The sequence below is a fragment of the Corylus avellana genome, chromosome 9 (assembly GCF_965113065.1).
Source record: "Corylus avellana chromosome 9, dhCorAvel1.hap1.2, whole genome shotgun sequence".
Lineage (NCBI taxonomy): Eukaryota > Viridiplantae > Streptophyta > Magnoliopsida > Fagales > Betulaceae > Corylus > Corylus avellana.
Genome location: NC_142498.1, coordinates 15470799 through 15576598, shown reverse-complemented (window position 1 = coordinate 15576598; position 105800 = coordinate 15470799). Strand labels below are relative to the sequence as shown.

The window sequence follows — 105800 nt, the reverse complement described above, 5'->3', positions numbered from 1 at the left end:
AGCTACCTCTTAGAGACGGTTGCTGCCTTTTCATATAGCCAAGAATGCTCTCTTGGTGGCTTCTAGTTGACTTGAAAGGAGGATGCACCAACTTTCTGATAGAATTAGCTTGAACCCTTTTTTCTTTGAACTCTCCCCTCATTGTTTTCCCAAAAGTAAACAATTATCCATTAAAGTGTTCTTCAAGCTACTTTTTACTTTTGTATTCAAATGAATTTTACTGTAGTTTTCCTTATTATTTTTTTACATCATTTAAATATTATTTAAAATAAATGGTAGAAGAAAGAGAAAGTTTTTTTATTAATAAAAATAGTGGTAAGAGAAGCAAAAGTACTAGTGTGTTACGTACACGGTACACTAGGTTTGGTTGGGTTTCCTTTGGTTTAGGGAACACTAAAGGAGTGTTGCGGGGACTTGTTAAGAGTTTTTCCTACATTTAGATTAAAGAATTGAATATAAAAAGTTTGTTGATATATATATATATATATATATGATTTGTGATGCATTGAAGATGAAGTTGTTACAAATCGAGAAAATTTACACCGATGAGAATAGGCTAGGTATGATAGAAGAATCATTGGCAATAGTAAAACTTGAAGCTTATGGAATAAAAGCAGGCTTGGTGCAAGACTCATATAGTCGGGAGGGAGATATTTGTCGGGTGATCCCTCCTATGTGTGGGAACCAACCTATATTAAAATAAGGGTTAAAATACTCCATACCCCTTTAGGGTTTCACAACTTTATTTTTTCTCCCCTGAGGTTTCATTTTTATCACAGGAGGTCCCTGTGGTTTTGATAAGTGACCAAATTAGTCCATCCGTTAGTTGACCGTTAGGACTGACACGTGGACCAATCAGACGTCGACACGTAACATATATTTATTTTAATTAAAAAAAATATATTTTTTTTAAATTAAAAAAATATATTTTTTAAATTAAAAAAATATATATTAAAAAAAAAAAAAAAAAAAAAAAAGGGAAAAAAACTGGGGGTGGCCGAGCCACCCCCTTGGCAATTTGGGGGTGGCTCGGCCACCCCCTTCGGCCCCAAGGGGGTGGCCGAAACCACCCCCAGTATCCACTAGGGGTGGCTCGGCCACCCCCATGGAGCCTTGGGGGTGGCCGAGCCACCCCTAGTGGATACTGGGGGTGGTTTCGGCCACCCCCTTGGGGCCGAAGGGGGTGGCCAAGCCACCCCCTGGTGCCCAGGGGGTGGCTCGGCGGCCAGATGGGGGTGGCCAGGCCACCCCCATGGCCAAAGCGGGTGGCCGAGCCACCCCCAAATTGCCAAGGGGGTGGCTCGGCCACCCCCAGACCCCCAAATTGCCAAGGGGGTGGCTCGGCCACCCCCAGTTTTTTTTTTTTTTTTTTTTTTTTTTTTTTTTTTTTTCCGTTTTTTCTCTTTTTTTTTTTCTTTTTTTTTTTAATATATATATTTTTAATTAAAAAAATAAAAAAAATTAAATATATGCCACGTGTCGACGTCTGATTGGTCCACGTGTCAGTCCTAACGGTCAACTAACGGTCAACTAACGGATGGACTAATTTGGTCACTTATCAAAACCACAGGGATCTCCTGTGATAAAAATGAAACCCCAGGAGAGAAAAAATAAAGTTGGGAAACCCCAGGGGGTTTTGGAGTATTTAACCCTTAAAATAAAGGGGAGTATGAGCTGGAGTGGAGGGTTTATATCTTTAGTTAAAAAATGGAAAATGCTACAATGCAATAATATTCCCATATTTTGCCCATCAAAGCTGATGTGGCAAGCATCTTTCAATATTTTATTATTAAAATTCTTATAATTTTTAAATCAAAATTAAAACAATAAAAAACAAAAAAAAAAAAAAAACTTAAAAAAAAAGAAGCTGCAAGGGGTGGCCAGCCCCCTACCCCAATTCTGGTTAGGGGTGGCATCGGCCACCTCTAGGCCCTTGGGAGTGGTCCGGCTACCCCCAATGGCCAAATTTTTATTTTTTTTTATTTTTTTTTATTTAGACCTTGGAGGAGGCCAAAGGCCATGGGGGTGGCCGAAGCCACCCCCAATGGGCGGTTCGGGGGTGGCTTCGGCCACTCCCATGGCCCTTGGGGGTCGATCGGCCACCCCCAAGGGCCATGGAGGTGGCTTCGGCCACCCCAATGGGCGGTTGGGGGTGGCTTCGGCCGCCCCCATGGCCTTTGGGGGCGGATCGGCTACCCCCAACCACCCCTTGGGGGTGGTCGAAGCCACCCCCAAGGGCTAAATAAAAAAAAAAAAAAAAAAAAAAAAAAAAAAAAAATTGGCCATTGGTGGTGGTCCTTAGGGGTGGCTTCGACCACCCCAGACCGGCGGTTTGGGGTGACCGAAGCCACCCCTAACCAGTAGTGGGTGGCCCAACTTCTTTTTTAAGGTGTTTTTTGGTTTTTTATTGTTTTAATTTTGATTTAAAAGTTTAAAGATTTTTAATAGTAAAATATTGAAAGATGCTTGCCACATCAGCTTCTTTTGATGGGCTAAATATGGGAATGTTATTGCATTGTAGCATTTCCCTTAAAAAATTAAAGAGAGGTATGGCTTTTGTAAGTCAGAAAAAGTGACGCTGATGTGGAGGAGAGAGTAAGAAAATTCACACGATCATTTCATAAGAGATTAAGAGGTCATTCTTGGTCTGATTTTGCTAAAATTTGAGTATGATGTTTCTAAAGATGAGAGCTTTGTACTGACTAGTATAGTGCCGATCATTGGAATTCCTATCTAGTTGCTTGATTATCGATACCCACTTGATAGAATCTTTATTCATTGTTCTTGTTGAAAACCACCTTAAGGTGATGAATTGATCGATGTTGTAATTCAAGAAAGTTTGTGTGCTTAATTTGCTGGTAACCTTTACAAATTGCTATAAAAAAACATGTTTAAAGTTTTAACTGGTCTACGGCATGTGGTTTTTCACTTCACATTGAAGGGTTTTCCACATAAATTTTTTAATGTTTTACTTATGGGTGCTTGATTTATTTTTGTGAGTTGGGTTTTGGTGCTTGAAGTTATTATTATTATTATTACTATTATTATTATTATTATTTTATCCCGAGCCAATCTCAAGGTTAATTTGGTTTCTCCTACAAATCAACAATAGAATTTTCAAGGACCAAGAAAACAAAATTGGTTCCAATGCTTCAGTTCCAAACCAATAACAAAACTAACCGAGGTTGTGTTTTGTCCTAATTGAAATGCAAAATAATACTGAAAAATTAAACTCGAAAATACCATGTTACAACTTTGAACACAACTCAAGTGGCAATTGTGGTTTACAAAGGGTAATAAGCAAGCCACCTATCTAGCATGGCAGAGCACTCCTTAGCCTTGTATTCTGGAGCAACATGACCCGCACCCTGTGATGCACAATTGAATTCATTCATAAATATGGTTTAATATTTTCTTATAAAGATAATTTGGGATAATAATTAATGAAATGAATCTTGATTACCTTTACAGTTGCATATATCAGAGTATAATCACCATTTGAAAACTTCTCGGTGTATCTGCAGCAACATATATAAATATACATTTCTGGTCAATTTTTCGTATTCTTTTAAATTAATTATTGGATATGTAGAACTCACAGATCTAATGATTAATTTGAAAAAACGATGTATGAAAAATGGACAAAAATATACATATAACATATCTCAAAAAGAATAATTTGCAAGAAATCAAAAGAGCGAAACTTACCCAGCAACTTGACCATCCACATACCATGCTCGCCAAACGTCAGAAATAGTCAAATTTAGAAAACGGATCCAATTTTGCGTACCAATATGGGGAATAGACATGTCATGATCCCCACTGCACAACAGTGATTATTAGAACAAAAATCATCTTTTGATATGTGAGAAAAATATCATAAATATATAGTAGGAGTGGCCGTTAGTGTTTAGGTCAACCCTAACATGACTAATTTAATTAAATGAATTAAACCCCTTCACAATAATCCACTATTTTCGTCATGTTGGGTTCGTGTCGGGTTTTCGGGTCTCGTCAAAATATGGGTATAAAACTATATAAGTCAACCCAAACCAAATTTGAAAAAAAAAAAAAAAAAAAAAAAAAAATTGGAAAGGGAGTTACAAGAAATCACCTGTATACAAGAGCTCGAAGGTTTGTGTCACTAAGATTCCGATGATACTCAACACTACTAGGGACAGTCTTTGTGTAAGCTAAGGTCCTATTGCACCATTTCCAAACACCAGTTGTTCCCTGTTTATTAATTCAGAATCATTACTTTCTTTAATTACTTCAAAATTTTTTTTTTTTTTTTGGGCAAAATTTGTATATAATACATACGTTTCTAACATTAAGGGCTTCTCGCACACTCTTATCATTAGCCCATATGCCCAAGAGCACATAATCATATACCTGAAAGGAACAAGGAAGTGCATTAATACTTGGTTAATTAATTACTTTTTTATGTGTGAAATCATGCAATCTTATTAAAACAATGTGAAGAGAGATTTTTTACCCGACACCAATGTGCAGGATTTGTTTGAGAAAGGAGATCACTCTCTTCAGAGTTCTCTTCAAGATATCTTCTCTTCAGGTGTTCTTTAATTGATCTTGGAGATTCATTCTGACAACTAGGCTCCAAAACTTGCTTGAGGTTTATTTGAAGCAGCAGCTGCATGTATTATTAAAAGGTTCAAAATGGTCTTGATTCTTATATTTCTTAATAGGGTTAAATATTCTAAAGCCCCTTGAAGTGGTAGGGCATTTGACCTCATCAATGGCTTGAATATCTGAGACACATTGTACATTGCTCTCATCTACATTCACAAAATTTCCATTGCAGCTTTCTTTGGCGGACTACAAAAGCACAAAAAAAGATTGTTTGATTTAAAGCGATTTCATTCAAGCTAAAAGAAGATGTATATATATGGTAGCTTATAAGGATGTACAAGATGAGAGATGTTACCTCATAGAGTTCGTCTGATATAAGTGTCAACCGGTGGGCAAATGGGATTCTTGAATTCTCATCAATAAATGAATCTGTCTTTGGGTTCCCAAGCACATATCCCTGGTAACTTGAATGAGGATTAATGTTAGAATATATAATATGTATATATAATTACCTTCAAGGATGGAATGTAATAAGGTTTGATGGATTTGAGCAAAATGTCTTTGTTTTTCTCTCTTTTTTTCGCTTTTCTATTTAATTTCCTTTTCATTACGAGTTTCTTCAAAAGTCATGTTTAAAGAACCTTCTTAAGAAAACATAAAACAGAGCGTTGAAAGATCATAGTTTTTTAAGCAGAGAGTTGAAAGATCACAGTTTTTTAAGTAGATTGTCGGGGTTATCCCACATCGGTTGTGGAATGGGCTGATTGTTACTTTATAAGTGAGGTGAAAAACTTAATCTCTTGACCTAGCTTTTGGGGTTGAGAGAGGCCCAAGACCATCCAACACTAGAATCAGAGCCCAGTTTCAACCAATAAGTCTCGGCCCAACAGTACACAGAAAAAACAGATTGTCTCTACTTCGACCCAGGGCCCGATGTGTTTTATAAGTGTTGAGGGAAAGCTTCATCTCTTAAGCTAGCTTTTGAAATTGAGAGAAACTCAAGACCACCCAACACCGATCATAAGACATTATTGAGTTGGAGTTCTTGAATAGGAAATTATACCTTAAGATTCAAATAAGGCTCTGGTGCATCTAAGTTACCTGCATTATTCAAAACAAAGCTTAATATTTCAGTTTGAAACAAAAGCTTCATCTTTTTTAATAAGTATGAAGAATACTCTTTACCATTAAATATCTCTTGAGCGATAATAGGAATAGGTATGCCTGAATATGAATCACCACCAATGTAGAGTATATTCTCCAAATACTGAGGGTGTTGTATCAACCACTGCAATTCAATCAAAATGCAAACAAAATTAATGAAGAGAAAGTGGAAACACCTCTCTCTCTCTCTCTCTCTCTCTCTCTCTCTTATCTTCCAGCCTTTTTCTATCCCATTTTCATGAATACTGTCATCATTAACACCCAGTAGGCTCATTTTCTACTTGTGTTTTTTTCCACATTTTCTATGCTGATTGTCACATACCTTTTTGAGAAACTGATAAATCTGTGATGCAGATTCAAGGTCATCCATATAGTAGCCTTCTTGGGTTGTTGAGTAAGAGAATCCAGTGCCCACTGGTGCATCTACATACAAAATGTTGAGGCCCTGCAAAAATGAATTATTTCCACCTAAGCAACCATAGAAATTGACATGAAGAGCATAGCCATGGCATGAGATTTCTCACCAGTGTCCAGGTATATGGGTTGTAATGGAGGGATGGTAAGCTGCCGTTGTAATCTACATAAGTGATAGCCAATGGACCTGCAAAATTTTGGAAAGTTATCAGGGTCAAAATCACCTTAGGAAATCAATTTAAGTAATTGCCTTAGGTAATCCTTTTGATCAATAGGTTTGAATGAAATTGTTGGCTTCCAATTGATTTTCAAATAGAAAACTACATCATGGAAAGTAACTATGGGTTGTAATTCGTTTTTACGTGTTGTATTTAGGTCATGTCAAGACATAGGTACAAGATTATATATTTTTACCCTAATCCAACCAATTTAATTAAACAGGTCAGATCCCTCAACCATAACCCGCTAATTTGCATGTCGAGTTCGGGTTGTTTCGAGATTCGAGGCATGGGTATAACATTATATAGGTCAACTTTAACCCAACTCATCTAACTAAATGGGGCAAACTCATCAATTTTAACCCATTAGTTTCGTATCAAGCCACGGATGTATCAAAAATTGTCAACTCCATTTCTAACCATTGGGCTTTAGTACTACTTTAGGCTCTAGCCCAACCCTTCAGCCAAAAGAGGTTGCAAGACCTGAGCCCAAGAAACTGCTGGGCCTGGAGTGAGCATATAACCTTGTATTACTATTTACCATCATAGCTTCTTTGGCCTTTTATTTTTTACTCTCTTCTACGAATAATTATTTTTTTAATTAATGGTAAAGTGGTAAAGCTCATTGCCCCATTTTCTCCGCAATGGTACTTGCCAAATGTACATCGTCACTAGATAATGGATGGCAGTCTCCTCGTTTTTTTTTTTTTTTTTTTCGCCTCCATATATTTAATTTTTTTTTTTGGCTCAATATATTTAATTTCATGAGTAATGCTATATATTACATTTTATTTTAATATTAGTTAATTAGACCGATGTGGGCGTGCCTATCGAATTTTTTTTTTTTAAAAAAAATGATAAACATTATCATATTAACCTAACTAAGTGATAGAGATATGAGGGTATGATAGGTAGTAATATTACTTGTATTTTATAGGGGTGATCATGCGGTTGCGGTTAGCGATTAGTGGCTAAAACCGCTAACCACAACCGCTTAAGTGGTTAGTACATTTTACTAACCACTAGGCAATTAACCGGCCCAGTTAGCGCATCCGGCTAACCGCTTTTTTTGAGCTTTTTGGGCTGAATTTGAGAATTAGGCTTCTTTGTGCTTACTTTAAATGTTTTTTTCCACTTTTTTTTTTTTTTTTTTTTTTTGGCCTTTTGGTCCAATTTTTAGTTTTGGGCTTATTTTGCCCTTTTTGGCCTCTTATGTGCCTTTTTGGTATCAAAATATGTACTATTTAACAAGCATATAAGTTGTAATAAACCACATTGGGCTTGCTCCAAAATGAGCCCATATTAAAAAAAATGTAATGGGTAACTAAAAAAACCCAAATGCTATCGGTATATAAAATAATAATAATAATAATAATAATAATAATAAAAAAAATAACATAGTTATATGAAAAGCATCAGGATAATCAAATTCCTAACCCAAAGTAATACAAATATGAAAATCAAGGAAAACACAATTGTTAAAAAGCCTTAGGTAGATATCTCAAACATGGAATACAAACATAAACATATTCAATACACCATAATAACAATATATATATATATATATATATATATATATATATATATAAAAAAAAAGCGGTTACCGGTTTTCAAAAACTCACTAACCGCTAACTTAGCGGTTTTTACTAACCGATTTTAAAAGCAATTAACGCCTAAGCGGTTAGCGGTTAAAGCAGTTAGCGGTTACAAAGCGGTTAATAAAAACTGCATGAACACCTCTAGTATCAAATACTACACTCTCAACCTGTTGAATATATATGAGAGTGTTTATCAATTCTTTAATTCCTAATAAAACATGAGTATTAAGATTTAAGAATACCTTCTTAAAAAAATATAAAATAAAATCCTGTCATCATCAATGTGCTAATAACGGTTTTGGGTATTTTTATCCTCCTCCTCCCCCTCCTTTTCCTTTCTCTTCCCCTCTTTTCTTTCCTTAGATTCACCGTCCAGACTCTTTAATGGCCTATCACGTTCTGCGCACCACCATCCCATTGAATATGATGAGATTTCTAGATCTATTTTATTCAGAATTAGATATGGATTTTTCCATTAGTTTCGTCTATCCACGCTACCGTTTATCGTGATTGCCGACCACCCCTTCTTTCTAGCCGTTTTTATTTTTTTATTTTGCATTTTCATTTTTGTTTCTGAATAAGATAAGTTTGTTGTTGGTCTAACTGTAGCAGGTCTTGGATTTGTTGTTTTCTTAGGTTTTGCTTAAGAATAATGAAATGGTTTTTGGTAGGTCTTTTGTTTTCTTTTGGTTCTTTTCTGGGAGCAAATTATTGACGGATGATGAATGAATTATCAAGTTTATAAAAGAATTGTCATTGATGAAAGAAACATCCATAGTAACGTGATTCGTCAATTTATGCTATAAATCTATACTAACTGCAATGATGACATTTATAAGGTGTTGTTTTGTAACAGTCTAAGAGGTTATTGGGTATGTCATAGATAGTGTTAGGATCGTAGAGTTTTCAACATGTATCTTTGACATTATATGATGGAGCATATTGCTCCAAATTGATTTTATATCAATAAAGATAATTTGTTTGTTAAAATAATAATAATAATAAAGGTTAAATACTAAATACCCCATTGGGGTTTCGTTTCTTTATTTTTTTTCCTCTAGAGTTTGATTTTTATTATAGCAGGTCCATGTGGTTTTGATAATAAACCAAATTAGTCATCATGTCAGTTGACTGTTAGTTGACTTAACAAAAATCCACGTGAACCAATCAAATGTTGACACGTGGCACCTATTTAATTTTTTTTTTTTAATTAAAAAAAAAAATTTGGGGGTGGCTGGTGCCCAAGGGGGTAGCCGAAACCACCCCCAGTGAGGACTGGGGGCCACTCCCATGGAGCCTAGGGGTGGCCGAAACCGCCCCCAATGGTGATTGGGGGTGTTTTCGGCCACCCCCTTGGCTCCAAGAGGGTGGCCGAGCCACCCCCTTGGTGCCCAAGCGGGTGGTCGAATACTGGGGGTGGTTTAGGCAAACCACCCCAACCACCATTGGGGGTGGTTTCGGCCACCCCCTAGGCTCCATGGGGGTGGCCACCCCGCCCCCCCCCCCCCCCCCCTCCCCCCCAAATACCCACTGGGGGTGGTTTCGGCCACCCCCAATTTTTTTTTTCCTTTTTTTTATTTGTTTTCGTTTTTTTAAAAAATTAATTTAAAAATTAAAAAAAAAAAAATTAAGTAGGTACTACGTGTTAACATTTGATTGGTTCACGTGGACTTTCATTAAATCAACTAACAGTGAACTGACAGAATGACTAATTTTGTCTATTATCAAAACCACAATGACCTCCTGTGATAAAAATTAAATCTTATGGGGAAAAAAAAAATAAAGAAACGAAACCACAATGGGTATTTAGTATTTAACCCTAATAATAGTAAGGGGAAAATGCAGTTTACCCCTTGAAGTTTCAGGAGTTTTTCAATTTTAACCTCAAAGTTTAAAAATTGGCAATCTACCCCCCTGAAGTTTCAAAAATTGGCAATTTAAACCTCCCGTTTAATTTTTCCGTTAAATTGGACGGAAATTTTTTTAAAAAAGCCTGAGGGCAGTGATGTAATTTTATAGATTTCCGTCCATTTTGACGGAAAAATTAAACGGAAGGTTTAAATTGCCAATTTTTGAAACTTCATGGGGGTAGATTGCCAATTTTTGAACTTTGGGGTTAAAATTGAAAAACCCCTGAAACTTCAGGGAGGTAAATTGCATTTTTCCCTAATAGTAATAATAAATAAGAAATAAAGATAAAAAAAAGTAGCAGAGGAATGAGAAAATAAAGGGTACCTACCGCTTTCAAAAAGGAAGGCAGAGAGAACAGAGCAGCCAGGGCCTCCCGTAAGCCATAGCATAAGGGGGTCTTGGGAAGGGTTCCTCTGAGATTCTACGAAATAGTAAAAGAGCTGCGACTCGTTCGACTCACCTACACCCACATATCTGATCCAACCAAATCAATACAATTTGACCCAAAACAAAAAGAAACAAGTAGAAGAAGAAGCTTAATTCATTACCCTGTTTCAAGACTGAAGGGAAGATCACCATCAAAACCAGGTAGCTTGGTGACAGCAGTCTGCGAGGCAGCTTTGCCAGAGAAAAGGAATAGAAGAAGAAGAAGAGCCTGCAACAACCACATTGACCAAAGAAAGCCACTGCGTTGGAGGAACAAATTTCTTAGACCATTTTCTGGTGCCATAGCTTCAAACCGACACTCTTTCAATACCGTTCCAAGTGCATGCCACCCATAAATAGATTGAAACATCAGGTTTGTCGTTCTGAATAAGAAAGTCAGGTGGTAACCTATCATTTTGAATAAGAAAGTTAGATGGTAACCTATCCGACAGATTCATCAAACTGCAAATACCCACAAAGAATTATAGTTGAATAGTGAATACAGGGCACGTGATGAATGATTGAATGATAAAGTGGTTAAATTTAGGGATAAATGTAAAATTTGGTCTATGTGATTGGCTTAAATTACAAATCACTCCTTGTGGTATAACAAATAATTTATAAGTCCTTGTAGTTAGCCTAAATTACAAATTACTTTCAGTGGTATAATAAAATAATGGGTAAAGTCCACTTAATCCCCTCAAACTACCACTCCAATGACGATCTACCCCACAAACTATCAATTACGACAATTTACCCTCCAAACTACCAATACAATGACAATGTACCCCCTAATGCTAGCAAAATGATGAAATTACCCCAATAGAATTTTCAATAAGACTAAAAATACCCTTAAAATTTGAAAAAAGAATTAAAATTTAGTTTTTTTTTTTTTTTTTAGTAAAGGTAATTTCATCATTTTTTTAAAATTTGGGGTACATTGTCATTGTTTTGTAGGGGTGTCAATATGGTTACGGTTAGCGGTTATTGACAATAACTGCTAACCGTAACCGCCTTAGCAGTTAATAGATTTTACTAACTGCAACCGCTAACCGCCGGTTAGCGGTTAATGAAATAAGTAATCGTCCGCTAACCGCTTTTTTAAAATTGGGCTTTTTTTTTTGGGCTTTTTGGGTTTTTTTTGGGCGTTTGTAGGCTTTTTTATTAATGTATCATTTTTTAGGGGTGAAATAGCGGTTGCGGTTAGCGGTTAGTGGCTAAAACCGCTAACCGCAACCGCCCAGGCGGTTAGTAATTTTTACTAACCACCTCCGCTAACCGCCTAGGCGGTTAACCGCCCGGTTAGCAGTTAACCGCTTTGGGATAACCGTGTTTTTCTAACCGCTTTTTTGGGCATTTTTTTGGAGTTTTTTTTTTAGACCGATTTTGGGCTGGTTTTGGACCGGTTTTTGGCTACTTTAAACATTTTTTTTGCTCATTTTAAAAGTTCCCCCCCCCCCCCCCCCCCCCGCCTCCCCCCCCTTTTCATGGCCATTTTAGCATTAAAAATTGCTATATACCAAAATCTTATTGGTCACCTTCTACAAATCTACACATCATATAATATACAAATAAAATTACAATAAAATCATCACTTCACTTGTAGTCTTATACATAAACTCACACAGAAATAAAATAAAACACAAACAAGTTCATAAACTCACAAGCAATCAAAAAAACCAACATGGTTGAACTTGAAGCTTGAGCCCCATTTCAATCAACCAAAAAAAGTTCATAAACTCACAACTTATTGTTATTTATTATATGAATTATATGTATATATAATATAAATATATATTATTTTTTTTAAAAAAAGCGGTTAGCGGATTTCCAAAACCCACTAACCGCTAACTGCAACCGTCTAGGCGGTTAGCGGTTTTTACTAACCGCTTTCAAAGCGGTTAGGCAGTTAGCGGTTAACGATTATAGCAGTTAGCGATTAGTGGTTGCAGTTAGGCGGTTTTAAATTTCACCCCTATCATTTTTTACCCTCATTTGTTTTTTGTATTTTTAGTGTCTTCTTTGGCCCAATTGCTATAAAAAGAGTCAATATTGAAAAATCAAAAATATTTGACCTCAAATTTACATTTACTTGTACTTGATCATAACTGGTTAACTTTTTTTTTTTAACAAAAAAAAAACTCACACACACACAACACATAAAAAAAAAACAAAAAAAAAAGCATATAAAAAAAAGTTCAACACAACTGTCACAACATATAAAAAAAGTTCAACGCAACATATAAAATAAGTTCAAATAAAACATATGATATATATGATTATATGTATTATTTGTTATTATATAATCATATGATTTAATGATCAATTCATCATGTGATATAATCATATCAATTATAGTGATAATATTACTAAAATTAGAATGATAATACATTAATACTTCAATTGTGTTTATAAGTAACACATTATTTAATCCAATGTCAATTACTTCATTTGATATTATACGAATCACATTATCATTGTACATTAAAAATATGATTAACTTGAATAAAGTATTTGAGTTTTCATTGAATCATATGATTAAGTATTGATCTTATACATTTATATTATTCATATGCATATTTGTATAATTATAATTTATAACATATATAGACTTATAAGTTTATAACATACATTGGAACTAAGTCTCTAAATACTTAATTGTTGTATTAGTATGAATTGGTATACTTATGAGTTATATCATATTATATATGTATAATTTGTTATTATGCAATCAAATGATTTAATAATCAATTGATCATGTGATATAATCATATAAATTATAGTGATAATATATTAATACTCAAATTGTGATTTAATTATATAAAAAAAAGTTGTAATTTAATAATCAAGTTATTATGTTATATGTATAAATATTATTATAATTATAATTATAAAAATATATTATATAAAAAGGTGGTTAGCGGTTAAGCGGTTATCGGTTAATACGGTTAAGCGGTTAGCGGTTAGAACCGCCCGCATTGACACCCCTATTGTTTTGGTAGTTTGGGAGGTAAATTGTTGCAATTGATAGTTTGAAGGGTAGATTGTCATTGAGGTGGTAGTTTGAAGGGGTTAAATGGACTTTAACCTAAAATAATTTATAGGTCCTCATGGTAGCCAAAAATAACAGTTTACTCTCTAAAATTAATTTCCATTAAGTAACTTAACATAATTCGTTACTTTGTCACATCATATTGTTACAGTAAATTAACATAATCTCTTATATCTCCAATATTTTACTCCGTGTGTAACTCTCTCTCATTTTCATCTTTTTCGCCATGTTTTGTGAACATTTTGTAAGAATTTGACGATCGCATTTTGTGAAGCGGTCAAGGAAGATGTAGATAGGGAGGATTACACATGGAGTAAATTTTTGGGGATAGGTTAAGTTACTGTAACAGTATGACGTGGAGTGATGGCTAGCGTGTACTCTTAACAAGCGTAAAATGATGTGAAAAATCCTAATTGTTATTTTTGAAAGTTAGAAATTAATAATAACACATGTCGCGTTTTTATTGGGTATGACAAGGCAAAGTGACAGATTTTGTTAATTAACTTAATGAAAATTGATTTTAATGAGTAAACTGTTATTTTGGCATACCTTGAGGAACTATAAATTATTTTTTATACCACATGGAGTGATTTATAATTTAGGCCAACTACATGAACTTATAAATTATTTTTTATACCACATGGAGTGATTTATAATTTAGGCCAACTACATGAACTTATAAATTTTTTTTTTTTTTTTATATCATATTGAGTGATTTGTAATTTAGGTCAACCACAAAGACCAAATTTGCATTTATCCCTTAAATTTATCTATTTTTATTAGTTTAGGTTTTTTACATAAGTGGTAATTTAACACCATATCAGAATTAGAAGTAGGGTTGAAAATCAGGTCCAGGTTCCCAGTTATTGGCCAAAACTGGGAACCGGAACCGGAGTACCCGGTTTTTGATTTTTGAACTGGAATCGAGTACCCGATTAATCGGTTATACAATAACCAGCCGGTTTCAGTTGGTACCGAGTTATCCTAACCAGGTAATTGATTTTTTAAAGTTTTTTGCATTTTAGGTTGTTTTAGGTATTGGGCCTAATTTTTGGGCTTATTTTAGGTCTTGAGCCTCATTTTTGGGCTTAATTTAACCATTTTGTGCCCCATTTTTTTTTTTTAAAAAAAAAATTCAAAAATATTAATAAATATACTGAAATTATAGAAGTGATTTAGGCTTTTTGTGAACCTTAGAGTAAAAAAATAATAATAAATATACTAAATTAAAAAATATATATAAAATTAAAAATATATATTATTATTATATATATACCCGGTGTCGCGATTATAACTGAGTATTTAAAAACCTCAAAACTGATAACCGGCAACGAGCGTTCCGGTTTTTCAATTCTAGTCCCGATTTTTCAATCTTTTTTACACTCCTAATTAGAAGTCGTGAGTTCAAAATCCACTTCATCGATTCAATTTCGTTTTTCACGTAAATTTATTCTGTTGATGCACAGTTTTCCAGACGATGATGTGGCACGCCTACCGAGCTTGAGTTGGACCAACAGCCGAACAATTTGACTGCACAACAAAGAAGAAAGAAGAATCGAAGTGACCGGGGGTGAGCACTCCGATGCCTAAGTCAGAATGGGAAAGGATACTAGTAACAATTACAGAGCTCAAATTATGAGAGTTATGATTACCTTTGCTTTGATCATATGACTTGTATTTATAGCCATTGGAGAGAATTTGATTTCCCACTTATTAAGGAATCTTATCCCTTGATATCGGCTAAACAAACATTTGAATGAAAGATCATATTTGTTAGTTCTTCCACGATTTCAGCGACTTGAGATCAGATGATCAATTTCGTAATCTTTTAGGATATCAGAGTTATTCCCTTTACTGAGACTTACATGTCCTGAGTTATTCTCGGACTTTTTGGTCTCGGCTAGGGGTTGCCTCGGATTTGTGGTCTCGGATCACATGAACAGGTCTCGTCTCGGATCACATGAGTCTCGTCTCGGATCACTTGAGTAGGTCTCGGACTTGGGCCTCCTTTGGCTGGGCCCAAGGATTGCTCACTAAATGGTAGGCTAGTTCATGACCCAACATATTCTATACTATTAACTTTAACTTTTTGGAATAAGTTGCCTTACAAATATGATGGTTTTCTCTGGTTTTCATCGGTCAAGTGTACGGCCAACAGAAGATTGCATTTTGCTTATAGAGTATAATCACTTGACAGTTAGACTAATGTCTTCAAAAACATTTAAACTAAAAAAGTAAAGGATATAGTGACAATGACCCGTAGATTTTATTGATCATAGGGACACTACTTCTTTGCCATTCAGATTTCAAATTTATGAAAGAAAAGGAGAATTCCGACCCAACTCAATCAATCAAGAATTTTACAAAAAGTTAAAACTCATCAAGGAACAAAAGCATTTTAGCAGTTGTTTGTAAGCCGATCATTCATATTTAGGTTTTAGTATGTGAATCCGAAAATCATATATTGAATCACGTAAATCTTTATTCTATTTTGTCTGGTAGAGCACTAAGCACAGTTGCTCCATAGTCCTCATGTTCGTATGCTTAGAACATGTTTGAAATTGTGTTTGTAAGTTTTTAAATCAAAAAGCGTTTTTTTTTAAAAAAAAACAAAAACTTTATTTTGAAGCTCAAGCTTCCAAAATCTTCCACTTTGAATTTGAAGGAATGAGTATATTTGAATTACTATAAAATTAGGAATTTGATGAGGATTGTATTATCTTTGCTAAAATTTAGATTACCCTGTATTAAGGAATTTGATAAAATTGAATTACCTAAATTAAGAGATTTAAATAGGATTATATTTGACTCAAATTATCTGTAAACTCTATAAATAAATCATTTTCTATTGTAAACTCATCAAAGAATAGAAGCAAAACGGAGCACTTTATGCTTTATCCCGTGAACATAGATCATCGACCGAATCCCATAAATACTCATTTCTTTTTTTTTTTTTGTGGGGGGGGGGGGGGGGGGGGGGGGGGGGGAAGGGGGAAAGTTTATAATAAATTACTGAGTTAATGTGTGAAAAAAAACAAAGACCCTGAACCTTTTTTTTTGTTTTTTTTTTGGAATTTTTAGTCTCTAAGTCAATCGAAAAGATGTCATAAGCCATTTTGTTACATTTTCTTCAAAATGTCTAAAGTCGGTCATTTAATCTCAAAACTCACTATTTTGCCACGACAGTTTCTTTTCCACCTCACTTTAAAATATTAATTTAATTAAAAAATAAATCTAAAAAAAAAAAAAAAAATTGAAGGGGTGGCCAGTGGTGAGTCTGTTCACCCCTGGCCACCCCCAAACCCCCCATGGTTGCAGCCACCCCAGGTGGTTAGGGGTGGCTCGTGGCAACCTCAAACGCATGTGGGGGTGGCCGCAAAGCCACTCCATGGGTGTTAGGTTGGCCTACGAGCCACCCCTAACCACCTGGGGTGGCTGCAACCATAGTGGATTTGGGGGTGGCCAGGGGTGACAGACCCACCACTAGCCATCCCTTCAATTTTTTTTTTTTTTTTTTAATGTTTTTAGATTTATTTTTTAATTAAATTAATAAAAAATTAATATTTTAAAGTGAGGTGGGGGTGGCTGTAAAGCCACCCCATGGGTGTTAGGTTGGCCTACGAGCCACCCCGTTGGGAGGTTAGGGGTGGCCGCAAACCCCATATATGGGTTGGGGGGTGACCGCATGAAAACATTAATATTTTTTTAGATTTAATTTTTTAATTAAATTAATAAAAAATTAATATTTTAAAGTGAGGTGTAAAAAAAAGTTGACGTGGCAAAACAATGAGTTTTGAGATTGAATGACATATTTGGAAGAAAATGTAACAGAACGACTTATATATGACATCTTTTCGATTGAGTACTCTGAAACTAAAAATTCAAAAAAAAAAAAAAAAAAGTTCAATTTTTTTTTTTTCAAGCGTTGACATAAAAATTTATTATAGATTTTCCCCTTTTTTTATTTTATTTATTTTATTTATATATTCTGCTTTGTCTTTGATTTATTTTTCCTTTTGCCTTCAATCCCAAACAAATCTTTAATCTTAAAGCCCCAAGACTCAACAGTTATAAATTTGAATGCATTTTGCATTTTGAATGGCTAAGAATTTGCTTAGTTATTTTGGCTAAAAGTAAGAAATTAATAAGCTATTGTGAATGTTCTTATAGCGCCAATCAAACGACGAAAAAGTAATTTTTTATAGTGTGTAAAAGATAATAATTTTGTGAAATTTTAATTAAATATTATTTCAGTTTTCTCCATGTCTTTTGAAGGTACATATATTATTAATTATTTCATCTGGTGTCATTTGCATCTTTGAGGAAAAACAAAACAGCCATTTGTGTGGAAGTCAAGAATAATTTTGGTCAATTCTAGTAGATTCAAATGATGCCGAAGTTAAAGGGCTATTCAGGTGCTTGGAGATTTATCCATAAATTCCTATATATGCTACAACGCATGTACAACGAACTATTTCCCTATTTACCCACACAAAAAAAAAAAAAAAAAAGGTGAGTTGCAGAAGACACGAGTCCGGCATTGACAATAGCTGATAGGTACAAAACTTATGGTTTGTTAGGTGCAGTGGGAAGCATGGGTCACGTGATTAGTTATACTACTGGTTTATTTATGGCCGACGTAATTCAGGGGCGGGGCCCATGATTATGATTAATTACCAAAAGCTCGTTATTTCCCCTTTCTTCTAATTCCCTCACGTCCTTCGGTTTATGCTGCTGTCTGTCTCCAGTGAGCGGTAGACCTCTATTATTATTATTATTTTAATTTTGTTTTTTCACATCCTAATTCCATCCATTTAATTACAGTATAATATAATAAACTCTCAAATCATTTAGATCGTAGTATTAGATGCCTTTGTCTTTGCCTCCTTTGTATCTTTTCTCCAAAATCCTTCCCACAGAGAATCTCCCTCTAAAACAACACCGGCAGCAAGAACAGGAACCCATGTTTCTCGGTCTCATGAAACAACAGGAGTAAAACAAACAACAAACAACTTCCCATTTCGGTTATCCTCAACCGCAGCGTCAAAAATGGGCGTGTTCTGCTCGAAGCCCTTCAAGCTTGTCTCCGTCGTCCTCATCGCTGTAACTCTCTTTGTTACCCCTTGTTGTATTGCTGCAGACGACGTCGTTTATGGGGCGAGAAACTCTTCTTCCTCCCCACCGCCGCCACCTCCTCCTCCTCCTCCTCCTCCTCCGCCTTTGTCCAATGGGAAACCGACAAGTTTCTCGCCGTTTAGGCCTAGCATAGCGATCATAGTGGCAGTCTTGACCACCATGTTCTCCGTCACCTTCCTGCTCCTCCTCTACGCCAAGCACTGCAAGCGTGGAAGCGTCGTCGTCATCGGCCACGCACCTCCGTCGTCCGCCGTCAGGAAGAATTCGGGTATCGACCGGACCACCATCGAGTCCTTACCCGTCTTCCGATTCGGATCTCTCCGGGGCCAAAAGGATGGGCTCGAGTGCGCCGTTTGTCTCGCTAGGTTCGAGTCCTCCGAGGTCCTCCGCCTGCTCCCAAAATGCAAGCACGCCTTCCATGTCGAATGCGTCGATACCTGGCTAGACGCCCACTCCACTTGCCCGCTCTGCCGCTACCGGGTCGACCCGGAAGATGTGCTTCTTATCGACGAAGCCAAAATCCTACCCGAAACCCACCCTGTTCCACCACCGGAGAACGAGTTCGTCGTTATCAACGTCGAGGGGTCGAACCCGGGAATTCGGCGGGTTTCGGGTCGGCACTCTTCCGCCGGGGAGAGAGGGACCGGGTTCTTGCAATTCGTCCTGCAGAGAGCAGCAGAGCCCGGTCCTCATGATCTGGCGTCGTTCAGGAGATCCCTCGACAGCGCGGGCTTAAGAAAGAAGAGCGAGTCTGTAGCCGTCGGATGCTTTGACCGTCCCCGAAAGGACGGACTCCTGTTGACGGACGACAGGACAAGCTTGGAGCGTACAAGGTTCGAGCACCGGATCATTGTCTCCCCAGGTGCGGGTGGGTTCCACCAAAGGTGGAGCGACGTGCAACCCTCCGATCTGCTGTATCTACAATCAGAAATGATAATGAGCGACAGCCGTAGATTCTCGTCGTCAGAATCAGGATCTCGTCCTCGGCAGCAGCACCGTAATATGACTGGCGGGAATGGGTGGTGGGGTGGCAGAGGCGTAATAAATGCAAGAAGCGTGTCGGAAATCACGGGCCTAAGCAGGTTCCCAAACACCAACGCTCCAGCGTGTAGTAATCAGATTCGCAGCCATGATGATGATGTTGATTCCCGACGGGCCGGGGTTGTATCGAGGTGGTTGGCGTGGATTTCGCAGTCACGGCCATCGCCAGCTGTACGGTCGGGACGTACCACTGGAATTGCAGCTTAGCTTTAGCTTTAGTTATACACGTACACTGTACACAACAGGAAAAGAAATAACTGCTATGTTTGTTTCTTCTTTTCAAGAGGAGGGGGGTTGCTGCTAGATGCACGGCTGGAGGGACACATATCGCAGACGACCAAAGAAGAAATTTTTTTTTTCGAGAGTACAGCAGTAGACCACGTGGGTCGAAGAAGCACAGCACAGCACAGTGGACATTTGTCGCATTCAATTATTTCTCCTCCCCGGAGTAATTTTAAAATCTTCTCTGATACATGCGATGGGCGGGCATCTGGATTGGTGCTTGTTCCGACTGGAGTAATAGAAGAAGAATAGAGAGATCTTTTTTATTTATTTTTAATTATGGTTAACCTTTCTGATCAATTTTTAATCCTGGATTAATTACTCAGTAGATTCCAGATCTTCTGATTCATGCTTGGACAAGTAGGCGGTGCTTCGCTGGCGTTTGGCAAATTTGATTACATGTTTTTTTCATTGTTCCTACAAAGGTTTTGGCTTCTTTACACTGCCGATATTTTTGACTTTAAATAATACATTCTTTTTTCTTTTTTTCTTTTTTTGAGAATAAATAATAATACACTCTTTAACAGACCAAACATGTCAGAAAAAATTGTGTTGGGTAAATTTTTGTTTTCTTTATATTTTTGATCAAACATCCAAAATGACAAAATAGTTTGGAATTATTTCAATTTTTCCAAATTACTATTGAATATATGTGGTTTTTAAAATCATAATCGGATCAAAATGCAATAATAATTTATTATAAATTTAATAATAATTTTAAAAGCCACATCACTTTTGAAGTACACATAAACACATGTGATGTAGCGTTATTTTGAAATTTATCACAAATTCAATAGTGGTTGAAGATTTATTTATTTAAAGTATATTATCACTGCAATATAACACAAACAAGACACAAAAGGAGAGAGTTTAACATTATTCTTATTTCTTTCACCCAAGCATGTCTTCCGTTCTTTCCTTTTTCTTTTTCTTGGATGCTGCCACACCCGTCCTTTTGTTGCATTAAGTTGTGACTTGCAATTTTATCTTATATCGTTCTAAGGATGAGATGGTTATTTACTCAAAATTCAATAACGATTAATCACAAACTCAATAATAATTCTAGACGTCACATTATTCTTGGAGTGATAAAAGAAGAACATACGAGAGATTTCTAACATTACTCGATGTGACTTAATCTTTGGGCAAACCAAGATGATTTCCCTCATAAGATCAATTCTCACAAATTGCAAAGGGGATAAATTAAAGACTGATATTTAGTTATTTATAGGACAGGCACTATTTTAATTCTTGAAAAATACAAAAAAAGTTTTAATTTAGTTTATGAAGATTAGTAGGTTGTAAAATTTATATAATTGAAAAAGGCCACATTTAGATTATTTACTATCTAATGAAAATAATAATAATAATAATAATAATAATAATGATAAAGTAATTTTGATTGATATGAAATATGCCATGGGGATAGTTATCCAAGTGGCATAATCATGTTAACAAAAGATTGCTAAGATTTTAATTCTTTAAATTTACAAATAATTTTTAAAAATGTCTGTAAATATAACAAATCATCAATTTTTTTAAGATCAAATATATATATATATATATATATATATATATATATATATGCGCAAATTTCCTTTAACTACGTCAATTACTATCAGAGACCGATTTAGGGGGGACCAGAGCCACTAGGGACCAGTAGTGGCCCTAGTCCCCCTAAAATTACAAGAAGAAACAAATTTTAAGGCAATAATAATAATAATAATAATTTAAGGTATCTTTTGTTAATTGGTCTCTCTCCAAAAAAATTTTTAACCCTTGATCTTGTCCCAAATTCAAAGCTCACTATATTAGAAATTTACATGACACCATTGTTTTGTCATATGTTTGATTGTGAGGAAGGACAAGAGTTTCCTCTAGAAAAATGCTAGGGTCAATTGTCTTTTTTTTTTTTTTTTTTTTTTTTTTAAAAAAAAAAAATTATTTATTTATTTATTATTTTAAATAAGAATGAATAAAACACTTAACCGAAAATGCCAAGAAATAATTTAGAGTAATTCTAGAAGTTCTTTTTGTGTCTCTCAAAAAATGAGATGACTTTTAAAATCATCATTTGATTAAAATTGAAATCAATCACAAGCCCTATAACGATTTTAAGAGCTCCGTCATCCTTGAATGGACACAAGAGTGACATAAAATGGACTTGTAGCATTACTTCGACATAGAGGATTAATACATGTTCAACTATTTATAACCTGGCTGATGTTGCTCTTAAAGTCGTCATTGAACTTATGATTAATCACTGTTAAATTTTAATAAAATAATAATTCTAAAAGTCATCTCATTTTTTTTTTTTTTTTTTTGACACAAGATTAACTTTCTACCTTCTTCTTTTAGAAAAACTAATTAACTGCCGATGATGTGGCTTTACCATAAAGATAATCCCTGAAATTTAATAAATAGCACCTGTGAGGCTGTGACGACTGACGCACCACCACTGCACCACAGCAGTGTCTGGTTACGAAATGAAAGTGGCAGCCATGGAGGACCACTTCAATTTCCAGAAGCTGAACATGCTTTAAACCATCTAGCATTTATAATTGCTCATAAAAAAATAATAAAAATAAAAATAAAAAAGCCCAAAGATGAAGACTCCTATCCTTATCGACAGCGAACTCAATTTGGGTAAATTCTACGCCGTGGCAGCTCGGAAACGTAAGCTGATACCCATTGCAGCTTCTTCTCACCGGCGCTTCAGAAATAACTCTCCCTCCAATTTTGGAACCCCCAGACCCAATTTAGACATCAGAGTTGTTCGTCATACAACGCCAGCCCCAGAGCGTAGCTGGGTTTCTATAATCTGTGCCAGGTTAGCAGTCTAATCCTCTCTTCAAGATCAGAATTTGATTCATAAGTTTCTTCACTGTTGAGCATTGGTTATCTCTTACGGCACTTAACGTGTTTGATGAAATGCGTCTCTCGTTTTTCCACTCATTAGAGAAAAATATGTTGTAGATTATTAGATAGAAATCATTGATTTTCAATTGTTTGAATGATGTCGAAAATGTTTTCTGTCGTTTAATTAGTACGAAAAATATTTTTCCACTGCAACTAGAATAACCGTTCAAGATTACCGAACTTCACCTAATATTGCCGCCAATGTGTTGATACAGAGTGATGAGCAACAGAAGAAAGGAACGAAGGGAAGAAGAAGAAGATTGAACAAGTTGAGAGACAATGAGAAAACTGTATTCTCTGTATATTCAACCTTGATTACAATAAAGAAACAATTCTCTTTATATACTCGGCTACAATGATAACAGAATTAGATAACTAATCTAACTAACTTCAACTGTACAAGAAACAAAATTAACCAACTGAAAAAGGTTAAACAGAATTTTTGGATTTAATTCGCCAAATTTTTTGCATAGCCATCTTAGCGTTGATGTGCATTTGACTGTAGTTTTGAATATCTACAGCAATCTCATTATCCCATAGCAATGCCAATCCACCACTTCGTCCAACACAATCTACTACGAACTCACTCCCAAACCCTAGTTGGACTTTTAACCATTCCATCCAGAGAGCTTGTAATTTGGTTTCTATAAGGAAAATCAAATTGGATCGCTCTTCCTTCACCATTTTGCGAAGGTCACGAACTGTCTGAGGGTTCCCAAGTCATCGATAGTTCCAACTTAAGATATTCATTGCGGTGGGTGGGATTGAGCACCAGCCATCGCCTTATGGTCACCCAGGTTACCATGTTCGTAAGCACTGCCCTTCCCTTTCTTCCGCTCACTCTCAATTCTTTCACCACCCTCCCTTCTCCATGTCTTTTTACGCATACTTGGGATGCATCTGTCGTCGAAGCTACCTCATTGTTGTGTGTACGGGCCTGCTTTTTCCAAGTCCTTAGACTAGCCCCCAAAGAGAGAGAGAATAAGTAGAAGAAGAAGAGGAAAAACAAGTTCACTCTGTAGAAATATAATGACATCTTAGCCTATTGGTTTAGTTCAAAAGGCAATTTCTCCTCCTCTAAGAACATGATGGAAGATGAAGTCTGTGCATAAAAGACTCACCGGTTGTATATATAAGTTATGAATAAAAGAAAAAGTAATGATATGCTAACAAATTAAACTTAGTTGAAGAATCACTTGTGAGGAATCTAATAGTTTTTTTCTTCCTCTCTCTGTGGGAAATGTTCAGAAAAAAGTTATTATGAATAATAATTCTCTCAGTAAAAAATAAAGAACATTGTCAAAGTTATCACTAATAATAATATGTATTCGTGTTTTCCTTTCTGCTACTTCGCAGTGAAACCTTTTCCTTAGGGGTGGACAAAAACTCGCCCAACCCGCAAATCCACCCCGCCTCGGATTTTAAGTGTTTTTTTGCGGGTATGGGTGGATTTCTCCTAACCCGCGCGGGGTGGGGTGAGTTTTGAAATTTTTTCCTTGCGGATACTTGCCCCGCCCGTCCAACCCCGCATAAGTATAAAATAAAAAAACCCTAACCCTAATCATTTTTTTCTTGCGCCGTTTCTCCTCTCTCTCGTCTCTCACATCTGCTCTCTCCATCTCCTGCTCTCTATCGTCTCTCTTGCTCTTTCTCTGGTATGTTCTCTCTTTCTTGTTAGCGACTCTCTCTCCATCTCTTGTCTGCTTCTCTCTTCGTCTACATCACCGCTCAACATCCTCAGGCCACGGGCTACTGTGCCGCTCCCACCTCTAGACCACGATCAAGGTTTTTTTTTTTCTCTCTCTCTCTCTCGATCGGTTCCTGCTTCGGCTTGGTGATGGGCATGGAGTCGAGGACGGGGTTCACCAGAGAGTTCCTCGGCTGGAGAGGCCTCCAACCAGATTTTAGCCAGATATTCTAATCTTCGGCAAGGGAAGACTGAGTCGCTTGCATTGGTGACGGTTGTGTGTTTTCTGAGGGAGTTGTGAGATAAAATAGAGGATCACTATCAGGATAGGGATTGAGCTTTGAATTTGAAAGTGTGACACGCTAACGGCTACAATTTTTGGATGAGAGGAAAGCAACTACCCGACCACCATTTAGAGTTCCGAAATGCCCCTCACCTGCAATTTTGTTTCTATTCCTTCTTTCATAAGGGTTAGTTCCAAGTGGAGGGGGTGTTCTTATCTTAAGGCAATTTTTTTTTGTTAAAATTATTTTTGTGTTCTCAAAACAAAAAAGCACTAACAACACAAAACAATAATACAGTTCTTCTTTCGACAACGAAAAAACAGTTACGAAAACAGAAATTTCTTCATAAAGCATGATGCTATGAGCCGAACATCAAAATACCTATCACCTCACCATAAACAAGCCAAAATACCCTATTGTCTCGTGTATTGCAATGCCATTATATGATACAATATTAGCTCATGAAAGGAATCCAACAAAACATGGTAACTTGGGACACTTGAATGCCCAACAGCTCTCGACCCATGAATGCCAAAGCACTTCACACTATTATTGTATGAATGAATTGACAGCAGTGAGAATAATCTATATGTGTCTATTATGTACATGAGAGTTGGCAGCAAAAAACCTAAAGATCAAAGGTAATCCAATGGAAGCTCCCAATCATCCTCAGTTTCACTGTTCCTTCGTGGGAATCTCTGGTTGCCATATCTTCTTATGCTTTGACTGTATTCAGATCCAGCAGGTTTTTCAAAGTCTGCATATTCTCCAAGCTCATCTACGGAAGTCCCCACATTTTGGGTGCCCAAGAAACCCTGATTTAAGAAAGTGGAGGGATTTTGTGAGGCCTTAAATCCTGTTAAGCTGAGACTGTCTTTAAACCAGTACACTAATGATTGCCCAAAGAGAAAGGGCAGGTGTTCACTTCATGGATTTCCCAAGCATCTCATAGAAACAAGACAAGATTCTCATTGAAAGTTACAAAGTGACAATAAAAAATATACTTATATCCAGCAATTGGTAAGAAAATTAATAGATAACTACATGCATAGGTTATATGCATGCCATATAAGTGGGTACAATTGTAAAGAAGCATTGGCAAATGGCAAGGTGTTAATATGTGTGTTTCCATGTGTGCCTCTTTACCTGTGCATATTTATGAACCGTGTATATGCACACATCAATAAGTGGAATTTAAGATTTTTATCAGCATCTGAATATATGAATACAAATAAAGCATACAACAGAGTGAGACTGGCAGGTTCACTATGCTTGAAAAAATACCTTTGTTAACCTCTGTATGCGTGAGGCTGCAGCTTCATGCACGACAACTGCATCAGGTATAACTTCCAGCACATCCTCCACAAAGAGAGCATAGGTACTAACCTGAAATTACAAGCAAATTGAATTTGAATTTCATTGAGAATAACTTTTTCAATAAGAGGTATATTGTGAACTAAGGAGTACCAATACTGACAAAAGGCATGGATGTGATATGTTAAAGATATGATAGTATGATCATTCTTGGAAATGAGGATACAATATGATTGCGATGTGTTAATTAGTTAATCAAGAATTATATATTTGTGTTTACGTATTACATTAATTTTATTTTTATTTAAAAGGTAAATAACAAGCACTAAAAGGTTAACAAACATATCTAAAACTATTAATTAGAAAATAAGAGGTAAGAAAGAGGTACATAACCCCCATATACACCGGAAGCATACAAGAGAAGCCACCTAACTAGTAAGGGCAAAAATAACAAGAAAATTATGATAACTAATCACCAAAGGAGAAACATAAACAGCTGTCAAGAGGTACAAAGTGTTGAAAAATAAAGACTTAACATTAACAAAAAAATTTAGAATTTGTTGTTATTAAGAAGTTATTATTTTGACCCCAGCCATGTCCTGGCTATATATCCCGGCCATGTCCACAAAGTATTCAACTCTAAATACACACACTTCATCCTTTTTTAAGTATCTGTGTTCCTTAGATTGACATATAATAGTGCAATACCAGAGAATTAACAACTGAACATGCAACCACAGATTCATTCAAAATGGTAAAAAGTAAATTGCAAGTAGTCTGCACTCAAATTATTTGGATTTCCTTTTAACTGCGCCTACCAAACTTGATGGAATAATGGAGATTCCGAATGAATCAAGCTCCAATGATTCAATGGCCCCTGAATTAATGTTAAAGCTATACCCCCGCACCTAGAAAATCAACATGTAAACTATAAGATAATTGTAGAATAGATACTGAGCAATGAAGATTGTCTGAGAAATAGACTCACCTTCCCAATATTCCGGCAACCTGGCGTTACAACTTTATATCCTACCTAACAAACATCACAAGTTAAAATCTCAAAATTAGATGTTTCTAGGAAATATTCTAAAGAAGCTAACACCGAATCCACTATCTACGGCCAGTCCCACAAATTGAGGCATCCAAGAGCATGTCTTCTCCCATCTGTTTCCCATGACACTTACAGCACAAATTCATTCTTTAGCTAAAGTCACATAGATATCAGAATGTCACTAGTAATTATCCTGAGCATAAATTAAATAGACTCGTTTTCACTTGGATGAAAACCAACTGAGTTAATGAACTAATCACTACGAGATAACAGAGTGATTCTATTGCACCAAGATGTCCAAACAGATATAATAGAAGGACAGCCATCCATGTTTTAGCCATGTCTAGCAACTTAAATTCTGAAATTTCTGTAGAGGTTCCACCTCATGTTTAGATATATGACTTGACTTAGGCAATATCCAGTATTACGTTTTCCAGACATTTTGGGTGCATCTTGTACGTTTCCTTCCATTAATAAAAATACTTCTCACAATCCCAAAAGGAATAAGACACTTTTTACTTCTTTTATTTTACTTATTTTTCTAGCTAGGATTACAATTGACCATGTGTTTGTGGGACAAAGGCCTCTACCACTAAGCCATAAGCATTCATGCCAAATCTTTTCTCATGTACAGCCCACCCCCCAAAGAAAAGGGAAAACGTGGTGTAGACAATCATAACAAATGATATGTTCATTTTATAAGGTTGAGTGGGAGAAGAAACAACGGAACATACCAGGGTTTCCAGTCCAACCATTTTAAACTCATTCTCCATAACACTCTCATCCTGGATGAGAACAACGTCACCAACCTGCAAAGAATAACAGATTGCATAACCTACAGAATGACCAACAACGTCCTTAAACTTACAATCAAGACAGATAGCCGGAAATGATGGTTTGCAGATCTATAAGGCACCCAAGTTCCTTCAAAGAGGAGTCAAATATATCCATCAATTCCCTGAGAACTAGACAACTAGAGAACTTATTACATATGGTCAAAGAAAAGTAGACAACACATCACATGACTATGCTAGAATACTAGCACGAGAACTAACAGGACAGCAAACAAACCACCAAGCCACAACTCACAAGGATGGCGTTCATTGCCATACATCAAAACAGATGCATATACTGAATATGTGAAAGAGGTCAGAACAAATGAACCAGCAGAGGGCAATATCTTAAACAATGTACGTTCCAAAAGCAACCCACATATGTTCATAATCATCCTTACCGGTCCAAGTCACCGTTTTAATTCCAAATTGTAAGAGAAGGAAGTCCATGCCATTGAAATGAAGAGTATATGTAACTAACATATACAACATACTGAAAAATGATATACTATACTTGTGGGCCAAGAGTTATCTATGTCAAGCTATAAAGAGAAAGATGGAAACCAAGTAACTGATCCCAATAAAGACAATAATTCCAAGGAAAAAAAAAAAGAAAGAAAAGAAAAGAAAAGAGCAACTACCTGGCTGACGTCCTCAAGAAGAAAACTTTCTGATTCTCCAGAAAGCAAACTTGGCCTCACTTGCACAAACAAAACCACCCACTGAAGAAACAAAAATATATTCAATATGTTACAGCAACTATTTATATACATTATACTTCAATATGTTATTTATATACATTATATTTCAATATGTTATTTATATACATTATATTTCAATATGTTACAGCAACTATTTATATACATTATATTATCACTTACAGATGTGGTGTCCACCCAAAGCTCCGAGACGAAGCCCAAGCTTAAAGCGCTTCGAATGCTGATCACTTGCCTGGCCACTATATTCGACCTCCGCATCATTTGTCTCCCTTTTCTCGGCCCCATCTTTCCAACTTCAACCAATTCACTCTGTTCTACACTTTCCTCGCCCCTTTTACTATTCTTCCCATCCGCCAAAGAACCTTTCAATTCAAGGATATTCAAACCCGAAGACGCCGTTTCATCCCCGTCGGAGCTGTTTTCCCCTTTCTCCTTGAAACCCAATTCGCCGTAAGACCCGTACTCCTCCTCCTCCGGCCCGAACACCTCGTTGGGGTTTCTGCAGTGGGATTTCGATAGCCTTGGGAAGTTTCGAATGTGGATGTACGGAATCGGTTCGTTCTGCGGCCTCCAATTGGATTTGGTGAGCCCGAATTTCCGATATTTGGTGACCGAAAAGTGTAGTGGGGTTGAGGAAAAGCAGTCACACATGGCGGTGGAACTCTAGGAGCTCAGGGTTTCAGAGAGATTGAACCATGAAGATGGAGTGACTCAGTGAAGTACATCTAACTGGCCACCGAAGCCCGAGCGGGTTCGTTATGTTTTCCCTGAATTTCCCGTGGTGGATATGCAAACTGCAACATGGATAAAATAATTCAAAAGATTTGTAATAAAATTTGATTGTAAATTTAATTATTTTGTCACCTTAATTTTTAATAATTGACATGTCAATTTGCAATGGTAATACCACTAGTACTGTCATTTATTCTTTTTTTTTTTTAAATGATATTGATTAAAAAATGTATATATTGCTTTTATGGAATTATGATTAAAAAAAAAAAACTTAATACACTTATTAAATATATTTTTTCAAATATCAATTTTTTTCTTTTTTATTGGAAATTATCCAACTTACTTAAAATTTTTAGAAACTATTTATTTATTTATTTATTTTGACATGTCCACATAAGGAAATGATGGATTCGGACTAGTAACCTCCGCTTCATAAGGCGTGGTTCTCAGCCGATTGAACTACTCCGTGAAGGACTAAAAACTATTCTTAAGAAATACTTAAGTTTACTTACAATTGGATAATTATCATGAACTATATTTAAGATATACTAGTATAGTTTTTGAAAGTAATGATATTTTTTATAGCATATCCAGCAGCATTAGGTATTTTACGTGGTGAAAAGGTACAATTATTTACTTTAACTATTGTTTTTTCACTACATATTCCAACAGATTTTCTATTTCATTCTCTACTTGCTTTAAAATATTATTTCTCATTCTTTTTTTTTTTTTTTAACACTTAATTAAAGGGAAAAACGTCCTCAAGAGGTAGCTCAAATGGCTAGGATCACGCTTAATGAAGTGGAGGTCACTAGTTCGAATCCCTCTCCCCCTTCTTGTGCGGACATGTCAAAAAAAAAAAAAAGGAATTAAAGGGAAAAACAAACACATATATATAAAAATCATTTAAAAAAAAAAAAAAAAACACATATGAGAAACATTCATTTCACATGCAGTTACTAATTCTTAAAATTAATAACATAAATAAATTTTTCCATCCAACTGCAATTGATTTGTTTCCATCCTTGTGTTTCTATGCAATAAATTTTTTATCCAATTGCAATTGATTTGTTTCCATCCGTGTGTTTCCATGAAATAAATTTTTTTCTGCATTCAATTTTTTCATCCAACTGTGTGAAGAAATTTTGTGTTTGAGAGATAGACGTAGTAGATGTGAAGATGTATTTAGAAGAAATAAAAGATTTTGGGTGAAAATATATAAAATAAAGAAACAATAAACAAAAAGAAAAATAAACAATATTTTATTCCTCTAGTGTGCTACATTGAATAGCTCCAAATTGCTATTCATTGTAGCAATAGAGCTATTCTAACTAATGGCAAGTTACTTTGTTGGAGCTAAAAAAAGAATAATAATAGCTAAATATAGCTAATATTGGTCTTTTAGCTAAGCTGCTGGAGATGCTTCGACTAATGTGTAGATTTTTTGAAGAGGTGTTAAGAAGAAATAAAAGATGTTGGGTGAAAAGATATGAAATAAAGAAACAATAAAAAAAAAAAAAAAAAACAATATTTTATTCCTCTAGTGTGCTACAGTGAATAGCTCTAAATTGATATTAACTGTAGCAATGTAGCTATTCTAACTAATGGCAAGCTACTCTGTTGGAACTAAAAAAAAGTAATAATAGCTAAATATAATTAATATTGGCCTTTTAGCTAAGCTACTGGAGATGCTCCGACTAATGTGTAGAATTTTTTTAAAGTGGCTGAAATAAAAATTCACTTAAAACATGTAATGTCAACCAGTGTAAAATAAACGCATGAAGAATAGTATTGCTAAATTTTTTTTTTTAAAAAAGGTAGTTTTTTATTTCACATTCTCGAGCTCTTTATCCTTATAAACCTTCTCATAGAGGGAAGACTCTTTTTAACGCTTTTTTTTTTTTTTTTTTTTTTTTTTTTTTTTTTTTTTTCAATACTATGAATGCTCATTTGAATCACGTAAGTTCATTGTAAATTATTTTGCACAAAATGTGCATGAAATCTGAGTCTACACATATAATTTTTCTTTATAAAAAATATTAAAATTATTAATAAATCATGGCAATTATTAACAAAGACCCTAACTATAAATCAAGGCCCAAGCCTTCGGATTCAATTAATACCCTAAAGGCCTACTCATTAGAAAAGTTAAAAAGCCTAAGGTAGTTCATAATTACAACCCCACAAAATGACAATTATATAGAATCTAATATAAAAAAGGGTGGCAGGCTTGGCAGCATCCCCAAATAAGATAAAAGTTTTTTTTCTTCAAAAATTTCTTTCTATTATACTTTATTTCTATAAATTCTTTATTGACTTAATTATTAGAGGCTTGTTAGTAGCAGCCTAGCCGAAGCTACTTCGGTGATTATTTTATTGTCACGTAGGTAGCTTGTCGTCTAATTTTGTTGTGTGAAAAAATGTTTTTTTTACAATTTTTTATTTTATTTTAATAATGAATATGTGAAAGATGTAAATTTAGTAGACTAAATTATTATTATTATTATTTTAAAATCTTCCACCCAAATTTTATTAAAAATCCTTATCTTATTTGATAAACTCAATCGCAAGATTGTAATTAAATTGGTTAAAAAAGCAGGCTACCAACGGGTAGAGAGAGAGAGATAAGATAGCGATCACAGCTGTCTTCCAATGAAAGGCATTACCAAATCTCAAAAGTATGGCTGTAAATAAACTAGTCCGTCCGACAATCTGCTCAACTAAGATCGACCCGAACCCAAGCTCGGTACTGTAGCAACCCGCTCGTTACTATAAAAACCCACTCAATTAGTTAGTGATACATACTCGACTCGCTCGGCAAAACTCGATAGGGGCTCGCTAGCCTAACTTGTTTATAGCTTGATCGACCGGCTCGCTCAACTTGTTAATGGGCTCGTGAGCTTAGCTCGTTTAATGCTGGACTAACTTGCTCGCCCAACTCGTGTGGCGCTCGCAAGCCTAGCTCGTATAAAGTCCAACTCAACTCATTCGTCAAACTCGTTATCTTGAGACCAAATAGAAAGTCCCATCAACCAAGACCTCTGTCTCTCTTGTTCTATCCAATCTCTCTCAGCCACCAAACTAAATTTAAGCAAAATAAGTGAAACCCATTGTTTTTGTTGTTTTTGTTTTTGGGGGTGGAGTAGTAAGCTCAATTGCACGAAGTTAAAACCAAGAGAAGATAACAAGAACAAAAGTGCAGCGTGAATCAAATCGTATAGAAGTGCATGGGAATTAATGGAACAAGTGTGACAATGTTCTTTGCCGATTGAGTTCTCAATCGACCTTCTCCCCAGTATCGCACCTATCTCTAAAGCACTGTATCATATGGCCCTTGTCGGAGATATCATATGAGAGTTAAAAGAGCAATTGCAGGAGCTGTTGGATAAGGGTTTTATCAGCCCTAGTTGTTTCTCTTCCCCCTTTTTCTGTGCAACCGATTCTCATCCAAGCAACAACCCATCACCGCAAACTGAAACAGAGGATAAAATCATACCATCATAGCACCTCACCCTCTTAGTCACACCAAAAATAAAATTACCGAAATCAGCCCATGCTTGGTTACCCAAAGCTCAAAAACTCCACCTCCTCTTCAAATTTCAGCTAATATCAAACCCCCGAAAAATCAATCCAACGACACCCTCCCCCATTTTCTGTAACCATCTAAATTATAAAGGACCATTGTCACAAACCATCACACACAAAACACCACACAGCACAAAGTAAAATCCCCCAACAACAATAGAGATCCAAAACCCAACACCGAAACAACAAAAATTCAAAGGTTTGGGAGCAAACTTACATTTGGAGTAACAGCCAGTCCCTCTTCCTCTCTTTCTTCTTCTTCTCTGTGCTAGGTGCAAAAATAGCGGTGGGATGGGGGTTCGGCTTCTCTGTTTCTTGAGAAGTTCTGTCCCCAAGTTTTGCCTCTTTTTTCTACATTTTACTGTAAAGCCCTCGGCTGCCACCCCTAAGGGTTTAGGGGTGGCTTGCAGGCCGCCCCCAAGTGGGTTTCTGGTGGCCGCAAACCCACCCCTACCGACATTGTTCATAGGTTGATAACCTTAAGCACATGCCTAAAACCTTGATAATCTTACAATGAGCTTATCAAGCACAAAGATACAGAGAGACACTTCTGATGGGTCTTTCTTAGGTATGTGTATCCATTTATTCATATTATATATTCATTGCATATCCTGAAAATATAAGATTGTGTTTTTAAAAGAGAATCAAAATCCATTATCATCCAAAATAAACTTAGGTTCACTGATTTGGACATGTCAATCATCCAACCCCCACTGTCACTACACATCTAATACAACAACTTGTTTTAGCATTAAGCAATATTTTTAAGTGCAATGAAATGAAAGAGGGTCTATTTTTAAGAAGCAGTGATTTACTACAAAGCATAACGCAAAGATGCCTTTTTATATTGCTAGAATTAACTGCTGCGATGAAATGTATCAGATCCAACGGTTGGGGAAAGCATCTTTTTTTTTTCTTTTTTTGAACAAATTACGTATGTATATTACCATATATGTGTATACTTGAAAAAAAAAAATGCTATAATATTACTAAGTTATTAACATATACATAATAGAGACATAGTATTCATCAATACATGTATATTTATAATATACATTATATATTTGTATCGAAGAATCTAGATATTTAATTATTGTATTAATATGAATTTAAATAACATTATATATGTATAATTTGTAATTATAGTTATAGCTTAATTTGTTATTATATATTTATAATTTATGAATTATGATTGTATGGTACAATGCCACTTATGATATATTAATTATATGACATAAGTTACATCCTAAGAGCATATGATCTAATGATTATATAATAATTTGATCATATGGCATAATGTTATATTATATGAACTAAGTTCTAATGAAATACATTGTCATTGTATATAATGATTTATGACATAAGAGTTACTTCTAACATATAACACATAACTTACTTCTAAGATTAATGTGAATTCATACTTACATCTTTGATCTATATATCTAATCATTGTAATTTGAATCTAATTGGCATTGGATCATATGATTAAGTATTGATATTAGATTTTCTAAATCATGACTCTTTTGATAATTCCATTAAATAATACATATATTGTATTAATCCCAAAAAATAAGAACCCTACCCGGATCACTGAATATCATCCTATTAGCCTTTGTAACGTGATTTACAAATTAATTGCTAATGTGCTAGCTAATAGAATGAAATAGGTTTTAGTGCACATTATTTCTCCCACACAGAGCGCCTTTGTGCCCGGAAGACTCATCACTGACAACATCTTAGTAGCTTTTGAGGCACTCTACTCGATGGATGCAAGAATGAAAGGACGACAAGGTTTCATGGCTTTGAAGTTGGATATAAGTAAGGCATATGACATGGTGGAATGAGAATTTCTGGAAGCAGTGATGGTGAAACTGGGATTTGCATAATGATGGGTCAACCTGCTGATGACTTGGTCAAAACGGTATCGTACTTGATCCTTATCAATCGGCAGCCCCATGGGAGTATTCAGCCAACTCAAGGAATTCGGCAAGGTGACCCATTGTCACCCTATTTTTTTATACTATGTGCATAAGGTTTGAGCACTCTACTGTATAAGGTTGAACGTGAACAGAGGATCACAAAACTCTCTGTCGCTTGAGGAAGTATGTGAATTAATCATTTGTTCTTTGTTGATGATCGCCTGCTATTCTGTAAATCGAATGTGTTCAAATGGGCTCGAATTCAGGAGATATTGTGGGTATATGAACAAACGTTGGGGAAAAATTTAAATCGAGAGAAGACTTCAATCTTTTTTCAGTAGAAATACGAAGCAAGAGGCCAGGGACCACATCACTTTGATAGCAAGGATCGGTTCCACTACTAGTTATGAAAAGTACCGCGGGCTACCCCCTCTTATTGGCAAATCAAGAGTGATCACTTTTACGGGCCTCCAACGGAAAATATGGGATCGTATCAACGGGTGGAAAGAAAAATTCTAGTCTTAAGCCGGCAAGGAAGTTCTTTTGAAGGCAATCATACAGGCAATCCCCATGTACACAATGAATGTGTTTCAACTTCCTAAGACCCTTTGTCATGACATCACCTCTATGATGTCAAGATTTTGGTGGGGACACAAGGAGAGTGATGGACGAATAGCATGGATGAGCTGGAAGAAAATGGGGAAGGCAAAAGATAAAGGAGGGCTGGGTTTTCGAGACTTGGAATTTTTTAATATGGCCTTACTAGCAAAACAAGGATGGCAGTTGATTCAGAATCCAGAGACCTTGGTGGCCAAAGTAATGAGGGCGAAATACTATCCGAAAGGCATGTTCTTAGAAGCGAATATCGGAAGGAAACCCTCCTATGCATGGAGAAGTATTTGGAACTCCAAGAAGCTATTGAAAGAAGGACTAATATGGTGGGTGGGGGATCGGAAAGTGATCCAAATTTGGGACGACCCATTGTTGCCAACTCCAAGAGCACACACTGAAAGATCATCGGTGAGCATACTCAATAGACATGCTAAAGTGTGTGAGTTGTTGGACAAAAATACAAATTGGTGGAACACGGTTTTGTGAGTTTTAATGTTACTCGCAAGTGCATAAGTCGTTTCGAATATACATTTTGCGAGTGTGAGGTCGAATCCACAGGGAATTGTGTCGTGAAATTAAATTTCTATCTAAACTAATTATATTTTAACCTAGTTCCGAATATGATGCGATTTTGAAATTTGAAATAAACAAACTAAAACAAGATAAAATAAATCAATAGACAAGCACTAAGGTTTTGGACTTAACACTCACAAATTTATAGCAACAATTTCCACGCTTATCTATATTATCCAAAGTTTTCACCGACACATTTTATGTATGTTCTATTTTTGCTAAAAAGATTTTATTAAATCATCTAAAGTATCCGTTCTTTGTACAAATCACAAAGGATACCCGATTTAATTTAAATCATCTAATGTATCCGTGTTTTGAGCAAATCACAAGGGATATCCAAATTAACCCAAATGATCTGATATATCCGTTGAACAAAAGACAATGGATATTCAATATTTAACAAATAAAACAAGCAGTCATTTAAAAGTAATTAACAATTAATTGAGATAGAAACAGAACAATGAGAAATACAATTCTTATCAATGAAAAATATCAATTTACATGAAAATTAACTGTTGCTAATCATCTGTGAGGCTTCATCCTCAACCTTAGTTGGGAGTTTAGCCTTTCATGGAATTGAAAGCAAATACAAACAAATATAAATCCATAGAGTAATGAAAAGCTTACAACATAAAACACCAAAATTAAGAGCACCTAAAGCAAGGTAAACCCTACAATTTTCTTTTGTCTTCTCTCTAATTTTGACCCTAGCAGCCCCCCCCCCCATTGTCTGATAAATTGTATTCCTTTTATAGGGTTTTTCCCTATGTTTTTTAACATAAAAACAAGCGTTGGTGTATAGCTGGCAGATGGGTGTGCTCGATCGCACACTATGGAAAAAATAACTTTTATCTTATTTAGGGATGCTGCTCAGCCTGCTCACACCACCAACCATCCCTTCTCCATGTCTTTTTCCATATACGTGGGATACATATGTCCTCGAAGCTACCTCATTGTAGTGCGTACAGGTCTGTTTTTTCCAAGTCCTTAGACTAGGCCCCCCACTTCTATTGAGTTTTGTCTTTCCCGTCAGCCACATGGGTCCATCCTTCTTATTGGCTATGCTAATTTTTACCCTCTCAGGTTGTGACAGATCACCTGAGGGGGGTTCTTAGTAAATCCCATAGGGCACTTATTCTCCCCCTGCGTTATAAGGAGTTCTGTTTATGCGCAATCGCCCATATTCTCCAAGCCTTGGCATGGCCTGCTTTCTCTCGTAACTCCCATGCAATCCCCATAATTCTTATTATCCTTATAAGGACTCTCAATTAGGGCTGAGCAGATTCACCGAGTGCCGAGTTTCGACCGAGTTCCGACCGAGACCGACCGGCACCGACGAGAAGACGGACGGTAGGCGGCGGGGATTTCCTCCTTCTGAAATTTTTCGGTCGGTAGGCGGTACAGGTTTTCTGGAAGTCGGTTTTCGCCATTACCGACCCGACTCATACCGACATTCAAAACGACGTCGTTTTGACACAAAACGATGTCGTTTTGATTAATTTTAAAAATACTTATATATGTCTACTCAAAACAGTGCCGTTTTGAGTAGCATATATATATATCTCTTCTCAGTTCTCACCGTGCACCCTAACCCATTTCCCCCAACTCCCCAAGTTCCCAAGTCCCAACCCTAGCGCCGCAGCCCTCGTGAGTCTGTGCCCTCCTCTCAGTCTCAGCCCTAACCCATTTCCCCCAAGTTCCCAACCCTAGCGCGGCAGCGCCGCAGCCCTCATGAGTCCGTGCCCTCCTCTCAATCTCAGCCCTAACCCATTTCCCCCAAGTTCCCAACCCTAGCGCGGCAGCGCCGCAGCCCTCGTGAGTCCGTACCCTCCTCTCAGTCTCAGCCCTAACCCATTTCCCCCAAGTTCCCAACCCTAGCACCGCAGCCCTTGTGAGTCCGTGACCCTCCTCTCATCTCTTCGTCTCCTCTCCGCGGCTCCGCCTCTTAGCCGTCGACCGTCGCTGTCTTGGGTCCCCGACGAGGCGACGTCGGTTGTCTTCTCTTCTTAGTTCACCATTTCTCCCAACGAAAACGACTGAACAAGGTATTCTTCTGATTACCTGATTGTTTTAGATTTTTTTGTCTGATTAATAATGTTTTTCACCTTGTACTCTTCTATTCTTTTTTAAAGATCTTTACTTGAGTTGGGTGTTACAAAACTTCATGCTCAACAGCTCAAGTGAAAGGGTTTGTTAGTTTGATCTTACTCTAGAGACCTATGTTAACGGAGAATATAGTACTCTATTTTTATCAGTTCTCTTTCGGATTTTGACAATGCCTTAATTAATAATTTAAAAATGTGATGAAAAAAGATTAAAAACAATATCTACTCCTGCGGTCCTGCCTTAATAATTTAAAAATGCTATCTTCATAATAACTAGCATTATTGTGAAAATAAATATTTCACTTAATTGTGATTTCACTGATTTGAGTCATTTGACCTTACTTTTCATTTTGAACAATTTAAAGTCAAAAATAAAATATTTAACCAAAATTTAAGAGAGGAAAGGGTTATCATTGAGGATTTTTTGTCATTATTGAGGGTTTTTTTCTCATTATATAATCACTCACAGATGGATTCTCATGCTGCCACTTCTGCGAAAGCTTCACCTACTTCTGCAAAGTCTGTTGCTGCTGCTACTTCTTCTGCAAAGTCTTTACCTGCTGCTGCTACTGCAAGGTCTTCACCTGCTGCTGCTGCTGAAAGGTCTTCTCCTGCTGTAGCCGGAATTTTACCCGTACCTTCACCGACTACATCAGGTGGTGCTTCTCATACTCCATCTCTTGGTATTCCAATTACTCCCATGGAAGTTGAAGATGTTGAATATGAGTTTGGGGATGTTCATAGAAGTAGTGGTGTAAGGGATGCTAGTTCTATAGGAACTGGAAGGGGTCGTGGGAGTTGTGGGAGTCGTGGGGGTCGTCCACCACAACCTAGGAAACCAAAAAATATGTCCAAACCATCTGCAACATGGGAATATTTCATTAGGGAAGAGAGTTCTTCCCAAGATGACCCTATGGCCCATTGTAATTATTGTGGGTCTACTTACAAGTGTCACCCTAAAATTAATGGGACCTCTTCCATGCTTTACCATGTCAATACGTGCCCAAAGTATAAGATCCATAAGAGTAAACAAAATAAGAGTCAACAAATGTTTACCTTTGAGGCTAAGAAGGGGGAGGGTAATGCATTGATGATTGCAAAGTATGATGAGAAAAAAAATAAGGGCTGCACTTATTGAAATGGTTATTGAGGATGAGTTGCCTTTTATGTTTGTGGATGGAAATGGGTTTAAGAAGTTCATGAAAGTAGTTGAGCCCCGCTTCAACATTTCCTCTCGCTTTACAACGATGAAGGATTGTGTGAAAACGTATTTAAGGGCTAAGAGTGATTTGAAGCATATGTTTATGACAACTAATCAAAGGGTTTGCTTGACCACCGACACATGGACTTCTATTTAAAATATGAACTATATGTGTTTGACTGCACATTTCATTGACCATAAATGGACATTGCATAGAAGATTGTTGTCATTCCGTCAAGTGTCAGATCATAAGGGCATCACAATTGGGAGGGCATTAGAGGAGTGTTTAGTAGAATGGGGCATTAGTAGGCTTTTGACAATTACGGTTGACAATGCCTCCGCCAATAATAAGGCACTTGATTGGTTGAAACAACGAATAATGTATGATGAAGACACTATTTCTTTTAATGAATTTCTTCATGTGAGATGTAGTGCCCATATTCTTAATCTAATTGTGCAAAGGGGTTTACAAGATGCTCATGACTCAATTGAGAGGGTTTGAAATGTGGTTAGGTATGTGAAGTCCTCCCCCAAAAGACTAGAAAGGTTTAAGTCTTGTGCAGATAGACAAAAAGTTGCTTGTCAGGCCTCCTTGGTTCTTGATGTTCCCACTAGATAGAACTCAACCTATTCCATGTTGGAGGTAGCAGAGAACTATAGAAGGGCATTTGAGCTTTTGCAAGAGGAAGATGGGCCTCTTATGCGTTATTTAAATCGATCTGTTGGAGGAAGAAAGGGGTTGGGGCCTCCTAAAGAGGATGATTGGAACAATGTTCGTCATTTTGTACAATTTTTGAAGGTCTTTTATGATGTCACTATGAAAATTTCTGGTTCATTGTATTCAACTGCAAACTTGTTTTTCCAACAACTTTGTAGTGTTCGTAGGCAAGTGCTAAATTATGTTGGAAGTCTTGATCCTTTGGTGAGTGCTATGGCTAGGCAAATGAAAGTAAAATATGACAAATATTGGGGGACCTTTGAGAAAATAAACTGGTTGTTATTTGTGACAGTTGTTCTTGATCCTTGGTACAAGCTAGTTGCTTTTGAATATTGGTGTCAAATGAACCTTTCACAAGAGATGGCGAAAAATCTTGTTGATAAAGTGAAGGAGGACATAAATAATATATTTGACCTATATGTGGGCACTAGGGGAAATGTGCCAATGATGAGTGTCAATGATGAGGTACAAAGTCGAGAGGCTCCACATTGTCATGCTTCAACATCATCCGAGTATGTTTCATTCGACGATGACTCTTTCTTGAGTGAGTTTCATTCATTCCGAGCATCAAGAAATTTGATGGATTGTAAGACTGAGATAGAGCAATATTGTTTAGAGGATGTTGAATCACCAAGTATAACCTTTGGTATTTTGAATTGGTGGAAAGTTAATTCAACAAAGTTTCTGATCCTCTCCGAGGTAGCGCGGGATGTGTTGGCCATTCCAGTTACCACAGTTGCCTCAGAATCAGCATTTAGCACCGGAGGTCGTGTACTTGATCCATTTAGGAGTTCTTTGGCTCCAAAAACAGTTGAGGCACTTGTATGTACGCAAAATTGGTTGAGATCTTCTCCCGTTAGTTTGCGTGACACATTCTTGTCTAAGGTTGATGATGGCGAGAGCTACAAGCTAGATTTAGGTATTAAATTATTTCTTACTTACTACAATGAATTTCAAATATACTTAATTGGTTCTTTCATTGAATAATTTAATTGTTTCCAATTCCATTTTCTAAGTTTTCTAATGTTTTTCTTGTTTTTTCTTGTGGTAGAAATTATGTCCAATATTATTAATGTTGACGAGGCCAATTAAGGATTGAGACTTTCTCACATGGTGTTTTTTTGGTTGGTTTTATTGACTTTCTTAGTTGATTTAATTAATTGGTTATTTACTTGTTGGCATCATATTTGAATTAACCTTATATATTCTTTTTCTTTGCCTTTTGAAGGTTAATTGGCTGCTGTTAGGGTTGTTGCTGACTTGCTTGGGAAGCTTGGGACTAATTATGATCTTATGAGAAGACTACTATTTTGAGACTACTTTGTAAAATTAGTTTGTGTTGGTTTCCTTTAGAATTCAGACTACTTAGTTACTTAACTTGTTTATGAGTTTATGTTTTGAACTCTTCATATTTGTGTTTGCTTGATTTCTTGATTGCTTGATTGTTTATTTGATTGCTTGATTGTTTGATTATTTGATTGATGCTATAAATAATGATTGGAACTGTTGGGGAATTTTTTGCTTATTATGTGATATTGTGTTACTTGTGTATATATATGTTTGCTTGTTATTTGGTATTTGTTTGGCAACTTTGGCTTATTATGTTTATATTTGATTGTTCTATTATTTGATAATTGATTTATAGACTGAAAAGTATTGGATGTTTTAACAAATCGTTTTTCACAATCCTATCAAATTTCAGTTTTGTTATATAATTGAAATTTTACTTGTAAAAAACATTTGAAAGCTTTGATTTTTTTTAACCAAAGTAAACTGGCCAGAGGCAGTACCAAGAAAAAATAACAAAATTCTTTCAAAGTTTTATAAGTGGTAAAATTGAAAGCCCAGCAAATTTTTAACAGCAAAAAATTATAAAATTCAAAGCCCATCAAACTGATCAAAGTTTTAACCAAAATATCTGAAAATTCGGCCCAAAAATGGGTATGTACAGTATGCCCAATATAAAAACTAGGCCCAGCCCAAACCGGGAATTACCGACCGACACCGACCGACTTCGTCGGTAACGGTCGGTTTCGGTAATATTATCGGGCGGTAGAAGTCGGTTAATTAACCGAGTATACCGACTTTGTCGGGGCGGAATGCGAAATGGAAAATTTCATACCGTAACCGACTCTACCGACCGATACTCACCCCTACTCTCAATAGGCCCACATTTTCCGCCAGCCAGGTCCCCCCCTCCCATATTCTTGCCAACAAAACCGCCATCTCCTTCCTGATTTGCATTCCCTAACGCCTCGTTAGTTTCCATATAGGGAAGATTTGCAGCTACCTCCCTATCATTATGATCAAATGGGGAACATCCGAAAGGCGCGCTCTGCAAATCTTTCCATATGTGGCGACCGTTTCTGTCATAACTTTGCTCCTCTACCGGCCAGGGAACCCTCATTGCCGGAATTCGCCTATCCCCCATTTGCGCATGCACCTCCCTCCCAGTAAGCCCTCCATTTCTCCATCCATCGTTTCGGAGAAGCAACCCGCAACCACGGGTCATATTGTGTGTTCGCCTCCTCTCCTTGTTTCCTTTGCTTATCTCCTTGCAAACATCCCAGAACACCATGGAAAATAACACCATAATTAAAACAGAACCTCGGGACTTTTTCATATTGAAAGGTTATCCAACTCATCTTTTCCTTCAATCGTAACATCCGCCCTCGTGCCAATGGTTTCATAACATTAATCTGAATCTTCACTCGTAAGTATTCTCCCCATCCAACACCATCTACAATGGTATCTACTTCTTCAACCCTGCCAACAGTAGATACCAATTGTTCTCCAATCTCCATACCCATGCAAGCTAGCGGCAGATTGTACATGCGAACCCATAAAGACTTGGTATCAAACACCATCTATAAAGGTGGTGTGAGCCCATCAAAATCTGCCACTGAAAACAAGTTCCCTTCAAAAATACATGGCCTACCCTCCATCACTTAGATCCTTGACCCATGAGTGCTCAAGTCCAAAAGAAAAAAGATTTTCTCCCACCACTTTGAACCTCAAGTGTCCCGTAGGTTTTCAGCCTTTGATCAGCGTGGACCGAATTGCCTCCTTACCTATAATTCTATCTGCTAGTAGCTTCCCCGCCAGACACGATTGCCCTTTAGCGGCCACCACTGTCAAAGCTTCCTCCTAAACAACAACTCCCAAGCTCTCCTCCTCAGAAAGAGAAAATTTGCCCAAGAGCTTTGCAAGATCTTCTGCAGTATTGCCCATAGTTTCACTCTGGCTACATCCTAAGATTTTTGCTGCCCACCACTAGTACGCACCATCACACTCTAGAATGGATGTGATGAAACTCGCCTCCTCCTCTAGGTTGAAACACGGGAACCCTAGAGAGAAAAAGATATTTTTTTATAAAACTTCTTAGACATCTTCCTTAATCAGGATCAATAACATTATTAAAAAATGAATAAATGACATTATTAGTGGCATTACCATTGCAAATTGACATGCCAATTATTATAAATTAATGTGAAACTTATTATTTGAACCACTAAATAATTAAATTTACAATCAAATTTTGTTGAATTATGTTATCCATGTCTCAATTTGCATATCCACCACGGGAAATTCAAGGAAAACATAATGAATCCGCTCGGAGCTTTGGCGGACTGTTAGATGTACTTCAGTGCGTCAATCCATCTTCCTGGTTTAATCTCTCTGAAACCCCGAGCTCCTAGAGTTCCACCGCCATGTGTGACTGCCTTTCCTCAACCCCAATACGCTTTTCGGTCACCAAATATCGGAAATTTGGGCTCACCAAATCCAATTGGATGCCGCAGAACGAACCGATTCCGTACATCCACATTCGAAACTTACAAAGGCTAACGAAATCCCACTGTAGAAACCCCAAGGAGGTGTTTGGGCCAGAGGAGGTACAGGTCTTACAGCGAATTGAGTTTCAAGGAGAAAGGAGAAAACAGCTCCGACGGGGATGAAACGGCGTCTTCAGGTTTGAATATCCTTGAATTGAAAGGTTCTTTGACGGATGGGAAGAATAGTACAAGGGGCGAGGAAAGTGTAGAACAGAGTGAATTGTTGAAGTTTGAAAGATGGGCCGAGAAAAGGGAGACAAATGATGCGGAGGTCAAATATAGTGGCAAAGCAAGTGATCAGAATTCGAAGCGCTTTAAGCTTGGGCTTCGTCTCGGAGCTTTGGGTGGACACCACATCTGTAGGTGACAATATAATGTATATACATAGTAAAACCAAGTACTTCGCCAATAATTGCTGTAACATATTGAATATATTTTTGTTGCTTCAGTGGGTGGTTTTGTTTGTGCAAGTGAGGCCAAGTTTGCTTTCCGGAGAATCAGAAAGTTTTCTTCTTGTGGACGTAAACCAGGTAGTTGCTTCCTCTTTTTTTTTTCGTGGAATTATTGTCTTTATTGGGATCATTTACTTGGTTTCCATCTTTCTCTTTATAGCTTGACATAGATAACTCTTGGCCCACAAAAGTTATCTAAATAAAATTGCAATGGTAATAATTGAATATATTCTTCAGGAACTGATATTCGTTGGTGAAAGAAAGCGTAACGCAGAGTCCAGGTTCAGCTTCTTCAAGAATTGTAGTAGAGAATTTTCGGTTCTGTTTTAGCTTGCATTTTCTTTCACTTGGTTCATGAGTTCCTCCATTGTAGATTTGGAAAAAATTTTGAGAAAGAAAATAATATAATACCTCGTTATGTATTTGTTTGAAGTTGAAATCTGAGAACATTCACTCTTCTTGCCTAAATTTTCAACCCTTGTTTTCTGAAAAGAGTGGGGTTTCACAAAGACTTTTGCATATAAGAGCATTCAGAATCAAAGAGTTAAATTTTTATGCAAAATTGCTATTCAAAACTCACTTTCATCTAGTTTAGCTAATAAATTTTTAAATGCTGTTATATTTTTATCTATTCTATTAAAATAATATTTTATTTTTAATTTTTTATTAATTTTATTTCAAAAAACCATTTCCATGGAAAAAAAAAAAACCCAAATTAAACAACCAATCACCCCTTGAAAATTGGGAATCGGAAAAAAGAGAAAACAAGTAAGAGAAATAATAAAAATAAAATGGCTCTCTTGAAAAGTACTGCTACATTTAACTCTTTTTTTTAAAAAAAAAAAACTTCACTGAAGACTCTCGAACTTCCACCCGTTTTGAAACACCCACATAAACTTCAAAATCTCTCAATTTAGTCTCTTGAACTTTCAATTGCTCTCAATTTGGACTCCTCCATCAGATTTTAAATATTACATGACGTTTTTACCTTTGACTTTTGTATAAAATTTCAATTTTCAAAACGTTTTTTTATTTAAAAACAAAAATTAGGGATACTTTGGTCCTTTTTTGTATTTTTAACTGCGAAAATTGACGGATTGGTCCAAATTAAGAGTAATTGAAAGTTCAGGGGACTAAATTGAGAGATTTTGAAGTTTATGTGGGGTATTTTAAAACGAGTGGAAGTCCGGGGGTCTTCAATGAAGTTCCCTTCTTTTTTTGGCTCTTCCAATCAAATATCTATTTTGCATTTTTTTTTTTTTTGAGCTAATTCAATGTAGGGAGTTTTTTACAAATTTGAAGAGTCATTATAGATAGTAATATTTGGCTCTTTCATTGTGAATGCGCTAATAATGATGATTATACATTTTTTTCAAACAATAAACACGTCAAACGGCTACATTGGAGATTCAAATTCGGAATTGTTTGACTAAACTTTTTAAATAGTGTTTTTTTTGTATTTTAACTGTAATCTTACATAAAAGTAAATATAGCTTTGAGTGTTTTATGGTATGAAATGTTTGATAATACTTTTGCTAGCGAAAAAGCAGAACATTACCCAAAAGCCCAAAATAGCTTTTGCCAAACAAGCCCAAAGTATTATTTAAAGGATTTGATTGGAATCATGTCATCTATTAAAAAAAATGACTAATTCTAGACCTACAATTCCTTTGTAAGTATAAAAAGCCACATAAAAAAAAGCCACTTTATCATAACATGAAATAGGTATGATAAATAAGTGTTGTGAATAACATTACTCTATTTTAAAAGGCATTTTCTGTACACAAAAGTGACACCATTTTGAGATTCCTTGTTGCTTGCTTCCAATAGATAAAAGCCTCTTCTCAGATGGCAGATAAGTAGAAAAGGAGAGTTTTAAAGCATACAAGTATGTACAAAACAATAGCTAAGAACTATTCAATTTCTTCAACAAAGTTAACGAGACTCCCAATCCTTCAATTTCTTGCTTCCTTTAGGTTTCGATATATCCGCATTCATTCCAGCCATTTTTGCATTGTACTTGGCTCGAAGAGGATCGTTGTAGGTCCACCTGTACAACAAACAGAAATTTGAGATTTTGATCGACATGGGCGCATTGATAAATTCTGCATGAAAGAACATTCTGAGAGAGAGTGACAAACAAATCTTCAAAATCTGCTAATTGGTGATCCATTTCAAGTACCAAGATGTAGCACACACACACAATATATATATATAGAGAGAGAGAGAGAAAGAGAGAGAGAGAGAGAGAGAGAGAGAGAGAGAGTAATTGTATCATATATACTTCGTGTTTCCCACAGCAAGAAGTGCAAGTATGAAAAGCGATAGCCTAGGACCGACCCCAAATTTTCCATATTAGGTCATTTAAGTTAATGTGCAACACCCTTCCTATTCATATAAAATAAGATGGACAATTTCTAATAGAGAGAGGCAACCAGAAGGATGACAAGGGGTTAACTGCATGGCCATAGACAATTTCTAATACAGATGGACAACCAGAAGGATGACAAGGGGTTAACTGTATGAAAATATTATATAAATGGGATATGTTGGATTTAATTACTCATTGGCAAAGACAACAGTATGCAGTTTAATGTCTTAAATTTGCAGCACATAGAAGAGAAGTGAATGAATGAGAGAGAGAGAGAGAGAGAAGGATATGATGGTTTTAATTACCCATTGGCAAAGTCAAAACAGTATGCAGTTTAATATCTCAAGTAAAAAACATTAATGTAAGTAAAGCATATTTATTAAATGAACCAGAGGTATAACCCAAGTACACAGGAAGTATACAAGAAAAACACACAGCAAGATTTATTTTTTTTTAAGGAAAAAAAGAACAAAAATCTACAAAGTTAGAGACATCGAGAAGGCTTTAAGAGAGATCCACTCAAAAAGGGATTTAAGGAAACAAAGTTATAGATCCGAGCTCGTCTTCTCATAATCCTCAATATTTCGAGCATTAATTTCTCTCCAAACGCACCATGTTAAATAAGAAGGGATTACATTCCAAACAATATCAATATCATTTCAACTAAACCTTCTTTCCCAATACGCAAGGAGCTCCACCACCCGTCTCGGCATAATCCACTCTACTCCAAACATCCTAATGACCAAATTCCATAATTCTCTCGCAATATCACAGTGAAGGAGGTGATCAAGAGTTTTCCCACTCTTTTTGCACATACATGATACAACACCAATTTATCGTTATGATTCTTACCATGTAATATTAATGTTCTTTTTCATTTTTATTTTTTCATAAGGAAAAGGTTTCACTGCGAAGTAGCAGAAAGGAAACATGAATACATATTATTATTAGTGACACCTTTGACAATGTTCTTTATTTTTTACTAAGAGAATTATTATCCATAATAACTTTTTTCTGAACATTTCCAAGAGAGAGAGAGGAAGAAAAAAACTACTAGATTCCTCACAAGTGATTCTTCAACTAAGTCTAATTTGGTAGCATATCATTACTTTTTCTTTTATTCATAACTTATAAATACACCCGGTGAGTCTTGTATACACAGACTTCATCCTCCACCATGTTCTTAGAGGTGGAGAAATTGCCTTCTGAACTAAACCCATAGGCTAAGATGTCATTATATTTCTACAGGGTGAACTTGTTTTTCCTCTTCTTCTCTCTCTCTCTCTCTAGGAGGGAGTGGGGGGGTGGTGGTTAAAAACACAACTGTATCAATTAATCAATAACATGTTCCAGCACAGCTCCGAGAACGATGATGGTTCAGCCTTCTGTTTTACAACCACTGAAAAATTCCCCCCAAATTTTTAAGTGATACAGCCAGCCCTCAAAGGTTTCATATGCATATTCTTTGTGGTAAATCAAAGGCTGATATTCCATCACCTTCCTTTCTTTACGTCTTGCTGAACCGAGCTTGATTTATTACTTTTTACACATATATGTTATTTCTCTTTCTTTTTATTCGTATTATCTAATATAATGAGGGTCAATATGGTAGTCACAAATGGTCTTATGTGGTTTGTAAGGGACAAATTTTTGGCTTGATGAAAAGGTTGTGATGGATGGTGTCAGCAGTTTAGTCTCAATTTTTCAAAAAATTTCCTAGATTTTCTTTAACAAATTGTTTCCTTTTTCTTTTGCCTGCAACAATGGTGTGAGAATAGGGTGGTGACCAAGTGAAGAGGGGGTTTGGATTTTAGGAGATGATGGAGGTTGCTAATTTTAATCTTTTCGTATTGTTTCACTTTTGATTTTTTCTCCACGAGTTTATTGAAACTTGAACCAGTGTCTTTTGAGGTGGCTGGTGGCAGAGGCGAAGTAGCTAGAGGTAGTGCAGCAGAAGGCTCTAGTACATCGTGGTGGAGTTCGAGCCATGATGGCAGATTTTCGTAGAATTATTCAAGTCAAAATAAGATATTGAAATGAGGGCATAGTTGTAAGTTCTAGCCTCATTGCTTAACCAAAAAAAAGCAAAAAAAAAAGAAAGAGAAATCTAACTGGCCAAAGAAGAAAAAGAAAAATATATTATCCTATGTCAAAAGTAACTCTTTTTGAACACCGTACTTTTATACAAATTATTTTAGATGTAATAGATTATTTCTTCCATGTACCACTTTAAAGATTCAACAAATAAGCTTCACTAAGCAAAATAAATAAATAAATAAGACTGACATAATTCCAAGTCAATAGAGCAGCAGATGGACATCAGAGTGAATGCGTATATGATATAGCAATACTATAGAAGGGGGAACAAAAGGAGGATAATATAAAGAGAAGGGAACTTACGGATTGTTCCAGTCAGTTGTGTCCTCATTGACAAGATGTGTCCATTTTGTCCTTCCACTACGACCGAAGTGCTTAACCTGCATGACCTTAGGCAATATTGTCTTGTCCATCTTATCTTCTCCAGTCGGAGCAGAGAAATCCCGAGTGAAAATACCATCTGTTCCAGCAGTTGCAGCATGATCATCAGAATCTGCTTGGAAGAATGCACCCTTGTGGTAATATTTCTGCATGAACCTCCATTTCTGCTTTGGCAGTGGAGCAGCTTTTGGATTCTTCCTCTCCCACTCCCTCCTCTCTTCCTCTGTCATGTTTCTGACCTTCTCAATCTCTTCCTTCTCCTTCACCATCGCCTCGCGATCCTCCCTATCCCTCTTGATCCTAGCAATCTCCCTCACCTTCCAAGCTTCATACTCCTCTGCCTCATTAATTTCATCATCAGTATCCACATCAGCAATATTTGCCTCCATTTCCAAATTCTTTTGAATCTCTTCGTCCTTTCGGATCTCTTCAACCACAATCTGTTTTGTCTCCACCTTCCTCTCCTCCAGTCTCTTCTTCTTAGATTCCTCAACAGCCCTTTCTTCAGCCTCAAGACGCTCACGCTCAGCAATGGTATCCCTCTCTGACTTGGGAACGAAGACCGGCTTAACCATTGCAATGCCTGTATGTTCTTCCTCTGAGTCAGTCTCATACTCAGATTCCTCTTCCTCTTCCTCTTCTACCTCCTCTTCTTCTTCTGGAAATACAGCCTCTTCCTGCTCTCTCTGAAGCAACTTCTCCTTAATTCTTCTTCTCCTTTCCTCCAAAGCATCTGCATCATCTTCCTCCAGATCTAACCTTTCTTGCCTTCTAGCTTCCTCCTCAATTGTTGAAACAATCTCTGCTTGTCGGATGCGCCGATGATCAGCTCTCACTTCCTCACGATTATCTATCTTACTCTCTGCCAAACGGCGCAGCCTAGCATCATCCTTCTTAACAATATGTGAGTCTTCCTGCCTCGGGAATGCTTGTTCCAGGGCAGCCACCCTATCCAACTGGATATCCCCATCTTCATGGGCATCATCTGCCCATTCAGGAGCTCTACCAGGCCAATACCTTTTAACTTTTGTTTGCCCAATTTTCCCTCTAAGCTTATCCCTAATGGCAATTATAGTATCACTAACACCTGCTGTCACCGACATTGTAACTTGTGATAGAAGCGCAGAAAGTGTGCAAAAACCGACAGCAAACTCTACACTCTTCCCTCTTTTAAATCCTAATTTATCAAAAGTTCAAACCTCAAACTAGCAGATCTTTAATCATCCCTGAAACCAAAAATAGAACTGAAGAGTTTAGCACAAGTTTTGGCCAATACTATACACAAAACAACCAATCAACAGTCTCTCTCTCTCTCTATACGTGTGTGAGCGTTCATGTAACATAAAAGCAAACCAAAAAAAAAAATTAATGAACATGCCTAAAGCATTGATATATTAAAGATAGTATATATTAGGGGCATTAATAGAGCGGCTGCCTGACAAGGCCGACATTGTTCATAGGTTGATAACCTTAAGCACATGCCTAAAACCTTGATAATCTTACAATGAACTTGTTAAGCACAAAGATACAGAGAGACACTTCTGATGGGTCTTTCTCAGGTATTTGTATCCATTTATTCATATTATATATTCATTGCATATCCTGCAAATATAAGATTGTGTTTCTAAAGGAGAATCAAAATCCATTATCATCCAAAATAAACTTATGTTCACTGATTTGGACAAATCCTGTCAATCATCCAACCCACCCCCACTGTCGCTACACATCTAATACAACAACTTGTTTTAGCATTAAGCAATATTTTTAAGTGAAATGAAATGAAAGAGGATCTATTTTTAAGAAGCAGTGATTTACTACAGAGCATAACGCAAATCTTACCAGAATCGAAGAGGATGTGTGCGATGGGTGGATGTCGTGAGGAAGAAAGCAAAGCCGGAGAGAGAGAGAGAGTGCTGCCGGCTGCCGACTTGGGGTTGGGGGGCTGCTGCGGCTGTAGCTCGAGCAGGTTGGTTAGGGTTGGGGAAAACATGGAACGGCTGCGATGAAGTGTATCAGATCTAACGGTTGGGGAAAACAAGTGTGTTTTTTTTGTTTTTTTTTAACAAGTTACGTGTATATATATATATATAGATTTTTTTAATTGGTTACGTATGTATATTACTATATATGTATATACTTTAAAAAAAAAAAAAAAATGCTATCATATTATTAAGTTATTAACATATGCATAATAGAGATATACGGTGGCGGAGCCATGTTGGTTTTTGGGGATGTCGAAGATTTAACAAAAAAAAAAAAAAAAAAAAATTTCTTACCCAACGTAACCCACGGCACCCCCAAAAATTTAAAATAAATAAATAAATAAATTGTTTTTCCTACACAAAACTAGATATGTCACTTTTTTTCTTAAAAAAAAATAAAAAACTTGCTTAGTTTGATCCATTCTAAAACGGCAACATACCCTCAATCACAACAAGCACATTGCACAAGGGAAAATGGGGGAAAATTTTCTTTTCAACAGTTTAACCCTAAGAAAAAGAGAAAATGCGTTTGGGTGTGCACCATGTGTGGAAATACCGAGAGGAGAGGCGATCTGTGAGTGTAGTAGTAGTCCTAGTGAATGTTTCATGTTTGATTGTTCATTTGTTTGAACTTTGAAGGCTTGAGTCTTGAGATGGGAAGAGAAGAGGTGAGAGGAGATGAGAAGGTAATAGAAAATGAGAAGGTGAGTCTGATGAGAAGTGAGGAATCTCGTCTCGTGAAAGGTGGAAAATTGGAAATAGAAGATAAGAAATGAGTGGTTAAAAGATAAGAAATAAATTTTTTAAGAAAAAAAAAAATTGCAAGGAGTAGGCTGTAGACTTGGGCGAGTTTATTATTTATTTTTTTCAAGTATTGCGTTGGTCACAAAAACCACTGGATCCAAGGCCCCTACACCCCCCCCCCCCCCAACACACACACACACACACACACACACACACATATACACCTGACCATAGAATGAAGTCTATATAGTAAGTCTATGGCCATTATTCTATATGTACCAGTGTACCATGTCATACAATGTATTTTATCGACAAGTTCTTAAACAGTTATCAAGTTATTACAAAAATGTAGACTTGCTCATATCATAAGCATGGTCAGTCAACTGACATATCCCACATTTTTAAGGAAAATGTTCGTGAGTCGTTACTTACCTCGTACGCTCGCTTAGGTGCTTCGACATCATGAATCCCTGCTATAACAAAACACAACTCATCGTTATAAGTAGTATTAGAGAACTCTACGAGATTTCATCTAACGAAAAAGGGCTTCTAAGACCTTGTACATATTTATGGGGGTAAGGGGCATATAAACAGTCCTCTGGTCGAGTGTTCGTCCCCTAGGGTGAGCGTTCGGCCAGGGGCTAGGGTTTAGCTAGAAAGTGCCCAAAATACTCCTAGGCTCCTATCTGTTGGTGTCTCCTTTCTAATCTTAAGACAAACATCTATGCTACTATATGATACCAGTAAAAAAATCAAGGAAGGGTGTTTAAAACCTTTGAAAGTTATTCCTCTTGCTTTTTAAGAAAATAAGGCACTTCCAATTATCAAGAAGACAAAGGTGGGTAGAAAACCCCTTTGAAATTATTATTTGTTTTACATAAGAAAAATGAACATGAGGACTTGCCAAAACATCTTTAAAGCTTGTAATAGTAAGGAAAAAGAGCAACACTAGAATAAGCTTGTACTCAAAATATTAATACTAAGATAGCGTAATCAACTCAACAAAATATAAGGGAGATATGGTGGTTACCTCAACAAGCAAGCTATTCAACGCCCCCCCTCCTCCAAAGGCACTCACAAAGCTCACACACGCTTAATAGACAAAGAGGCAGAGTTTCTCTAGGCTTTTGAGGTGAGAAAACTTGAATGGGATGGGGGGTATTTATCGGGGAAGAGGCTGAGGGCAAAATGAAAAATACCAGGAAATGATCGAGCGCTCGTGGTACTACAGGGTTGAGCGCTCGTGTACTATAGTTTAGAGGGGTCAGAGTTGCATGTGGCACTCATGGGTAAAAACCAATGGTTAACCAAAAGTCAACGAGTGTTCGTATACTATTCATGTGAGTGCTCGAGTACTATTCACAAAAGGCCAAAAGTGCTCAGAGGTACGATTTCTCGAGGGTGGCGTGAGGTTCAGACGAGCGGTCGGTGTGGTCCCCTGGACGAGCGCTCGTCCAGTGAAGGTGGTCTTGGGCTTTTGCTTGCTAAAAGGCCTTAAGGCTTAGGCCCATCAAAGAAGGTTTTAGGGTTTTCTGTTTAAGACTGATTTAGAAGGCTAATAACTTGTTGAGTAAGGAGTTAAAACTCTTTTCAAAATAATTTAAAAATTCGAGGTATTATAATACCAAATAAAGTATGATAATGTTGTTGGAGAGGAAAAACCAGCTTCTCTCATTTAGTGAGAGAAGCTCCTCATTCTCTATAGGTAAAGAACAAACCACCTCCTTGTGAGGTTCACCACCACCATCCATGTGGTTTTTTGGGGAGGAGGGATTGGATAGGATCCTTCCTCCCCTCCCCCTTTTTCGTTTCTTCTTTTCCGATTTACTCATTTTTTTGTCGCTCATTCTCACAGTGTTTTTGCTCCATCTCCCACTGTCCACCGCTTCACTGCCTTGGCCTGCCTGCCTCCTTCCCCATTTGGCCGCTCGCTGCTCACTGTCCACCACGATGCAGCCTGGATCTTCCTTGGTTCATAGATGAGTTTTTATAAAAATCCGATATACTTTCCTCAAGTTGACCCAAGCCTACAAGCGCCACTCCACCACCACTGCGGCCTTCCAGCTTTCCAACGACATCTTGCAAGCCTCTGGCAGCATTGCACGGGCCAGAGCGTGAGCTCCACGCGCTTGAGCGTGGATCTCACGCGCCGGCGCGTGTCCACCATGCCCCAGAGAGTGGACTCTTCTGGCCGCTTCTCCACCTTCACCACCAGCCTCCTAGCGTTCCATTGCCACCTCGCGCCACCTTGACAGCACTGCATGTGCCAGAGCATGAGCTCCATGCGCCTGAGCGTGGATTTCACGTGCCGGCACGTGTCCACCATGCCCCGGACAGTGGACTCCTCCGGCTGCTCCTCCACCTTCATCACCGCCGTCATCGCTGGTTGTTGGGTTTTTTTTTTTTTTTTTTGCATTTCCACTTGTTGTCTTTCTTTTTTAGTTTTCTCCTTTGTTTCTATGTATTTCTTGTTGTTTTGTTTGAGTTTTGAGGGTTTTAGTCTCCATCTATTTTTAGGTCTATTTTTGTAGTGTAGACTAGTGCTTCCGGAGACAGTACTCCCTTCCCATCGGTCCCAGATTCAGATCTGACTAGTGCCTTCCCTATATTGACTTTCTTCGGGTGGTCGATGTTGTTCTTTGCTGGGAGTGTAGATGGGTTTGGACCCCATGGGATTCTTACACCTGTAATTAGGGTTTGTAAACCTTATGAGGTTTATAACTCTTTTTGCACTTCTTTTGCTTTTAAAACCGCTTTATGTGGTCCCTTGGAGATGACTGGGCTAATTATTTGGCCCATTTCCTACTTTGTTCCCATTACTTGCACGGTTGATTTATGTATTTGGGTCTATTGTAGAGGAGCCCACCTATTTTCGGTATTTTGATCACTTGTAACCCTTTCCCAATTTGATTAGAAAAAAAAAAAGTATGATAATGTTTACTTTAATCAAAGAACTGTTTTTGTGATTGTTGTGTGTTTGCATATTTTAATTTGTTGTTTTTCTTAGAAAATACCAATTCATCCCTCTAAGTGTTGTTTTATGGTTTGCTTATTGGATTCAATATGCCTCAATAGTCACTTCCTGTCTTCCTTACAAATAGGGCTGGACAAATTCATCGACTAACCGCCAACCGACCTTGACCGACTAGATGGCGGATGAGAGGTGGCATGATTTTTTCTATTCCGAATTTTTCGGTGTGGTAGGTGGAAGAGGTTTTTCTAACTGAACTGACTTTACTGACCAACACCGACTGACTTTACTGACAAATATTCCATTTTTTCCACATTCCGACATTACCGACCTACTTTATCGACCCCCATTCGGTTCGAAAGGCGAAAGGAAATAAAATTTGGTGGAATAAGTTGGTGAAATTACCGACTTTACCGACATTGCCGGTTCGAAAGGTGAAAATAAAATTTTCCTACTGAAACCGATATTACCGACCGACGTTTAGCCCTACTTACAAAGATACAACTATCAACCTAAATAGAGTTCTTAATATATTTAATTTTTTTTCATAATCTCTCACTTTGTGAGTGGACACTAGACATGGTCACCATAGAAATACTCGTCTCTTCATGGTCACTTGTTTGTTTGTTTTGTTTTGTTCTGTTTTTTGGAAAAAATCAACTTTACCCCCCTGAAGTTTCAGAGGTTTTTCAATTTGAACCACAAAGTTTAAAAATTAGCAATATACTCCCATAATGTTTCAAAAATTTTCAATTTAAACCTCCCGTTACTAATTTCCGTCAAATTGGACAGAAATATATGAAATTACCTAATTACCCTTAGTCTTTTTTTTAAAAAAATTTCGTTCAATTTAACGGAAATTAGTAACGGAAGATTTAAATTGAAAATTTTTGAAACATTAGAGGGATACATTGTCAATTTTTAAACTTTAGGGTTCAAATTAAAAAACTCCTGAAACTTCATGGGGATAAAGTAGATTTCCTCCCCCCACTTTTTTTTTTTTTTTTTAGTAATTTCATTTTTCTGTCACCATAGAAATACTCGTCTCTTCAAGGTCAATTTTTTTTGTTTTGTTTTGTTTTATTTTGTTTTATTTTTATTTGTTTTTAGAGTAATTTCATTTGGCTCTTCTTAATGTGATGTGACCTGATCTTTGGGCAAACCAAGATGATTTCCCTCGTAAGATCAGTTCTCACAAATTGCAAACGACATTAATTAAAGGCTGGTTTTTAGTTTATTGGACAGGCACTATTTTAATTCTTGAAAAATTCAAAAAAGTTTCAATTTAGTTTATGAAGATTAGTAAGCTGTAAAATTTATATAATTGAAAAAGGTCACAATTAGATTATTTACTAACTAATTGAAAAGAAAATGATAAAGTAATTTTGATTGATCTGAAATATGCCATGGGGATAGTTATCCAGGCGACATAATCATGCAACAAAATGTTGCTTAGATTTTTTTTTTTTACCAAACTTTGCATTAGAAACAAGAGAGCATACAACCCTAACGGGGGAAAGAAAACAGAAGGTGGTGTAGCACCACTACAGTTAATTGGAGGGAGAGGAGAAAAAGGAAAAATAGGAATGCAGCTAACGTGAACTCTAGCCGTGGTCCAATAAACCACATGATAGGCGCAGAAGTTAGCACTTATGTTAATCTTCTTTGCCTTCGACTTAGAGAAAGGAGGAAGAAGAGCTAAGGTATCTTTAATGACCTTTTCTATGTGCCAGTCTTGTATAATCAATGGATGTTGAAGGGCTGTGATGACAATAAGGAAGTCTCCTTCGATGGTGAAGTTTTTGAGCCTCAATGACACTGCTAGCCTTTTCTATGTGCCACTTAGGGCCACATCTTATCTTATAAGTTTGTAGACTTATATTCGTTAGGATATACCCTTCAAATATAATAGTTCATCTATTTAATTTCCATAACCTGAACATGCTTTAAACCTGCTAGCATTTATAATTGCTCATAAAAAAAAAAAAAAAAAAAATCCAAAGATGAAGACTCTGATCCTTATGGACAGCAAACTGAATTTGGGTAAATTTTACGCCGTGGCAGTTCGGAAACGTAAGCTGATACCCACTGCAGCTTCTTCTCACCGGCGCGTCAGAAATAACTCTCCCTCCAATTTTGGAACCCCCAGACCCAATTTAGACATCGGAGTTGTTCGTCATACAACGCCAGCCCCAGAGCGTAATTGGGTTTCTAAAATCTGTGCCAGGTTAGCTCTCTAATCCTCTCTTCAAGATCAGAATGTGATTCATAGGTTTCTTAGCTGTTGAGCATTGGTTATCTCTTTCGGCACTTAACGTGTTTGATGAAATGCGTCTCTCGTTTTTCCACTCCTTAGAGAAAATGGGGGTGTTTGTTAAACCCCACCGCACTATTCATTGCCACCACACTATTCACTTCATTGATTTTCAATTGTTTGAATGATGTCAAAAATGTTTTCTGTTGTTTGATTAGTACGAAAAGTATTTTTCCACTGCAACTAGAATAACCGAACTTCACCAAATATTGCCGCCAACAATTCAAAGGAAAAAAAAAGAAAACCTCACAGAAGCTCCACAGACAGGGGGAGGAGGGACTACAACGGGGAAAGGAGATTTTTTTTTTTTGGTCGGTGGAGGGGTTACGCAAAGCCGGGGGATGGCGGGCAATGGATGGAGGAGGGTGGTGCCAGGTGCCACAATGGGTGGTTGGAGGGTGGGGATGGACGGGATAGGACTTAGGAGGGATGGTGGGCGAGAGGCAGAGGGGGGTGGTTTCAGCGGGTGCAGGACACAATGCTACTCTTGGGTTTTTGTACTAGGTATCTTTTCTGGCCATGCTTTGGCTGCTGCATCACAACAAAGCCGTTCATGTTCCAGTAAAGTTCTGTCTAGTAGTGTGTGATGCATATTGAGGGAATTATTATTATCTAACCATCGCTTCTAGTCTAATTAAACTATAAGTTGTTAATTGTTTCTTAAACTCAAATCAGTATGAAAATTCTAACACTACCTTCTTGTTAGGGGCTTATGGGATTTCAGGTGGTTTAGCTTTGATAACCCATGGAGATGGGCTTCTCAGATTATCTCCTTTTACTTGCTCTTCCTCAATCTTGTAGCAGACGCTCGTCCATCCCCTTCTTTCACATACGCTTGTGAGGATGTTAACAATTATTATGCCAGTGTGGAAAATTTGAGAGGTGAAGCACTCAAGAAAAAATTGAATCACATTGTTGCCCCGCATCATTCCTTATCCTACAAACAGGTGATCTTGTTTGTATATTTAACTTCTAACTGCTGCTACTGTTTCCAATAAGAGTAAAATTAGTACATTTCACAAATATTCAGTGCTCATACCCAGAAAATTGGTTTTTTTCCCTTATAATAAACAGGTGTGGGATGCCCTCAAGATTCTTGATGCTGCTGATATTTATAAACCAGAAGCGTCATCAGGGATGTATGGGTCACTACAACTAATACTACTTCCTAGTTTCATTTCTATTTGTTACTTGACCACATAAGTGTTACTATTTTATTCAACTATCTTTGTATGCAGAATTGAAATTTACTCCTTGAGAGTTGTCCCAAAGCGTTTGGCAGGAAAGCCAGAGGGATGGAATAGTGAGTCAGTTATCAAAATTGAAATTCTTTTGTGTGTGTTTCAGTGTATTTTCGTTAGAATGTCTGTGTTTGCATGTGTGTGTGTGTGTGTTGTAGCATTAGTTTATGATGCCAAAACCGAGCATCCTGATTTCAGCTTTTCCTCCTTGATCTGCTCCTAGGTTCTCTTACCCAAGTTATGATGTCTCAGTTGAAGTAATTTTGGGAGAGATCACAATGTATGTTCAGTTAGCATCAGACTAGGTCCTTATAGACTTCTCCTCTCTTTTTTGGGCATTCATTCCATCTTCTCATCTCACTTTTTTTTGTGGATTTTCTTTTCTTAGGCCTCATGCTCTCTAACTGCTTTACCTCGATCCTTTCCTTGGAATACCTTTGTAAAGTTATTCTTATGCTTCAAGTCCAACTAGGACTTATAAAGGAGTCTTCTACTTATTCGGGATGCAAGAGTCTAAGGCTAGAAATTCTACCGCAAGGCTGGTCATAATAACAATAAAGAAGAGACAGAAATGCTTTTATTTTTCATTAAATACTGTTTGTTGCAAATAGCAATCAATTATACTCCCTGATTACTTCTGATCTTCAAGTTGAAGGTAGTTTCATTAGTCTTTTCATTACTAGTATGGGTAATTTTTCCAGCCTTATTTCAAGTTGTATATATGCTTTATGTTTTTTTATTTATAGAGATCTCTGCCAATTTAGTTCTTTTTTATTCTAATGTACAAAAAGGCAAGTCAGCTCACTTTGTAACCCATTCTGACGTGATCTTCTTCTGAATTGTTTGACATTGTAATTGAATTAATTCGTGTTAGTGGCTTATAGCTTGTTAGTTCCAACAAGTTTTAATGCTGCTGTTTTCTCAGGGGAACACTTGTGGCCTCGTTCTTATGGGCTAACTGATGGTCCATCAATGACTGATATACACAATATTCGCCCAGCAGATGTGAATTGTAAGATGGGCCTCTATTCTTTAATGTCTATCTAAATAAGAATTCAACCTCATATGTTCTGCTGTTAGTTAAAAGTTCTATTTCTTGCAGTGAATTCATCTAGGGGAAACAAATACTATGGGCTATGCAATGTTAGCTCAAATAAATGTTTGAGGCCAGCAAACAAAGAAGCCGCTTCAGACACGGAAACTGACAACGAAAGATGGGCACCACCTGTAAAGGTTATTTTATCTTTTCACTAAAGCAACTCTAAATTGTGTATGCTTTTCATGAGAACAAACTGATACTCAATTTCTGCCCAACTACTGTGGTCAACAATTTGCGTTTTACTACTATTCTCATTAGATTGCTTGTAATGGGCGGAGACCATATTCTTAGTGGTACGAAGTATGGGACTAAAATCAATTTCTTCTCATAAATGAACCCAAATTGTCAAGGAAAGGCCCATCCTATTCAAACAACTTATCTAAATCTTCTGGTTTCTCTCTGTTTCGTGATGTAAAGATAGGCTAAAATTTTCAAGCCAATTAGCTGTTAAAGAATTTCTGGTGAATTAATTTAAGGCTCTATTGGGAGTTTGGAAAGTTAAAAGTCTTAGTCAAAGCATTGGAAAAAAATAAAAGAAAAGGTCTCCTTTCTTAAGCTTTGAGCTATGTTCCTCCCATTTGCTCTGGTCTTTAGAAAATTTAAATGGACTTAACAGAAATGTACAAATGTAGGATCAATATTAATATGAATTCTTAAATCTTTTAAATTGTTTACGTGCCACTTAATCAGTCACTGACATTGTGGGGACTGTGTACCACAAGGACGCTACAACAGATACCCTTTGAATATGTTTTTGGTCTGTCATTCTGACTCCCTTGTATGAAAGGAAGTGCTTTCTGTTTTACTTTCTGTCATGTCAGTTAATGTACATCTTTCATCAAAAATAAAAAATTGCAGATATTGTACCTCAATTGTGTTTAAATGATTTTTGGGAATTGGGGTTCATGATTATGTATGGACTATCACTTACAGTTTCTTTGGTTCTTTTTTCCGAAGGTAAATATAACTCACACAACCATATAGATTTGGACATTTGCCCATGTCCTCCATACCTTATTCAAGAGGGAAGGAGATACCATTTGTTCTAAAGATCATTGGCATAGTTTTTTTTTTTTTTTTTTTTTTTTTTTTTTTCAAGTTTGGGAATAACCTATTCCTAATCAATGGCTTGTCTCTGATTGAGTTTCTAGCATTGCACTCATGATTGAACAAATGACTTAAGAGTAATTTGGTTGGCTTTCACTAGAGTCTGAAAAAACATTGTACCTCCCGAAGGGGCATGCAGAAAACATTCCCCTATTATATCTTCCATTTGCAACTGGCTTTGTATTGTGGGTCACATTTCCTGGACAAGGAATTTATTGTTGATTTGAAATTGATTGTCTTCTATAGTCTTGCGATATAAATTACTCAAGTTATTTTCTATACCAATTAACTTCAGGTTCGAGGGGATATTGCAAGGGCATTAATGTACATGGCGGTCTGCTATGGGTTTAATCAGCCAGGTGGAGGCCTAGATCTTCACCTTTCAGATTCTCCAAGCATTGGTTAGTTAACAGAGACTTCAGTAGTTTGTTCTGAGTCTAGCTCTTCCACTCACATTGTTGGGTTCTATTTATATACATTCCTGGACAAAAAAGGGCCAAGGGAAAGCAGAAATTATTTAGGCAGATAACAATGTATTAATTCAAACTAATTGGAGTCACATCATAAGGTGGCTGTAGCCGTGACCTTTGGCAGACCTCTTTTATCTACTTGAAAATGTTAAAAAAACCAAACAGGATATTAAACATGGTACAGGCAGTGTTCTGTAGTTGTTCTAGTATGAAAATTGAAGGCATCAATTTGGTACTCAGAAAAACCTGACTGGAGTTTGGAACTGTTCTTTTTGCAAGAATGGTTGGTTTTCTGGTATCTGAAATTTCAAAATCTTCCAAAATTAGAATTTAAATGACTCCTCTTATCACATCCACTTTTAATGTTAAGTGTCCACCTCCACCTTTGCCACCAACTTCCATATCCAAGAACACCACTGCCACTATGGCCACCACCACTTCATTTGCCATTATAGCTGGCTACTATGTTCAAGCTATCGCCACTCAACGCTTTGCTAAACAGCCATAGTACCTGGCTTTCTTGTGTAGTGCCACAATGCTGTCCTGATGGTGGTTGCTACCCTTGCTATTAGGGTACCTCTGAGGCACTCTTGCCACCATTATTAGCAGCTTGTCTTCGTCATCCTCTACCATTAGCAGCTTCCTTTTGCTTTAACCTCATTTTAACTTTACCTCCACCAACACAATTACTCTTAGTTATTTCATTAATATTTTAATATTTCCCCTCATATGTGGGCCCAGACAACACATGAAATATTTTAATTGAAATGAAAGTAAATTGTGGGAGTCAGAGTTCGAATTTATGATCTTCGCTTTGATAGTATGATTTTTTTTTGATAAGTAAAGATGCATTTATCAAAGCACAGAGGGACGCAACTCTAGTACACAGGGAGTATACAAGAGAGCGACTAAGAGGGAGAAAAAGAAGAAGAAAACATGAAAAGGAAATCAGGGAAACTAATCACTAAGAGTGCTAGCCAACCAGCAATCCAAGTGAATAGGGTGCACAAGAAAAAGTGTGTGAGATCCTCAATATTCCTAGACGAGTCCTCTTAGTCGATATTCCGCTTTGATAGTATGATAAATTACCAGTTATCCCAAAAATTTAAGTTGATAGGGAGATGTGAATTTAATTATTTAATTAATCTTTTAACACACACTCATCATCTCAAGGAAGACTTTCACCACCAAATCACCATGCTTTTATAATTTTTAAACAAAACTATGACCTTCACTCAAAGGAAGTATTACATCTTATTACACTTTTTGCCACCATCTGTTCAACGCTATCATCTTCTAAAGTTATTTTTATTACTTCCAGCTATGTTTCACTTGTGTCACAACTACACCTTCCTCATCTTTGCTATAAATTCATTGTCACCTTCGCTTCAACACTATCAGCATAACTACCTTCTTCGTCTCAGTTGATACTACTACTTGATAGTATTAAAAATCAGAAGCACCTTTACTGAGTGCCACTATTACTTCTATCACACAATTACCAATTGGTAATGATTTATTGGATCCAACAGTGGCAAACCATGAAAGATAGAACATTAAACTTCAAATCTTTAGGATTTTAAATCCTGGTCTTGTAAGTCCAAAAGAGGATCTTAGTACTTTCTCCTAAATTTAAATATCTTACTTGGTAATCTGGATTCTGAAGTACAAAGCATGACCTCAATAAACATTTTCTACTTTATTGTAGACAATGTGCTAAATATCAAGGTTTTTCTTGCAAAAGTCGATGAAAAGATTTATGTTGATTTCTTTGTAAACTTGTGGGTATGATAACAGATCCTGTTTAGAGTTGCATTACTAGCCACTTATAGCTTGTAGGTATGAAAATAAAGAGATATGCTTAGAATTCTTTGGCTTGCTTTTTACCTCAGAATTGCTGCAGAACTCTATAGTTTAATTTCTTTTTATAAATTCTTCACCTATTCAACCTCATATGGTTTAATTTTTACCTTCCCATTATGGTTGGCTTGATCTTGAGATATATTCTCACTTATTAGGAACAAAAGATTACCCTCAACATTCTCTTACAAAATCAATCTGGTTGCTCTATGGTCTGTAATAGTTTCTTAATTATGTTTAGTTTGAAAGTTTGCCTGTTTTGCTGCTTCTGTATTAAGTACTGATTGGCTTAAATTTCATGGTTCTGCGTACTGTAGGAAAGAGGGAGATGGGACTGCTTTCTACATTGTTAAAATGGAATGAAGTTGATCCACCTTCAAGACAAGAGAAGTTCAGAAATAAGAGAATATGCAAGTTTTATCAGCATAACAGAAATCCTTTTGTTGATCATCCAGAATTTGCCAATCACATATGGAAGTGAGTTGTTTCCAGCCATCAGAGTTCTAATATTCAATCCTTGAAGGCATGGACTAATTAATTTTACATCACACACACAAAAAGAGAGTTTTGAGTGAGGTATCCTTCGTGTGAAGAACTAATTTTCTAATACTGAGCATTTGTCTCCCGTGCCTTAGTCAAAAATATAAAACAGGGAAAAAGAAAAACATGAGGTTTTGATCTGAAGTGATAGCAGTGGTTCTTCTTATGTTTAAGAAGATGAAATGTTTTGAGAATAGGCCAGAAATCAGACTGCCAAAAAGAAAATTAAAAGAGTAAGAGTAATGATACTCTTCACACTAGGGTGAAAAGTAGCAATCACATTGCGCAGGTCATAATTTTTTTTGTTTTTTTATTTTTTTATTCAAAATAATTGAGGGAACTTCTTCAAAACAGCCCCCTTCTTCAAAATTCAAAACCCTCCCCCCCCTCTCCCAAGCATAAAACGAGAGGCTCACCACCACTGGAAAGATGATGCAACTTGGCCACCACTCGTTCTGCCAATGCTGCCACTCGTCCGATGTTGCTGCTCGTTAAGCTGAAATGGAACTCTTAAGGATGACAGGACTGGGATTGGTACTTTGTCAAAGTTTGGTTGCCAGGTACAATCTCATATTATTAAGCTATACTTATTTTGCTTCCATTTTAATTATCTCTTGCTTCCATATTGGATGTTAATTGGTTGCTCTTTTCTTTTGTATATCCACAGATGCAGTCCAATCTGCCCAAAATTTTCCGCTTCTTACTACTAAGGCATGTGTATTTTTTTTTTTTTTTTTTTTTTCTATCAACAATCTTGATTGATGGCATGTCTTTTTAGTCGCAAAGTTGCTTATTTAAAAAAGGATTATATTTATACATCATGATATATGGGTTGACACTTCTTGTTATCATTTGGTTAGTAGAAAGTATTTTGGAGAGTTGTTGAAGAACTCTTGTGGTTTATCGGTGGTTCAACAAATGCCAGGGTAATAACAACTTTGAACATTTTGAGCCATATGCTTCATCTTGAAGCTGAGTGGAGCTTCTCAGTATCAGCAGCTTGTTGACAAGCTTCATTCGTTTGAATCAATCTTTTTGTTTTGTTTTGTTTTGTTTTGTTTTTTTTGTTTTTGTTTTTTTTCTATTTTCATGAATTTGCTTATTTGCACAAAATTTATGAAGTTGTTTACTTTTTGTGACACTTCTGGTGGAACCATACTTATAATATGTGGAAATTTGTGAATCAAGGAGCTGTGATAGGTTTACTTGTCAAAGTTGCTTGCATATAGTATCGAATCACTTCTTTCAACCCTTCCTGAGTGTTGGACTGAGTGTATGTATTGCTAGTTTGTAAAAAAGCATGATTTACATTAGAAAATCAGTCATGGATTTTGTTTTTTTGTAAGTAATGCTTGCGCAAAATGAGTATGTTTAGTTATGTGTAGGTAGATGAACTTTAAGTAGTGTTACGTTTTGTGGAATTGGCTCATTTGGTCTTCAAAACTTAATTTTATGTTTTTGAAAATTGGGTAGTTGTGTACTTAGGTCTGCAATAGAAGATGTTGAAGAATGCTTCAGCAAAGACAAGTACAACAACTGAAGTTCAAACATAGACATGGGCTATCCGAACCTGTTCCTGAGAGTACTTGTCCCCCAGGTTGTCTGAACATGACAACAGACACCCACTCTTGGGTTGGGGAAATGTCTGAACATGAGTATGGTTGTCTAGACACTTGCTGTTCCAGAGAGTTGCCTGTCTGCTGAGATGTCCGGACATGGTTGCAGATATGAGCTCTCAGGTTTGAGGGATTTTCGAACATCATCATCTCAGGAAGTTTTACTGTCCAGACATGGTTGTGGATATGAGCTCTCAAGTTTGAGGGATGTCCGGACAAGACTGCAGACTTGAACTCTCGAATTGCCTAATGTCCCTAGAATAGAATAACCACTTAGATAACGAAATAGATTATATTTGTCGAGAAGTTCAAGATCATATGGATACAATCTGCATTGTGTATTTTGATCGATTGGATTGTTTCTTTGTAGATTCCGATACGAAGCTTTTTTAGATGTGTTTCGGGGTATTCCTTTATGGTTTTGTCCGGACACCAAGGAGTGATGTTCAGACATGGAAGTCGATCAGGTGAAGAAACCCTAGTCATGTCCAGACATCCAACTTACCTGTTCGGACACTGCAGCATTGAAAACATTGTTGTCTGTTTAGAGCCTATTTATGCTTCATTCTCAGCAGCTCTTCAGCACGAATTTTTAGAGACCTACAGAGGGAGTTGAAAGCCTAGTTTCAAGACCTAGTTGTGATAATGCACAAGGATTTTGAGAGTTGTGCCAAGTGTGTCGAAAACTCTTGGACTGGTCTAAAGTTAACTACTCATTGTTGATCAAGAAAGGTTTTCCTAAATAGATTGTCCATCCTTTGGCCACACCAAGAAAGATTTTCCTAAAGTAAACAATATCATTTCTATTTACAGAAAATTGATATATAGTTATTTCTTATAATATTATGATGTCCATGCATTGATGTTATTGTATAAAGTTCATAAAGGATTTCCTATAAATTTAAATTCGAGATATTAATTATTTTCGTAATTTATTTACGAAGTCATGGACTTACCTTTTCACTCGTAAATTTATTTTAATACTGTCGAGAGGAAGATTTGCTGAAAACTGTGGACCTATACATCCTATTCCTTATTGATGGGAGGTCACCTGAGTGGTCAAGGTCACCACTCCAAATTTGGCCGTTCACCTTAGAGCCATGGGTTTGCTTAATAGAAAAATATGACATTAGTTTTAAAAAAATATGTTTAGTTGGAAATGTTATATATATATATATATATATATATATATATATATATATATATATTAAAGAAGTCACAATACTGATTCCTAATACTGATTCCTTTTTGTAGAATTAAGAGAAATTGGGGGTGTGACAAATTGTAAGGCATCAATCAAACTTAACAGAAATCAATTTAGTTCCTTGGAGATTAGGCTGTCCTCAAAGCAATCCATCAACTTATCTCAAAAAGAAAGGGGGCCTCACGTTTTGAAGGGCTAACTTATTTTTTGTATGTTGTGCAACATGTAGTAGCGCCATGGTAGGATTTAGATAATTTCACTTACGGCTTGTATTAAAATCTAGGGTGTTACATAGGCCTTTGAGCCTCTAAGACTCAAAGGGGCTCATCCATGTTCACTTATAACACTGTTTAAGCCTAAATTCGGAGCCTTTGTACATTGTAAGTGTAAAATTTCTCAACTTTACATTCTCACCATTATTTTTACACCAAAAACTCCATACAACAGTCCAAACCTACTTAACGAAAATAACAGTGCTTTTAAGAATGAAAATGCACAAGTTATAAATCTACAACTTCATTTACTACCATTAATCTTTTTCATTATTTTTGCAATCATACCTTCAAACTTTAAAAAATGTGTTAATTTAGAGTTATCATTTTTAACAGGTTTGCAATGTCAAACCTCCCGTCAAAATTTTGCATGAGTGAAATACCCAAAATACCCTTAAGATATTTAACCTTGAATTTGGATGGTGGGATTTTGGGGATTTTACTTTCTCCGTTAAGATTTAACGTTGAATTTAGACAAAATGGTGGACATTGCAAACTTCTAAAAGATGGTAATTCTAAATTGATAATTTTCAAAGTTTAAGGGTATGGTTGTAAAAGTGATGAAAGATTATGAATGGTAAGTGAAGTTTTCCTTAAATGTTTATATATACTAAATGATATTTTGTTATAATAATAATCTATGTATCACATAAATCAAATGAGGAGAAAGTTAAGGAGGTGGTTGTGCTACCTCAAAACCTGCCTAAGGGGGTGATCCAACCATCCTTTCAAATGAGGAGAAGGTCTGACCAACCTCAAAATCACCTTGAATAGTGGTCAACCCACTTCTAAAACACTGTGAAGGGGTGCTAGACCACTCTCAAAGGCATTTGAGTGGTCTGACTACCTTCTTAACCTAGAAGATTTTTTTGTTTTTTAAGTTTTATTTTATTTTTAAGGATATATTTAATATTACAAATGATTTCCGTTAGCAAGTTAGTGTCAAAAACATAACACACAAAATATTTAAAAGTACTTACATTTGTGCCATATTAAAATATTTTTAAAATAAAAAATAAAAAATACCATCTAAAAAAACATTAACAAAGGAACTAATATTGTCATTGAAAACGGTAAAAACCTAGAAGTATATTTTGCATTTTTTATTTTTTCCCTTACAAAAAGTCAAATTGGAAATTACTTAAAAAAAAAAATGGAGCAACACGGGCCACAACCGGTTCGGGTCAAACAAAGTTAGTAGCATATCAACGCTTCTTTCCCGGACCAAAACGTCCCTCGGACTCGGGGCTAGGGTTTTCAGCAAAAGCATAAACGTCTACTACCGCTGCTGCTGCTGCTTCTTCCTTCTCTCATGAAATCCAACAAAACAATGGGCGAGGGAGCGCATGTAGAAGACGGTATGTCACTGATAAAGCAGCTGGCGTCGTGCAACCAGAGCGCCCGGAACAAGGCTCTCCGGGTCCTCCTCAACACGTGGCTTCCGTCCCAACGCGCCCTCCCCGAAGACGACCTCAAGAAGCTCTGGAAGGGCCTCTTCTACTGCGTCTGGCACGCCGACAAATTCCCCGTCCAGTCCCACCTCATCGACCGCCTCTCCTCTCTCCTCCTTCGCCTCCATCTCCCTCTCTCCCTCCGCTACTTCTCCGTCTTCCTCCTCACCATGCGCCGCGAGTGGCCCGGCATCGACGCCCTCAGGTTAGACAAATTCTACCTCTTGATTCGAAGGTTTTTGCATCATTGTTTTGCTTTCTTGAAGAGTAATTCCTGGGATTTGGAGATTTCGAGTCGTTTGATGGGTGTGTTGGTGGAGAGCACTTTCTTCTCTGATGATAAGTTTCAGGGTAATGGTGTTAACTACCATATTGCCTCTGTTTTTCTTGAAGAGCTCAGGCCGTTCCTCCCGGTTCGGTCTGAAATACTCGAGCTTCTTCTGGAACCCTTTGTTTCGGTTATGGGGAGGTTGCCTGATAAGGTGTTGTTAGGGAAGATTAGGTCTAACATGTTTGGTGAGTTGTTGAAAATGGGGAAGAAGTTATTGGAGATCAAGAAAGTGGGGGGTGAAGTTGATTCGGGTGATGATGCCATGGTTTTTGGGACAATTGCGTTAACAATGGGGTTTTCGAGCAAGTTTTATGAATTGGGTTCTTCGCCTCAGTGCTGTCAGGGGAATAGGAAGGTGTTGTTTTCTTTGCATGAGGCGTTTTCGAAGTTGGAGAAGGATCTGGCGTCTTCGGGGATTGAAGTTTCGCTTCCTGATATTGTTGAGAATGATGACGATGAAGTGCCAAGTTTGGTTCCTATTGGCACGGAGATGGAAGTGGGTGGTCTGGAACCTGCTGAGGTTGCTGGAGATGCTGTCAATGTGTCTGCTGAAGATAAACCTTTGAGCAAGGGCAGGAAGAAGAAGAAAGACTCCGGTGGCAGTAGCAAAAAGGCTAAGAAGAAGAAAAAGAATGAGATTTCTGATATGGTTTTAGATAGCAGTTCTACAGGCGTAGAAAAGGAGCATGCAGCTATTGCAAATGGTGAGAATTCAAATGATGAACATACAGATGATGGAAGTCCAGTAGAATTTAATGAATCTGTGATTTCGAACCTCCAGATGCAGTTTGAGAAGGTTGCTGCTGAAGCAGGTTTGGATGTTAATGTTGCAAGTGCCTGTGATTTACCTAAACGTAAAGTTAATGGTACTGTATCTAAGAAGAGAAAGAGGGCAAAGAGTATGGATGCACAACAATCGCGAAATCCCGAGCTGAATAGTGGAGGGGATGCTCTAGGTGGCACATCTGTAAAGAGTGCGAAGAAGGTAAGGTTTTCTATGAAAAGTAACTTGGAGTGGAAGCCCCACAATCCATTACCCCCACAAATTTTGAGATTGCCTCCATCTGTTACACCTAGAGGAAGTGCTCTTAAACAAGGGGTACCTCCTGGTCCCATCCGGGAGATGCCTCCTGCAGCTAAAAAAGTGAAACAGGGTGCTGTTTCTGTTAAGAAGCCCCGGAAGGGAATAAAAGGCATTTCCCCAGCCATCAAACGCTTGAAGAAGTTGAAATCTCGTTCTACCTAGTAGATAGTTTTCTCGCTTCTAGCCAAAAGAAGGAAAAAAGGAGGTGCTTTTGTATGTCATAGGGCCACGTTTTCTTGGGACAGTTTATCAAATTTTGGGTTGTCATGCTCATTGCCCTTGAAGATTCCTCCATCTTGTACTCTTCCTTTGTTGCCTGGTTTCTTTTGTCTCCTGAACACAAAGTTTATTTTGATATTGATATTGATTTGTTCCTCAAGTGGAATTCAATGTTTCATCAAGTTGATGCCAATGCCTTCGTTTGGATATTTAAGTTCTTCATTGATATGTGAATTTTCTTTAATGCGGACTGTCATCTGTGAATCATTACATTTTTCTTGATCTTTCTAGTTCGTACATATGTTTCTAATAGATATTGTCATGGGCAACTCAATCTTGATTAGGAGATACTTTTGCTTCTTTTGAGATAGCATTTCTTAGTCATAATTCGTCTCTTTTATGAAAACCTGCTGTGTTATAGCAAGAGATGATTTGGACATTTTCTTTCTTCTTCGTATGCCTCATCTAAAATATTTTTGCCCCTTTCCTAGAAAAAAATATATATCTATCAATGTTAAGATTCCCTTTTGAGCCACTATCATTTTGTTTAATTCCATGCCTTTATGATTATTGTTTTTTTCTTCTTTGTCATGGCATTTCGCTCTCTTAAGTAGTTCTTATGTGTGCACATTTCCCTTTTCTCGTTTCTTAGTTTTATTTTTGATTTTCTTTTTCTAGAATTTTTCCTTGAGATACATCTAGGTTACTTAGCTTTGCTGTATTTTCCTGAATAAGTCATAAAATGATTGAATTGTTGTCATAATAGATACTTTCATCAGAGGGCTTACTACTCCAATGCTTTAAAGGAATGGGTTACATGTTACTTGAAATAATCCATATAATAGTTGGATATTAAATTTGTATAAGATGTTGATAGATACTAGAGGCAGAGCTCTCATTTGGAAATTGTATTGCGCATGTAGTGTTCCTTAAACTTACCAGAAAAAAGAAAAAAACAAAGGTAGTGTTCCTTGGAAGGACTAACTTTCTGGATCGAAAGCGGCTTTAGGGAGTTGCAGAATTTTGTCAAGAGGGGGCATGTGTCGCTTGGTGTTTTATTTGCTGGAAAGGTGGGGGAATAAGCTGGATTATTCATGATTTCTGCATTGCTCAATCTTTAGACCTGGAGGTCTTTCGATATCTCCTTTTGTTATTATTTTCATGCCATTGTGATGGACTAATGGGAGAGTTTAATCTGCTGAAAAGGGGGATGAGAGTGTGCCATGAAGAGCGTTTCCTCTTATGTCTGTTACGGGTGCTTGTCAAATCTTCATTTTCATGGCTTGTCCCAGATTTTATATCTTGTCCTTTCTGGAACTTCAGGAATCTTAATTTTGGGTTTATAGATTCGCGAAAATTATTTGTTTGAATTGCTAGCAATTTGAGGAGGCAATGTGTGAGTTTATATGGGGCACATCTGCTTGAGTAGCCCAAAATTTATTTGAGCATAGGGGTGGGAGTTGGATAATTCGGTTACGAAAATGAGGTTTTTGCATTTCGCACCGCCATTGTCGGTAAAGTCAAAATTTTTATCGACTTATTCCGTCAACTTTTTGTTTCGTTACTGAATGGTGGTTGATAATGTCGGTTCGGTAATATCGGTTGGTAATGGTGGTCGGTAAGCAAAGAAATGGAAAATTAGTCGGCAAAGTTGGTCAGTGTCGGTTGGTAAAGTCGGGTTGGTTAGAAAATGTTATTCCGTCTACCGAATTGAGTTTGTCGAAAATAGAAAAAGTCCACTACCTACTAGTCATCGGTTAAGCAGTTTCGGTCGGTAGGCAGTTAATTTGCTCATCCTATTTGAGCATGTGGGTTCTATATGAGTTTTCTCACATTACTTGTAAATTGTTAGCAATTCGAGCAAATAATTATTGTGGATCCCAATCTAGGTTATCGTGGACTTGTCATGTATACTTGATGAAAAGGGCAAAAAAAAAAAAAAAAAAAAAAAAAAAAAAAGAATAGAGATTGTTCAGGACGTCTATTTTGCAAGTTTTAATTAGGAGTACATGTAAATGATATCCTACACATGGGTTTATTTTTTTCTTTTCTTAATTTTGACTTTTTGTTTATAGATATTGTCTTAGTTTTCCACCTAAATATTGACGAATTGGATTCCAAGCTGAAATGCGATTCAGTTGTTGCATTTTCTTTTGTTGTTTCCTTTTTTCCTTTTTTGATTTTATAATTTTATTTTATTAATTAATTAATTTTCTTTTAATCAAATAAGGGAAAAGGGTTACAAAGGATCAAACAACAACAGGGTGGACACCCCAACAATAAAGCCCAAACGAAAAATGCAGCAAAAATACATGGACATAAACAGAAATTGAGAATTGTCCGAAAGGATCAAACAATAGGTAATGGTTTCATCAATGGTCTCAAAGAAACCATAGACATGTCGGGCCTGTTCCATGGCCGCACAAGGCAGTTCTAAAATGCATAAGAATTCAGTGAAGAGTCCTATGCGGTAAAGACAACAATCACTATTAAATGATTGTTGCAAGGATGGCACAGATGGAGCCGTTGAAGGACGACCACCAACATCAAAAAAATTTCACAAATAGGGTAATCCGGACAGATGTAACTATCATGTTCTTGAAAATGTTCTATTAGTTGCTTGGCATGCATTAGAAATGAAAAATGCTATTATTTTATCACTCATTTCATATCTGCTAACGCTGTGGCGTGTTTTAAGTAACTTTCATGCTAATCACTTAAATAAAAACAAAAACAAAAAGAAAGTTACTTAAAACATGTTACGTCTGTCAGTGTGAAGTGAGTAATAAATGGGTGTAAAGAGTAATCTTAAGAATACACAATAGTGCAAGCACAAGAAAATCGTAGAAATTGATGTTGCAAAAAGAAGTTCGCAGCTTGTCTGTCTATAAGGGTGGATAAGTTGAAAAGACCTCTAAAATTAGAGTAGGATTAGTTAAGGTGCTCTTTAGGTGTTGTATCAGATCGATTTATTTGATCTTCTGCTTGGTGTATGATTTTTCAAGAGGTCTAACAGGAAAGCAAAATGCCATATTTCCAGGAAAATTGACAAGAGTTCTAGTGAATGCAGAGTAAGAGGGCACTTTCTCAAACTTTTACTAGGGCTAGTTCAGTAGAAATATGGTGATCGTACTAGGGCAGAACAAAACTTCTACAGGCAGAGATCTGGGATTCTAGGGTGCAAATAACTGAACTTGGGCGATCGATTTTTTTTTGGGACCATGAGAAACCATCATGGTAAAAGCAAAATTACCCTAATCTATAAAGAAGGCAACCATAGTTGATATTCTGGTTGAGGTAAAAGATGAAGTTGAGAGGCACTTTCAAATTCTTCTCAGGGCTCTTTTTTTTTTTTTTTTTTTTAAATGAAAGAATTGATTTTGAAGCCCCAGGTAAGGCTTTTGCCCAAAAGGTTAACTCCTGAGCATTGTGGCAAACTGTCCAAGGAGGTAAGTGACAGAGGAGGAAATTAGGGAAGCTGTTTTCTCTAAGCCCAAATGGATTCAATGATGGTTTCTTTCAAAAAAATAAATAAAGCTTGGGCCTAGGCGTATCGTGAGGCATCTCTTGTGGTTAAGGCTATTAGTTCTCAATACGTTGGGTAAGCTCAAAATTTATTTGGGTAGGTGGATTCCATAATCAATTAAAGGAGGCGGCTAACCACCCCTAAGCATTGTGGAGGTGGTTTAGCCACCTCTAGCAATTGGTTTTGGGGGTGATTCGACTACATTTTTTGGTCCATTAAGGGAATGGTTTACCCCATAGCCATTGAGGTGGTTTGCTCAACACAAGAACCAATGTTAGCAGTGGCAAACCACCCCCAAGGAGCTTAAGGGTGATCAGCCACCCCCTCTAACCAATTAGGGGCGTTGTTCAACCACCCACATTAGTTGATTCTAGAGAGTAGAGATATTGGGGGTGGTTCGACCACTTTTTTTGGCCGATTATGTGTGTAATGCCCCGCCTAAAACAAGTGGCAATTTTCCTTTACAATCTGTGTTAAAATTGTTACGTTTTACTTATAAGCACAAAAGCAAACGATAATGTTTTGTTTCCTTTAAAATGTTATGTTAAAATATACTTAGAAACACAAAAGCAAAGGATACTGTTATATTTTACAAAAAGACCCAATAAGTTTTAATGGGTTAAAATGTTCGATTAAGGGCATATAAATTTTTAAGGTTTTCAAACTTATCTTGGAACTTTGAAGCCCTAAGTGCAAAAGCTCACACATTTGAGATAAGAGAGCTTGGTTTGGTCTTGATTTATGTGTTATAATCCATGATAGAACTTTGTATTTCATATTAGTTTTTTTTTTTTTTTTTGGTGAGTGCATTTCATTTTAGTTTAAGTACTTCTTGTATTTCCTTAATAACTTTAGAAAGGTCATTTACGTATAAATGCATGGAATTTGCATGATAGATTGAGACTTTAAGGGCTACCTTTCGTTTCAAACCTATGTCAGTGCATGGTCCATTACTTTCATCACATCAAGAACATCCCTAGGTTGGGTAGCCAAGGAGAATGAGAAATAGGAAGAAAGTTGGGATCTCGGGGGTATTGTGATAAAGATGGAACCTTGGCTCTTTTCGAACGTGGATCCATGCTTTAAAACACCTTAGAGGTTTTTGTCTTTTTGAGCATCTTAGAGTAAGGGGAAGTGGATAATCAGGAGCTAGCTAGTAATTACGTTGAAAAAACTAGAAAAAAAAAATTAAAATGTTGATTTAAAAATGCATTGAGATTCATTGTATTATCCATGAAATAAATTATATTCTCATAAATGGAAATTATAATCTGTGTGGCATATCACCATGGGAAAAAGAAGTCAAAGGGTTTCAAAAAAGCGCGCGCGCGCACACATATATATAGAGAGAGAAATTGAGTACGTGCATATTAGTATATGGACTTGACCCAAAGAAAGACCCACTTTATTTTTAATGTTCTTTGCTCTAGATCCAATGGCTAAAGTGATTGATGCAAATATTTATGGATGGTGGTCATGCCTTGTGGCATCCTTAGCTATGTGGATCAATTGGGTCGGACTAAGTTGGTCAACTAGTGGTGGTTGACTATTGTACTTCACCAAAGCATTAGTGTTGCACCTGAAGTTCCACTGGACGTGCAATGTGAGAGGGTTATGAGTACAAATAGTCCATGTGGAGGATATTGATGAAAATAAAAAGGTGCCAAGCAAATCGATTGGCCAAGGCATTCCATACTTGCCAAGAAGTATGGAGATCATAAATAATTGTGAGAACTGACTCAGTGAAAGTCACATTAATCCAACCAAGGAGAAATTGGTCATTCTCAATCCAAATAGAGTAGGCTGGAGAATTTATTGGTCATCCACAACACCCATCAAATCACGACTTCTCAATACAAGAACAATTTGAGAAAGCCATAGCAAATAATTATTTCCATCAAGTTTGATGGAGATAAGTTGAGTAAAGTCCAGCAAAGCAACCATACATGGAAGCAGAAATAGAGTTATTTGAGGTGGTATTTTAAGTGGCCATGGAAGATATGAAGCAGAGGCAAACTAGAGTTATCTTCTTTGACATCCTCTTCAAATTCCAATTCTACAACTTAACTTGACTGTTAACTTATCTGCAGCTTGAGGAACAATGGCAGCTTCATCAGTGGCTACTGCATTGGGTGAAGCTACTATTGTTAGTACACTTACATTAATAGAGATAACCCAAAAAAAAAAAAAAAAAGACCATTGGAAAATAGAAGTATATGACCATTAGGAGAGTAGAAGTTTCTTGTAAATCAATCCCTGTGAATTGGCTAAGTTAGAAGAGTGGAAGGAAAGTGAGCAGGCTTGAGAGAGTCAAATGTGGGGCAACTCAAGCTCATGGTTCTTTCTTAAATACTTGGCTGCCTTGTCTTATATGGAGCCCAAATTTTCTTTTGCACAAAAAACCGTTTCAAAACCGAAGAAACCTGATCCATGATTAACTTGACAAATCAATATTATAATTAGAAAATTGGCAAGATCTACTCCTACTATCATCAAGAGTCAAAAAGCTGCAAATAGCCTACCAAGCGATTAACCAAAACCAAAATTAACAAGTATTAAAGGGTCCTTACTGAAAAATAACTCCTCCTATGATGTGGGTAACAACCGGATTCCAAGTTGTAATCGTCGCGGTCATCGTCGTCATCATCATCACTGCGGCAGCTGTTAGATGGTAGAAAACCATCCAATATCCTTTCAATTTTATTGGGTTCATCCTTTTCGGTTAAACGTTCTAGATTTTCACTTTCTTCATCCTTTTTGGTTAAATATCCTGAATATTCACTTCCTTCATCGGGTTCATCAAAATGGAAATTAAAATCCACATGGATCACACCTGGATGATCTTTTGCATTCTCTTCACACTTGTGTATCAGATGAACTCCACAACTTTTAATGAACAGTGAATTTGAATTATAAATAGAAAAATCAACTCGTAGATTGTCCTCCTTTAACATAGAAGATTCTTGCACGAAATACTCCAGCCATACGTGATTTGAGCCTAGTAAATGAAAATCTCTCGCTCTACTATCAATTTCTATACCTTTATTCTTGATCGAAAAATCACCAAATGAACAGTTGAAGTTTCGGGAGATCCCAAAAATGGGTCCAATAACAGCACAAAAAGCAATTCCTTTGATCTCATCCAAATGTGGGAGCCCTTTAATATCTATTTTACATGAGGTACTCATATATGAATAGTCCATACGATGGCTGAACCAATCTGGTATTGTATTTCCTGGAAATGTAATTCCACCACCAAAATAGTCCTTAAAAGGTACCTATTAAATGAATATTATCAATTGCTAGAAGTATAACATATGAACCGAGGCACGAGTAATGATATAAGGAGAACAAGAGTCCTTCCAACTATGACGTGACATTTAAAATCACCATTGAATTTGAGATGATTATAATTAAATTTTGATCTATTGGTGATTTTAAATGCCACATCACATACCTTATCCAATAAAGAAATGTCACCAAGTAGAAAAGAGATAGAGAGAGAGACATACCTTATCCAATAAAGAATTTGCCACCTGATTCCCAATATTCACAAGCATTTTATAGCATTCAGACAAGTCAATCCAATACAACTCTTGTAACTCACATGTATTGATTTGATATTCTTTAGATACTTCTGGAAAACTTTCCAATGAAACACATCCTTTAGCATCTATTTCTCTTATATTTGGCGGAAGTTCTAGAATTTCTTGAAGTTGCTTGCAATCCACCAAATCAAGTGACCTTAATCCATCAAATCTCTTGATGCATGCAGGTAGAATGACAATATCACTCATTGATAGATTTAATCGAACTAAAGTGGAAAAGCAATTAAGTGTCACAAGGAAATCTGATTTTGATAGGCACTTACAATCTTCAAGATACAAATATACCAGTTCTAGAAACCCAATTGAGGAACAACCATCATCGAAAATGCATGAATTCCCTGTACTTGGTGGAGTTTCAAATTCCTTTGTTGGAAGCTTAGCAAGTTTTGTACAATTTTTTAGAGAAAGAAACTTTAGATGTTGCAACTGAAGAATGCTACTTGGGAGATACATAAGGTTTTTGCAACTTTCAATATATAATTCAGAAAGCCCAGTGAAATATCCGGTGGATGAAGGCAATTCTTTTATAGCAATGTAGCATATAACAAGCCGTCTTAAGCATTCCATTTCACACTCAATTTTAGGAAAGTCCTGAAGCCTTGAACAAAATCCAAGTTCAAGATTTTCCAAAGATCTCAACTTAAGGCTTCTTGGCAAACTGATAAGGTTAGAGCAATATAAAAATGACAGATCGGTAAGCTTATCAAGGAATCCAACAGAGTCATGAACTTTAACTAAACTTTCACAGTCAAAACAATCCAATTTCTCTAAATTTGGGATTCTTGAAATATCCGGGATTTCTATTAGGAATTTACAGTGAATGAATTCCATAATCCTCAAGTTTTGGAAATTCTATAAAGAAAAATGGGATAAAATTAGCTTAAAAGAAGTTCACAACATAATTTGAAAGAAAAATTATTGAAAATAACAATCATACCTTGAATCCCTCCTTGGGTGCCTTGAAGAGGCCATTACGCATTCTTAAAACAGTGAGTTTTTGTCCATGAAAATTCGACGGCAAAGATTGTAAAGGGCATTCAGCCCAATCAAGCACTCTTAACTCATTAGGGAGATAAGTAGGTTTTGCAGAAAAGTGTGCATTACGACTTATAAACAACCTAAGGCTTTTCATCTTCTTGAAGGTTTCAGAACTCTAGCGTATCAAGCCTCGTTTAGGCAACTCCACCAATATTCCTTCAATTTTGTTTGTTCCCTGGTAAGACAATGCATAAGTGTGTTAACAAATCAAAGCATAAAGTTTTCCATAATTTACCACTTGCTAGAATTATTATTTTATTCTTATACAGACACACAAAATAATGTGAAAAGAAAACAAACTTATAGTCCATTCATCTTTTTTTGTTTGTTGCTTTTTTTTTTTTTTTTCTTTTTTGTTGTTGTTGAGATTTCCATAATGGGTAATTTGTTTTTATTATTACAATTCCTTGAAATAAGTGATCACATTCAAGATTTCAATTTTTTTTCCTCATATTTACTTTTCACTCTTACTTCATAAAATAGAAAAGGCAAAATACTCATAAAAACTATATCTATATATCTTTGAAATAGTGTAAAAGGCAATTTCCTTAATGATTTATTTATCTTTTGGATTAAAGGCATTCAGCTTCCATTCAAATACTTATTTTCGAGACGGATGATGGGTGTGCGCGTGCGCGCGTGTGTGGGTAATTTTCCATCAATTTTTTGCAAAATGTAAAATTAAAAGAGTGTTTTATGAGTCTTACCATATTTTCTTCTAATACATAACGAACGTCTTCATGAAACCACAACCTAGTGCGTTTGCCAGGTTCTTTGTGTGATTCTTGACGAACAATTTCTCTACCCATATCTTGCAGTAAGTCATGCATGACCAATCTGTTGGACTCAATGGTTATGAGAGACTTATCCATAAGCACTTTAATGCCTATATCTGGATAGAAACCACATTTTTCTAGTACTTTAGTGACATATTCTACATTCTCCCACTTGAAGAAACAAGCAATGTCAAGGAAAATATTCTTCTCACTTTCCTCCAATCTATCATAACTTATTTTCAGCTTTTCATGAATATTTTTTTTCGGGAATTCTTTTGTACTTTTCCAATGCACTTTTCCAATGATATTTGTCTCTTCCATATAGATCTGAACCTAACACTGCCAAAGCTAGTGGAAGGCCCCCAGCATAACATAATGCATGTTCTGTAAGTTCCACAAAATCATCACTAGGTTTGTCACTTTGGAAGGCATGCTGACTAAAGAGTTGGAGAGCTTCATTATGATTCAATTCATTCATCTTGTATGATAAACCAACTTTATGCTTAGTTAGTAAATGTTTATCTCTTGTTGTTATGATGATTCTACTTCCCAAACCAAACCAATCATGCTCTCCAGATAATGTTTCTAATTGGATCAACTCATCCACATCATCAAGAACTAAAAGAACTCTTTTACTGCAAAGCCTTTCTTTGATGACATTGATTCCTCGATCAACATTGCCAATCTTCAAACTTGAGTTGCCTAGGATCTCAAAAAGAAGTGTCTCTTGCAATTGGACTAGACCGCACTCTCGCTTTGAATTTTCTCTAATGTTTGCAAGAAAACAACTATCTTCAAATTGATAAGAAATCAAGTTATAGATCGCTTTGGCGATAGTTGTCTTACCAATTCCACCAACTCCGAAGATTCCTACCATGCGTTTGTCACTCATTCCAATACTTAAAAGTACATTGATATCTTGTACACGAGACTCTATTCCAATTGGATACTTGGCGACGTTCAAGTATGTATGACTTACCATTCTTGAGACCACTTGAACAATTTCCTTGATAAATTTGAATTCATTCCTAACAATGCAAAAGATTAAAAAAAAAAAAAAAAAGCATTAAATGAGTTGGAGTAGTGACATGAAAAGACATAGGAACACGAGTACATGACAATGGTTGGCAACAAGATATGATTTAATCATTCCCTCCCTAAATCCCAATTCTCCTATGGATTGATCACATGTTCTCCCTTAATTAGACTCATACTTCTCAGTATTTTTTTTTTTGGTATTACTGAACTCAACTTTTTTTGCTTCATTCTTGAATTTGGTTTTGCCTTGTAGATATATATCAAGAGTTTTAGAAAAAAAAAAATAATAATGTATGTTTTTTCATCATTAGGATCTATTTTGTTCCCGGATGTTTAATCTTTTAGTAAATTACATATTTTTTTTCCATGTTGCACCATTCAATAATAATATGATATTATTCCCACTAAACTTTGGAATCTATCAAAATACCCCCAAAGTTAAGTATTACTTTCATGTAGACCCCACTATTTGAAAATTTGAAATTGGTGCTGTAAACTTGAATTATATTTGTTAAGCCCCCTTTGATTGTAGTAGTAAATAAGAAATTGTATCAGATTATGTAAATTAACCTTGAGTTGTATTAAATTAAGGTGACATATTAAAGGTGGATAAAGGGCCAACAGAGTGGGATCCGGATCCTCTCCAGTCCATTTTGGACTGGAGAATATCCAGTTAATGGTTATGATTTCTTTAGAGAGATCCTAATGCCATTAATAGGATATCTGTTCTATTAATAAAAAATAAAAATAAAAATAAAATATTATATATTAAAAATAATTAAAAAATAAAATAATAAAAAATTAAGGGGTGGAGACGGTCAGGGTAGCCGAAGCCGACCCCAACCCCAACTAGGGTGGCCGGCTACCCCCTTAATTTTTTATTAATTTTTTTATTTTGTTTTTTAATTTTATATATATATATATATATATATATATATATATATATATATATATATATATATATATATATATATATTAATGAGATAGATGTCTCATTTATAGCCTCAGGATCTCACTAGAGAGATCTTGCCCATTAACTAGATATTTTTCAGTTCAAAATAGACTGGAGAGGATCCTATTCAGGTAGAGTGACCCCCTTTATTTATTTATTTATTTTATTTTTTATCTTTTGTAGTTTTGTCTTTTACTGCCACATGACAAATTTTAGGAAGTTGGAGCTTTTGCATTTAGTGACGGTTTGGATTGTGTCGGTTTAAGAAACCGACACCAAATTAAAATTGGTGTCGGTTGAATAGTAACTGATACTAATAATAGTGTCGATTTACTGTTCAACCGACACTAAATTAAAAATGGTGTCGGTTGAGCAAAAACTGACACTAAAATTGGTGTCGGTTGACTGTTCAACTGACACCAGTTTTAAATTTTGAATTTTGAACACAAATTCAACCCTCCTTTCTAATTTGAATCTTTTTTTTTGGTTTAAAAGTTTAACACACTATCATCCCATTTAGAGTTTTTTTTTTTTTTTTTTTTTTTTTTTTTTTTTTTTAATTTTTATTTTTCTAACTAGATCTACTAGTACTGATCACCTTTTCTTTTCCTTCATTTTTCTATAGGCGGCCGTTTATTTGGTGGTTCCTCAACATTTTTTCCAAGCCAAAGCAATCAAGAGGACAATGGATGTTTGTGAATCTAAGCCCATTCTAGAAGTGAAGTTTTGTGCTACCTCCTTGTAATCCATGATTGATTTTGTGCGTGCCATTTTTTAATTGCAAGCTGCAAGAGCCAAAATCACACGAAGAAGAAGCCCAACAAAGAGATTGATGTTGGCGTCAACAGAGACAGATCAAGAAAAGAGAGGGAGAAGAAGGAGAAAAGAAGAACAAAAAGAAGAAGAAGAAGGAGATCTGGATCTGATCGACATTAAAATAAAAATAAAATGAAAAAAGAAATCAATAATTAAGTGGAAAAAATTATATATATATATATATATATATATATATATATATATATACCATCACTAATTTATTAAATTTCGATATAAATATATATTTATATTGAAATTTAATAAATTAGTGATGGTTTTTTTAAAAACCATCACTAATTGTGTCAGTTTTGTTTACACCGACACCTTTTCTCATTTCGCTACTCTTATTTAGCTACCATTTTGAACCGTCACTACTTTTGTAGTGACGGTTTTTAGCTCTAAAGCATCACTAAACCTCTATTTTTTTTTTTGTAATGCAATGGCCTCTTGAATGAAATTCTCCTCCACTACGAGGCCTATATATATATATATATATAAATAAGAGGACCGCGTATAATAAATTAGAATAAAAAGACATGTGTGGTCGAAAATACCCTTGTTCTAGATGCCAGCCGAACAAATTAGCCACTTTATGCAGGGCTACCTTCCAGCTCTGCACAGTGCCCTCCTTGAATCTGCCTTCATGTTTTGCGAATGCTTCGCCAAAACTCTTTCTTTGATGTCGTATGTCTGATGGATCTACTTTGTAAAACAAAGGCAGAACGATTTGCTGCTTTGTTTCTCTACACGCAAGGATCTCCATGAGCTCGCCCAAGCACCATGTGGATGATGCATAGTTTTCAGATAGTACAACAATTGCAGTCCTGGACTCTTTGATGGCTTTGAAAAGTGCCGGTGAAATTTCATCCCCTTCTTGAAGCCTATCATCCATGTAGGTATAGATTCCCTTTTGACGCAAAGCCTTGCATAGATGAGCAATAAAATCTTCACGGGTATCTTGACCTCTAAAGCTCAAGAATACATCATAAGACCATAGACGGGTGGAAGAAGAAGAAGAAGCCATTTTGTATGTAAACCTGATTACTAAGTATTTAGAAATAATGGGTGCAACCGTGCAACGACTCTCCTTAGGCTAAATAGAGGAGACAATATTGCCACGTTGCATCATATATACGAATTATATATTAAAAGCAAGATCAGCAACTTGTTGGCAGCTTACTCACGTAAATTTTTTTCTCAAACACCTAAGATGGACTCTACATTTATTCTAGAAAATACATTTATCATATATATATGAAAAACAAATAAATAACAACGTAAAAATCTAATTTAACAATATTTGTAAGACTCTTACACGTTGTTCTATCAATTTTGGGATCTCATCCGCATGCTTATCGATCGTTTGCATTACTAGTGCATTGACTTTTTGTTTTTTTTTTTTAATGGTGGATTGACTTTTGAGGTTGTCAATGTGTTCAATATATGTGAATAGATGTCAGCAACTCAGCATGATCAATTACATGACGCACATACAACTATTCAAACATTTTAAGATTGCTTTTAATCGGTGTGAAACACTTTGTAAAATAACATATTATTACGCTCCGCAGCTAAAGTTTCGACTGTGCACCATCATTCTCAGTTTGAGGACTTCGTGGAACTTGTCTTCTACAGGTAACGGCCTTCCCCAAGTCCTACTCGCTATGATTTGGCTACAAAACCGCAACTTAGTTGATTTCATATTCGATGTGGTGATGTAACTAATATCAAATGATGCAAACTTTAAATAAAACTCAGTCTTAAAGACCGACTTGTAAGATGAGAGTGCCGAAGAGTTTATTTAGATATATTTAAGATTTGCACTTAATCGATGCGTGGGACACTTATGATCATATCATACCACTACTATATTTTGCAGCCGACGTCTCAACTGCCCATCATTCCAAGGTAGGTGACTTCCTGGGCCCTGTCTTCTACAGTTAGTAGCCCTTCCCAGGTGTAATACCTCTATCATATCCTATCCTAAGTTAAATTGTAGACCTCGCCCAAGTAGATGAGCTTAGACATTGCAAGCCTGATTAATTTTATAGTTTTATATTGAATGATTGGATTGATATAATGGAATGATTAGCAATAGAGAATATTATTTTTATGGGTCATAGGTTTGAATTTCCAAAAAAGCAAAATTATATTTTACACAAATTTTTAACTACAATATTCTTTAAAAGGAAAATTTTAAAACACAATACTAACCCTATATAGCCTTAGCCATCCATACATAAAAATAAAATCCCCTACAATCTTGAATTTCAGATTTATGACTCAAAAAGGAGAATTGAATGAGAGAATAAAAATTAAACTCACGGTACATATTCTTATTGATATAAGTGGTAAGCATTAAATGGGAGTCAATCACTTGAGTGACTCGCTTGTTTACTATCATAGTAATTTTCTCAGAATATTTGAAAAATTATTTTACTTGATCTCTTTTACCGAAACTCCGATAGACTTCAATTGTTGTTGATGAATGAGTGTTGTTTATGGCAAAGACTCAAGAGATGAGCAATTGAAAGCAAAAAAACTAACAATCTCTCTTAGGGTCCGTTTGCGATTGCGGTTTTAATAAGTGCGATTTTAAAAATAGCGTTCCTAAAATCTCTACTATTTAAAATCGTAAAGGCGTTTAGTAAAACATGTTAAAAAGTATTTTTTTTATTAAATATTTGTTATGCGAATTCATGATTTTGGTTTAAATTCGCACTTTTTCAAATAAGCATCCCTTAGCCTACTTATTAAAATTGCAGATTTTTTTCTTATTTTAAATTAATTGCTTTTTTTAATCGCAATGCTAAATGCCTTATGTTTTGCGATATCTTCTAAAAAAGCAGATTATTCTTGGGAAATCGCAATCCCAAATGCACCCTTAGCACATGAAGAAAAATGCTCTTTGTTCTTTTGGAAATATTCCTTCAAATCCCTACAAAAATCGTGCTTCAAAAGCCCTTAAATAGACTTGAGAAATTAGCCATAAAATCTTAAAGTTGGTCAACCAAAAATTGTAGATTTTCGGTTCTATTAACCAGTTTGAATTGGAATAGGTTTCTTGATCTAGCTTTTCAGTCTTCTTTTTACAGCCCGTTTTGACCCCTTAAACATTGGAATTGAAAATTGCTCATTAAGTACAAAATTGTAACATTTTGAGTTAGCTTTCTAACGCCACCGATGTTGCCTCATCGAATTTCGGAATCAAAAGTTATGAGTGTTTTACTCCGTCTGAACGTTGGAATTGCTACTTTGAACTGAAATGGAACTAATTACTTAGGACGATGCTCTCTGTCAAGCTTCAAGCAGCTGCAATTCGAACTTAGAACCCAAAATTGATTATTGACAAATAAAATTCTAAGTACATTTTGTCTAATAAAACTTAAATTACATCAAAAAATTTTGAACATCGTTCGAATTAGCCAACCGAAAAACCTAATACTTGTAATGAGGACTTTTTTTTCTTAATTTTTTTTTTTTTTTTTTTTTTACTTATAAAAAAAGAGTATTATTGGCCATTGACAAGCTAGTAAGAATCTAAAGGCTAGTTTGGTAGAAATATGGTGATCTTAGTAGAACATAAAAAAAAACTTTTACAGGGAGTGATCTAGGGTGCAATAGCTCTACTTGGGTTATCAAAATTTTTATTTTTTTTCCAGGACCATAAGAAACCATCATGCTAAAAAAAAGAAGCAAAATTATCCTAATTTATAGAGAAGGCAACCGGAATTTATGATCTGGTTGTGGTCAATGATGAAATTGTGAGGTACTTTCAAAATCTTATGAGGTGTTTTTTTTTTTTTTTTTTTTTAATTGAATAAACAAAAAGGTTATAGGGAGGATCTTTCCCATTTCTAATCCGAATGGAAGAGAGAATGAGACATCGCCCAAAAGGTAAACTCTTGAGCATTGTGGCAAACTGTCCAAGGAGTGGTAACAGGAGAGAACTAGGGAAGCTTTTTTCTCTAAAGAGGGATAAAAGCCCCAAGCCCAAATGGGTTCAATGATGTTTTCTTTTAAAAATAAATACATAAATAATAAAGCTTGAGGGTATTGTGGGGCATCTTGTGCTTAAGGCTATTAGATCATTTTTCGGCTCAATAAAAAAGGTTTCTAATTGCTCCCAATTGAACTACTTTTGGCCCATCTCCTATTGTAGTACTATTTAGAAGGGTACGTACTTGCCAAAATTACAGCTAATCAAGTGAAGGCTATCTTGCCTGGCCTATTTCTTGTTGGCCAGCGGCAAACAACTTTTGTTAAAAAGAGAAGAATGGAAGTCAACATCTTGTTAGAGATAGGAAACTACCATGGAGATAAATTGCCAAACACTATAGGAAAAATGGTCTTCAGCAATGTTGCAAATGATAATCAACGACGACGTCGCTAAAGTGGTTGCAAATACTTCATCGTTAAAGACTAGACAATATTGTCACTTATAATGATAACTACCAAAATTTGTCGCTGAAAATGCCTCATAAGTGCCAATGTTGTCGTTGATGATGAACACATCAACGACGACTGATGATGTGCAGATCAGCTATATGATCATCAGCGACGATCATATTTAGTATCGTCGTTGCTAATGATAATATGCATAAAAGATAACAAACCAAAAATGGTATTTTAGTCTGCCTAGGGGTCACGTCTTTAAGCAATACATCTATCTATGTTATGAGACACAGCTTAAAAGAAATAAGAAAGAACAATAGATTACTCAAATGCACTCCCAAGTGCCAAATTGTTTAAACATAACAATCATTCTCAAAACGAAATCTGATAAAAACATTAGATATTGAAAAACTGAGTCTTCCTCGTCAGATTACATCTTTGGGTGCATGCATCCAAGAATTTACCGACCATAATTTAATCTAAGCCAAAAGAGTGCAGGCAGTGGTAGATTCACTGTCAAAAGAACCAATAAATAATCATTGTGAGCAAATTGAAGCACATAGCATAAATATAATACTAAATTTATAATAATAAAAAAAAAATTAGGAAAAAATTCACATATCCCTTCAAATTATCACCAAATTGATAATGTCCTCTCCTCCCCCCCTCCCCCAAAACGACCTAAACATTGTCAATGTACCCCCCAAGGCTAGTAAAAAGATAAAAATGCCCCTATAGATTTATCAATAAGACAAAAGTACCCTTATCTATAAATTCGAAAAAAAAAAATAATTTACCCTTTTTTAAAAAACGAAAATTTTAATTTAAAATAAAACGATTTTATTTTTATTTTTATTTTTTTAAGCGGAAATGTATTTTTTTTTTTTGAGACGGAAATTTTTATTTTAAAAAAAATTATATATGTTTTAAAAAACGGAATTTTTTTTTAAACGAAAGTTTTTCATTTTTTTTTTAAAACAGAAATTTCTATTTTAAAAAATTAATTATAAAACAAAAATCAAAATTTTTAAATTTTCTCTGATAAAAGGATTTTTTGAAAAAAAATTTGGCCACCCCTTGGATTTTATATTTTATATTTTCTTTTTTAGTTTTAGGTTTTTCTAGAAGTTTTAGTATTTGTTTGTTTTTTATTTTACTAAGGGTAGTTTCGTCATTGGGGGCAATATTGACAATATTTTGGTAGTTTAGGGAGACATTGTTACGATTGAAAATCTGAAGAGATATTATCAATTAGGTGATAGTTTGAGGGAGTATGTAGACTTTACTCAAAAAAATTATAGTTCAATAAGCAACATCTTTGAGAACTCCAAAAACCACCTCAATAAAATATAATGGAAGAATATCTAGCAAACAAGCATTAATTGGGTCCAACCTTACCTCCTAAAACATGCTTTTTTTACAATTACGTGTATTGTGGATTTATATCTGACCACAAAAAGAACATATACAGTCCTTATTAAAAGAAAAGAAGAAGAAGAAAGATTTCAACTTTGGTTTAAGATATGTGCATATGTCTCAAAAGTAGTAGTAATTCCCCACTAATCCAGAAATTTTGGGCAGGATCCTTCTAATTTGGAGGTGGCCACCAAAAGGATTGATCGATCATGGAGATCGACGCCATAATTTTGTGATAAATGTGTTTGGATAGAGTCTTTTCATGTGACTTGACATGAGAAGATGTAATGAGAATAAGCATGTACATGTATATACAATTTAATCCAGATATTTCCTCAAGTGTCTCATTTGTCCAACTAAAGCAGCAAACACAATAGCTAAAAAAAAAGTAACGTAGCCCACATATGATAGCTCTACATCTAGGAACTCTAAAAGAATATATCATGCATGATTAGATAATCATGAATTCCCAACAAATTATCAAAGCACTGATGATAAGATAAGCGCATGACAAGGAGCACAACTAACATATAAATTCTCTTCCACAAAAGCATAAGCAAATTAGAAACATACAAGTTCCCACAACAAATGATAATCCCAGCTATAGCCTAGCTATATGTTTATGTAATGAAAACGTGTAGATATTACATACAAGATATGCAACTTCATTCCAAATATAAAATTAGAATGAAACATACCAGATTCTATGGCACAAAAGGTGTGAAGTTACCAAATCCAATCTCTTTAAACTTACCCGTCAAATCGGGCAAAATTATCACCTTGTGTTCCTATAACATATAGAAAAGAAAACAAAGATTTCAACAGTTAAAAATTAGATGTTTGGGTTCAATTAAAGCATAACAGAAGCGTGTCTCTCATGCTTGGATAATATTAGCGAATCATATGTTGTCCCTTTCTCTCTCGCTATGCGGTGAGAAAATTCTTGAGTCCACACCGAAAGGTCAGCTGACTCGGTCATCTTCACAGCTCATGCGCCTACACTCTTCTTCTTTTACTTCTTGGTACCATTCACAATTGGTCTTTACACCAAATAGATGTCAACAATGCTTTCTTCCATTGAGAATTAAAGGAAGTGTATATGAAGTTGCATCTCGGGTATGTCAACAAGGGGAGCATAAAGTTTGCAAACTCACTAAGTCATTATATGGCTTAAAGCAGGCTTCTAGACAGTGGTTTGATAAGTTCTCTATCACATTGATTAACCATGGTTTTTCTTAATCAAAAGCAGATTATTCCCTCTTTACTCGAATGCTAGGTTCTGTGTTAATTGCTCTTCTAGTATTATGTGGATGACATTATCATAGCCAGCTTGCTTCTCTAACTATGTTTCTTAATGATCAATTCAAATTGAAAGATCTTGGAAAGGTGAAGTTCTACCTTGGTTTAGAGATAGCTCAGAGCAACAAAGGTATTTCCTTATGTCAAAGGAAATATGCTTTAGAAATTTTGGAAGATTCTAGTATGCTTGCATCTAAACCAGCTAAATTTCATATGGAAACTAATGTCAAGCTTTCCAAAACTACAGGTGATATTCTAATAGATCCTACTAGAAGACTCGTTAGTAGACTTTGTTATCTCACAATCACTAGACCTGACATTTCTTATTCAGTTCAAGTTCTAAGCCAATTCATGGTTTGCCCTAGGTAGTCACATCTTGATGCTGCAAACCGAGTATTAAGATACATTAAGGGTACATCTGGTCAAGGTCTCTTTTATCCATCTTCATCCAAAATTCATCTCAAGGGATTCTGTGATTCAGATTGGGCAAGGTGTCCCGACACTAGAAGATCTGTTAGTGGATATTGTGTTTTCTTGGGGATTCCTTAATCTCCTAGAAATATAAGAAACAACATATTGTTTCAAGGTCTTCAGTAGAGGCTGAATATTGATCAATGGCTTCATCAACTTGTGAAATTGTATGGCTTCTCAGCCTACTTAGTGATCTTCATGTATCACACATTCAGCCAGCTCTTTTTTTTTTTTTTTTTTTTGTGACAGCCAAGGTGCTCTGCACATAGCAGCTAATCCGGTATACCATGAGAGGACAAAACACATAGAGATAGATTGTCATCTCATAAGGGAGAAGATAAATGGGTGATCCGCACTCTGCATGTTACATTACAACATCAAATTGCTGATTTATTTACCAAATCACTTGGTTGGGTCCTTCCATGCATCTTATATCCAAGATATCAACGAATGAAAATGAGCTGGAATAAAGTTGAAGATGAGATGGATTTCAGTTACAGAGTAGTTAAAATTTAGTTAGTCTAGTTAGCTTTATTGTTAAGTTGTTATATGTATTGTTGATGTAGTTATATGCATAGAAGCTGTATGTAACTATAATTGTAGTATATATACTCTGAATGTAAAGATTTCAATTCATTCAATGTATAACAGAGAAAACCATTTCTCCCAAAACTCCTTTGCTTTTCATTTCTTAATCTCTGTTTTACATTGATACTGTATTACTTGATAATTTAATTTGTAATTTAATAAGGTACAACTATAAAATTTATTGTGTTTACTATCATAGTTTATTGGTCATTTATTCTTTCTGAATGCATCACTAAGCAACTGGAGTAATCCTTAAGGCTTTCTAATGGCGGAGAAGTGACCGAAGTCATGGAAAAGGCAGAGTAGCATAAAAAAGTGTCTACCTACCAGAAGAAGAAAAGAGGGCTAGAGATTAAGAAAGAATGAAAACCTTGAATCGAGTTGCTATGTTTAACTACCTACAACATATGATACGTATCAATGTTGACGAGCTAGCCCATCTAGTCTAAGTACGTAGCTCGAAACCTATTTAGGATAACCTTCTTTTTTTTTTTTAAAAAAAAAAAAAACATAAAAAAAAAAATATTAATAAACAATTCAATACACAAAATACTCAAAATAACTTTCGACTTTATGTTACATCACAATCAAAAAATAAAAATTATCATCTAAAAAGCATTATCAAATGAGCTCAAAAAATGTTGTGAGGTCAAGGGTTCTTTTAACTCTTCTTAGACTTGAAGGAAGATGTTGAAGTTGAGAAGCTTAACTTGAGAAAAAACTGTTGGAAATAACTTGGTTGGTGCACACATTCTCATTGAGATAAAATAATTAGAATATGAAATTAATAATAAAATAAAAGAGATGAAAAGTAGAGTATAAAAAGATCTCACAATATGCTATAAAATCACGCAAGAGCGTTGTCCTTAAAGGTTGATTCGTGCCTCCTGGAGTGTATAACTTGGTGCGATCGAATCCTTTGACATGTAACCTCGCAGGATTAGACTACAACGTCTACCTTTGTTAATGACACACTTTCAAATAACAAAGAGTAATAGAATAACCCAATTATCAAAGTTTATGAGGGACTTCAGAATATTATTTGTAGAAAAAACCAATAATATAGCATATGACTTTATGCCATGAAACAAGTGTTTGGCAACACACTATACAACCTTAGCCTTAGAATATGAAATTAACAATAAAATAAAAGAGATGAAAAGTAGAGTATAGAAAGATTTCACAATATGCTATAAAATCACACAAGAGCATTGTCCTTAAAGGTTGATTCGTGCCTCCCGGGGTGTATAACTTGGTGCGATCGAATTTTTTGACATGTAACCTCGCAGGATTAGACTACAACGTCTACCTTTGTTAAGGACACACTTTCAAATAACAAAGAGTAATAGAATAACCCAATTATCAAAGTTTATAAGGGACTTCAGAATATTATTTGTAGAAAAAACCAATAATATAGCATATGACTTTATGCTATGAAACAAGTGTTTAGCAACACACTATACAGCCTTAGCCTTAGAAAATAAGTGATTTTTTCTTCTATTTCTCATATCCCTTACTTACCTTCAATGTATTAGTATATATATATATAAAAGAAAGGTCACCAACAGTTAAAACTTAGAAGCATTAAAAATATTCCATGACCAAATAGCTGATAACTGTAAAACTTTTGTTAATGTGCAAATGCCATAAATCATATTTAAAGAGTACTAACGGTCAAAACAATTAAAGAATTAAAACCCATGAAATTCTTAATGACCAACGAATACAAACGGAAAAGGAATGTTAAAGATGATATTTCTTTTCCATTAAAACTCATGAAGATGCTTGAATTTCAAGTAATAAAATATAACCGTAAAAAATATAAAGCTCATGAATGTCTCTAACAAATAGTAATAAAGGTTTGAAGATTAGAAACCATAAAAAATAGTATGACCATTAGTTAAAAAATAAAAGTATGCTTGTAACATCACAACAATCCCCCACATGTTACAAACATTAAAATAGAAGGAGATTGAAAGCATGCATCGATGTGGTACCCGAAGGTTTTAACCGCATCTAGGATAAATAAGTAGGAATTTAATAAATCGTGGTAGAGTTAGACTCTTTTAACCAAATCCACAAGTTAATCAAACTTATCACCCATATAACTTTCTCCAAAAAAAAAAAAATCAAATCAAATCAAAGAAATTTGGGTTGTTCTATAGTGGGTTGGTCTCTTATACAGGCCATGCGCCTCTGGGTTTCATGAATGCTCTAGAGACTTGCCAAAGTCTCATAGGAAGCAGCACCACCTCCACACTCACATAGATGGCGTCCATTAAGAATGTGTGTAGAGAACACCCTATCCCAACAAGTAGGGACTATGGACCCATTAAGAGTTTTAACTCATCCTTACTCATTCAGCATCTTTTGTTGTTATACCATAAAATAGCTTTCATGAGCGCTCTAGAGGCCTACCCAAGTCTCATAGGAGATAGCACCTCCACACTCATATAGGTGATATCGATCAAGAGTGTGTGCAGGGAACACCTCATCCCAACAGGTAGAGACTATGGATCCATTAAGAGCTTTAAGCTCATCCTTAATCACTTTGCATCTTGTACAATCTTACACCACAGGGATAGACTCATCACTAATCTTCTTAACAAGATAGTTAATAAACATAAATTGACAGTACCATACAGTGATCACATGTGACTTCGCTTCCCATTAAACCTCAATCATGGGATCTCCAATCATAGAGGTTGGGTATAAATCACAGTGTCATAATTTGGGTATTCCTACCCCCCTCAATGCTTCTCTCACTAGCCTTCTTACTAGTGGCATGGTCAAAGAGTCTACAGAATTCTTTGATGATCTCACAAAGTCTATGGACATATACCAGTCTCAATAAGCTACCTCACAATATTGTGCACTTTCTCATTATAAATTCTTTGTTCCTTGCTCGAGCTATGGTAGCCTAACAATCACAAAAACATACAGGTAGAACTGTATTAGCATATAAAGGAAAATAAATAAATTAACCAATAGGTTCTTTCGCCATCCATGCATTTTTCAAGGCAATTAACTCTAACTCCATAGTAAGCCTTGCTATGCAAGTCTTTTTGAGAACTTTCAAGAGATAACTCATTTGAATTAATAATACAGTTGCATCACAATATCGTTTCAAAATAGCAGGATAATCACAATATGACAAATCAAAATTAATTGTGCCCTTTAAGAATCTCAACAATTTAGAGATACCATCACAATGGCTCAATACCATGATTATGAGTATATCTACTCAATTTACTAACAATATATGTAATACCACGGCATTACAGTTTGTCAAAACATCAAGCTACCAATGATTTGTGCATATTTTTTCTTGCAAAAACACCATCACCATGATTCTTAACCAAGTGTATTTTTGAATCATATGGTGTAGACAAAGGTGGATAAAAAAAGTGCTCAAATCTTTTAAGCATCTTTTTAACATAATATGCATGGAATAAAATAATGCAATCATTATCTCTAATAAATTTAATGTCCAACATGACATTAGCTTTACCTATGTCTTACATATCAAAATTAGATGCAAGAAATATTTTAGTTTATGCACAATATCAATGTTAGTTCAAAAAATAAGCAAGTCATCAATATATATAAGCAAATAATGACATATACATTATTGTAAAATTTGCCATGCATTTACCTACACCATTAATCAAATATGCATTAGACAACGTCACCTTGTCAAACTTGTCATGCCATTGTTTAGGAGCTTGCTTTAATCCATACAAGGATTTCATCAGTTTTCTTGACCGGGGATTACTAGTCCCTCAGGTTGCTTTATATAAATTTTTTCAACATTTAGAAAAACAATTTTGACATCCATTTGATGTACAACAAATTTATAAATAGAAGCAATGACAAATAATATTATAATAGATGCAATTCTAGTAATCAGAAAATAAATATCAAATAATCAACATTTTGGATTTACTTGTAGCTTTTACCTTACAAGTTTACCATGTACTTATCTATTGTATCATCATGTTTAAGCTTCTTCTTAAACACTTATATATAACCAAGTGATTTGGTCTTAGAATGTAACTCAACGAGTTCCAAAGCATGGTTAGACATAATTTATTCAAAATCATTATTTATAACTTCTAACCAAAAAATGCATCAAATAGAGATTTAATTGCTTCACCATAACTTATTGGATCATCATCAACAATATAAGTAATAAAATCCATACCGAGATTCCTTTTCGTTCTAGCTCGCTTGCTTCTTCTCAATTTTTCCTTATTTTTTAAAGGAAACACATGCTCAAAGATAATAACATTTTTAGATTCAATAATAGTGTTGCAATCTAAAAAATCACTCTTGATAATAAAGAATTTATAACATGAACTATTACATGCAAAACCAATAAAATCACATTCATAGGTTCATAGGTTTTAAAACCAAGTTTCCTCATTTTAGGCTTGGGTAATATAACATTTGTCAAATACCCCCACACTAAGAATTCCAAACAATTCTTATGAATGTGACAATCCAAAATAATGGCTTCCCCCCACACTTTGGTGGATAGCCCAAAATTGACAATCATACCATTCATGGTTTCTTTTCATTTTCTCGATGTAGCTGAGATTTACATGTAGAAAATATATCACACCAAATATTAATGGACTAAACCAAATAAACACAAGAAATTAAAATTTTCATTCATAGCACACAAATGCTTTAAGAAATGACTTCTATTAGCCAATCTTTCTTTAAGTATGATATGCCATTTACTCATCTTTCTTTTATGTCAATTGACAGTTCTAAAGCTGATTTTTTTATTTTAAAAAATACTAATCACCATTTGTGATATTTCAACATGATCCTTATATATTATATATATAGGGGTTGCATATTTCAAGTTCTATCAAGATTTTTAAAATAAAATCTTTTTAACTAAAGCCCCAATAAATATACAAAGTATCAAGCTCAACCAAATAATAATCAACTATTATTGGCTCATTTTAATAAATACGCCAATGATATCATTCTTAGGATATGATAAATTTATCATGTATCAAATAAACCTCAATAATCACATATATTTTATTCTGAACCATCATGTCAGAGAAATTTGAAAGCTGGATGATATATATGAGGAATTACCAAATAACTTAAAGTATTTATGCTAATCTAGCATGTCATAGCTAACATAAATGCTAGATACTATTTCTTCTTTAAAATAGATGAATCAATAGAAGCCATCGCTTATCATATATAAAATTCATGTAATTATAAAATTTTGCACCAGCGTATAAGAACTCACAAAGGAGCCAACAATTTTACTCGAAGATCCTCCAAAATAGACTGTTGCCACCTCACACCAACTAGGTGTTGTGAGAACCGGTCGACTCAATACACTCACCACATCTCTTCCTCGTGGTATGTGTTTACCTGCAAAAAACTTTAGCAAAGTGGTATTCTTTGCACACAATTAGCAATACCTATGTATTTTCTCCATCACAACATGAGTAACCATTCACTTTTGTTATTATTAATCATCATGGTTGTTCTCTAACAAACTCAGCACATCACAAGAGAAATTGCTAAGTTCTAAAAAATCATAAAAGGCTCAACTTTTTATTGTAAGAATAGTAACCCAACAATAAAAGATTATTTGACAAAAAAATTAAACTAACATAAATTTGAGTTCAAATAATCGAAAACTCTTTCAATTAAAATATTTTCACTTTCAATACCTACACATGAAATTAAGCTATTTTTCTGATAAACGAATCAATTATCAGATTTTTTTTCACAACAAAATCTCTCCACCCAAGAATTGATTTCATCTTTCTAGTATTCGAATTGTATACCACCAACTTTTCGACTTCTCATAAGTTTAAATACTATTGTTATGATCTAATTAAAATATTTGTGCAACTATCACGAAATCAACCTTTAAGATTGTTGGAAATAATTTGGATGGTGCACAAATTCTCATTGATAAAAAATAATTACAATCTAAAATTAACAATAAAATAAAAGAGATGAAAAGTAGAGTATAGAAAGATCTCACAATATGTTATAGAATCAAGCAAGAGTGTTGTCCTTAAAAGTTGATTCGTGTCTCCTAGAGTGTATAACTCGGTGCGATTGGATCTTTTGACACGCAACCTCCCAGGATTAGATTATAGCGCCTACCTTCGTTAATTACGTACTTCCAAATAACGAAGAGTAATAGAACGACCCAATTATCAAAGTTGGTAAAGGACTTCAGAATATTATTTGTAGAAAAAAACCAATAATATAGCATAGGCTTTATGCCATGAAACAAGTGTTTTGCAACACACTATACGGCCTTAGCCTTAGATAGAAAAGAGCCAATTATCAAAGTTGGTGAGAGTCTTCAGAATATTATTTGTAGAAAAAACCAATAATATAGCATAGGGCTTTATGCTATGAAACAAGTGTTTTGCAACACACTATACGGCCTTAGCTTTAGATAGAAAATAATTGAATTTTTTCTTCTATCTCTCATATCCCTTACTTACCTTCAATGTATTAGTATATATATATAAGAAAGGTCACCAACGGTTAGAACTTAGAAGCATTAAAAATATTCTATGACCAAACGATTGATAACTGTAAAACTTTTGTTAATGAGCTAAAGCCATAAATCATATTTAAAGACTAACGGTCAAAACAATTAAAGAATTTAAACCCATGAAATTCTAAATAACCAACGGATACAAATGGAAAAAGGAATGTTAAAGATGATATTTCTTTTCTATTAAAAGTCATGAAGATGCTTGAATTTCAAGTCATAAAATATAACGGTAAAAAATATAACGGAAAAGGAATGTTAAAGATGATATTTCTTTTCCATTAAAAGTCATGCAGATGCTTGAATTTCAAGTCATAAAATATAACGGTAAAAAATATAAAGCTCATGAATGTCTCTAACAAATAGTAATAAAGGTTTAAAGATTAAAAACCATAAAAAATAATATGACCATTAGTTAAAAAATAAAAGTATGTTTGTAACATCACAACAAAAACAAAATATTCAACGGATAATGATAGCTCCATTAACTCCCTTATGGTTTTGGTAATTGACAAGCACTAGACCATCTGATCAATAACTTCGGCAAGTGCTTCATTGTTGAATCTAGCTTGTGTGAGGGGGCTAAAGTTAGAAGCCATTATTGGCGGCATGGACTAGAAATAGCCGATGGTCCTTTGGATTGACGAGCTCTAAGTCATAATAGTATTACATTAACCACAAGTTTACGTAAGTTTAGTGCACCTAAAGTCAGCAAATGTAATTGTGCACTCAAGTCTACAACATCAAATAAAATATGATTACTCATCAAAAGTGGCACTAGATGTTGCCTAGATGAGTGTAGTCAATTCATCCACATAGTATTTTAAAAATCGAAATAAATTGTAAGTTTGATACTTTTAAATGCGAGAATTTTAAAATTTTAAAATTTCTTTCAAACGCTTGAAAGTTCATAAAATTTTATATATATATATATATATATATATATATATATAGTTTCTTTCCAACATATTGCATTTTTTTTTAATTTTTTTTTTTTTTTTAATCACCAACGTATTGCATTTATTTGTGCATAAAGACAACCAAATTGAATGCTAAACAGAAACCCCCACTTTCTCTCCCTTTAAGCCAACCGACATGTCCAGACAAACTATGACATATTACAGAAATCCCCACTTTCTCTCCCTTTGAGCCAAACCGACATATTACAAAAGGCCCCTATTTTTCACTTATACAAGACAAACTATGTATGTAACGTCGAGAAGAAAGTGGGGGTTACATTAAATTCAAGCATGTGAACATTCCGGCGGGAGTCCCTGCGGGAAGCGCTTGGTATCGGAGCAATAGTTGTAAATCATGTAATTCTTTTGTACCCACTTTATTCTTTCTGCCCCGGTCGTGTCGAGGGATTCCGTCAGCCAGGAGTTGCCGGAGGAATTAGATGTACAAGAGGAGGAGCCTGAGGACCAAACGCAGGCTTGGGCATTGAAGTTTGTGTAAGAGGCGGTGAACGGGGCCTGGCTCCAATCGGTCTTCACAAGGCCGCCGCGTGTCGCCCAATCGTCGGCGTTCCAGAGGCTGGAGTATAGCCACATGGCTTGGTTCTTGGGGAAGGAGACCCCCTTTGATTCCAAATTCTTGAATTCTCTGATGGGAGTACCATCCACAGAGAAACTATAAAAGAAACATGACAGATGTTAGAGAAAAATGATCATTTGTCTTAAAAATTTAATTATTTAATTAATATTCTTATACTCTCTTTTTCATCACTTTTTCATGTGTTGGTGTCCATACTCATTCTTTATAGATAAGGTCAACAAGTAAAATATTTAACTGAAATAAAAGGTTAATAATGGACACAAGAGATTTAAATTCAAAATCTCTACTCGAATACTATATTTAAATTTAAAGCATGTTTGAACATACTTGAGATTGTGTTTGAGAAATAGAGCTTTTAAATTTAAAAAAATTTTTTTGGCAAAAACTTCATTTTTAAGTTTTTGTTTTGATTATTTTAAAGCTTTGTGAACCCTTAAAAACGCTTTCAATTTGTTTTACCAATCGAGTATTTTTTTCCTTCAAATAGATTTTTTGAATGTTAAACGCACACTTAAACAAGCTCTTATCACCTAGGAAAGAGTGAGTGATGGAGATATGGTTAAATCATCAATTGTCCTAAAATTTTTAGACATATATGTTGTAAGAGAAATGTTAGGTTTTCCAATTCTTTTTCTCAAAAATTTGGTTTTTAAGTGATGTATCACCATGTCATGTGATATTTTGTTTTAGTAAATAGCGACTTATGTGATGGGATGGTGACCCATGATCACTTGAAAACCAAATTTTCTTCCTATTACCTTACAATTTTCCTGCTCTAATTAATACCAAATATATTAAATAATCGCTTATCGTAAAAGAATAAGCTAATAGAAAATTGATGGAAACAAGATTAGGAGTTACCGTAAAACTATTTTAAATTAATACTTATTTTAGTAACTTGGCTTATATTTTAAGAGAGATGGAGGGAGAGTTACATGATGCTTCGAGAATTCCATAGGACGGAGTAGGTGTGGAAGTCCTTGGTGGGGTCGAACCAAAGATAAAACTGTTGCTCCCTATTGCCTTTCCCCTCTGTGAATACGTTTGTGTGCAGAATATAAGGGTCTCCACTAAGGTTACCAAGAAATTCAAAGTCGATTTCGTCATGAGCTGACCCTAGCGATGACAGCTGCAACATGCATAAACAAATAGGTGTTATATTTATATATAATATATATTATATATATAACGCACAAGTAACAACATGAAAACAAGGAAAAAGAGACGACAGAGATGAAGAACAATTGACTCTTACATAGTAAGCAGTGACGGTTCCGGCGGAGTTGCCGGGCACAAGCTTTAGCTGCATATCAATCTTCCCAAACAAGTACTCCTTCTTCGACTTGAAACCGGAGCCGGAGGTCTTGTCGAGAGACAACGTGAGAAGCTGGCCGTTGTTGAGTATTTTTGCACGCCCATCACCCCATGTGATGTCAAACTCATCGTAGAATTTGCCAGCCGATGCTGCCAGAAAGAAGCCGAATAGAAGAAGAGCTAAAGCCATGTTCTTGGTTGCAACAAAAGTAGGAGCAGTGCTCATGCTTAATTTTTTTTTGGGCGATGTGGGATGGTGGATTAGAGGAGTCAAGTTTTTAAAGAGATGGGTGAAGTGCATGGAAATGATTAGGGGTATATATATATATAAGTGTGGGGGAGAAGGTGTGGATGTGAAGGTGTGTGGGAGAAGCCAATTGATGGTCACCGGGTGGGGTTGAAGTGGTTGGGAAAATTCATGCTTGAGGAAAGAGAGATTTGGGTTGACTTGGCTTGCATTTGTGGGCACAAAGACAGCTAATGGAGAATTGACGTCTTCGCTAGTGTTCTTGATTGATTTGGTTTCAGAATATGTTTTTACGCGGTTGTGAGGTAAGACAAGGCAAGGATTCATCAATCCATGCATAGCTAGCTGTCTTCTCGCTTTTTAAGTTCCTCTTGATTGCTTTTTTGAAATACCCAGGTCTTCTACTCTTTAAATATCTTTGTCTTTTTGGATAAGTAAATTGTTGACACGATCAATGAATTCAATATAAGTTTTATACAAAATTAATAGATTTAAGTGTAGAAGGTTTGTATTGTTTAATTAAATTAGTAGAGTTAGAGCTGATCAATATAGGATTGAAAAAGCCAACATAAAATTAACGGATTAGGGTTGACAAGTCTAACCCATTTTTTAAAATGAGCCAAGTTAGGGTTTACTTATATAATCTTATATCCGCTAAGCGAAAGCATAATATTTTACTTGGGAGGTTCGAATCTACGTAAATAAATAAGCACATAGATACATGTAATCTCTCTATGTTTGTGTGTTTAATTGTGTGAGAGTCCCAACCTACGTAATATATGTATATTCAAACATGATCTGTTTAACTAAATTGGTCATATTAAATCATAGTGTACTTACTTTTTTAAAAGTCAAGTTTATGAATGGTTTGCATAATTGCATTCAAACCAATAGCGTGTTGAAGATACGTCTTAAGGACAAAGTTGAAATAAATTATAGTAAAAACTTATGTGTTTCTCACATGCTATTAAAAAAATGGACATATGTCACTTGTATAGACTAGGTTGAAGAAAATTTTTCTAACTCAGTTTAAAGGAAAACTTTGTCCAAAGTAGACCCGACATATGAAGGGTGGAAAAAATCAAATATTTGGCGAGGCCACGGTATAAAAAGTATTATGTACATGAGGGTTCTAAAAAGTTTTGGAACTACTGAAGATCCAAAAATATAGCTATGTAGATCCACATTGATACACTTATACACTCATATTTCAATAGATCCGAATCCAACATGCAAATACAATTGCAACTCCCGCTACTCGCCTAACTCTTATCCGCGGGAAGGTAAGAGTTGATGGTTTCCGAGGTCGTCTTGTTAATTAAAGTATTTTAAGTAGTCGCTATAAAATTCCTGCATAATAATGATTGGTCCCGGACCAGAATGTGGAGTAGTATATATGGTATGAAAAAAGTTCAAATACATGACGTACGTAATGTAGAATCTAGAAGAGTTGTTCGTTAAAATCAATATTATATAATTAATTGAAGGAAGACGGTAGATAAAATTGGTTGATAATGTCAATTCTGCCCAACCTTTTTCTTACGCCGGTCAAATGTAGCTTTCTTGCAAAGTCGGCTCTTAGGTGTCAATATTAATTAACATCAGGGTAGATATGCCAGAAGTTATTTATAGCATATATATCTTCTTTCCTCTTTCTTATTTTTATTTTTTATTGTTTATTTTTTTGAAAAAAATATAATTTAGCCCCTAAAACTACCAGCGCGTCATTTTTATTTTAGCTCCTTAATGTTTAAAAAGTAATAAAATAACCCTCCAAACTAGCAAAAAATTGCAATTTAGCTACTCCGTTAGTTAACACCGTCAAATAGAATAAAAAATGGAAAACGATGACCTTTTTTAGGTTAAATTACTAAAATGCCCTTTTAAAAAAATAAAATAAATTTTAAAAATGCCCGCAAAAGCGATGTTGTTTTGAAAAAAAAAAAAAAAAAAAACGGTGGTTTAGGGGTGGCTCGCCGGCCACCCCCAAGCCTGTGGGGTGGCCGCCAAGCCATACCCACAGGTCTGGGAGTGGCCGCCCAGCGACCCCCACAGGCCTGGGGGGCCAGTAGCCACCCCTAAGCCACCTTTTGTTTTTTTTTTTTTTTTTTTCTCAAAACGACGTCACTTTGGAGGGTATTTTATTAATTGATTTTTTTTTTCTTTAAAAGGGTATTTTAGTAACTTAACCTTGTCAAAACGACATAGTATTGAATTTTTCATCATATTTGATGGTAATGACTAACAGAGTGGTCAAATTGTAACTGGTTGGTAGTTGGAGAGGCTACTTTATTACTTTTTGAACATTAGAGAGCTAAAATAAAAATGACTGGTAATTTGGGGGGCTAAATTATATTTTTCCCTTTTTTTATTTTAATATAGAATCTGTCACCCTTTACTAATTTTTTTTTTTTTTTTTTTTTTTTTGAGATAATATTTCTTTCTGCTCGGCTTATTTTAAAGATTTCATACTCTTCACGTACAAGACACAATCAATAGCTCTACTCCCGGTATGGCAATCCATTTGAAGCCATCATCAATTAATTTAAAAAATAATTGGACATGGAAGCCCATTATATATATATATATATATATATATATATATAATGTTTCATTTTATCTCTTTGGGTCCTCTTAAAATTAATGTACCTTTTAAAATTATAATTAAATTTATAATAAATTATAATTAAATTTTGATTTAATGATAATTTTAAAAGTTAGGCCAGTTTTAAAGAATATCAAAAAAAAAAAAAAAAACATTTAGCATTACTCATAAATATATAATATGAAAGAGATCATCTTTAATTAGTTCTTTATATATCATCACTATTTGGACAAAATAAAAGCTTTAGAGCTCACAAACTTCTACAATTAATCCTTAATTACGAACTCTGCTATCTGCAAAGAATTTTGAAGGGTTCAATAATTGTGGAAAAATATGTTAAAAAAATTATATCCGAGCATTGTACTTTAAAAGATCATAAACAGCTCCATCAAGACAGCTCTATCTGCCAACCACTCAAATTTGGACTTTTGAGGCGTCTTGGTTAATTTTTCAACGTTCCAAATGGGCATGGAGTATATATGCTTGCACTACTTAATCTAATTGTGCTGTCTGCCAATATATATAATCTTGAATACAAAACTATATTTGCTTTTTAATGAGATGCTTTCATACTATTCAAAAATACAATTTATGTTAGATTATGTTTAATGGATTAATTTCATCATTCCTATTTTTCTACAAATTAGTGAATAAAACATATAACTTAATGTGTATATAGACTAAATTGGGCTTTGAAAATTATAGCATAAGGCTCCAAACAACACTTAGAAAGGGTTGAATATGTGTTCACAATATAATGCAAAATTTTTAAAATTTAGCAACTACATAAACATTCATCTATATTTGGTGACCCTGTAAAAATTGAAATTGTAAAATTTTCGTGAAGTACAAAATTTTATAGTTTTGAATTAGCTTTCCAACGCCACCAAGTTTGTCTTTGCCAGATTTTGAAATCAGAAGTTATGATTGTTTTACTCCGACTGGGTCAATGTTGGACATAAACAACCTTCAATTCGAACCGACTTAAAACGGAACTTTGAATGAAAGTCTCTACCAATTAAGCTTTAGTTCGAACTAACTTAAGACATCATTTATAATAAAGGTCTCTGGGAGTCTTGAAAGTGCCAATTACACTGTCCAGCTCGAATTGAGACCAAAAATATGAGCTTTATAAGGAATCCTAAGTGCACTTCCGTCTAAACGAAACCATGTTACACCAAGGAGTTTTGGACACCAAATTAATTAGCCAACACTAAAAACCTAATGAACTTATTATCCCATTTTTCATCATTTAAATAAATGTGATATACATGTGGAAAGTAAATAGTGTTAGTCTCAAAATCATTCTAATAAAAAAGAATAAGCTGCATGAAAGGAGTTAGCTCTGATATCAACTGTAGCACCCAAGAAAATAAATTAAAGGATTTATTATTGTAACACCCGAAAATTAAAATAATTAATTTTCCTGACAATTGCAACTTAAAAATCAAATCCTTAATTTTTAGGTCATGACATGAAAATGCTATGGGTTGAATTTCCCTAAACACTTGACATTTTACCATTCTCCATTTTTGAATGTTCGGTGTCACACTAGAACGTTCGAAATCCTCCTTAGTCCTTAGCCGAAGATTTGACTTCGCATTGGAACCTTCGAAATCATCCTTAACTGAACGTTCAAAAAATATCTCGACGTTCGATAATACCTACAAGCAACCTTTTATTTTGGCCACCTCAAGCCATTTTGAGCGAACAAAAACTCCTATTATAAACGTTGATGTTGGTGCAATTTTTGGTTCTGACGTAGTTGTGAGGTCTCTTGATGAATCTTCTCAATGTTATAGCTGGTCGTTTTTGGCAAAAGAAACAAAATCATGGAAAGGAGCTTGCCCGGAATGGCCGGTGGGAAACCACTCAAATGCTTAAGTCAATAATACCTGTTAGAATATATGGAAAATATATAATATTTTCGTATATTCCATAATTAGGTTGATATTGAAATATTCTCTATTTATGGGTTAATTGTAATCATATATTAGGATTGTAATCAAATTAAGGGGATTTGATTACTAAACTTGTATTTAGATATTACCCTATAAATAGGGACATTTGTATTGTAGACAAATTAAGTTAATGAGCACAATGTAGCTCTTAAGGGTATTCCGAGTGGTGAACGTAGGTGTCTAACACCGAACCACCCGTAAAGTTCTTTGTGTTCTTTCTCTCTCTTGCTTCCGCTCAATATTCTCACATCATCATTATTTCAACATGGTATCAGAGCTATTCAACATGGTATCAGAGCCATTGTATGATCCAATGGTCTGTATATTTATTTTTGGTATTTCTTTTTCTTCAATCTATTGTTTTGTTTCTTGAAAAAAAAAAAAAGCTCTCACGCATGTTGAGAAGGGCAAACAGTGGCACAATAAGTCATCGCCGGAGGTGACCAGTTCGTCATCCTCAGGTTTCTTGCCAAGCCATCCCCGCCACATCTCCATCAACGCCGATCGCTGCCGCCACAAGACCTCAACCCCGAGGCACCGGTTGGCCATCGCCTCTGCCGGACTCACCTTGCCGCACCGAACCATCACCTTGCCGGTGCGTCCACCACCTTCAGCCGGCCATCATCCCTACCACTGTCGGCTAGCCAGCCACTCCAGAAGAAGCCACGGCCACTTCAATCGTGCTGTTCCGGCCAGATCCATGTCCCCGTCGGTTGCCACGGCTCTGGCCCATCTCCTTGCAATCTCTGCCTACTAGAGTCGTGGTGCTGTTTCTCCATTGACGGCGTCGAAGTAAGGAGCTCTGCAGTGTGCAACTGTGAAGAACTTTTGCGGTGCTGCAACTGGGTTGTGAATCGGTGAGTGTGCCTTGAGCTTAAGTGGAAGAAGGGCTCTGTTTGGTAGCACTGTTAATGGGAGTGCCTATTCTAGTTCACGGATAAGTCTATTCCATTATAGGTATTCTCATATTCCAGTTTTGGTGTAGGAATGCAAAAAAAAAAAAAAAAAAAATGGGGGAAGAAGAAGAAGAAGTGGTCCAAGTGGACCACATCACGCGCCGGTCAGGTTCGGTGCGCCAATCTGATAACTGCCCAAGTGTGCTCATTTTCGTTTTTATTTTTGGCCTAAGTCGGCCTTGGCCCATAGTCGGCCCTTTTTATTTTTGGCCCTAGTCGGCCATTTGAAGTTTGGCTCATTGTCAGTCTTGGCCCATTGTCGGCCTATTTTGGATTTTGGCCAGTTGTTGGCCCCTTTTGAAGTTTGGCTCATTATCAGCCCTGGCCATTGTCGGCCCATTTTGGAGTTTTGGCCCGTTGTCGGCCTTTTTGAATCTGCATTCACAAGCCACCCTACCGCCGTCGCTGGCCGCCCTGCCAGCTTCTATCTCTTCCGGCAGTTACCACCATCTACGACTCGTTCTCAGCCTCTGCCATCGCCATCATCATTGTTTCGGATTTCAAACTCAAGGTTCCAGAATATTCTATCTTGAGTTTGAGGGGGGATGTTAGAATATATGGAAAATATATAATATTTTCGTATATTCCATAATTAGGTTGATATTGAAATATTCTCTATTTATGGGTTAATTGTAATCATATATTAGTATTGTAATCAAATTAAGGGGATTTGATTACTAAACTTGTATTTAGATATTACCCTATAAATAGGGACATTTGTATTGTAGACAAATTAAGTTAATGAGCACAATGTAGCCCTTAAGGGTATTCCGAGTGGTGAACGTAGGTGTCTAACACCGAACCACCCGTAAAGTTCTTTGTGTTCTTTCTCTCTCTTGCTTCCGCTCAATATTCTCACATCATCATTATTTCAACATGGTATCAGAGCTATTCAACACCAATGTGGAGGTCTCACTGTCGTTGGCCAATCCTCAACAACCGGTTGATAGAATTC

The 105800-nt window shown here is 35.8% G+C and overlaps 10 protein-coding genes, 1 long non-coding RNA gene and 1 pseudogene across 19 annotated transcripts; 6 read left to right on the top strand and 6 right to left on the bottom strand.

The window, feature by feature from the left end:
• Positions 1 to 3126: 3126 nt before the first annotated feature.
• On the bottom strand, positions 3127 to 10724 carry LOC132190116 (serine carboxypeptidase-like 2). Its single transcript, XM_059605007.2, has 14 exons — positions 10444 to 10724; positions 10224 to 10369; positions 6279 to 6355; positions 6077 to 6199; positions 5776 to 5878; positions 5654 to 5691; positions 4946 to 5047; positions 4750 to 4836; positions 4496 to 4651; positions 4321 to 4392; positions 4115 to 4233; positions 3709 to 3822; positions 3464 to 3518; positions 3127 to 3368 (listed from the first exon to the last, which is right to left on the bottom strand). Exons 1-14 carry the CDS (start codon positions 10689 to 10691, stop codon positions 3285 to 3287), a joined length of 1524 nt encoding a protein of 507 aa, XP_059460990.2. The 5' UTR covers positions 10692 to 10724; the 3' UTR covers positions 3127 to 3284.
• Positions 10725 to 18407: 7683 nt separating this feature from the next.
• ATL43 (RING/U-box superfamily protein) lies at positions 18408 to 20204 on the top strand. Its single transcript, XM_059604468.2, has one exon. The coding sequence runs from the start codon at positions 18423 to 18425 to the stop codon at positions 19755 to 19757; it is 1335 nt and encodes a 444-aa protein (XP_059460451.2). The 5' UTR covers positions 18408 to 18422; the 3' UTR covers positions 19758 to 20204.
• A 2092-nt stretch (positions 20205 to 22296) lies between these two features.
• LOC148583859 (uncharacterized) lies at positions 22297 to 23092 on the top strand. Its single transcript, XR_015909173.1, has 2 exons — positions 22297 to 22662; positions 22967 to 23092. It is a non-coding gene; the product is annotated as an uncharacterized LOC148583859 (long non-coding RNA).
• A 1951-nt stretch (positions 23093 to 25043) lies between these two features.
• LOC132189696 (uncharacterized) lies at positions 25044 to 29414 on the bottom strand. Of its 4 annotated transcripts, XM_059604463.2 has the most exons (7): positions 28802 to 29414; positions 28562 to 28642; positions 27822 to 27896; positions 27025 to 27069; positions 26855 to 26944; positions 26007 to 26108; positions 25044 to 25537 (listed from the first exon to the last, which is right to left on the bottom strand). In XM_059604463.2, exons 1-7 carry the CDS (start codon positions 29288 to 29290, stop codon positions 25358 to 25360), a joined length of 1062 nt encoding a protein of 353 aa, XP_059460446.2. In that variant the 5' UTR covers positions 29291 to 29414; the 3' UTR covers positions 25044 to 25357. The 4 variants fall into 4 exon arrangements, with proteins under 4 accessions (XP_059460446.2, XP_059460448.2, XP_059460449.2 ...); XM_059604465.2 differs by lacking the exon at positions 27025 to 27069; XM_059604466.2 differs by lacking the exons at positions 26855 to 26944; positions 27025 to 27069.
• Positions 29415 to 40000: 10586 nt separating this feature from the next.
• Positions 40001 to 41176, top strand: LOC132190962 (zinc finger BED domain-containing protein RICESLEEPER 2-like). Its single transcript, XM_059605987.2, has 2 exons — positions 40001 to 41003; positions 41136 to 41176. Exons 1-2 carry the CDS (start codon positions 40001 to 40003, stop codon positions 41174 to 41176), a joined length of 1044 nt encoding a protein of 347 aa, XP_059461970.2.
• A 2542-nt stretch (positions 41177 to 43718) lies between these two features.
• On the top strand, positions 43719 to 44699 carry LOC132190961 (uncharacterized; annotated as a pseudogene). Its single transcript, XR_015909164.1, has 3 exons — positions 43719 to 44276; positions 44367 to 44447; positions 44607 to 44699. The product of XR_015909164.1 is annotated as an uncharacterized LOC132190961 (transcript).
• A 1382-nt stretch (positions 44700 to 46081) lies between these two features.
• Positions 46082 to 51222, bottom strand: LOC132189525 (uncharacterized). The gene is made up of 3 exons (XM_059604267.2): positions 51058 to 51222; positions 49141 to 50444; positions 46082 to 46419 (listed from the first exon to the last, which is right to left on the bottom strand). Exons 2-3 carry the CDS (start codon positions 50319 to 50321, stop codon positions 46305 to 46307), a joined length of 1296 nt encoding a protein of 431 aa, XP_059460250.2. The 5' UTR covers positions 50322 to 50444; positions 51058 to 51222; the 3' UTR covers positions 46082 to 46304.
• Positions 51223 to 56534: 5312 nt separating this feature from the next.
• On the top strand, positions 56535 to 64618 carry LOC132189933 (uncharacterized). Of its 5 annotated transcripts, XM_059604781.2 has the most exons (11): positions 56535 to 56708; positions 56980 to 57142; positions 57936 to 58176; positions 58304 to 58368; positions 58468 to 58532; positions 59396 to 59482; positions 59573 to 59703; positions 60972 to 61077; positions 63324 to 63483; positions 63901 to 64106; positions 64214 to 64618. In XM_059604781.2, the coding sequence occupies exons 1-10, from the start codon at positions 56666 to 56668 to the stop codon at positions 63977 to 63979; spliced, it is 1140 nt and encodes a 379-aa protein (XP_059460764.2). In that variant the 5' UTR covers positions 56535 to 56665; the 3' UTR covers positions 63980 to 64106; positions 64214 to 64618. The 5 variants fall into 5 exon arrangements, with proteins under 5 accessions (XP_059460764.2, XP_059460765.2, XP_059460762.2 ...); XM_059604782.2 differs by lacking the exon at positions 56535 to 56708 and having other exon boundaries at positions 56715 to 57142; positions 57954 to 58176; XM_059604779.2 differs by lacking the exon at positions 56535 to 56708 and having other exon boundaries at positions 56715 to 57142.
• A 3226-nt stretch (positions 64619 to 67844) lies between these two features.
• LOC132190048 (ribosomal RNA processing-like protein) lies at positions 67845 to 69883 on the top strand. The gene has a single exon (XM_059604929.2). The coding sequence runs from the start codon at positions 67951 to 67953 to the stop codon at positions 69664 to 69666; it is 1716 nt and encodes a 571-aa protein (XP_059460912.2). The 5' UTR covers positions 67845 to 67950; the 3' UTR covers positions 69667 to 69883.
• Positions 69884 to 75804: 5921 nt separating this feature from the next.
• LOC148583858 (disease resistance-like protein DSC1) lies at positions 75805 to 77989 on the bottom strand. Its single transcript, XM_088510797.1, has 3 exons — positions 77795 to 77989; positions 76762 to 77709; positions 75805 to 76527 (listed from the first exon to the last, which is right to left on the bottom strand). The coding sequence occupies exons 1-3, from the start codon at positions 77987 to 77989 to the stop codon at positions 75805 to 75807; spliced, it is 1866 nt and encodes a 621-aa protein (XP_088366923.1).
• A 624-nt stretch (positions 77990 to 78613) lies between these two features.
• Positions 78614 to 82504, bottom strand: LOC132190959 (disease resistance protein RPV1). Its single transcript, XM_088510366.1, is given in 4 exon segments — positions 78614 to 78700; positions 78702 to 78938; positions 78940 to 79699; positions 82032 to 82504. Coding segments are annotated over 4 exon segments (1554 nt in total). The 5' UTR covers positions 82502 to 82504.
• A 14707-nt stretch (positions 82505 to 97211) lies between these two features.
• Positions 97212 to 99386, bottom strand: LOC132190231 (putative xyloglucan endotransglucosylase/hydrolase protein 23). The gene is made up of 3 exons (XM_059605152.2): positions 99018 to 99386; positions 98698 to 98891; positions 97212 to 97837 (listed from the first exon to the last, which is right to left on the bottom strand). Exons 1-3 carry the CDS (start codon positions 99375 to 99377, stop codon positions 97450 to 97452), a joined length of 942 nt encoding a protein of 313 aa, XP_059461135.2. The 5' UTR covers positions 99378 to 99386; the 3' UTR covers positions 97212 to 97449.
• Between the last annotated feature and the right edge of the window lie 6414 nt (positions 99387 to 105800).

Coding starts and splice junctions, on each gene's coding strand:
- LOC132190231 (XM_059605152.2), bottom strand. CDS start 99,377: ATGCACTTCACCCATCTCTTTAAAAACTTGACTCCTCTAATCCACCAT. Junction 98,892..99,017: donor GAACCGTCACTGCTTACTAT/GTAAGAGTCAAT, acceptor TGCATGTTGCAG/CTGTCATCGCTAGGGTCAGC. Junction 97,838..98,697: donor TGGAATTCTCGAAGCATCAT/GTAACTCTCCCT, acceptor TTTCTTTTATAG/TTTCTCTGTGGATGGTACTC.
- ATL43 (XM_059604468.2), top strand. CDS start 18,423: ATGGGCGTGTTCTGCTCGAAGCCCTTCAAGCTTGTCTCCGTCGTCCTC.
- LOC132189933 (XM_059604779.2), top strand. CDS start 56,919: ATGAAGACTCTGATCCTTATGGACAGCAAACTGAATTTGGGTAAATTT. Junction 58,533..59,395: donor AAAGCCAGAGGGATGGAATA/GTGAGTCAGTTA, acceptor CTGTTTTCTCAG/GGGAACACTTGTGGCCTCGT. Junction 59,483..59,572: donor TCGCCCAGCAGATGTGAATT/GTAAGATGGGCC, acceptor TATTTCTTGCAG/TGAATTCATCTAGGGGAAAC.
- LOC148583858 (XM_088510797.1), bottom strand. CDS start 77,989: ATGAAAAGCCTTAGGTTGTTTATAAGTCGTAATGCACACTTTTCTGCA. Junction 77,710..77,794: donor CACCCAAGGAGGGATTCAAG/GTATGATTGTTA, acceptor TTTTCTTTATAG/AATTTCCAAAACTTGAGGAT. Junction 76,528..76,761: donor CAAATTCTTTATTGGATAAG/GTATGTCTCTCT, acceptor TTCATTTAATAG/GTACCTTTTAAGGACTATTT.
- LOC132189525 (XM_059604267.2), bottom strand. CDS start 50,321: ATGTCGGTGACAGCAGGTGTTAGTGATACTATAATTGCCATTAGGGAT. Junction 46,420..49,140: donor ACAACTGACTGGAACAATCC/GTAAGTTCCCTT, acceptor TTTGTTGTACAG/GTGGACCTACAACGATCCTC.
- LOC132190048 (XM_059604929.2), top strand. CDS start 67,951: ATGAAATCCAACAAAACAATGGGCGAGGGAGCGCATGTAGAAGACGGT.
- LOC132190962 (XM_059605987.2), top strand. CDS start 40,001: ATGTTGGAGGTAGCAGAGAACTATAGAAGGGCATTTGAGCTTTTGCAA. Junction 41,004..41,135: donor GAGCTACAAGCTAGATTTAG/GTATTAAATTAT, acceptor TTCTTGTGGTAG/AAATTATGTCCAATATTATT.
- LOC132189696 (XM_059604463.2), bottom strand. CDS start 29,290: ATGTGTGACTGCTTTTCCTCAACCCCACTACACTTTTCGGTCACCAAA. Junction 27,897..28,561: donor TTCTTGAGGACGTCAGCCAG/GTAGTTGCTCTT, acceptor TATTCTTTGCAG/GTTGGTGACGTTGTTCTCAT. Junction 26,109..26,854: donor CCATTATTCCATCAAGTTTG/GTAGGCGCAGTT, acceptor TTGTAATTTCAG/GTTAGTACCTATGCTCTCTT.
- LOC132190116 (XM_059605007.2), bottom strand. CDS start 10,691: ATGTTTCAATCTATTTATGGGTGGCATGCACTTGGAACGGTATTGAAA. Junction 4,652..4,749: donor ATATTCAAGCCATTGATGAG/GTCAAATGCCCT, acceptor TAATACATGCAG/CTGCTGCTTCAAATAAACCT. Junction 3,823..4,114: donor CTTCGAGCTCTTGTATACAG/GTGATTTCTTGT, acceptor ACTGTTGTGCAG/TGGGGATCATGACATGTCTA.